Below are 144,179 nucleotides of genomic sequence, written 5' to 3'. Positions count from 1 at the left end.
ATGACCAGTTCTTGAAAAGAACTTCAGGAATTCTATATTTGACCATGTCTGCTTGGTAATATTGTATTCACTGTCAAGAACAGCATTTATAATTGATCCCTGCCTACATTGCAGTGGTGATTATAGGTTGCCTTTGTGAATCACTGTAATACTTCTGATATCCCAAGATTGCTACTAGATTCACAAAGGAATGATGGCAAATACCATTAGTTTCACTGTCATTTCTTCTTCAAAATCAAGGGCAACATAACAGTTTCATTTACACATCATTCTGTCAGCTCAAGTTGCATCACCGTTGAGTAAGTTTACTATGAAAAACCTGTAGAATTACAGCATTATGTAATGATGCAGCACTGAAAGTGGATTTATCCACCATCTTTGAAAGAGCCATTTAGTTATCCCACAGGCTGTCCCTATCACCATAGACCTATAAAAAGAATCCTTCAACCCTTACCCAATTCTTTTTTGAAAGCTACTACAGAATCTTCCTTTTCACCCCCCCCACCTCCAAGCAGAGCTTTCCACATCAGCACAACTCACTGATTTCAGAAGCCATGTTCCTTTTCCCCCTTTTGCAATCAACTTGTTAATTGTTTTCTGTTTACTAATACATTTGTCACCAAAAACAGTTTGTTCTTATTTAGCCCATTAAAGACATTCAAGATTATCTTTAAACATATCAATACAGCTAACACCCTAAGCAGATTGTTTTATTTCATTTGATTGAACAGTCTTAGGTCACAGTTAAAAAAAGTTTGTCTAATCTAGAACATTAGTGCCATTCTATTTACAGTATGTACCATTAGATGAATTAAATTTTCCCATTTGATTGATTGCGATGCTCCAGAATTAAATTAAGTCTCCTTAAAGATAGATATTTTTAGTGCAGATTCCAGTACAGAAGAGAGACTAATTATAAATTGGTCATAACCTACATTGCAAAGGATTGAAATTTAAAATGTTGCTTTCTTTTTATTTCTTAAAAGGAAACACAGGAAAGCAAGCAGCTTTAAGAGCTGCAATAGTATTGTCAAATTGTTACATATAGTTCTCCCTCCCTCTCTCTCTCTCTATATATATATACACTGTATATTCTAATTTTTATTTGCATATAAAATTACGATAACTAATAATGCAGCAAAATACCAAAATGCTAACTTTCATATTTAAATTATCAGAATTATTTGCTATTCCAGTAACAGCTTGCTGAGAAACTCCCCAGTGCAAGAAGAGTACTTCCGTGATATTTAGAAACAACTGATTAACAAAGGATTGAAGACTAGAAATCCACTGAAGTTAAAAAAAGGCATAGATTCCTTTGCAAGTTATAATGTATGATTTTTGATATTGTGGATGCAGTGGAAACTAAAAATAGTTTAGCCTAATCACTTGACAGCTCTCAGCACAACTGTGTAGTAGGCAAAACTGAGAAGAGAAAACAGCATCATAAGTCCAATCTAAATATTCATTTTAGAGCTATTTCAATAAAATTGAAAGTTTTCATAATCATGATCAAAAACTGTTATTTGCATTGCTGATAATTGCAAGCAAGAAATTAAAAGTCCTATGAAAAACAAAAACAATTTCATCAACATATAACAATGTACAGAGAAGCAAGATCTATTTACTTTGTTAAATCTAGAATGTCTAGTGTTTATATGATGTTCAGTAAAATATAGATTTACTCCATATTAATTTACTCTGGAATCTAGAGCATAAAAGTATAAACTCTGTCACAGATTTACTTTCACTGACTTAACGAAGGAGCTGTCCTTTTTACATAATCATGCAAAAGTTTAAAAATGTACCATCTATTTCTGAACTTCAAAGATTTCTTTAAGTTGATTCTATTCTCATTCTATCATTCTACCTACAGCCTCTCAAAACCCTTGCAGGGCATGACTACCCATCACTTGCCAAAATTCAGCTTCTGAACCAAATGTCAATCTTCTTCTGATTTAAACCCCTGTGCGTGCTACAAATTTGTAATAAGAGCAGAGAACACTTAGAAAACATTTAGCAGCTCAGGCAGCACCAGGTGACTGTAAAAAAACAGTGATCATTTCAGAGCTCTGACCTCTCATTCCAATTGCATATCATTAGAGATAGTTTTATTGTTGGTTGGAAAGAAAGAGCAAAAAGTGCAAAAGACCAGTTGATGATATGTGAATAATGTATGATGTTAATATGAATATTTAAATTTGGATGCTAAAAGCAATGAAATATAACCTAAGAGAAATGAAACATTTAAGAGAAGTTTGCATAGGTGCATGGATGGTAGGGATATGGAGGACTATGGTCGATGGGAGTATGCAGTTTTAACGGTGCAGCATGGACCACATGGGCTCTGGGGCCTGTTTCTGTGCTGTACTTTTTCTATGAGTATGACTATCTGAACTCTATCGAATGTGGAAAGGACTCGATAGAGCAGAAGTGGAGAGGATGTTTCCTATGGTGGGGGAGTCTAGGATGAGAGGGCGCAGCCTCAAAATAGAGGGACATTCATTTAGAATGGTGATAGGGAGGTATTTCTTTAGCCAGAGAGTGATGAGTCTGTGGAATACATTGCCACAGGTGCCTGTGAAGGTCCAGTCATTGGTCATATTTAAGGTGGAGGGTGATAGGGTCTTGATTAGACAGGGCATGAAGGGTTATGAGGAGAAAGGAGAAGAACAGGGCTGAGGGGGAAATGGATCAGTCATGATGAAATGGTGGAGAAGACATGTTAGGGCAAATGGCCTAATTCTGCTCCTATATCTTATGCTCTTATGGTCTTGAAATGCAAAAGATACAAGGCAGGCCTGGAGTGCAACAACTGTGCAAAAAATATATTGGATTATCTGTAAGGCCGGGAACAATGTAACATCTAATAGCAGATTTCATAACTTTATTGCAGAAATAGAAGGGTGATTTTTATTTAGGAACAAGTATATTTGATGTGTATATATGGCAAGGCTAAAAAGTCACCTAGGCCTGAGTTACGTCTATTTGAAAGCAGAATACACAGGGAATTGGGCAAAAAAGAACATAGAGTCATGAGCAACTTCTTTCCCCTCTCCCCAATCCCTAATAATTAATAAACACATTCAAAATGTCCATTTTGGAGTGAATATGGATAATGTGCAACCACATAAAATATCTCTTCAAAGCAAAATCAAATTTAAACTCCTTTGCTTTCACTGCATTGGGGAAAAAAAGCCTTTTGTTTAGATAACTAAATTAAGGAATGGGAAAAAATGTCCAAAATGCCAGCTTTTGCCCTTGCAGAGCTAGCAATCAGATCATCTGGTGAAGATTAAGAGAGTACTGGACAGGTATATGGAGGAATTTAAGGTGGGGGCTTATATGGGAGGCAGGGTTTGAGGGTCGGCACAACATTGTGGGCCGAAGGGCCTGTACTGTGCTGTACTATTCTATGTTCTATGTTCTATCAATATGGATCAGTTGGTAACTTTAGGAGACAGCTAAGAGAAAGAAACAGAATTAAAGTTTCTCTCAATGCAGATATTATTAGACCTACAATTTTCCAAGCGTTGACACAATTAACTCAAGAAATGATAACAGATGACAAGCATGACTAAGCATACTGTAGTTTAACTTAGGTCAAATGATTTCACTCACTCCATGGCCACAAGGGAGAGGAATAGCAGAAAATTCTTGAAAATCCTTCACATTTGCTCATTTCTATGCAGAGTGCATTTCACTGTGAAGTATTTTATAAAGTCAGATTGAACAGTTTTCAAAACTTCCTATTTACTTATACCCACTCTTTTTAAACTCTAAACAGCTGATCAGAGAATTATTTTCAAAAATAACCTATTACATACGTGATCAAAAAATATTTGTAAAATTAAGGGAAATCCCACAGAAAATTAACAAGGCTGCATAGTTTTCAAGCACAATTTTGTAAAATTCCACAGACAGTATTTATCCCTCAATCACTGATTTATGGATCATATATCTTCTTGGCTAACACTTCATGCTTCCACACAGGAATAAAATACAGAAGACATTGTATTCACTCAATAGATCAGACAACATATGCAGAAATGGAAACAAGTTAATCATTCAGGTCAACATCCTTCACCAACTGCTGCTGTTCCCACAAATTCTGCCTGACTTGCTGAGTGTTTCTAGCATTTTTTCCTTTCTCTTATCGCAGTATTTTCCGCATCTGCAGTTTAGAATATTTGACCAATCCTTTACCGGTTCTGGTGTGTGACCTTAATGATAACCTGCAAATATTAGGATGTCAGATATCAATGATCTGAGTTTCAGTTGTTTGCTGCAGTTACAATTACAATATGCTGCTGGCAATGTAAAATAAAATCTTCAGCCAAGGCACATTTCATATTAATGACCTAAACTTGGCGGTGCAAGGCACAGTTCCTACATCTACAGATGACACAAAATTTGGCAGAAGTTTCAGCTGTAAGAAGGATGGTGATACATTCCAGTATATAAAGACTGGTGGAATGGGCAAATGCAAGGTAGAAAAAGTTTAATGCAGAAAAATGCAAGATGATGCAATTGGTAGGATGAATAAAAGACAATGTAGAATTAGGTATACTGTGTTAAAAGGAGTGCAGAAGCATTGAAATCTGGGAATATGTGTGCACAAACCATAAAGTTAGCAGAGCAGCTTGAAAAAAGACATACAAAGTTTGGTCTTTACCTGCAGAGGAATAGAGTACGAAAGCAATGGGTTATCAGACACATGTCTAGTCTCAACTGGAGTATTGTTTTCAATTTTGGTCACTGCATTGCAGGAATAAAGTGAGGGTGTTGCCATTGGAAGGACTAATGAGGATAGTTCCTGAATTTATGAGAATAGTTGCACTTATGTGGAAAGATTAGAGAGGCTGTAGTGGTTTTCTTTAGATGGGAAGACTAGGAGTGAAATTTGATAGAAGTCTGTAACAAGAGGTCTGGAATGTGTGGATACCAGAATACTGTTTCCTTTGCTAGGCAGAGAAGTGGCAGTCATAGTTTTAAGAAGAAGAGGATTGGGAATGCTTTCTGTTACAGCATCTGGAATGTACTATCCACATTTGGTGGAGACAGGTTCCACTGTGGCCTTCAAGGAGGAATTTAATAAATATATGAAGAAAAACTTGCAAGAGTATAAAACGAAGAGCCAGGTCAGCAAGTCATTCTGGTAGGGAGCAGATACAGACACCACACACCAAATGTTCTCCTGTGTTGTAAGCAATCTGTGAATATTTCTGATGTAAAAAAGATCTAGAGAATAGCATAGGTAAGGACTTGAAAACCAATCACAATCATGACAGGTTAGCAATTTTTGATTGGGTCCACTCCAGTGGACAAATATTCTGGCTCAATTACCAGGATCAAAAGAAGCTTCCCACAGACCAATTGTGGCAGTGACAACTTTTAAAATCTGAGTTAGTGAGCACCCAAAATTTAAGGATAATCACTATATTAAAGGCAAGGATTGCTAACTCTTCTCAACATAACTCTTCTCAACATGGCTGCTTGCAGGAATTGACTGAACACTTCTGCAGGCAGCAAGATGATAAATCAGAGGGCCAATAAATTGGTAAACTGGTATATTGTTTCATTATTCTTGATATGGTCAAGAACTTGGCTCGCATACCATTCACACAGATCAAATCATTACACTGTGCAAGCAAGAAAAAAATCTGCAGATGCTGGAAACCCATGCAAAATGCTGGAGGAACTCAGCAGGCCAGGCAGTATCTATGGAAAAAAGTCCTGCCGAAGGATCTTGGCCCGAAAAGTCGACTGTACTTTTTTCCATAGATGCTGGCTGACCTGCTGAGATCCTCCAGCATTTCGTGTGTGTTGCTCATTACAGTGTGCATTGAGGAGAACAAGATAAAACAATAAAAGTGCAGAATGGTGTTACAGTACAGAGAAAGTACAATACCAGTGGACAGCAAGGTACAAGGTCATAACAAGGTAGATTGTCAGGTCTGTCTTATCATACTAGGAGCTATTCAGTAGTCTTACAACACTGGGATAGAAGCTATCCTTGAGTCTGGTGGTACGTTTTCTGTTTGATGGGAGGAGAAGAAGAGAGAATGTCCAGGGTTGGTGAGATTTTTGATTATGTTGGCTACTATACCATGGCGTGAGAAGTCTGTAAAGAGGTTATTTTCCATGCTGTGTTAAGTGATGTCCACAACTCTCCGCAGTTCCTTGCAGTCATGGGCAGAGTAGTTGCCATACCAAGCATCTTCACACAATGCCTTCAATGCCGAATTAATAAAAATGATGAAAAAGGGCAGGGCAAATATCTTTATGCTCCTGAGGAAGTGGAAGCACTGGTGAGCTTTCCTGGCCATGGTATTAAAATTGTTAGGCCAGGAGAAGCTATTGGTGACGTTCACTCCAAGGAACTTGAAAATTTCAACGCACTTGATCTCAGCAGCTCTACTGAAAACAGAAACATGCACACCAGCCCCTCCCCCAAAGTCAATGGCAACCTTTTTTGTTTTGATGACATTGAGGGAGGGAAAGGTTATTTCCAGGACACTAGTTTGCTAGGTTATCAATCTCCTTCCTGTTCTCTGACTCCCAATTATTTGAGCAATGGTCCATAACAGTGGTATCATCTGCAAACTTGTAGATGGAATTTGTGCAGAATTTGGTCATACAGTCATGAGCGTACAGGGAGCAGAGTAAGTTAGAGCAGCGTGTTTAGAATCATCATGGTGAAGGTATTGCTGCTGCAGCTTTTCGCAGATAAAATGATGTGGGACATTTTATGTTTAAGAAAACCTGTAACAACACATTTATTGCGCTCCAAAAAACTAAACATAAAGTGTGGTAAAAGTCCTTTACATAATTACATCATCACGTCACACCAGCCTCTTAAAGTGAACCCCCAACTCAACGGCAGAGGTAGTGAATTATATATGTTTCCACCAATTACATTACCCTATACAGACACCCCACCCACCCCCCAGAATTCACTAAAACTGGCATTGTGGGCCTGTGTGGAGCTTGGAAAAGCCACCCGGCTCGGGTCCTGTGTTCCATGGGTGGAGGAAGAGAAGGTGCCTTTGGTTTGTCCAGAGGTGTGTTGACATGCTCACGGTCATGTCGTGACGGCAGGGCTGAGATAGCAGAACCCTCTGCAGGTAGGCCAGGTTAGGGCGATCTATCAAAACACATTTAGGTTTACCCCTTCTTCGTTGCAATTTAGAAGATTGAGGGGGGATCTGATTGAAACGTATAAGATCCTAAAGGGATTGGACAGGCTAGATGCAGGAAGATTATTCCCGATGTTGGGGAAGTCCAGAATGAGGGGCCACAGTTTGAGGATAGAGGGGAAGCCTTTTAGGACCGAGATTAGGAAAAACTTCTTCACACAGAGAGTGGTGAATCTGTGGAATTCTCTGCCACAGGAAACAGTTGAGGCCAGTTCATTGGCTATATTTAAGAGGGAGTTAGATATGGCCCTTGTGGCTACGGGGGTCAAGGGGTATGGAGGGTAGGCTGGGGCGGGGTTCTGAGTTGGATGATCAGCCATGATCATAATGAATGGCGGTGCAGACTCGAAGGGCCGAATGGCCTACTGCTGTACCTATTTTCTATGTTTCTATGTTTCTATGTTTCTTAACTATGAGAAAAGTCTTTTGTCTCCATCCAAAACATGGAACAGGGGCTTTGTAAGGGGACGTTGGTGTGCATCACGGTGGATGAAAACAAGCAGGTCATCAGAAACCCGAGTCAGCTGTATGCCATGATGGGAAGTAGGAATTGGGGAAAAGGAATTGGGTTTACCGAGGAGGGTAGAACACAGCTGAGACGCCGACTAGGTGGTCGTGGCGTTGGGAATAAAATCACCTGGTGCCCATATAACAACTCAGATGCGGTGGACTGCAGGCCCTCTTTTAGAGCCGTTCTGAGCCCCAGCAGGACCCACAGGAGACGATCATGCCAACACTCATCCGTCAGGGAAGCCCTCAGAGCAGCCTTTAAGGAACATTAATTTAATAACTCATCTCCTTCTACCTTAGGCCACGGACTTTTCAATCACTCCTGCTATGATTAATTTCAAGTTATTAACTTCAAACTTTCTGCATAATCACTCAAAGAGTTGAACTGTGTGTGCACGTAACGAGAGCTGTATAACTCATCTCCTTCTACCTTAGGCCTCTGACTTATCAATCACCCCTGCTGTGGGCACTTTCTGGAGGTCCAAGATCCGTATGCTCCATGACTGCTGAACTGTGTGTGTAAAATGTAAGAGAGGACTACGTTGAAAAATAAATGTGCTAGGTTTTCTAAAATTGATTCCTTCTACCTTAGGCCACGAACTTATCAATTACCCTTCGTAATATCAGCCATCTGCAAGCCCGTGACTGCAGTTCAGTAAGTCTGGACCTCTGGGTCAGCAGCTTGGTCGGCTGCCATGCCAGCATAGTCAACCCCTATGTGTACGGCCTCAACAGCTGGCAATGAGAGGCAATCAGCCACGGCATTATTTTTCCCCTTGATGTCAGTTGTGAGCTCTGATATGTAAGCCAGGTGGCATTGCTACCATGCAGACCAGGGGTCTGATATTTTGACCATCACGTATACGAGGGGGTTGTGGTCAATGAATGCTGTGAAATTCTAGAAGAAAACGAAAATGGCGGCAACCAGATAGAGACTGAAAAGCTCACGGTCAAACTTCTGGGAAGACGGAGCTGCCGGCTGAAGAAGGCAAGCAGCCGCCATTCGCCTCTGACCAGCTGCTAGTGCACAGCACCCACTGCATAGTCTGAAGTGTCCGTGGTAATGGCAGTGGGGACTGAGTGCACCCGGGAGTGGGTGCACAGGGGAGTGGGTGCACCAGGTCTGGGTGCATCGGGGAGTGAGAGCACCAGGACTGGGTGCATCGGGGACTTAGTGCACCAGGAGTGAGAGTACCAGGAGCGGGTGCATCGGGGACTGAGTGCACCAGGAGTGGGTGCATCGGGGAGTGAGTGCATGGGGAGTGAGTGCACCAGGAGTGAGTGCATCGGGGAGTGAGTACACCAGGAGTGAGTGCATCGGGGAGTGAGTGCACCAGGACTAGGTGGATTGGGGAGTGAGTGCACGAGGACTAGGTGCATCGGGGAGTGAGAGCACCAGGAGTGAGAGCACCAGGAGTGGGTGCATCGGGGAGTGAGTGCACCAGGAATGGGTGCATCGGGGAGTGAGTGCACCACGACTAGGTGCATTGGGGAGTGAGTGCACCAGGACTGGGTGCATCGGGGAGTGAGTGCATCGGGGAGTGGGTGCACCAGGACTGGGTGCATCGGGGAGTGAGTGAATCAGGACTGGGTGCATCGGGGAGTGACAGCACCAGGAGTGGGTGCATCGGGGAGTGAGAGCACCAGGACTGGGTGCATCGGGGAGTGAGAGCACCAGGACTGGGTGCATCGGGGAGTGAGTGCACCAGGACTGGGTGCATCGGGGAGTGAGAGCACCAGGACTGGGTGCATTGGGGAGTGAGTGCACCAGGACTGGGTGCATCGGGGAGTGAGTGCATCGGGGAGTGGGTGCACCAGGACTGGGTGCATCGGGGAGTGAGTGAATCAGGACTGGGTGCATCGGGGAGTGACAGCACCAGGAGTGGGTGCATCGGGGAGTGAGAGCACCAGGACTGGGTGCATCGGGGAGTGAGAGCACCAGGACTGGGTGCATCGGGGAGTGAGTGCACCAGGACTGGGTGCATCGGGGAGTGAGAGCACCAGGACTGGGTGCATCGGGCAGTCAGTGCACCAGGAGTGAGAGCACCAGGAGTGGGTGCATCGGGGAGTGAGTGCACCAGGACTGGGTGCATCGGGGAGTGAGAGCATCGGGGAGTGAGTGCATCGGGCAGTGGGTGCACCAGGACTGGATGCATCGGGGAGTGAGTGCATCAGGACTGGGTGCATCGGGGAGTGAGAACACCAGGACTGGGTGCATCGGGGAGTCAGTACACCAGGAGTGAGAGCACCAGGAGTGGGTGCATCAGGGAGTGAGTGCACCAGGAGTGGGTGCATCGGGGAGTGAGTGCACCAGGATTGGGTGCATCGGGGAGTGAGTGCACCAGGACTGGGTGCATCGGGGAGTGAGAGCATTGGGAGTGAGTGCACCAGGACTGGGTGCATCGGGGAGTGAGAGCACCAGGACTGGGTGCATCGGGGAGTGAGTGCACCAGGACTGGGTGCATCGGGGAGTGAGAGCACCAGGAATGGGTGCATCGGGCAGTCAGTGCACCAGGAGTGAGAGCACCAGGAGTGGGTGCATCGGGGACTGAATGCACCAGGAGTGGGTGCACCGGGGAGTGAGTGCACCAGGACTGAGAGCATCAGGAGTGGGTGCATCAGGGACTGAGTGCACCAGGAGTGGGTGCATCGGGCAGTGAGAGCATTGGGGAGGGAGTGCACCAGGACTGGGTGCATCGGGGAGTGAGAGCACCAGGACTGGGTGCATTGGGGAGTTAGTGCACCAGGAGTGAGAGCACCAGGAGCGGGTGCATCGGGGACTGAGTGCACCAGCAGTGGGTGCATCGGGGAGTGAGTGCACCAGGAGTGAGTGCATCGGGGAGTGAGAGCACCAGGAGTGGGTGTATCGGGGACTGAGTGCACCCGGGAGTGGGTGCAGCGGGGAGTGGGTGCACCATGAGTGCACCAGGAGTGGGTGCATCGGGCAGTGAGAGAATCGGGGACTGAGTGCATCGGGGAGTGAGAGCACCAGGACTGGGTGCATCGGGGAGTGAGTGCACCAGGACTGGGTGCATCGGGGAGTGAGAGCACCAGGAGTGAGAGCACAAGGAGTGGGTGCATCGGGGAGTGAGTGCACCAGGACTAGGTGCACTGGGGAGTGAGAGCACCAGGACTGGGTGCATCGGGGAGTGCGAGCACCAGGAGTGAGAGCAAAAGGAGTGGGTGCATCAGGGAGTGAGTGCACCAGGAGTGGGTGCATGGGGGAGTGAGTGCACCAGGAGTGAGTGCATCGGGGAGTGAGAGCATCGGGAAGTGAGTGCACCAGGAGTGAGTGCATCGGGGAGTGAGTGCATCGGGGAGAGAGTGCACCAGAACTGGGTGCATCGGGGAGTGAGAGCACCAGGACTGGGTGCACCGGGGAGTCAGTGCACCAGGAGTGAGAGGACCAGGAGTGGGTGCATCGGGGACTGAGTACACCAGGAGTGGGTGCACCGGGGAGTCAGTGCACCAGGAGTGAGAGCACAAGGAGTGGGTGCATCGGGGAGTGAGTGCACCAGGACTAGGTGCACTGGGGAGTGAGAGCACCAGGACTGGGTGCATCGGGGAGTGCGAGCACCAGGAGTGAGAGCACAAGGAGTGGGTGCATCAGGGAGTGAGTGCACCAGGACTGGGTGCATCGGGGAGTGCGAGCACCAGGAGTGAGAGCACAAGGAGTGGGTGCATCAGGGAGTGAGTGCACCAGGAGTGGGTGCATGGGGGAGTGAGTGCACCAGGAGTGAGTGCATCGGGGAGTGAGAGCATCGGGAAGTGAGTGCACCAGGAGTGAGTGCATCGGGGAGTGAGTGCATCGGGGAGAGAGTGCACCAGAACTGGGTGCATCGGGGAGTGAGAGCACCAGGACTGGGTGCACCGGGGAGTCAGTGCACCAGGAGTGAGAGGACCAGGAGTGGGTGCATCGGGGACTGAGTGCACCAGGAGTGGGTGCATCGGGGAGTGAGTGCACCAGGAGTGAGGGCATCAGGAATGGGTGCATCGGGGAGTGAGAGCACCAGGAGTGAGAGCACAAGGAGTGGGTGCATCGGGGAGTCAGTGCACCAGGAGTGGGTGCATGGGGGAGTGAGTGCACCAGGAGTGAGTGCATCGGGGAGTGAGTGCATCGGGGAGAGAGAGCACCGGGACTGGGTGCATCGGGGAGTCAGTGCACCAGGAGTGAGAGGACCAGGAGTGGGTGCATCGGGGAGTGAGTGCACCAGGAGTGAGTGCACCAGGATTGGGTGCATCGGGGAGTGAGTGCACCAGGAGTGAGTGCATCGGGAAGTGAGTGCACCAGGGAGTGGGTGCACCAGGACTGGGTGCATTGGGGAGTGAGACCACCAGGACTGGGTGCATCGGGGAGTTAGTGCACCAGGAGTGAGAGCACCAGGAGTGGGTGCATCGGGGACTGAGTGCACCAGGAGTGGGTGCATCGGGGAGTGAGTGCACCAGGAGTAAGAGCATCAGGAGTGGGTGCATCGGGGAGTGAGTGCACCAGGACTGGGTGCATCGGGGAGTGAGAGCACCAGGAGTGAGAGCACAAGGAGTGGGTGCATCGGGGAGTGAGTGCACCAGGACTAGGTGCATTGGGGAGTGAGAGCACCAGGACTGGGTGCATCGGGGCATGAGAGCACCAAGAGTGAGAGCACAAGGAGTGGGTGCATCGGGGAGAGAGTGCACCAGGAGTGGGTGCATGGGGGAGTGAGTGCACCAGGAGTGGGTGCATCGGGGAGTGAGAGCATCGGGAAGTGAGTGCACCAGGAGTGAGTGCATCGGGGAGTGAGTGCATCGGGGAGAGAGTGCACCAGAACTGGGTGCATCGGGGAGTGAGAGCACCAGGACTGGGTGCATCGGGGAGTCAGTGCACCAGGAGTGAGAGGACCAGGAGTGGGTGCATCGGGGACTGAGTGCGCCAGGAGTGGGTGCATCGGGGAGTGAGTGCACCAGGAGTGAGGGCATCAGGAGTGGGTGCATCGGGGACTGAGTGCACCAGGAGTGGATGCATCGGGGAGTGAGAGCATCGGGGAGTGAGTGCACCAGGAGTGGGTGCATCGGGGACTGAGAACACCAGCAGTGAGTGCACCAGGAGTGAGAGCACCAGGAGCCGGTGCATTGGGGACTGAGAACACCAGCAGTGGGTGCAACTGGGAGTGAGTGCACCAGGAGTGAGTGCATCGGGGAGTGAGAGCACCAGGAGTGGGTGCATCGGAGAGTCAGTACACCAGAAGTGAGAGCACCAGGAGTGGGTGCATCGGGGAGTGAGTGCACCAGGAGTGAGTGCACCAGGATTGGGTGCATCGGGGAGTGAGTGCACCAGGAGTGAGTGCATCGGGAAGTGAGTGCACCAGGACTGGGTGCATCGGGGAGTGAGTGCACCAGGACTGGGTGCATCGGGGAGTGAGTGCACCAGCAGTGGGTGCATCGGGGAGTGGGTGCACCAGGACTGGGTTCATCGGGGAGTGGGTGCACCAGGACTGGGTGCATCGGGGAGTGAGTGCACCAGGAGTGAGAGCACCAGGAGTGGGTGCATCGGGGACTGAGTGCACCAGGAGTGGGTGCACCGGGGAGTGAGTGCACCAGGAGTGACAGCATCAGGAGTGGGTGTATCGGGGACTGAGTGCACCAGGAGTGGGTGCATCGGGCAGTGAGAGCATTGGGGAGGGAGTGCACCAGGACTGGGTGTATCGGGGAGTGAGAGCACCAGGACTGGGTGCATTGAGGATTTAGTGCACCAGGAGTGAGAGCACCAGTAGCGGGTGCATCGGGGACTGAGTGCACCAGCAGTGGGTGCATCGGGGAGTCAGTGCACCAGGAGTGAGTGCATTGTGGAGTGAGAGCAGCAGGAGTGGGTGCATCGGGGACTGAGTGCACCAGGAGTGGGTGCATCAGGGAGTGAGTGCACCAGGAGTGGGTGCATCGGGCAGTGAGAGAATCGGGGACTGAGTGCATCAGGGAGTGAGAGCACCAGGACTGGGTGCATCGGGGAGTGAGTGCACCAGGACTGGGTGCATCGGGGAGTGAGTGCACCAGGACTGGGTGCATCGGGGAGTGAGAGCACCAGGAGTGAGAGCACAAGGAGTGGGTGCATCGGGGAGTCAGTGCACCAGGAGTGGGTGCATGGGGGAGTGAGTGCACCAGGAGTGGGTGCATCGGGGAGTGAGAGCATCGGGAAGTGAGTGCACCAGGAGTGAGTGCATCGGGGAGTGAGTGCATCGGGGAGAGAGAGCACCAGGACTGGGTGCATCGGGGAGTCAGTGCACCAGGAGTGGCTGCATCGGTGACTGAGTGCACCAGGAGTGGGTGCATCGGGGAGTAAGTGACCCAGGAGTGGGTGCATCGGGGAGTGAGCGCACCAGGAGTGGGTGCATCGGGGAGTGAGAGCATCGGGGAGTGAGTGACCCAGGAGTGGGTGCATCGGGGAGTGAGCGCACCAGGAGTGGGTGCATCGGGGACAGAGTGCACCAGGGAGTGGGTGCAGCGGGGAGTGGGTGCACCAGGACTGGGTGAATTGGGGAGTGAGAGCACCAGGACTGGGTGCATCGGGGAGTCAGTGCACCAGGAGTGAGAGGATCAGGAGTGGGTGCATCGGGGACTGAGTGCACCAGGAGTGGGTGCATCGGGGAGTGAGTGCACCAGGAGTGAGGGCATCAGGAGTGAGTGCATCGGGGACTGAGTGCACCAGGAGTGGATGCATCGGGGAGTGAGAGCATCGGGGAGTGAGTGCACCAGGAGTGGGTGCATCGGGGAGTGAGCGCACCAGGAGTGGGTGCATCGGAGACTGAGTGCACCAGGGAGTGGGTGCACCAGGACTGGGTGCATTGGGGAGTGAGAGCACCAGGACTGGGTGCATCGGGGAGTTAGTGCACCAGGACTGAGAGCACCAGGAGTGGGTGCATCGGGGACTGAGTGCACCAGGAGTGTGTGCATCGGGGAGTGAGTGCACCAGGACTGGGTGCATCGGGGAGTGAGAGCATCGGGGAGTGAGTGCATCGGGCAGTGGGTGCACCAGGACTGGATGCATCGGGGAGTGAGTGCATCAGGACTGGGTGCATCGGGGAGTGAGAACACCAGGACTGGGTGCATCGGGGAGTCAGTACACCAGGAGTGAGAGCACCAGGAGTGGGTGCATCAGGGAGTGAGTGCACCAGGAGTGGGTGCATCGGGGAGTGAGTGCACCAGGATTGGGTGCATCAGGGAGTGAGAGCATCGGGGAGTGAGTGCACCAGGAGTGAGTGCATCGGGAAGTGAGTGCACCAGGACTGGGTGCATCGGGGAGTGAGTGCACCAGGACTGGGTGCATCGGGGAGTGAGAGCATTGGGAGTGAGTGCACCAGGACTGGGTGCATCGGGGAGTGAGAGCACCAGGACTGGGTGCATCGGGGAGTGAGTGCACCAGGACTGGGTGCATCGGGGAGTGAGAGCACCAGGAATGGGTGCATCGGGCAGTCAGTGCACCAGGAGTGAGAGCACCAGGAGTGGGTGCATCGGGGACTGAATGCACCAGGAGTGGGTGCACCGGGGAGTGAGTGCACCAGGAGTGAGAGCATCAGGAGTTGGTGCATCAGGGACTGAGTGCACCAGGAGTGGGTGCATCGGGCAGTGAGAGCATTGGGGAGGGAGTGCACCAGGACTGGGTGCATCGGGGAGTGACAGCACCAGGACTGGGTGCATTGGGGAGTTAGTGCACCAGGAGTGAGAGCACCAGGAGCGGGTGCATCGGGGACTGAGTGCACCAGCAGTGGGTGCATCGGGGAGTGAGTGCACCAGGAGTGAGTGCATCGGGGAGTGAGAGCACCAGGAGTGGGTGTATCGGGGACTGAGTGCACCCGGGAGTGGGTGCAGCGGGGAGTGGGTGCACCATGAGTGCACCAGGAGTGGGTGCATCGGGCAGTGAGAGAATCGGGGACTGAGTGCATCGGGGAGTGAGAGCACCAGGATTGGGTGCATCGGGGAGTGAGTGCACCAGGACTGGGTGCATCGGGGAGTGAGAGCACCAGGAGTGAGAGCACAAGGAGTGGGTGCATCGGGGAGTGAGTGCACCAGGACTAGGTGCACTGGGGAGTGAGAGCACCAGGACTGGGTGCATCGGGGAGTGCGAGCACCAGGAGTGAGAGCAAAAGGAGTGGGTGCATCAGGGAGTGAGTGCACCAGGAGTGGGTGCATGGGGGAGTGAGTGCACCAGGAGTGAGTGCATCGGGGAGTGAGAGCATCGGGAAGTGAGTGCACCAGGAGTGAGTGCATCGGGGAGTGAGTGCATCGGGGAGAGAGTGCACCAGAACTGGGTGCATCGGGGAGTGAGAGCACCAGGACTGGGTGCACCGGGGAGTCAGTGCACCAGGAGTGAGAGGACCAGGAGTGGGTGCATCGGGGACTGAGTACACCAGGAGTGGGTGCACCGGGGAGTCAGTGCACCAGGAGTGAGAGCACAAGGAGTGGGTGCATCGGGGAGTGAGTGCACCAGGACTAGGTGCACTGGGGAGTGAGAGCACCAGGACTGGGTGCATCGGGGAGTGCGAGCACCAGGAGTGAGAGCACAAAGAGTGGGTGCATCAGGGAGTGAGTGCACCAGGACTGGGTGCATCGGGGAGTGCGAGCACCAGGAGTGAGAGCACAAGGAGTGGGTGCATCAGGGAGTGAGTGCACCAGGAGTGGGTGCATGGGGGAGTGAGTGCACCAGGAGTGAGTGCATCGGGGAGTGAGAGCATCGGGAAGTGAGTGCACCAGGAGTGAGTGCATCGGGGAGTGAGTGCATCGGGGAGAGAGTGCATCGGGGAGAGAGTGCACCAGAACTGGGTGCATCGGGGAGTGAGAGCACCAGGACTGGGTGCACCGGGGAGTCAGTGCACCAGGAGTGAGAGGACCAGGAGTGGGTGCATCGGGGACTGAGTGCACCAGGAGTGGGTGCATCGGGGAGTGAGTGCACCAGGAGTGAGGGCATCAGGAATGGGTGCATCGGGGAGTGAGAGCACCAGGAGTGAGAGCACAAGGAGTGGGTGCATCGGGGAGTCAGTGCACCAGGAGTGGGTGCATGGGGGAGTGAGTGCACCAGGAGTGAGTGCATCGGGGAGTGAGTGCATCGGGGAGAGAGAGCACCGGGACTGGGTGCATCGGGGAGTCAGTGCACCAGGAGTGAGAGGACCAGGAGTGGGTGCATCGGGGAGTGAGTGCACCAGGAGTGAGTGCACCAGGATTGGGTGCATCGGGGAGTGAGTGCACCAGGAGTGAGTGCATCGGGAAGTGAGTGCACCAGGGAGTGGGTGCACCAGGACTGGGTGCATTGGGGAGTGAGACCACCAGGACTGGGTGCATCGGGGAGTTAGTGCACCAGGAGTGAGAGCACCAGGAGTGGGTGCATCGGGGACTGAGTGCACCAGGAGTGGGTGCATCGGGGAGTGAGTGCACCAGGAGTAAGAGCATCAGGAGTGGGTGCATCGGGGAGTGAGTGCACCAGGACTGGGTGCATCGGGGAGTGAGAGCACCAGGAGTGAGAGCACAAGGAGTGGGTGCATCGGGGAGTGAGTGCACCAGGACTAGGTGCATTGGGGAGTGAGAGCACCAGGACTGGGTGCATCGGGGCATGAGAGCACCAAGAGTGAGAGCACAAGGAGTGGGTGCATCGGGGAGAGAGTGCACCAGGAGTGGGTGCATGGGGGAGTGAGTGCACCAGGAGTGGGTGCATCGGGGAGTGAGAGCATCGGGAAGTGAGTGCACCAGGAGTGAGTGCATCGGGGAGTGAGTGCATCGGGGAGAGAGTGCACCAGAACTGGGTGCATCGGGGAGTGAGAGCACCAGGACTGGGTGCATCGGGGAGTCAGTGCACCAGGAGTGAGAGGACCAGGAGTGGGTGCATCGGGGACTGAGTGCGCCAGGAGTGGGTGCATCGGGGAGTGAGTGCACCAGGAGTGAGGGCATCAGGAGTGGGTGCATCGGGGACTGAGTGCACCAGGAGTGGATGCATCGGGGAGTGAGAGCATCGGGGAGTGAGTGCACCAGGAGTGGGTGCATCGGGGACTGAGAACACCAGCAGTGAGTGCACCAGGAGTGAGAGCACCAGGAGCCGGTGCATTGGGGACTGAGAACACCAGCAGTGGGTGCAACTGGGAGTGAGTGCACCAGGAGTGAGTGCATCGGGGAGTGAGAGCACCAGGAGTGGGTGCACCAGGACTGGGTGCACCGGGGAGTGAGAGCATCGGGGAGTGAGTGCATCAGGACTGGGTGCATCGGGGAGTGAGAGCACCACGACTGGGTGCATCGGAGAGTCAGTACACCAGAAGTGAGAGCACCAGGAGTGGGTGCATCGGGGAGTGAGTGCACCAGGAGTGAGTGCACCAGGATTGGGTGCATCGGGGAGTGAGTGCACCAGGAGTGAGTGCATCGGGAAGTGAGTGCACCAGGACTGGGTGCATCGGGGAGTGAGTGCACCAGGACTGGGTGCATCGGGGAGTGAGTGCACCAGCAGTGGGTGCATCGGGGAGTGGGTGCACCAGGACTGGGTTCATCGGGGAGTGGGTGCACCAGGACTGGGTGCATCGGGGAGTGAGAGCATCGGGGAGTGAGTGCATCGGGCAGTGGGTGCACCAGGACTGGATGCATCGGGGAGTGAGTGCATCAGGACTGGGTGCATCGGGGAGTGAGAACACCAGGACTGGGTGCATCGGGGAGTCAGTACACCAGGAGTGAGAGCACCAGGAGTGGGTGCATCAGGGAGTGAGTGCACCAGGAGTGGGTGCATCGGGGAGTGAGTGCACCAGGATTGGGTGCATCAGGGAGTGAGAGCATCGGGGAGTGAGTGCACCAGGAGTGAGTGCATCGGGAAGTGAGTGCACCAGGACTGGGTGCATCGGGGAGTGAGTGCACCAGGACTGGGTGCATCGGGGAGTGAGAGCATTGGGAGTGAGTGCACCAGGACTGGGTGCATCGGGGAGTGAGAGCACCAGGACTGGGTGCATCGGGGAGTGAGTGCACCAGGACTGGGTGCATCGGGGAGTGAGAGCACCAGGAATGGGTGCATCGGGGACTGAATGCACCAGGAGTGGGTGCACCGGGGAGTGAGTGCACCAGGAGTGAGAGCATCAGGAGTGGGTGCATCAGGGACTGAGTGCACCAGGAGTGGGTGCATCGGGCAGTGAGAGCATTGGGGAGGGAGTGCACCAGGACTGGGTGCATCGGGGAGTGACAGCACCAGGACTGGGTGCATTGGGGAGTTAGTGCACCAGGAGTGAGAGCACCAGGAGCGGGTGCATCGGGGACTGAGTGCACCAGCAGTGGGTGCATCGGGGAGTGAGTGCACCAGGAGTGAGTGCATCGGGGAGTGAGAGCACCAGGAGTGGGTGTATCGGGGACTGAGTGCACCCGGGAGTGGGTGCAGCGGGGAGTGGGTGCACCATGAGTGCACCAGGAGTGGGTGCATCGGGCAGTGAGAGAATCGGGGACTGAGTGCATCGGGGAGTGAGAGCACCAGGATTGGGTGCATCGGGGAGTGAGTGCACCAGGACTGGGTGCATCGGGGAGTGAGAGCACCAGGAGTGAGAGCACAAGGAGTGGGTGCATCGGGGAGTGAGTGCACCAGGACTAGGTGCACTGGGGAGTGAGAGCACCAGGACTGGGTGCATCGGGGAGTGCGAGCACCAGGAGTGAGAGCAAAAGGAGTGGGTGCATCAGGGAGTGAGTGCACCAGGAGTGGGTGCATGGGGGAGTGAGTGCACCAGGAGTGAGTGCATCGGGGAGTGAGAGCATCGGGAAGTGAGTGCACCAGGAGTGAGTGCATCGGGGAGTGAGTGCATCGGGGAGAGAGTGCACCAGAACTGGGTGCATCGGGGAGTGAGAGCACCAGGACTGGGTGCACCGGGGAGTCAGTGCACCAGGAGTGAGAGGACCAGGAGTGGGTGCATCGGGGACTGAGTACACCAGGAGTGGGTGCACCGGGGAGTCAGTGCACCAGGAGTGAGAGCACAAGGAGTGGGTGCATCGGGGAGTGAGTGCACCAGGACTAGGTGCACTGGGGAGTGAGAGCACCAGGACTGGGTGCATCGGGGAGTGCGAGCACCAGGAGTGAGAGCACAAAGAGTGGGTGCATCAGGGAGTGAGTGCACCAGGACTGGGTGCATCGGGGAGTGCGAGCACCAGGAGTGAGAGCACAAGGAGTGGGTGCATCAGGGAGTGAGTGCACCAGGAGTGGGTGCATGGGGGAGTGAGTGCACCAGGAGTGAGTGCATCGGGGAGTGAGAGCATCGGGAAGTGAGTGCACCAGGAGTGAGTGCATCGGGGAGTGAGTGCATCGGGGAGAGAGTGCATCGGGGAGAGAGTGCACCAGAACTGGGTGCATCGGGGAGTGAGAGCACCAGGACTGGGTGCACCGGGGAGTCAGTGCACCAGGAGTGAGAGGACCAGGAGTGGGTGCATCGGGGACTGAGTGCACCAGGAGTGGGTGCATCGGGGAGTGAGTGCACCAGGAGTGAGGGCATCAGGAATGGGTGCATCGGGGAGTGAGAGCACCAGGAGTGAGAGCACAAGGAGTGGGTGCATCGGGGAGTCAGTGCACCAGGAGTGGGTGCATGGGGGAGTGAGTGCACCAGGAGTGAGTGCATCGGGGAGTGAGTGCATCGGGGAGAGAGAGCACCGGGACTGGGTGCATCGGGGAGTCAGTGCACCAGGAGTGAGAGGACCAGGAGTGGGTGCATCGGGGAGTGAGTGCACCAGGAGTGAGTGCACCAGGATTGGGTGCATCGGGGAGTGAGTGCACCAGGAGTGAGTGCATCGGGAAGTGAGTGCACCAGGGAGTGGGTGCACCAGGACTGGGTGCATTGGGGAGTGAGACCACCAGGACTGGGTGCATCGGGGAGTTAGTGCACCAGGAGTGAGAGCACCAGGAGTGGGTGCATCGGGGACTGAGTGCACCAGGAGTGGGTGCATCGGGGAGTGAGTGCACCAGGAGTAAGAGCATCAGGAGTGGGTGCATCGGGGAGTGAGTGCACCAGGACTGGGTGCATCGGGGAGTGAGAGCACCAGGAGTGAGAGCACAAGGAGTGGGTGCATCGGGGAGTGAGTGCACCAGGACTAGGTGCATTGGGGAGTGAGAGCACCAGGACTGGGTGCATCGGGGCATGAGAGCACCAAGAGTGAGAGCACAAGGAGTGGGTGCATCGGGGAGAGAGTGCACCAGGAGTGGGTGCATGGGGGAGTGAGTGCACCAGGAGTGGGTGCATCGGGGAGTGAGAGCATCGGGAAGTGAGTGCACCAGGAGTGAGTGCATCGGGGAGTGAGTGCATCGGGGAGAGAGTGCACCAGAACTGGGTGCATCGGGGAGTGAGAGCACCAGGACTGGGTGCATCGGGGAGTCAGTGCACCAGGAGTGAGAGGACCAGGAGTGGGTGCATCGGGGACTGAGTGCGCCAGGAGTGGGTGCATCGGGGAGTGAGTGCACCAGGAGTGAGGGCATCAGGAGTGGGTGCATCGGGGACTGAGTGCACCAGGAGTGGATGCATCGGGGAGTGAGAGCATCGGGGAGTGAGTGCACCAGGAGTGGGTGCATCGGGGACTGAGAACACCAGCAGTGAGTGCACCAGGAGTGAGAGCACCAGGAGCCGGTGCATTGGGGACTGAGAACACCAGCAGTGGGTGCAACTGGGAGTGAGTGCACCAGGAGTGAGTGCATCGGGGAGTGAGAGCACCAGGAGTGGGTGCACCAGGACTGGGTGCACCGGGGAGTGAGAGCATCGGGGAGTGAGTGCATCAGGACTGGGTGCATCGGGGAGTGAGAGCACCACGACTGGGTGCATCGGAGAGTCAGTACACCAGAAGTGAGAGCACCAGGAGTGGGTGCATCGGGGAGTGAGTGCACCAGGAGTGAGTGCACCAGGATTGGGTGCATCGGGGAGTGAGTGCACCAGGAGTGAGTGCATCGGGAAGTGAGTGCACCAGGACTGGGTGCATCGGGGAGTGAGTGCACCAGGACTGGGTGCATCGGGGAGTGAGTGCACCAGCAGTGGGTGCATCGGGGAGTGGGTGCACCAGGACTGGGTTCATCGGGGAGTGGGTGCACCAGGACTGGGTGCATCGGGGAGTGAGTGCACCAGGAGTGAGAGCACCAGGAGTGGGTGCATCGGGGACTGAGTGCACCAGGAGTGGGTGCACCGGGGAGTGAGTGCACCAGGAGTGACAGCATCAGGAGTGGGTGTATCGGGGACTGAGTGCACCAGGAGTGGGTGCATCGGGCAGTGAGAGCATTGGGGAGGGAGTGCACCAGGACTGGGTGCATCGGGGAGTGAGAGCACCAGGACTGGGTGCATTGAGGATTTAGTGCACCAGGAGTGAGAGCACCAGTAGCGGGTGCATCGGGGACTGAGTGCACCAGCAGTGGGTGCATCGGGGAGTCAGTGCACCAGGAGTGAGTGCATTGTGGAGTGAGAGCAGCAGGAGTGGGTGCATCGGGGACTGAGTGCACCAGGAGTGGGTGCATCAGGGAGTGAGTGCACCAGGAGTGGGTGCATCGGGCAGTGAGAGAATCGGGGACTGAGTGCATCAGGGAGTGAGAGCACCAGGACTGGGTGCATCGGGGAGTGAGTGCACCAGGACTGGGTGCATCGGGGAGTGAGTGCACCAGGACTGGGTGCATCGGGGAGTGAGAGCACCAGGAGTGAGAGCACAAGGAGTGGGTGCATCGGGGAGTCAGTGCACCAGGAGTGGGTGCATGGGGGAGTGAGTGCACCAGGAGTGGGTGCATCGGGGAGTGAGAGCATCGGGAAGTGAGTGCACCAGGAGTGAGTGCATCGGGGAGTGAGTGCATCGGGGAGAGAGAGCACCAGGACTGGGTGCATCGGGGAGTCAGTGCACCAGGAGTGGCTGCATCGGTGACTGAGTGCACCAGGAGTGGGTGCATCGGGGAGTAAGTGACCCAGGAGTGGGTGCATCGGGGAGTGAGCGCACCAGGAGTGGGTGCATCGGGGAGTGAGAGCATCGGGGAGTGAGTGACCCAGGAGTGGGTGCATCGGGGAGTGAGCGCACCAGGAGTGGGTGCATCGGGGACAGAGTGCACCAGGGAGTGGGTGCAGCGGGGAGTGGGTGCACCAGGACTGGGTGCATTGGGGAGTGAGAGCACCAGGACTGGGTGCATCGGGGAGTCAGTGCACCAGGAGTGAGAGGATCAGGAGTGGGTGCATCGGGGACTGAGTGCACCAGGAGTGGGTGCATCGGGGAGTGAGTGCACCAGGAGTGAGGGCATCAGGAGTGAGTGCATCGGGGACTGAGTGCACCAGGAGTGGATGCATCGGGGAGTGAGAGCATCGGGGAGTGAGTGCACCAGGAGTGGGTGCATCGGGGAGTGAGCGCACCAGGAGTGGGTGCATCGGAGACTGAGTGCACCAGGGAGTGGGTGCACCAGGACTGGGTGCATTGGGGAGTGAGAGCACCAGGACTGGGTGCATCGGGAAGTTAGTGCACCAGGACTGAGAGCACCAGGAGTGGGTGCATCGGGGACTGAGTGCACCAGGAGTGTGTGCATCGGGGAGTGAGTGCACCAGGAGTAAGAGCATCAGGAGTGGGTGCATCGGGGACTGAGTGCACCAGGAGTGGGTGCATCGGGGAGTGAGAGCATCCGGGAGTGAGTGCACCAGGAGTGGGTACATCGGGGACGGAGTGCACCCGGGAGTGGGTGCAGCGGGGAGTGGGTGCACCAGCACTGGGTGCATCGGGGAGTGAGTGCACCAGGAGTGGGTGCATCGGGGAGTGAGAGCATCGGGAGTGAGTGCATCGGGGACTGAGTGCACCCGGGAGTGGGTCCAGTGGGGAGTGGGTGCACCAGGACTGGGTGCATCGGGGAGTGAGAGCATCGGGGAGTGTGTGCATCGGGGAGTGAGTGCACCAGGACTGGGTGCATCGGGGAGTGAGTGCACCAGGAGTGGGTGCATCGGGGAGTGAGTGCACCAGGACTAGGTGCATTGGGGAGTGAGTGCACCAGGATTGGCTGCATCGGGGAGTGAGAGCATCGGGAAGTGAGTGCACCAGGAGTGGATGCATCGGGGAGTGAGTGCACCAGGAGTGGGTGCATCGGGGAGTGGGTATACCAGGAGTGGGTGCATCGGGGACTGAGTGCACCAGGAGTGGGTACATCGGGGACTGAGTGCACCCGGAAGTTGGTGCAGCGGGGAGTGGGTGCACCAGGACTGGGTGCATCGGGGAGTGAGAGCATCGGGAAGTGAGTGCACCAGGAGTGAGTGCATCGGGGAGTAAGTGCATCGGGGACTGAGTGCTCCAGGGGTGGGTGCATCGGGGAGTGAGTGCACCAGGACTGGGTGCATCGAGGAGTGAGTGCACCAGGATTGGGAGCATCGGGGAGTGAGAGCATCGGGGAGTGAGTGCACCAGGATTGGGAGCATCGGGGAGTGAGAGCATCGGGGAGTGAGTGCACCAGGAGTGAGAGCATCGGGGAGTGAGAGCATCGGGGAGTGAGAGCACCAGGAGTGGGTGCATCGGGGAGTGGGTGCATCAGGGAGTGAGTGCATCAGGAGTGGGTGCATCGGGGAGTGAGAGCATCACGGAGTGAGTGCATCAGGGAGTGAGTGAACCAGGACTGGGTGCATCGGGGAGTGAGAGCATCGGGGAGCGACTGCATCGGGGAGTGGGTGCACCAAGACTGGGTGCATCGGGGAGTGAGTGCATCAGGACGGGGTGCATCGAGGAGTGAGAGCACCAGGAGTGGGTGCATCGGGGAGTGAGAGCACCAGGACTGGGTGCATCGGGGAGTGAGTGCACCAGGACTGGGTTCATTGGGGAGTGAGAGCACCAGGACTGGGTGCATCAGGCAGTCAGTGCACCAGGAGTGAGAGCACCAGGAATGGGTGCATCGGGGTGTGAGTGCACCAGGAATGTGTGCATCGGGGAGTGAGTGCACCAGGAGTGAGTGCATCGGGGAGTGAGTGCACCAGGACTGCGTGCATCGGGGAATGAGTGCACCAGGACTGGGTGCATCGGGGAGTGAGAGCATTGGGAGTCAGTGCACCAGGAGTGGGTGCATCAGGGAGTGGGTGCACCAGGACTGGGTGCATCAGGGAGTGAGTGCACCAGGATTGGGTGCATTGGGGAGTGAGAGCATCGGGGAGTGAGTGCATCGGGGAGTGAGTGCACCAGGACTGGGTGCATCGGGGAGTGAGAGCATCGGGGAGTGAGTGCATCAGGGAGTGAGTGCACCAGGATTGAGAGCATCAGGAGTGGGTGCATCAGGGACTCAGTGCACCAGGAGTGGGTGCATCGGGGAGTGAGAGCATCGGGGAGTGAGTGCACCAGGAGTGGGTGCATCGGGGAGTGAGCGCAACAGGAGTGGGTACATCGGGGACTGAGTGCACCCGGGAGTTGGTGCAGCGGGGAGTGGGTGCACCAGGACTGGGTGCATCAGGGAGTGAGAGCATCGGGAAGTGAGTGCACCAGGAGTGAGTGCATCGGGGAGTAAGTGCATCGGGGACTGAGTGCTCCAGGGGTGGGTGCATCGGGGAGTGAGTGCACCAGGACTGGGTGCATCGGGGAGTGAGTGCACCAGGAGTGGGTGCATCGGGGAGTGAGAGCATCGGGGAGTGAGTGCATCAGGGAGTGAGTGCACCAGGACTGGGTGCATCGGGGACTGAGTGCACCAGGAGTGAGGGCATCAGGAGTGAGTGCATCGGGGACTGAGTGCACCAGGAGTGGATGCATCGGGGAGTGAGAGCATCGGGGAGTGAGAGCATCGGGGAGTGAGTGACCCAGGAGTGGGTGCATCGGGGAGTGAGCGCACCAGGAGTGGGTGCATCGGGGACAGAGTGCACCAGGGACTGGGTGCAGCGGGGAGTGGGTGCACCAGGACTGGGTGCATTGGGGAGTGAGAGCACCAGGACTGGGTGCATCGGGGAGTCAGTGCACCAGGAGTGAGAGGATCAGGAGTGGGTGCATCGGGGACTGAGTGCACCAGGAGTGGGTGCATCGGGGAGTGAGTGCACCAGGAGTGAGGGCATCAGGAGTGAGTGCATCGGGGACTGAGTGCACCAGGAGTGGATGCATCGGGGAGTGAGAGCATCGGGGAGTGAGTGCACCAGGAGTGGGTGCATCGGGGAGTGAGCGCACCAGGAGTGGGTGCATCGGAGACTGAGTGCACCAGGGAGTGGGTGCACCAGGACTGGGTGCATTGGGGAGTGAGAGCACCAGGAGTGGGTACATCGGGGACGGAGTGCACCCGGGAGTGGGTGCAGCGGGGAGTGGGTGCACCAGCACTGGGTGCATCGGGGAGTGAGTGCACCAGGAGTAGGTGCATCGGGGAGTGAGAGCATCGGGAGTGAGTGCATCGGGGACTGAGTGCACCCGGGAGTGGGTCCAGTGGGGAGTGGGTGCACCAGGACTGGGTGCATCGGGGAGTGAGAGCATCGGGGAGTGTGTGCATCGGGGAGTGAGTGCACCAGGACTGGGTGCATCGGGGAGTGAGTGCACCAGGATTGGCTGCATCGGGGAGTGAGAGCATCGGGAAGTGAGTGCACCAGGAGTGGATGCATCGGGGAGTGAGTGCACCAGGAGTGGGTGCATCGGGGAGTGGGTATACCAGGAGTAGGTGCATCGGGGACTGAGTGCACCAGGAGTGGGTACATCGGGGACTGAGTGCACCCGGAAGTTGGTGCAGCGGGGAGTGGGTGCACCAGGACTGGGTGCATCGGGGAGTGAGAGCATCGGGAAGTGAGTGCACCAGGAGTGAGTGCATCGGGGAGTAAGTGCATCGGGGAGTGAGAGCATCGGGAAGTGAGTGCACCAGGAGTGAGTGCATCGGGGAGTAAGTGCATCGGGGACTGAGTGCTCCAGGGGTGGGTGCATCGGGGAGTGAGTGCACCAGGACTGGGTGCATCGAGGAGTGAGTGCACCAGGATTGGGAGCATCGGGGAGTGAGAGCATCGGGGAGTGAGTGCACCAGGATTGGGAGCATCGGGGAGTGAGAGCATCGGGGAGTGAGTGCACCAGGAGTGAGAGCATCGGGGAGTGAGAGCATCGGGGAGTGAGTGCTCCAGGAGTGAGAGCACCAGGAGTGGGTGCATCGGGGAGTGAGAGCACCAGGAGTGGGTGCATCGGGGAGTCAGTGCACCAGGAGTGAGTGCATTGTGGAGTGAGAGCAGCAGGAGTGGGTGCATCGGGGACTGAGTGCACCAGGAGTGGGTGCATCAGGGAGTGAGTGCACCAGGAGTGGGTGCATCGGGCAGTGAGAGAATCGGGGACTGAGTGCATCAGGGAGTGAGAGCACCAGGACTGGGTGCATCGGGGAGTGAGTGCACCAGGACTGGGTGCATCGGGGAGTGAGTGCACCAGGACTGGGTGCATCGGGGAGTGAGAGCACCAGGAGTGAGAGCACAAGGAGTGGGTGCATCGGGGAGTCAGTGCACCAGGAGTGGGTGCATGGGGGAGTGAGTGCACCAGGAGTGGGTGCATCGGGGAGTGAGAGCATCGGGAAGTGAGTGCACCAGGAGTGAGTGCATCGGGGAGTGAGTGCATCGGGGAGAGAGAGCACCAGGACTGGGTGCATCGGGGAGTCAGTGCACCAGGAGTGGCTGCATCGGTGACTGAGTGCACCAGGAGTGGGTGCATCGGGGAGTAAGTGACCCAGGAGTGGGTGCATCGGGGAGTGAGCGCACCAGGAGTGGGTGCATCGGGGAGTGAGAGCATCGGGGAGTGAGTGACCCAGGAGTGGGTGCATCGGGGAGTGAGCGCACCAGGAGTGGGTGCATCGGGGACAGAGTGCACCAGGGAGTGGGTGCAGCGGGGAGTGGGTGCACCAGGACTGGGTGCATTGGGGAGTGAGAGCACCAGGACTGGGTGCATCGGGGAGTCAGTGCACCAGGAGTGAGAGGATCAGGAGTGGGTGCATCGGGGACTGAGTGCACCAGGAGTGGGTGCATCGGGGAGTGAGTGCACCAGGAGTGAGGGCATCAGGAGTGAGTGCATCGGGGACTGAGTGCACCAGGAGTGGATGCATCGGGGAGTGAGAGCATCGGGGAGTGAGTGCACCAGGAGTGGGTGCATCGGGGAGTGAGCGCACCAGGAGTGGGTGCATCGGAGACTGAGTGCACCAGGGAGTGGGTGCACCAGGACTGGGTGCATTGGGGAGTGAGAGCACCAGGACTGGGTGCATCGGGGAGTTAGTGCACCAGGACTGAGAGCACCAGGAGTGGGTGCATCGGGGACTGAGTGCACCAGGAGTGTGTGCATCGGGGAGTGAGTGCACCAGGAGTAAGAGCATCAGGAGTGGGTGCATCGGGGACTGAGTGCACCAGGAGTGGGTGCATCGGGGAGTGAGAGCATCCGGGAGTGAGTGCACCAGGAGTGGGTACATCGGGGACGGAGTGCACCCGGGAGTGGGTGCAGCGGGGAGTGGGTGCACCAGCACTGGGTGCATCGGGGAGTGAGTGCACCAGGAGTGGGTGCATCGGGGAGTGAGAGCATCGGGAGTGAGTGCATCGGGGACTGAGTGCACCCGGGAGTGGGTCCAGTGGGGAGTGGGTGCACCAGGACTGGGTGCATCGGGGAGTGAGAGCATCGGGGAGTGTGTGCATCGGGGAGTGAGTGCACCAGGACTGGGTGCATCGGGGAGTGAGTGCACCAGGAGTGGGTGCATCGGGGAGTGAGTGCACCAGGACTAGGTGCATTGGGGAGTGAGTGCACCAGGATTGGCTGCATCGGGGAGTGAGAGCATCGGGAAGTGAGTGCACCAGGAGTGGATGCATCGGGGAGTGAGTGCACCAGGAGTGGGTGCATCGGGGAGTGGGTATACCAGGAGTGGGTGCATCGGGGACTGAGTGCACCAGGAGTGGGTACATCGGGGACTGAGTGCACCCGGAAGTTGGTGCAGCGGGGAGTGGGTGCACCAGGACTGGGTGCATCGGGGAGTGAGAGCATCGGGAAGTGAGTGCACCAGGAGTGAGTGCATCGGGGAGTAAGTGCATCGGGGACTGAGTGCTCCAGGGGTGGGTGCATCGGGGAGTGAGTGCACCAGGACTGGGTGCATCGAGGAGTGAGTGCACCAGGATTGGGAGCATCGGGGAGTGAGAGCATCGGGGAGTGAGTGCACCAGGATTGGGAGCATCGGGGAGTGAGAGCATCGGGGAGTGAGTGCACCAGGAGTGAGAGCATCGGGGAGTGAGAGCATCGGGGAGTGAGAGCACCAGGAGTGGGTGCATCGGGGAGTGGGTGCATCAGGGAGTGAGTGCATCAGGAGTGGGTGCATCGGGGAGTGAGAGCATCACGGAGTGAGTGCATCAGGGAGTGAGTGAACCAGGACTGGGTGCATCGGGGAGTGAGAGCATCGGGGAGCGACTGCATCGGGGAGTGGGTGCACCAAGACCTGGGTGCATCGGGGAGTGAGTGCATCAGGACGGGGTGCATCGAGGAGTGAGAGCACCAGGAGTGGGTGCATCGGGGAGTGAGAGCACCAGGACTGGGTGCATCGGGGAGTGAGTGCACCAGGACTGGGTTCATTGGGGAGTGAGAGCACCAGGACTGGGTGCATCAGGCAGTCAGTGCACCAGGAGTGAGAGCACCAGGAATGGGTGCATCGGGGTGTGAGTGCACCAGGAATGTGTGCATCGGGGAGTGAGTGCACCAGGAGTGAGTGCATCGGGGAGTGAGTGCACCAGGACTGCGTGCATCGGGGAATGAGTGCACCAGGACTGGGTGCATCGGGGAGTGAGAGCATTGGGAGTCAGTGCACCAGGAGTGGGTGCATCAGGGAGTGGGTGCACCAGGACTGGGTGCATCAGGGAGTGAGTGCACCAGGATTGGGTGCATTGGGGAGTGAGAGCATCGGGGAGTGAGTGCATCGGGGAGTGAGTGCACCAGGACTGGGTGCATCGGGGAGTGAGAGCATCGGGGAGTGAGTGCATCAGGGAGTGAGTGCACCAGGATTGAGAGCATCAGGAGTGGGTGCATCAGGGACTCAGTGCACCAGGAGTGGGTGCATCGGGGAGTGAGAGCATCGGGGAGTGAGTGCACCAGGAGTGGGTGCATCGGGGAGTGAGCGCAACAGGAGTGGGTACATCGGGGACTGAGTGCACCCGGGAGTTGGTGCAGCGGGGAGTGGGTGCACCAGGACTGGGTGCATCAGGGAGTGAGAGCATCGGGAAGTGAGTGCACCAGGAGTGAGTGCATCGGGGAGTAAGTGCATCGGGGACTGAGTGCTCCAGGGGTGGGTGCATCGGGGAGTGAGTGCACCAGGACTGGGTGCATCGGGGAGTGAGTGCACCAGGAGTGGGTGCATCGGGGAGTGAGAGCATCGGGGAGTGAGTGCATCAGGGAGTGAGTGCACCAGGACTGGGTGCATCGGGGACTGAGTGCACCAGGAGTGAGGGCATCAGGAGTGAGTGCATCGGGGACTGAGTGCACCAGGAGTGGATGCATCGGGGAGTGAGAGCATCGGGGAGTGAGAGCATCGGGGAGTGAGTGACCCAGGAGTGGGTGCATCGGGGAGTGAGCGCACCAGGAGTGGGTGCATCGGGGACAGAGTGCACCAGGGACTGGGTGCAGCGGGGAGTGGGTGCACCAGGACTGGGTGCATTGGGGAGTGAGAGCACCAGGACTGGGTGCATCGGGGAGTCAGTGCACCAGGAGTGAGAGGATCAGGAGTGGGTGCATCGGGGACTGAGTGCACCAGGAGTGGGTGCATCGGGGAGTGAGTGCACCAGGAGTGAGGGCATCAGGAGTGAGTGCATCGGGGACTGAGTGCACCAGGAGTGGATGCATCGGGGAGTGAGAGCATCGGGGAGTGAGTGCACCAGGAGTGGGTGCATCGGGGAGTGAGCGCACCAGGAGTGGGTGCATCGGAGACTGAGTGCACCAGGGAGTGGGTGCACCAGGACTGGGTGCATTGGGGAGTGAGAGCACCAGGAGTGGGTACATCGGGGACGGAGTGCACCCGGGAGTGGGTGCAGCGGGGAGTGGGTGCACCAGCACTGGGTGCATCGGGGAGTGAGTGCACCAGGAGTAGGTGCATCGGGGAGTGAGAGCATCGGGAGTGAGTGCATCGGGGACTGAGTGCACCCGGGAGTGGGTCCAGTGGGGAGTGGGTGCACCAGGACTGGGTGCATCGGGGAGTGAGAGCATCGGGGAGTGTGTGCATCGGGGAGTGAGTGCACCAGGACTGGGTGCATCGGGGAGTGAGTGCACCAGGATTGGCTGCATCGGGGAGTGAGAGCATCGGGAAGTGAGTGCACCAGGAGTGGATGCATCGGGGAGTGAGTGCACCAGGAGTGGGTGCATCGGGGAGTGGGTATACCAGGAGTAGGTGCATCGGGGACTGAGTGCACCAGGAGTGGGTACATCGGGGACTGAGTGCACCCGGAAGTTGGTGCAGCGGGGAGTGGGTGCACCAGGACTGGGTGCATCGGGGAGTGAGAGCATCGGGAAGTGAGTGCACCAGGAGTGAGTGCATCGGGGAGTAAGTGCATCGGGGAGTGAGAGCATCGGGAAGTGAGTGCACCAGGAGTGAGTGCATCGGGGAGTAAGTGCATCGGGGACTGAGTGCTCCAGGGGTGGGTGCATCGGGGAGTGAGTGCACCAGGACTGGGTGCATCGAGGAGTGAGTGCACCAGGATTGGGAGCATCGGGGAGTGAGAGCATCGGGGAGTGAGTGCACCAGGATTGGGAGCATCGGGGAGTGAGAGCATCGGGGAGTGAGTGCACCAGGAGTGAGAGCATCGGGGAGTGAGAGCATCGGGGAGTGAGTGCTCCAGGAGTGAGAGCACCAGGAGTGGGTGCATCGGGGAGTGAGAGCACCAGGAGTGGGTGCATCGGGGAGTCAGTGCACCAGGAGTGAGTGCATTGTGGAGTGAGAGCAGCAGGAGTGGGTGCATCGGGGACTGAGTGCACCAGGAGTGGGTGCATCAGGGAGTGAGTGCACCAGGAGTGGGTGCATCGGGCAGTGAGAGAATCGGGGACTGAGTGCATCAGGGAGTGAGAGCACCAGGACTGGGTGCATCGGGGAGTGAGTGCACCAGGACTGGGTGCATCGGGGAGTGAGTGCACCAGGACTGGGTGCATCGGGGAGTGAGAGCACCAGGAGTGAGAGCACAAGGAGTGGGTGCATCGGGGAGTCAGTGCACCAGGAGTGGGTGCATGGGGGAGTGAGTGCACCAGGAGTGGGTGCATCGGGGAGTGAGAGCATCGGGAAGTGAGTGCACCAGGAGTGAGTGCATCGGGGAGTGAGTGCATCGGGGAGAGAGAGCACCAGGACTGGGTGCATCGGGGAGTCAGTGCACCAGGAGTGGCTGCATCGGTGACTGAGTGCACCAGGAGTGGGTGCATCGGGGAGTGAGAGCATCGGGAAGTGAGTGCACCAGGAGTGAGTGCATCGGGGAGTAAGTGCATCGGGGAGTGAGAGCATCGGGAAGTGAGTGCACCAGGAGTGAGTGCATCGGGGAGTAAGTGCATCGGGGACTGAGTGCTCCAGGGGTGGGTGCATCGGGGAGTGAGTGCACCAGGACTGGGTGCATCGAGGAGTGAGTGCACCAGGATTGGGAGCATCGGGGAGTGAGAGCATCGGGGAGTGAGTGCACCAGGATTGGGAGCATCGGGGAGTGAGAGCATCGGGGAGTGAGTGCACCAGGAGTGAGAGCATCGGGGAGTGAGAGCATCGGGGAGTGAGTGCTCCAGGAGTGAGAGCACCAGGAGTGGGTGCATCGGGGAGTGAGAGCACCAGGAGTGGGTGCATCGGGGAGTGGGTGCATCAGGGAGTGAGTGCATCAGGAGTGGGTGCATCGGGGAGTGAGAGCATCACGGAGTGAGTGCATCAGGGAGTGAGTGAACCAGGACTGGGTGCATCGGGGAGTGAGAGCATCGGGGAGCGACTGCATCGGGGAGTGGGTGCACCAAGACTGGGTGCATCGGGGAGTGAGTGCATCACGACGGGGTGCATCGAGGAGTGAGAGCACCAGGAGTGGGTGCATCGGGGAGTGAGAGCACCAGGACTGGGTGCATCGGGGAGTGAGTGCACCAGGACTGGGTTCATTGGGGAGTGAGAGCACCAGGACTGGGTGCATCAGGCAGTCAGTGCACCAGGAGTGAGAGCACCAGGAATGGGTGCATCGGGGTGTGAGTGCACCAGGAATGTGTGCATCGGGGAGTGAGTGCACCAGGAGTGAGTGCATCGGGGAGTGAGTGCACCAGGACTGCGTGCATCGGGGAATGAGTGCACCAGGACTGGGTGCATCGGGGAGTGAGAGCATTGGGAGTGAGTGCACCAGGAGTGGGTGCATCAGGGAGTGGGTGCACCAGGACTGGGTGCATCAGGGAGTGAGTGCACCAGGATTGGGTGCATTGGGGAGTGAGAGCATCGGGGAGTGAGTGCATCGGGGAGTGAGTGCACCAGGACTGGGTGCATCGGGGAGTGAGAGCATCGGGGAGTGAGTGCATCAGGGAGTGAGTGCACCAGGATTGAGAGCATCAGGAGTGGGTGCATCAGGGACTGAGTGCACCAGGAGTGGGTGCATCGGGGAGTGAGAGCATCGGGGAGTGAGTGCACCAGGAGTGGGTGCATCGGGGAGTGAGCGCAACAGGAGTGGGTACATCGGGGACTGAGTGCACCCGGGAGTTGGTGCAGCGGGGAGTGGGTGCACCAGGACTGGGTGCATCAGGGAGTGAGAGCATCGGGAAGTGAGTGCACCAGGAGTGAGTGCATCGGGGAGTAAGTGCATCGGGGACTGAGTGCTCCAGGGGTGGGTGCATCGGGGAGTGAGTGCACCAGGACTGGGTGCATCGGGGAGTGAGTGCACCAGGAGTGGGTGCATCGGGGAGTGAGAGCATCGGGGAGTGAGTGCATCAGGGAGTGAGTGCACCAGGACTGGGTGCATCGGGGACTGAGTGCACCAGGAGTGAGGGCATCAGGAGTGAGTGCATCGGGGACTGAGTGCACCAGGAGTGGATGCATCGGGGAGTGAGAGCATCGGGGAGTGAGAGCATCGGGGAGTGAGTGACCCAGGAGTGGGTGCATCGGGGAGTGAGCGCACCAGGAGTGGGTGCATCAGGGACAGAGTGCACCAGGGAGTGGGTGCAGCGGGGAGTGGGTGCACCAGGACTGGGTGCATTGGGGAGTGAGAGCACCAGGAGTGAGAGGATCAGGAGTGGGTGCATCGGGGACTGAGTGCACCAGGAGTGGGTGCATCGGGGAGTGAGTGCACCAGGAGTGAGGGCATCAGGAGTGAGTGCATCGGGGACTGAGTGCACCAGGAGTGGATGCATCGGGGAGTGAGAGCATCGGGGAGTGAGTGCACCAGGAGTGGGTGCATCGGGGAGTGAGCGCACCAGGAGTGGGTGCATCGGAGACTGTGTGCACCAGGGAGTGGGTGCACCAGGACTGGGTGCATTGGGGAGTGAGAGCACCAGGAGTGGGTACATCGGGGACGGAGTGCACCCGGGAGTGGGTGCAGCGGGGAGTGGGTGCACCAGCACTGGGTGCATCGGGGAGTGAGTGCACCAGGAGTAGGTGCATCGGGGAGTGAGAGCATCGGGAGTGAGTGCATCGGGGACTGAGTGCACCCGGGAGTGGGTCCAGTGGGGAGTGGGTGCACCAGGACTGGGTGCATCGGGGAGTGAGAGCATCGGGGAGTGTGTGCTTCGGGGAGTGAGTGCACCAGGACTGGGTGCATCGGGGAGTGAGTGCACCAGGAGTGGGTGCATCGGGGAGTGAGTGCACCAGGACTAGGTGCATTGGGGAGTGAGTGCACCAGGATTGGCTGCATCGGGGAGTGAGAGCATCGGGAAGTGAGTGCACCAGGAGTGGATGCATCGGGGAGTGAGTGCACCAGGAGTGGGTGCATCGGGGAGTGGGTATACCAGGAGTAGGTGCATCGGGGACTGAGTGCACCAGGAGTGGGTACATCGGGGACTGAGTGCACCCGGAAGTTGGTGCAGCGGGGAGTGGGTGCACCAGGACTGTGTGCATCGGGGAGTGAGAGCATCGGGAAGTGAGTGCACCAGGAGTGAGTGCATCGGGGAGTAAGTGCATCGGGGAGTGAGAGCATCGGGAAGTGAGTGCACCAGGAGTGAGTGCATCGGGGAGTAAGTGCATCGGGGACTGAGTGCTCCAGGGGTGGGTGCATCGGGGAGTGAGTGCACCAGGACTGGGTGCATCGAGGAGTGAGTGCACCAGGATTGGGAGCATCGGGGAGTGAGAGCATCGGGGAGTGAGTGCACCAGGATTGGGAGCATCGGGGAGTGAGAGCATCGGGGAGTGAGTGCACCAGGAGTGAGAGCATCGGGGAGTGAGAGCATCGGGGAGTGAGTGCACCAGGAGTGAGAGCACCAGGAGTGGGTGCATCGGGGAGTGAGAGCACCAGGAGTGGGTGCATCGGGGAGTGGGTGCATCGGGGAGTGAGTGAACCAGGACTGGGTGCATCGGGGAGTGAGAGCATCGGGGAGCGACTGCATCGGGGAGTGGGTGCACCAAGACTGGGTGCATCGGGGAGTGAGTGCATCAGGACTGGGTGCATCGAGGAGTGAGAGCACCAGGAGTGGGTGCATCGGGGAGTGAGAGCACCAGGACTGGGTGCATCGGGGAGTGAGTGCACCAGGACTGGGTTCATTGGGGAGTGAGAGCACCAGGACTGGGTGCATCAGGCAGTCAGTGCACCAGGAGTGAGAGCACCAGGAATGGGTGCATCGGGGAGTGAGTGCACCAGGAATGTGTGCATCGGGGAGTGAGTGCACCAGGAGTGAGTGCATCGGGGAGTGAGTGCACCAGGACTGCGTGCATCGGGGAATGAGTGCACCAGGACTGGGTGCATCGGGGAGTGAGAGCATTGGGAGTGAGTGCACCAGGAGTGGGTGCATCAGGGAGTGGGTGCACCAGGACTGGGTGCATCAGGGAGTGAGTGCACCAGGATTGGGTGCATTGGGGAGTGAGAGCATCGGGGAGTGAGTGCATCGGGGAGTGAGTGCACCAGGACTGGGTGCATCGGGGAGTGAGAGCATCGGGGAGTGAGTGCATCAGGGAGTGAGTGCACCAGGATTGAGAGCATCAGGAGTGGGTGCATCAGGGACTGAGTGCACCAGGAGTGGGTGCATCGGGGAGTGAGAGCATCGGGGAGTGAGTGCACCTGGAGTGGGTGCATCGGGGAGTGAGCGCAACAGGAGTGGGTACATCGGGGACTGAGTGCACCCGGGAGTTGGTGCAGCGGGGAGTGGGTGCACCAGGACTGGGTGCATCAGGGAGTGAGAGCATCGGGAAGTGAGTGCACCAGGAGTGAGTGCATCGGGGAGTAAGTGCATCGGGGACTGAGTGCTCCAGGGGTGGGTGCATCGGGGAGTGAGTGCACCAGGACTGGGTGCATCGGGGAGTGAGTGCACCAGGAGTGGGTGCATCGGGGAGTGAGAGCATCGGGGAGTGAGTGCATCAGGGAGTGAGTGCACCAGGACTGGGTGCATCGGGGACTGAGTGCACCAGGAGTGGGTGCACCGGGGAGTGAGTGTACCAGGAGTGAGTGCATCAGGGAGTGAGAGCACCAGGAGTGGGTGCATCAGGGACTGAGTGGATCCGGGATGGGTGCAGCGGGAAGTGGGGTGCAGCAGGACTGAGTGCATCAGGGAGTGAGTGCACCAGGAGTGGGTGCATCGGGGAGTGAGAGCATCGGGGAGTGAGTGCATTGGGGAGTGAGTGCACCAGGGACTGGGTGCATCAGGGAGTGAGAGAACCAGGAGTGAGAGAACCAGGAGTGAGAGCACCAGGAGTGGGTGCACCGGGGAATGAGTGCACCAGCAGTGGGTTCATCAGGGAGTGGGTGCACCAGGACTGAGTGCATCGGGGAGTGAGTGCACCAGGAGTGAGAGCATCAGGGAGTGAGTGCAGCAGGACTGGGTGCATCGGGGAGTGAGAGCACCAGGACTGGGTGCATCGGGGAGTCAGTGAACCAGGAGTGAGAGCACCAGGAGTGGGTGCATCGGGAGTGAGAGCATCCGGGAGTGAGTGCACCAGGAGTGGGTACATCGGGGACGGAGTGCACCCGGAGTGGGTGCAGCGGGGAGTGGGTGCACCAGAACTGGGTGCATCGGGGAGTGAGTGCACCAGGAGTGGGTGCATCGGGGAGTGAGAGCATCGGGAGTGAGTGCATCGGGGACTGAGTGCACCCGGGAGTGGGTCCAGCGTGGAGTGAGAGCACCAGGAGTGGGTGCATCGGGGAGTGAGTGCACCAGGAGTGGGTGCATTGGGGAGTGAGTGCACCAGGACAAGGTGCATTGGGGAGTGAATGCACCAGGACTGGCTGCATCGGGGAGTGAGAGCATCGGGAAGTGAGTGCACCAGGAGTGGGTGCATCGGGGAGTGGGGTGCACCAGGAGTGGGTGCATCGGGGACTGAGTGCACCAGGAGTGGGTGCATCCAGGAGTGAGTGCATCGGGGAGTGACTGCACTGGGGAGTGGGTGCACCAGGACTGGGTGCATCAGGGAGTGAGTGCATCGGGGAGTGAGTGCATCGGGGAGTGAGTGCACCAGGACTGGGTGCATCGGGGAGTGAGAGCATCGGGGAGTGAGTGCTTCGGGGGAGTGAGTGCATCAGGAGTGAGTGCATCGGGGAGTGAGAGCATCGGGGAGTGAGTGCATCGGGGAGTGGGTGCACCAGGACTGGGTGCATCGAGGAGTGAGTGCATCAGGACTGGGTGCATCGGGGGAGTGAGAGCACCGGGAGTGGGTGCATCGGGGAGTGAGAGCACCAGGACTGGGTGCATCGGGGAGTGAAGTGCACCAGGACTGGGTGCATTGGGGAGTGAGAGCACCAGGACTGGGTGCATCGGGCAGTCAGTGCACCAGGAGTGAGAGCACCAGGAGTGGGTGCATCGGGGAGTGAGTGCCCCAGGATTGGAGCATCGGGGAGTGAGAGCATCGGGGAGTGAGTGCATCAGGAGTGCGTGCATCGGGGAGTGAGTGCACCAGGAGTGGGTGCATCGAGGAGTGAGAGCACCGGAGTGGGTGCATCAGGGAGTGAGAGCACCAGGACTGGGTGCATCGGGGAGTGAGTGCTCCAGCACTGGGTGTATCGGGGAGTGAGAGCACCAGGACTGGGTGCATCGGGTAGTCAGTGCACCAGGAGTGGGTGCATCGGTGAGTGAGTGCACCAGGATTGGGAGCATCGGGGAGTGAGAGCATCGGGGAGTGAGTGCACCAGGAGTGAGAGCATCGGGGAGTGAGAGCATCGGGGAGTGAGTGCACCAGGAGTGAGAGCACCAGGAGTGGGTGCATCGGGGAGTGAGAGCACCAGGAGTGGGTGCATCGGGGAGTGGGTGCATCAGGGAGTGAGTGCATCAGGAGTGGGTGCATCGGGGAGTGAGAGCATCACGGAGTGAGAGCATCGGGGGAGTGAGTGAACCAGGACTGGTGCATCGGGGAGTGAGAGCATCGGGGAGCGACTGCATCGGGGAGTGGGTGCACCAAGACTGGGTGCATCGGGGAGTGAGTGCATCAGGACTGGGTGCATCGGGGAGTGAGAGCACCAGGAGTGGGTGCATCGGGGAGTGAGAGCACCAGGACTGGGTGCATCGGGGAGTGAGTGCACCAGGACTGGGTTCATTGGGGAGTGAGAGCACCAGGACTGGGTGCATCAGGCAGTCAGTGCACCAGGAGTGAGAGCACCAGGAATGGGTGCATCGGGGAGTGAGTGCACCAGGAGTGAGTGCATCGGGGAGTGAGTGCACCAGGACTGGGTGCATCGGGGAATGAGTGCACCAGGACTGGGTGCATCGGGGAGTGAGAGCATTGGGAGTGAGTGCACCAGGAGTGGGTGCATCAGGGAGTGGGTGCACCAGGACTGGGTGCATCAGGGAGTGAGTGCACCAGGATTGGGTGCATTGGGGAGTGAGAGCATCGGGGAGTGAGTGCATCGGGGAGTGAGTGCACCAGGACTGGGTGCATCGGGGAGTGAGAGCATCGGGGAGTGAGTGCATCAGGGAGTGAGTGCACCAGGATTGAGAGCATCAGGAGTGGGTGCATCGGGGACTGAGTGCACCAGGAGTGGGTGCATCGGGGAGTGAGAGCATCGGGGAGTGAGTGCACCAGGAGTGGGTGCATCGGGGAGTGAGCGCAACAGGAGTGGGTACATCGGGGACTGAGTGCACCCGGGAGTTGGTGCAGCGGGGAGTGGGTGCACCAGGACTGGGTGCATCGGGGAGTGAGAGCATCGGGAAGTGAGTGCACCAGGAGTGAGTGCATCGGGGAGTAAGTGCATCGGGGACTGAGTGCTCCAGGGGTGGGTGCATCGGGGAGTGAGTGCACCAGGACTGGGTGCATCGGGGAGTGAGTTCACCAGGAGTGGGTGCATCGGGGAGTGAGTGCATCGGGGACTGAGTGCACCAGGAGTGAGAGCATCGGGGAGTGAGTGCACCAGGAGTGGGTGCATCGGGGAGTGAGAGCATCGGGGAGTGAGTGCATCAGGGAGTGAGTGCACCAGGACTGGGTGCATCGGGGACTGAGTGCACCAGGAGTGGGTGCATCGGGGAGTGAGTGTACCAGGAGTGAGTGCATCAGGGAGTGAGAGCACCAGGAGTGGGTGCATCAGGGACTGAGTGGACCCGGGATGGGTGCAGCGGGAAGTGGGTGCAGCAGGACTGAGTGCATCAGGGAGTGAGTGCACCAGGAGTGGGTGCATCGGGGAGTGAGAGCATCGGGGAGTGAGTGCATTGGGGAGTGAGTGCACCAGGACTGGGTGCATCAGGGAGTGAGAGAACCAGGAGTGAGAGCACCAGGAGTGGGTGCACCGGGGAGTGAGTGCACCAGGAGTGGGTGCATCAGGGAGTGAGAGCACCAGGAGTGGGTGCATCGGGGAGTGAGTGCACCAGGACTAGTTGGATTGGCGAATGAGTGCACCAGGACTGGGTGCATCGGGCAGTGAGAGCACCAGGAGTGGGTGCATCGGGGAGTGAGTGCACGAGGAGTGGGTGCATCGGGGAGTGAGTGCACCAGGAGTGACTGCATCGGGGAGTGAGTGCATCGGGGAGTGAGTGCACCAGGACTGGGTGCATCGGGGAGTAAGTGCACCAGGACTGGGTGCATTGGGGGTGAGAGCACCAGGACTGGGTGCATCGGGGAGTGAGTGCACCAGGACTGGGTGCATCGGGGAGTGACAGCACCAGGACTGGGTGCATCGGGGAGTGACAGCACCAGGACTGGGTGCATCGGGGAGTGGGTGCATCGGGGAGTGAGTGCACCAGGAGTGGCTGCATCGGGTAGTGAGTGCACCAGGAGTGGCTGCATCTGGGAGTGAGAGCATCGGGGAGTGAATGCATCGGGGAGTGAGTGCACCAGGAGTGAGTGCATCGGGGAGTGAGTGCACCAGGACTGGGTGCATCGGGGAGTCAGTGCACCAGGAGTGAGAGCACCAGGAGTGGGTGCATCGGGGAGTGAGAGCATCGGCGAGTGAGAGCACCAGGAGTGGGTGCTTCGGGGCCTGAGTGCACCAGGAGTGGGTGCATCGGGGAGTGAGTGCACCAGGAGTGAGAGCATCAGGAGTGGGTGCATCGGGGACTGAATGCACCAGGAGTGGGTGCATCGGAGAGTGAGCGCACCAGGAGTGGGTACATTGGGGACTGAGTGCACCCGGGAGTGGGTGCATCGGGGAGTGAGAGCACCGGGAGTGGGTTCATTGCGGAGTGAGTGCACCAGGACTGGTTGGATTGGGGAATGAGTGCACCAGGACTGGGTGCATCGGGCAGTGAGAGCACCAGGAGTGAGAGCACCAGGAGTGGGTGCATCGGGGAGTGGGTGCACCAGGAGTGGGTGCATCAGGAAGTGAGTGCATCGGGGAGTGAGTGCACCAGGACTGGGTGCATCGGGGAGTAAGTGCACCAGGACTGGGTGCATCGGGGAGTGAGAGCATCGGGGAGTCAGTAAACCAGGAGTGGGTGCACCAGGACTGGGTGCATTGGGGGTGAGAGCACCAGGACTGGGTGCATCGGGGAGTGAGTGCACCAGGACTGGGTGCATCGGGGAGTGAGAGCACCAGGAGTGGGTGCATCGGGGAGTGAGTGCACCAGGAGTGGGTGCATCGGGGAGTGAGAGCATCGGGGAGTGAGAGCATCGGGAAGTGAGTGCACCAGGAGTGGGTGCATCGGGGAGTGAGTGCACCAAGAGTGGGTGCATCAGGGAGTTGGTGCACCAGGACTGGGTGCATCAGGGAGTGAGTGCACCAGGAGGGTGTGCATCGGGGAGTGAGAGCATCGGGGAGTGACTGCATCGGGGAGTGAGAGCACCAGGAGTGGGTGCATCGGGGAGTGAGTGCACCAGGAGTGGGTGCATCGGGGAGTGAGAGCACCGGGAGTGGGTTCATTGGGGAGTGAGTGCACCAGGACTAGGTGCATTGGGGAGTGAGTGCACCAGGACTGGGTGCATCGGGGAGTGAGAGCACCAGGAGTGGGTGCATCGGGGAGTGAGTGCACCAGGAGTGGGTGCATCGGGGACTGAGTGCACCAGGAGTGGGTGCATCGAGGAGTGAGTGCATCGGGAGTGGGTGCATCGGGGAGTGAGAGCATCGGGGAGTGAGTGCATCGGGGAGTGAGTGCACCAGGACTGGGTGCATCGGGGAGTGAGTGCATCGGGGAGTGAGTGCACCAGGATTGAGAGCATCAGGAGTGGGTGCATCGGGGACTGAGTGCACCAGGAGTGGGTGCATCGGGGAGTGAGAGCATCGGGGAGTGAGAGCACCAGGAGTGGGTGCATCGGGGACTGAGTGCACCAGGAGTGGGTGCATCGAGGAGTGAGTGCATCGGGGAGTGAGTGGGTGCACCAGGACTGGGTGCATCGGGGAGTGAGTGCATCAGGAGTGGGTGCATCGGGGAATGAGAGCATCGGGGAGTGAGTGCATCGGGGAGTGAGTGCAGCAGGACTGGGTGCATCGGGGAGTGAGAGCATCGGGGAGTGAGTTCATCGGGGAGTGGGTGCACCAGGACTGGGTGCATCAGGGAGTGAGTGCATCAGGATTGGGTGCATCAGGGAGTGAGATCACCAGGAGTGGGTGCATCGGGGAGTGAGAGCACCAGGAGTGGGTGCATCGGGGAGTGAGTGCACCAGGAGTGGGTGCATCGGGGAGTGAGAGCACCGGGAGTGGGTTCATTGGGGAGTGAGTGCACCAGGACTAGGTGCATTGGGGAGTGAGTGCACCAGGACTGGGTGCATCGGGGAGTGAGAGCACCAGGAGTGGGTGCATCGGGGAGTGAGTGCACCAGGAGTGGGTGCATAGGGGACTGAGTGCACCAGGAGTGGGTGCATCGAGGAGTGAGTGCACCAGGACTGGGTGCATCGGGGAGTGAGTGCATCGGGGAGTGAGTGCACCAGGATTGAGAGCATCAGGAGTGGGTGTATCGGGGACTGAGTGCACCAGGAGTGGGTGCATCGGGGAGTGAGAGCATCGGGGAGTGAGAGCACCAGGAGTGGGTGCATCGGGGACTGAGTGCACCAGGAGTGGGTGCATCGAGGAGTGAGTGCATCGGGGAGTGAGTGGGTGCACCAGGACTGGGTGCATCGGGGAGTGAGTGCATCAGGAGTGGGTGCATCGGGGAATGAGAGCATCGGGGAGTGAGTGCATCGGGGAGTGAGTGCAGCAGGACTGGGTGCATCGGGGAGTGAGAGCATCGGGGAGTGAGTTCATCGGGGAGTGGGTGCACCAGGACTGGGTGCATCAGGGAGTGAGTGCATCAGGATTGGGTGCATCAGGGAGTGAGATCACCAGGAGTGGGTGCATCGGACAGTGAGAGCACCAGGACTGGGTGCATCGGGGAGTCAGTGCACCAGGACTCAGTTCATCGGGGTGTGAGAGCACGAGGACTGGGTGCATAAGGCAGTCAGTGCACCAGGAGTGAGAGCACCAGGAGTGGGTGCATCGGGGAGTGAGTGCACCAGGAGTGGGTGCATTGGGGAGTGAGTGCACCAGGATTGGGTGCATCGGGGAGTGAGAGCATCGGGGAGTGAGTGCACCAGGAGTGAGTGCATCGGGGAGTGAGTGCACCAGGACTGGGTGCATCGGGGAGTGAGTGCACCAGGACTGGGTGCATCGGGGAGCGAGAGCATTGGGAGTGAGTGCACCAGGAGTGGGTGCATCAGGGAGTGGGTGCACCAGGACTGGGTGTGTCGGGGAGTGAGAGAACCAGGAGTGAGAGCACCAGGAGTGGGTGCACTGGGGAGTGAGTGCACCAAGAGTGGGTGCATCGGGGAGTGAGAGCACCAGGAGTGGGTGCATCGGGGAGTGAGTGCACCAGGACTAGTTGGATTGGCGAATGAGTGCACCAGGACTGGGTGCATCGGGCAGTGAGAGCACCAGGAGTGGGTGCATCGGGGAGTGAGTGCAGCAGGAGTGGGTGCATCGGGGAGTGAGTGCACCAGGAGTGAGTGCATCGGGGAGTGAGTGCACCAGGACTGGGTGCATCGGGGAGTAAGTGCACCAGGACTGGGTGCATCGGGGGTGAGAGCACCAGGACTGGGTACATCGGGGAGTGAGTGCACCAGGACTGGGTGCATCAGGGAGTGACAGCACCAGGACTGGGTGGATCGGGGAGTGGGTGCATCGGGGAGTGAGTGCACCAGGAGTGGCTGCATCGGGTAGTGAGTGCACCAGGAGTGGCTGCATCGGGGAGTGAGAGCATCGGGGAGTGAGTGCATCGGGGAGTGAGTGCATCGGGCAGTGAGCGCACCAGGCCTGGGTGCATCGGGGAGTGAGCGCACCAGGACTGGGTGCATCGGGGAGTGAGTGCACCAGGACTGGGTGCATCGGGGAGTGAGTGCACCAGGAGTGAGAGCACCAGGAGTGGGTGCATCGGGGAGTGAGAGCACCAGGAGTGGGTGCATCGGGGACTGGGTGAACCAGGACTGGGTGCATTGGGGAATGAGAGCACCAGGACTGGGTGCATCGTGGAGTGGGTGCACTAGGAGTGGGTGCATCGGGGAGTGAGTGCATCGGGGAGTGAGAGCACCAGGACTGGGTGCATCGGGGAGTCAGTGCACCAGGAGTGAGAGCACCAGGAGTGGGTGCATCGGGGAGTGAGTGCACCAGGAGTGGGTGCATCGGGGAGTGACTGCATCGGGGAGTGTCTGCACCAGGAGTGGGTGCATCGGGGAGTGAGAGCACCAGGAGTGGGTGCTTCGGGGCCTGAGTGCACCAGGAGTGGGTGCATCGGGGAGTGAGTGCACCAGGAGTGAGAGCATCAGGAGTGGGTGCATCGGGGACGGAGTGCACCAGGAGTGGATGCATCGGAGAGTGAGAGCATCGGGGAGTGAGTGCACCAGGAGTGGGTGCATCCGGGAGTGAGCGCACCAGGAGTGGGTACATCGGGGACTGAGTGCACCCGGGAGTGGGTGCGGCGGAGAGTGGGTGCACCAGGACTGGGTGCATCGGGGAGTGAGTTCACCAGGAGTGGGTGCATCGGGGAGTGAGTGCATCAGGGACTGAGTGCACCAGGAGTGAGAGCATCGGGGAGTGAGTGCACCAGGAGTGGGTGCATCGGGGAGTGAGAGCATCGGGGAGTGAGTGCATCAGGGAGTGAGTGCACCAGGACTGGGTGCATCGGGGACTGAGTGCACCAGGAGTGGGTGCATCGGGGAGTGAGTGTACCAGGAGTGAGTGCATCGGGGAGTGAGAGCACCAGGAGTGGGTGCATCAGGGACTGAGTGGACCCGGGATGGGTGCAGCGGGAAGTGGGTGCAGCAGGACTGAGTGCATCAGGGAGTGAGTGCACCAGGAGCGGGTGCATCGGGGAGTGAGAGCAGCGGGGAGTGAGTGCATTGGGGAGTGAGTGTACCAGGACTGGGTGCATCGGGGAGTGAGAGAACCAGGAGTGAGAGCACCAGGAGTGGGTGCACCGGGGAGTGAGTGCACCAGGAGTGGGTGCATCGGGGAGTGAGAGCACCAGGAGTGGGTGCATCGGGGAGTGAGTGCACCAGGACTAGTTGGATTGGCGAATGAGTGCACCAGGACTGGTTGCATCGGGCAGTGAGAGCACCAGGAGTGGGTGCATCGGGGAGTGAGTGCACCAGGAGTGGGTGCATCGGGGAGTGAGTGCACCAGGAGTGAGTGCATCGGGGAGTGAGTGCACCAGGACTGGGTGCATCGGGGAGTAAGTGCACTAGGACTGGGTGCATCGGGGGTGAGAGCACCAGGACTGGGTGCATCGGGGAGTGTGTGCACCAGGACTGGGTGCATCGGGGAGTGACAGCTCCAGGACTGGGTGCATTGGGGAGTGGGTGCATCGGGGAGTGAGTGCACCAGGATTGGCTGCATCGGGTAGTGAGTGCACCAGGAGTGGCTGCATCGGGGAGTGAGAGCATCGGGGAGTGAGTGCATCGGGGAGTGAGTGCATCGGGCAGTGAGCGCACCAGGCCTGGGTGCATCGGGGAGTGAGTGCACCAGGAGTGGGTGCATCGGGGAGTGAGCGCACCAGGAGTGGGTGCATCGGGGAGTGAGCGCACCAGGACTGGGTGCATCGGGGAGTGAGTGCACCAGGACTGGGTGCATCGGGGAGTGTGTGCACCAGGAGTGAGAGCACCAGGATTGGGTGCATCGGGGAGTGAGAGCACCAGGAGTGGGTGCATCGGGGACTGGGTGAACCAGGACTGGGTGCATCGGGGAGTGGGTGCACCAGGAGTGGGTGCATCGGGGAGTGAGTGCATCGGGGAGTGAGAGCACCAGGACTGGGTGCATCGGGGAGTCAGTGCACCAGGAGTGAGAGCACCAGGAGTGGGTGCATCGGGGAGTGAGTGCACCAGGAGTGGGTGCATCGGGGAGTGAGTGCACCAGGAGTGAGTGCATCGGGGAGTGAGTGCATCGGGGAGTGAGTGCACCAGGACTGGGTGCATCGGGGAGTAAGTGCACCAGGACTGGGTGCATCGGGGGTGAGAGCACCAGGACTGGGTGCATCGGGGAGTGAGTGCACCAGGACTGGGTGCATCGGGGAGTAAGTGCACCAGGACTGGGTGCATCGGGGGTGAGAGCACCAGGACTGGGTGCATCGGGGAGTGAGTGCACCAGGACTGGGTGCATCGGGGAGTGACAGCGCCAGGACTGGGTGCATCGGGGAGTGGGTGCATCGGGGAGTGAGTGCACCAGGAGTGGCTGCATCGGGGAGTGAGTGCATCGGGGAGTGAGTGCATCGGGCAGTGAGCGCACCAGGCCTGGGTGCATCGGGGAGTGAGTGCACCAGGAGTGGGTGCATCAGGGACTGAGTGCACCAGGAGTGGGTGCATCGGGGAGTGAGCGCACCAGGACTGGGTGCATCGGGGAGTGAGTGCACCAGGACTGGGTGCATCGGGGAGTGAGTGCACCAGGAGTGAGAGCACCAGGAGTGGGTGCATCGGGGACTGGGTGAACCAGGACTGGGTGCATCGGGGAGTGGGTGCACCTGGAGTGGGTGTATCGGGGAGTGAGTGCATCGGGGAGTGAGAGCACCAGGACTGGGTGCATCGGGGAGTCAGTGCACCAGGAGTGAGAGCACCATGAGTGGGTGCATCGGGGAGTGACTGCATCGGGGAGTGTCTGCACCAGGAGTGGGTGCATCGGGGAGTGAGAGAATCGGGGAGTGAGAGCACCAGGAGTGGGTGCTTCGGGGCCTGAGTGCACCAGGAGTGGGTACATCGGGGACTGAGTGCACCCGGGAGTGGGTGCAGCGGAGAGTGGGTGCACCAGGACTGGGTGCATCGGGGAGTGAGTTCACCAGGAGTGGGTGCATCGGGGAGTGAGTGCATCGGGGACTGAGTGCACCAGGAGTGAGAGCATCGGGGAGTGAGTGCACCAGGAGTGGCTGCATCGGGGAGTGAGAGCTTCGGGGAGTGAGTGCATCAGGGAGTGAGTGCACCAGGACTGGGTGCATCGGGGAATGAGAGCACCAGGAGTGGGTGCATCGGGGAGTGAGTGCACCAGGAGTGGGTGTATCGGGGAGTGAGTGCATCGGGGAGTGAGAGCACCAGGACTGGGTGCATCGGGGAGTCAGTGCACCAGGAGTGAGAGCACCATGAGTGGGTGCATCGGGGAGTGACTGCATCGGGGAGTGTCTGCACCAGGAGTGGGTGCATCGGGGAGTGAGAGAATCGGGGAGTGAGAGCACCAGGAGTGGGTGCTTCGGGGCCTGAGTGCACCAGGAGTGGGTACATCGGGGACTGAGTGCACCCGGGAGTGGGTGCAGCGGAGAGTGGGTGCACCAGGACTGGGTGCATCGGGGAGTGAGTTCACCAGGAGTGGGTGCATCGGGGAGTGAGTGCATCGGGGACTGAGTGCACCAGGAGTGAGAGCATCGGGGAGTGAGTGCACCAGGAGTGGCTGCATCGGGGAGTGAGAGCTTCGGGGAGTGAGTGCATCAGGGAGTGAGTGCACCAGGACTGGGTGCATCGGGGAATGAGAGCACCAGGAGTGGGTGCATCGGGGAGTGAGTGCACCAGGAGTGGGTACATCGGGGAGTGAGAGCATCGGGAAGTGAGTGCACCAGGAGTGAGTTCATTGGGGAGTGAGTGCATCGGGGAGTGATTGCACCAGGACTGGGTGCATCGGGGAGTGAGTGCACCAGGACTGGGTGCATCGGGGAGTAACAGCATCGGGGAGTGAGTGCATCAGGAACTGAGTGCACCAGGAGTGGGTGCATCGGGGAGTGGGTGCATCAGGACTGGGTTCATCGGGCTGTGGGTGCACCAGGACTGGGTGCATCGGGGAGTGAGTGCACCAGGAGTGAGAGCATCAGGGAGTGAGTGCACCAGGAGTGGGTGCGTCCGGGAGTGGGAGCACCATAACTGGGTGCATCGGGGAGTGAGTGCACCTGGAGTGGGTGCATCGTGGAGTGAGAGCATCGGGGAGTGAGTGCACCAGGAGTGGGTGCATCGGAGAGTGAGTGCACCAGGAGTGAGAGCACCAGGAGTGGGTGCATCGGGGAGTGAGAGCATCGGGGAGTGAGTGCACCAGGAGTGGGTGCATCGGGGAGTGAGTGCACCAGGACTGGGTGCATCGGGGAGTGAGTGCACCAGGGCTGGGTGCATCGGGGTGTGAGTGCACCAGGACTGGGTGCACCAGGGGTGGGTGCATCGGGGAGTGAGTGCACTAGGAGGGTAACATTGGAAAGAGCTGATTTGGTAACATCAAATGCCCTGGTCATGTCCGCTGACTGGTCAAGCACTTGATAAGGGGTATTTCCTTTAAACGCACTATACAGGGTGAGCATGGGTTCAGCAGCTCATGGAAAGAAGTGGTGATAGAAGGTCACTATACCTAAAAACTCTCGTTTTTTAGTAGTACAGGGTGGTGAGAAATCCATAATAGCGGCTGCTTTTGATGGGGGTGGGGGTGGATTTCGGATCTTGACAACCCAAACTGGCATTTAGCAGGGTGAATAATCAATCGCTGTTGGTTTCAGTGCTTGAAGAGTGCGCAGAGATGAATACGCGTTTGGGATTGGATGCGCTGGCGATAAGTATGTTATCCACGTAAACAAAACGAAAATGTAAGTCTTTTAATACCAAGTCCATCAGCCATTGGAAAGTCTGTGCTGCATTGTTTAGCTCAAGCAGCATGTACAAAAACTCAACAATGCCAAATGGGGTTAACACAGCCGATTTGGCAATGTCTTCCGAGCACACAGACACCTCATGGTAGACCCTAACTACATTGACTTTGGTAATAAATAAAACACTTTCCGGCTAAACATGCCAAAACTTCTTGGATGTGTGGGACGGGGTAAAGATTGGGGATGATGGCCTCATTAAAGCATCGGTAATTGCCACATGTGCGGCAACCTCCATTGGACTTAGGGGCCATATGGAGAGGTGACGCCGGCGTACATTTCTGAGCCTTTCTATGCTGGCAAGCTCAGCCTTTGCGGTTGCCAGCTTTTCTGGTTCCAGTCTACGTGCGCGGGCACGAACAGGTGGGCCGGTTGTGGGGACGTGGTGCTCAACCTTTCTCCCCCTAAAGGATGAATGGAGATCTCGCCCATAACGCTGGGAAGGATCTGGGAGTCGCATTGTTTAATTTCGTAGCGACTTAATTATCCATGAATTGCACGGTATGCCTAAATATATAGCACACTGATCTTAAAGTGAAGCACACAATTCACTTTAAATGGTTTCGTAAAATACATAGGAATCCACATTTACGTGCATGGAACTTCTTAACCTTTCGGCGCCTTTCCCCGAAGCACCAATAAATCAAGAGAAATCTACATTCTGAAGTTGCCATCTGATACCGTAACACAGTCGGTTTCGCCTCGTCTGATTTTGACTCGTGCAGTTATTCCCAAATGTAGATTCGAAATAGGCTTCGCATTTGAAAACTCGAGCAATTTCGGACGGGGGAATTCCCTGTATGCTCTTTGTAACGAAATGATCAAGATTATTTTACAGAGTTTCCTGAAGATAAGAGAAGAGGATCTTTTGCCAGGGGTTGGGAAATATCATAAACGAGTCGTGGAAAAGGAGGAAATTGAATCGAATGATGCCATATCTCGTGCTGTTGAAGTTCAGTTTCTGTGCCAGTAAACAAAATTCGCCGAGAAACGGGGGATTTGCAACTCAGTAAAACCCAAAAGGGCGAAAACTACCATCTCTAAATTCGCAAAGGCACTTTCAGTCTGAGCCGATGGAAAATCTCAGGGCGACCCGGCCTTCCGTGGACACGGACTCTATTCATGGAAAGCTGGAAGTCTCTGGCGTCGGGCTGATGGTTTCACCGCCCATTCCGACTCCAGCGTCTGTAGAAAGACAACAACAGTGCCGAACCTTCGGAAACCCCACGCAACAAACTCCTTTCACAGTGCTGTTCTTATGGTAAAGGTGTTGAACCTTCATCATTGCGAGGGAAAGTGGATACTCTGTTTTGATCAAATCCATCTTTCTCTCTTTCATTTCCACAGCCACGTTTAAGCGTGCGCTGAATTCCAAATGTCGTAGAAGCATATTTCCTAGCATATATGGCTACTGGGGACGAGTTGCGCAAAGCTGCAAGTACCCCCCACCCCCCCACACACACTTATCCTCGCTTATTATCCCCAGGATGGTGAAAATCCAGGACCTTGACAAAGAAAATCATGATTTCCAACACCGGTTTTCAGTGAACTTTACAATTGGACGAAGACCTCATTAGAACTGCCCGGTGTTAAAGTAGGTTACTCGCTTCCAGTATCTGCTGATTTTCTAAGTAGTAATTAATATGAAGGTGTATGTGCCAGGCTGCACTCTTTGAACTCCGTTTAACTTAACATTTCTGATATAACTAAACAGGATTAGCCACCCATTTCGACTTGACTTCTCGTTCCCATTCTGACATGTCTGTCCATGTCCTCCTCTACAGCCATGAAGAGGCCAAAGTCAGGTTGGAGAACCAAAACCTTACATTTTGTCCCGTGGCATGAAATCAATCCCACCCCTCACCTCATCTTTCTTTTTCCATTCCTTATTCTGGTTACTCTTTCACCCCCTTTCTTCACCTCACTCTGGTGTCCCTCGTCCTTCCCTTTCTCCCATAGTCCACTGAACTCTCCTTCCAGATTTTTTTCTTTTTTTAAGCCCTTTACCTTGTCCACCTATCACCTCCCAGCTTCTCAGTTCATCCCCTCCCCGTCAGCTGGCTTTGCCTATCACTTGCCAGCTTGTATTTCTTCTCCTCACCCCCTTCCCTATTTTGGCTTCTGCTCCCTTCTTTTCCAGTCCTGATTAAGGGGCTCAGCCTAAAACTTTGACTATTTATCCCTCTTCATAATTGCTCCCTGACTTGTTGAGTTCCTTCAGCATTTTGTGTGTGTTGCTCAGGATTTTCAGGATCCAAAGAGTCTCTTGATGAATGCCAGCTTGAAAATGCCTTACTTTAGTTTACAAGTGAAACATTACATCAAAAAAGACCTTTTATAAGTCCACCTACCAGTAAAACTTGCATCACTGTCCAAAAGAATCTTTATTATTAGAGAATGCGACAAGAAAGAAGTTGTTTTGAACACCCAGTACAGTTTTTTGGGGAAATACAAGATGACATCTATCAAGGAAATATTTCAGAACGCACTAAAGTAGTTCCACGAAAGCAGTTCTCAAATGTCATCAGAAGAGACAAGCTTGGTGCACATTAATATTGAAGTTATAACTGGAACACACACATTTATCATGGAATTTCTAATTGAATTCATTCTTTGATCATGCAATTTTCTTATAAGTAAAACAATAGTTGTGAATAGATAACATAGTTTGTATCACAGTTATGTTTGCATGTGAGACACAGATTTCGATATGTGACTGTCTTGACAGCCCCAGTATGTTAAATGATACTGTAAGGAACAGGAGGAGGAGGAGGCTGTTTGCCTTTTGATTATGTTCCAATCTCATCAACATTAGAACTAATTTCTTCCTTAGAGCCATTTTCAACATTATCACCATTGATTCAAAGTACATTTATTATCACAGTATGTATACATTATATAAGCTTGAGATTCATCTGCTTACTGGCAGCCACAAAGCAAGAAACATGAAAGAACCAATTAAAAAGGCTAACACCCAACAGAGAGACAGAGAAAACACAAATCATGCAAACAATTAAAGCAAGCAACAGCATTCCAAACCAAACTGAGTCCATAGAACATAGAATAGTACAGCACAGTACAGGCCCTTCGGCCCACAATGTTGGGCCGACTCTCAAACCCTGCCTCCCATATAACCCCCCCACCTTAAATTCCTCCATATACCTGTCTAGTAGTCTCTTAAATTTCACTAGTGTATCTGCCTCCACCACTGACTCAGGCAGTGCATTCCACGCACCAACCACTCTCTGAGTAAAAAACCTTCCTGTAATATCCCCCTTGAACTTCCCACCCCTTACCTTAAAGCCATGTCCTCTTGTATTGAGCAGGTGGTGCCCTGGGGAAGAGGCACTAGCTATCCACTCTATCTATTCCTCTTAATATCTTGTATAACTCTATCATGTCTCCTCTCATCCTCCTTCTCTCCAAAGAGTAAATCCCTAGCTCCCTTAATCTCTGATCATAATCCATACACTCTAAACCAGGCAGCATCCTGGTAAATCTCCTCAGTACCTTTTCCAATGCTTCCACATCCTTCCTATAGTGAGGCGACCAGATCTGGACACAGTACTCCAAGTGTGGCCTAACCAGAGTTTTATAGAGCTGCATCATTACCTCGCGACTCTTAAACTCTATCCCTCGACCTATGAAAGCTAACACCGCATAAGCTTTCTTAACTACCCTGTCTACCTGTGAGGCAACTTTCAGGGATCTGTGGACATGTACCCCCAGAACCCTCTATTCTTCCACACTACCAAGTAACCTGCCATTTACTTTGTACTCTGACTTGGAGTTTGTCCTTCCAAAGTGTACCACCTCACACTTCTCCGGGTTGAACTCCATCTGCCACTTCTCAGCCCACTTCTGCATCCTATCAATGTGTCTCTGCAATCTTCGACAATCCTCTACACTATCCAAAACACCACCAACCTTTGTGTCGTCTGCAAACTTGCCAATCCATCCTTCTACCCCCACATCCAGGTCATTAATAAAAATCATGAAAAGTAGAGGTCCCAGAACCGATCCTTGTGGGCCACCACTAGTCACAACTCTCCAATCCGAATGTACTTCCTCCACCATGACCCTCTGCCTTCTGCAGGTAAGCCAATTCTGAATCCACCTGGCCAAACTTCCCTGGATTCCATGCCTTCTGACTTTCTGAATAAGCCTACCTTGTGGAGCCTTGTCAAATGCCTTACTAAAATCAATGTAGATCACATCCACTGCACTACCCTCATCTATATGCCTGGTCACCTCCTCAAAGAACTCTATCAGACTTGTTAGACATGATCTGCCCTTCACAAAGCCATGCTGACTGTCCCTGATCAGACCATGATTCTGTAAATGCGCATAGACCCTATCTCTAAGAATCTTTTCCAACAGCTTTCCCACCACAGACACAAGGCTCACTGGTCTATAATTACCAGGACTATCCCTCCTACATTTTTTGAAGAAGGGGACAACATTTGCCTCCCTCCAATTCCCGTGGACAACAATAAGGACATAAAGATCCTAGCAAGAGGCTCAGCAAACTTTTCCCTCGCTTCGTGGAGCAGCCTGGGGAATATTCCGTCAGGCCCCGGGGACTTACCCGTCCTAATGTATTTTAACAACTCCAACACCTCCTCTCCCTTAATATCAACATGCTCCAGAACATCAACCTCACTCATATTGTCCTCACCATCATCAAGTTCCCTCTGATTGGTGAATACTGAAGAGAAGTATTCATTGAGGAACTCGCTCACTTCCACAGCCTCCAGGCACATCTTCCCACCTTTATCTCTAATCGGTCCTACCTTCACTCCTGTCATCCTTTTGTTCTTCACACAATTGAAGAATGCCTTGGTGTTTTCCCTTACCCTACTTGCCAAGGCCTTCTCATGCCCCCTTCTTGCTCTTTGCAGCCCCTTCTTAAGCTCCTTTCTTGCTGCCCTATATTCCTCAATAGACCCATCTGATGCTTGCTTCCTAAACCTCATGTATGCTGCCTTCTTCCACCTGACTAGATTTTCCACCTCACTTGTTACCCATGATTCCTTCACCCTACCATTCTTTATCTTCCTCACCGGGACAAATTTATCCCTAACATCCTGCAAGAGAACCCTAAACATCGACCACATGTCCATAGTACATTTCCCTGCAAAAACATCATCCCAATTGACACCCGCAAGTTCTAGCCTTATAGCCTCATAATTTGCCCTTCCCCAATTAAAAATTTTCCTGTCCTCTCTGATTCTATCCTTTTCCATGATAATGCTAAAGGCCAGGGAGTGGTGGTCACTGTCCCCCAGATGCTCACCCATTGGGAGATCTGTGACCTGACTCGGTTCATTACCTAGTACTAGATCTAGTATGGCATTCCCCCCAGTCGGCCTGTCCACATACTGTGACAGGAATCCATCCTGGATACACTTAACAAGCTCTGCCCTGTCTGAACCCTTGGAACTAGACCCAGAGCCTGGAGCAGCTGGAGTCGGCCCTTAGTTTCAGTCTCAGTTCATCGCACAGTGGGGCAAATTGCCACGAAGTGCAGAGCAATCACAGCAGTCTCACAGCCTCATTGCCCCAGAAAGAGAGTGAATGTCATGGAAGGGTGAGCGGAATCAACCCAACGCTCGCCTCAATCTGTCTGGGCCAATGTTTAAATTGTCCGGACACTGGGTCATCTCCCCCACTAGGACCTGGGGCTTGCCACAAAGATGTGCTCTGGGCCTGTACCCTGCTGGCCACGTCGATCTTTCCAGATCAGCTCAGTGCTTTGATCAATTGAACTTTGCACCCGGTTTAGGTGGCAGGGTCCAAACCTCCACCGCACCAACTCCTCTCTGACTCGTTTGCTCTAACCCCATCTCGAACTCTGACTCTGTCTTGAACATGCCACGCTCTAACTTGGCATTGACTCTGTCTTGAACATGCCATGCTCTAACTTGGCATTGACTCTGTCTTGAACATGCCATGCTCTAACTTGGCATTGACTCTGTCTTGAACATGCCATGCTCTAACTTGGCATTGACTCTGTCTTGAACATGCCATGCTCTAACTTGGCATTGTGCCCATACAACTCAAACCTCGAGTCAGCCTTGCCTTTGCTCTCCTCTTCATTGTTTACAGTGATAGTTTACCACAGAAAAAGTGTTATTAATAAAGTATTTAGTCATAGTTCTTGCATTATTAACCACAATTAAGCTTTGCTCAACTTCAGAAGCACCACCTTAAACCAGAAAGTCCCCCTCGTTGTCACGAAACCTATTGAATGATGTCACTGACTGTGCCCACACAGCCTTTGCAGGAAAGAATTCCAAAGTTTCTCCAATGTCTGAGTAAAAAAATCTTTCCTCATCTCTTTCCTAAGAAGCATAAATTTTATTCTGCTTCTTTGCAATAACCTCTTTAGAGGAAACATCATATCATCACATCAGGTCTTATAACATTTTTGTACTTTTCTGTAAGATCTCTTATTCTTCTTTGAGATAGAATATTCTTATTCTCTTTTTCCTCTTTGAGGATTCTACTCAATCCTCCCTCATTTAGCCAACACACTATCCCTGGAATCAGACGGCTGAATCTTTGCTGCATTCTACCTAGGGGACAAGTACATCCCTTCTCCGTTAAAGAGACCAAATTGCAGGTGTTGCTCCACCAAGGGCCCACACAACTGTAGTAAGACCTTTTCCTGCAATCAAAGTCCTCTTGTTACAAAAGTTAGCATATTACTTTTGATTCAAATCACTTGTTACACCTTCAGTGACCTGTGTGCAAGCATACCAAGGTCTCTTTGAACATCTTCACCGATCAATTTCTCGGCATTTGACAAGTACTCTGCTTTTCTGCCATGTCTACTATAATGGAACCTTCCATGTTGTATTGCATTCACTATGTTCTCTCCCGCTCACTCAGATTGCACCTATTCTGCCATCGCCTCTTTACACTCTCTGCCATACTGGCAATCCAGCCTAGTTTAGTGTCAGCGACACACTTAGAAATACAATATTTGATCTTCTCAGTCAAAATATTACTGCAGATTGTGAATGGCTGGTTTGCAACCAACAAAGGTGTGCCCATGACATGGAAACAATCTGCCCTCCATCCCTGTCTTCACCAACGTCCAAACTACCAGTCTTTAATGCCACATCCCCTTCACCCTGACCACAGCACTGGCCGAGTTGGGCCTGTGAGCACCACATAGTCCCACACCTCTGACACCACAGCCACTTACCATGATCTGAGAAACATTGCCAGATAGCATGTTTTTTCCCCCCAAGGCCTATCACTATGGTAATTTCCCATGTAATCCAATATCTGAGACAACTACTGATGACTTTTGAACATTGTCTTTGTCACAAAGGGGGACGTTGGGAACAGACCCAAGTGCAAGACACAGATACTGAAGTACTAGGAACAGGACTTGACTAGAGTAGGGACGTGACAGGATACAGACAAGGAGCAAGGACAAGAATGCAGACTTGGGCTAGGATATGGACCAGACTGGGAAGGCAGGACCAGGACTAGGAACCATGAACTAGGATCCTGGGATTGGACTCGGAGCCAGAGACTGGACAAGGACCCAGAACCTGGGTCTTGCCTTGGACCCCGGAACTAGTCAAGGACATGACATGGCTACAGAACTGGATGAGGCTGGGGTCTTGAGGTTTGACGCTGAAGGCTGGAAGCTGGGGTCTTGGAATGTGGAGGCTGATAACGCAGAGGCTGGAGCTCAGAGGCAGACTGGGAACTGTACATCAACATAGAACCGGGACTTATCCTTTGAAAAGCCGGGACTCATCTTAGCATGACACTAACACGAGACTGGATAGTACATAGACATAGAGCCAGGACTTATCCTTAGACAAGCCGGGACTCAACTTTACCTCCACACCAAGGTGGGACAGGTCCATCCGTCGGGTAATGGCAGAACAGCCTGACTTACCCAACAGAGGCAAAGACAAGACAAGATAGATCCCCCCACAAGGCAACGACAGAACGGCCTGACTTACCCCACGGAGGCAAGGACAAGAAGAGACAAACACCGAAGAACGACAGTTCCATCTCTGCACCAGGGTTGCTCCAAGTCGCAGTTACGGCCAGCAACCTCGGCTGGCTATGGAAACAGCCGTATCTCTACCTAGCTCGGAATGGCTGACGGCTACTCTGCTGGCCCAGGAAACGGCCAAATCCATACCACAAAGACAGCTCCGACTACTGACAGCAAGGCTTCATGAGGGGATGGTTCCCCAACACGGCCTAAAGATGGCAAGTGGCCACTCTAGCCTTCCACCGGCAGGTTTCTCCCAGGGGATCTTGGCAAGACAAACCAGCAGCCCACCCTCAACCCCAAGGCTACTTATATTCCTAGCCTCAAGATGGGAATCAGATGCCCATGACTAACCCAACTGAAAGAAGAGACAGCCGGAAGACCCAGAGTCCTGAGTCCACGGACTGGACCGTGAACTGGAATATGGACTTCACGGACCAGACCATGACAATCTTATTGTGCATTGGAATGTCCTCACTAACTTCCTGTTGTAGTTGTATCTCGTTCTATGATTTACAGTATAAAAAAACCCATCCACATCCCCCGAATATCAAAATGTTTTTCAGACTGTCGCTAAAGAACTTAACTTTGCTAACTTTTTCCCATGCACTATAGAAAATGATATACTGTTTCACCTCCTATTATATCATTCTCATTCCTTCTCTCCCTCTTTAATAATACAGTATTTCTTTTAATATAATATTTAATGATTTCTACCATTCACGTCTCCGGGCTTGCTAAACTTTTCAGCAATGTAATTATTTTAACGTAATGCTGGCTTTGATTTCTCACAAATCATTAAAGTTAGATAATTTTCCTATTTTCTTATCCTTGGAATAATAGTACAAAACTATTTTTAAGATGTAAAATTTTCATCCGTCATGTGTGAACAATGCAAATTAATAAAGTTCCTGTGGAAGCACTAGTGTATGGAGTGAAGAGACATACATCACTCATATCCAGCATGTTGCCAAACTGATAATTTATTGTGCAATCATAAACTCCACTCTGACTCACTTGTCCTTTTTTTAGTAATTATTTTCTGTCAACAACTTCAGAAATTGTCTGTGTTGAAGTACTTAGAACTGATGGATGTCGTGAAGTAAACTTTGGGGTCAATTTACATGTATATGTATCAGGTGTGCATTATTTGTATTGTTATGAGGGGGGAGTACCTTGGCATTTGCCTATATTTGCCAGAGATTTCATCTGAAGCACAATATTAGACCTCCATAAGATATAGGAGAAGAATTAGGCCATTTGGCCCATCTAGTCTGCTCTGCCATTTCATCATGGCTGATCCAATTTTCCTCTCCGCCCCAATCTCTTGCCTTCTCCCTGTATCCCTTCACGCCCTGACTCATCAAGAATCTGTCAACCTCTGCCTTAAATATACACAGCAACTTGGCCTCCACAGTTGCCTGTGGCAAAGAATTCCACAGATTAATCACTCTCTGGCTAAATAAACTCCTCCTTGTCTCTGTTCTAAAAGGACATCCCTCTATTCTGAGGCCCTGTCCTCTAGTCTTAGACTCTCCCACCATAGGAAACATTCTCTCCACATCCACTCTGTCAAGGCCTTTCACCATTCAGATTTCAATGAGGTCACCCGTCACTTGCTGCAGCGCAGCACATCACACAAACCAATCTTCCGTCCGTGGACTCACTTTACACCACACGCTGTCGAAGCAGTGCTGCCAGGATAATCAAGACACGACCCACCCAGCCAACACACTTTTCGTCCCTCTTCCCTCCGGGAGAAGGCTCAGGAGCTTAAAGACTCGTATGGCCAGATTTGGGAACAGCTTCTTTCCAACTGTGATAAGACTGCTGAACGGATCCTGACCCGGATCTGGGCCGTACCCTCCAAATATCCGGACCTGCCTCTCGGTTTTTTTGCACTACCTAACTTCCCATTTTTCTATTTTCTATTTATGATTTATAATAAATTTTTAATATTTACTAATTTTTACTACTTTAAATATTTTTAATATTTAATATTTGTAATAAAGGAAGTGGGAAGCGCAGAATCAAATATCGCTGTGATGATTGTACGTTCTAGTACCAATTGTTCGGTGACAATAAAGTATAAAGTATGTACAGCTTCTAAAACAGTGATTTTAAGTTGACCTGCGCACTTTCAGACAATAGAAATGTTTATCATTTTTTGCTGCAGTTTTTTTTAACATTTATTACTTTGTGTGATGATGTTTCAGAATTATTTTTTATTTCTCTTTTTTATTGATCCTAAGTATTCATAAGTCTTTTAAACAATCTTTAAGAGTTCTGCTTCAAACTGTTCTACTTTTCAGTGTTTGGGCTAAGAAAGTGTGTTTATGATGATTCATCATTATGGTAAATCAGGTATTCAGGAATGGAAGGCACTTGTGTTACACTCTATGGATGTTTCTGTCAGACTCCTTCACAGGAACATTGAGGATAAGGATGTGTTCCACAGACACTAACAGAAGCACATCTCCTTACCAACGCCCCCTGCGCTGGGCTATCCCTTGGCATCTCATGAAATTTACTCATGATAGTCTCAAAGTCTGGAAACAGGCCCTTCAGCTGAGCTGATCCATGCTAACCACAGCATCCTCCCTGCCATTCCCAGTTGTTCATGTTTGGCCCATAACCTTCCCCTCTCTTCCAAGTACCTATCCAAATGCCTCTTAAATGTTGTAATTGTACCCACCTTGAAATACTTACTGCCCTCAGGGAAAAGAAGTTACCTCTCAGGTCTCTTAATTCATTCCCCTCTTGCAGCTGTTCCCTCTTGTTTTGAACTCCCAAATCTTGGCAATCAGACCTATCCATTCACTTAATCATACCCCTCATGATTTTCTAAATTTCTGTGAGGTCACGTACCATTCACCCATGTTCCAAGGAATAAAGAACCAGCATGGTCTCATCCTATAACTAAGGCCCCTATCTGAGGCAGCATTTTTGTAAATTTCCTCTGCAATCTCTCTAATTTGACAATGGTATTCCCCTAATTATATGACCATAACTGTCCACACTAATCCAAGTGTAGTCTCACTAGTAGCTGCAACATAATGTCCCTACTCCTAAACACAGCACCCTGACTGATGAAGGCCAGCATGCTAAATGTCTTCTTCACCACCCATGTCTTCTTGGAGGAAATCAGCAGGTGAGGCAGCATCTATGGAAAAGAGTACAGTTGACGATTCGAGCTGATTCCTCCAGCATTTTGTGTGTGTTGCTCAGATTTCCAGCATCTGCAGATTTTCTCTTGTTTATGTCTACTTGTATGGCCACTTTCAGTGGACTGTGCACTTGTACTGTTCCACAATACATGTCTGTGCCCTGCCATTCACTGTATGGGTCCTACCCTGGTCTGAATGTCCAAGCTGCATCACTTCGCACTTATCTCAGTTGAAAGCCATTTGCCACTTCTCAGTTCACCTCCATAACTGATCAAGATCTCTTTGTAATTCATTGTAGTCTGCTTCACTATCAACAACCACCAGAGTTTCTGCAGATGCTGAAAATCTTGAGTGGCACACACACGAATTGCTGGAGGAGTTGAATAACTCAGGCAGCATTTATGGAGGGAAATAAATCCTTCATCATGACTGGAAAATAAGGGGGCAGAAGCCTGAGTAGGAAGGGTGAGGGAGAAGGAGGACAAGCTAGCAGATGATAGATGAGACCAGGTGAAGGGCAAGGTGGGTGGGTGTGGGGTGAAATAAGAAGATGGGGGAGGGGTGTGATGGGTGGAATCTGATAGGAGAGGACAGTAGACCGTGGAAGAAAATGAAGGAAGGAGGAGGGGAGCCAAGGGAACTTTGCCAATGGCTAACAATGAAGAAGATAACTCTACAATGCTCCCTGCAATTAACCTCCCATAGGGCTCGGGGGTGCACTTCAATAGGTTTCAACAGGTATGTTTAATGTCATAAAAATATATAAAATATACATCCTGAAATTCTTTTTCTTTGCAAACATCTGCAAAAACAGAGGAGTGCCCCAAAGAATGAATGAGTTAAACGTTTGAACCCCAAAGCCCCCGGCAGCTCCCCCATCCCACACACAAGCAGCAGCAAAGCAACGATCCCCCTTCCACCAGCAAAAAGCATAGGCGCCCCCACGAGCACTCAAGCATGCAACAAAGCATCAATAAAGACACAGACTTGCAGTACCCCAAAGACTACTCGTTCACTCAGTAATTCAACATACCACAGGCTCTCTCTCTCTCCCCCTAATAAGGGAAAATGAGGTGTCCCCATTTCACAGCGAGAGGGGAGACTTAACCAAACAACTTGCTGATTTATGGTGTTAAAAGCTTGGTCAGGGTCCGGGGATTTGCCTAGTTTAATACAATTCAAAGCCACACATGTCTCCTGTAATACGCATATGTTCCAAGACCTCACTTGTTATTACCCACAACCTTTTGGCATCCATGATAATCTCCTCAGTGAACACTGAGGAGAAATACGCATTTTAAATCTCCCTTATCCCCTGCTGCTCTACACATAGGCAGCCCTGATGATTTTAAGAGGACATAGTCTCTCCCTCGTGTTCTTTTACTGTAAATATTACTTAAGAACCTCTTGGGATTATCTTTAACCCTGCCCGCCAAGTTTCCCTCATTTGTACCCAGCTGCCTAACAGTAATATACGCTTCCTTCTTTGGCATGATCAGAGTCTCCATATCTCTCATCAGCCAGGGTTCTCTGAATTTTGTCTGTCACCCTTCACACTAACTGGAGTATGTTGCCTCTGGACTGTTAATATGAGAATTTTAAAAGCCTTCTACTTGCCAAATGCTCCTTTGCCTTTAAATAGAGTCACCCAGTCGACCCCAGCTAGATCCCACCTAATGCCCTCAAAGTTGGTCTGGCTGCCGTTTAGGACTTTGTCTTCAGAGTTGCAATGAAGTCACTGGCGCTGCAAGTCAGGGAAATGTCCTGAGAATCTCCCCCGTGACAAACACAGATGGAATAGATTCAAAAACAATGCAGCACAAGCAACCAGTTAAGACATCTGCGCAGAGGGCCACTACTAATGAGGAAATCTTCCTTCCAGATTAGACATACCCTGTGCAAGCAGCATGCATCACAATTCTGTGAAGAGTGGCTTATGTTTGAGGTGGGTCAGAAAGTAGTGACCTTAGGGAACTTATAGTTCAATCCCCATTCTCCAGATCTGAGCACGTTAAATGCAGATGCTTCAATGCAGGACAAAGAGCGTGCCACATTCTTAAGACACAAGAGAGTCTGTAGATGCTGGAAATCTGGAATGAAGTGCACAAAATACTGGAGGAACTCAGCTATCAGACAGCATCTATAAAGGAAAATGACAGACTTCTGCCCTTTTCCTTTCAAGTCCTGATGAACGGTCTTGGGCCAACCTGTTGACCGTTTCTTCTCCTCCACAGATGCTGCCTAACCAGCCGAGTTCCTTCTTCATTTTTTGGGTGTTGTGCCACACTATTGGAGATATTGCCATTTATTTGTCTCCAATGACCATTTCCCATTGTGTTAATAACAGAACATTTATTATATTCTGCATTATAGGACCATCAAATGACTTGACCACTCATCTTCTTTGTAGGTCCTTGCTGCGGGCAAATTTGTAACTGAGTTATGTGTATCTATCTCAGTGAAGCAATATTATTCTGTTTGGTTTACTTTTACAGGCTTTGCCTATAAAGAAAGCAGAATTCATGCTTGCCTAGAAGTTGCACTCTTCTGGATCCTCTAAACATGAACAAACTCAGCATTAAAATTATGTAATTTTCAAACTGTAGGTAATGTAGCTTTCCTTTAATGGCACCAATGAAGTGTTTTCAATTGTTGGACCAGATATTCCAGCAATCTCCCTGGATTTCATTCTCTCAATGCCACAGAATTATGTCATAGATAATACAGATTTTAAAAATCCAGGAGACTCCCTCATTGCCTGCAACACAAAATGCAGCTACACTTCTATGTCCATCACAGTCGAAGAGTGATCTATTACTGTACGTCACCTTCCCTGCTTCAAGTAACTCTTCTTTTCACTGTTTGGTCTAAAAAATGTGTTTATGAAGATTCATCATTATAGTAAATCATGACAGCAAAAAATGATGAAATCCTTCAGACAGGATTTACTATTTATCTTGGAAACATTGACTCCATCTGTACCTGGAGAAATCTGAAAATTCCTCCATTTTTTAGGACTTGTACTCCTGATATCAACATCTAATGCAGCACATTTTAATTAGCCAACCATCTGACAGGTGACACAGAGGTAAGCGGAAGTGTGTTTTCTAAAGGAGGATTTTGAAGGTGATCCCTAAAACACATTATGGGGTACTAAGAGTCAATCCTGAGAAAGAACTTGGTACAAGAAACTACAAATGCTGGAAGTCTGAATCCAGTATCTGCTCCGATGAAAAGAGTGTGCACATAGCACTTTTAACACATCTTCCTTTTTCATTTCCTGAGACTACTTCCCATCTTAATTGATAGCTCTCAAACATGTCTCCTTCATTTCCCATATTTATCCTCTCACTACTCCCAGCTAGAATATCAGCATCACTGAGCCCCTCCTGGCACTTATCACTGCAACCATGCTAAATCATCTCCACCCCTCTCCATCATTCAGGGTTCAAAACAGCCCTTCCAGGTGAGGTAGCATTTCAATGTAAATCTATCGGGGTAGTTTAATGTACTTGGTGTTCCTAGTGCCGCCTCATCTACTTCAGTGAGACCCATCATGTATTGGAGGGCCACATTTCTTTGTCTAGAACAGTTTAAACAACATTTGTAACATACTTTCCTCTGGTGTGTGTCTCATCTTTCCCTTTGTTCCACAGTCCACTGCCCTCTTCTATCAAATTCTTTCTTCAGTCTTCTACCTCTTCCAGCTTCTTACTTCAATACCTCGCGCGCCCCCCCCCCCCCCAGCAATTGCATCCAACCATCACCTGCAAGATTGTACTCCCTCCCCTCTCTCACCTTCTTATTCTGGCTTCTGCCCCACTTCATTTCCAGTCCTGAAGGGTCTCAGAACAAAAGGTTGACTGTTTATTTGCCTCCATTGATGCTGCCTGACTTACTGAGTACCATCATCATTCTAATTTCTGCCCGATAAAAAAAAAGTTAGAGACTGTCTGGGTGATAATGGCCTGATGTTCAATGGGGTGGTCATAGTAGTTAAAGTATTAAAAACCTTAACAAATTTGGTCTTGACCTTTGTCTCCATAAATGCTGCTACACCCTACTCAGCTCTTACAGAAGTTTATTTTTTGGTCCAGACTACAGCATCTGCAATTTCTTGTGTCTCTAGATTTTAAGAAATATTGTTTGCACTGTTCTAGACATTAGGTCGAAATAGTTATGTAGTACTCACTATACAGTACTCACTAAAAAGTTAAAACTAAAATATATACTGCAAGTTGTTGTAGGGATTGAACTCTTAAGTATCTATTGTATCCACCTTCTGATTTCATAGTACTTGTCTCCTGCTATAGTTACTCACTTTGAGTATACATCATCCACGCAGTATTTAACTCTTGCCATGCCAATGATTCAAATGCATCTGTTTGAGAAATCATTTTTTAATCTGATTATAAAATGTCTGACTCTTATAAAACGGTTTTTTAAACTTAGATTTTTAAAAATAAGATGATGACTTCAATTACAATATGTTAATATCCATTACATCTTTCCAGCCAATCACATCAGGTCTCTCTATACATTTGCTACCATTTTCTTTGTAATAATTTATATAATGGCAGTGGATTGATGTACAAAAATCTATATACATTTATGTACAAATGAGTATGTTTTTTAAAAGAAAAAAAAGCTTGTACATTATTGAAAAATATTTTCATACCACATTTTTGTAACCAGCTTTACAGTTTGAAGATCTACAATAACAATCTCTTAAATTTTCTGCCTTTTTATAAAATAGAACTTTTTAGAAAATCGGAAAGTGAATATGTTGCCAATTGGGCCTAAATGTGACTCCAAGTGTGCTAGACTCTTAACTGCACTTTGAAATGTCTTTGCAACCATTTGGTTGCATTGGAACTGCAACAAATTATCTATAACGTTCAAAACCAATTGGATCACTGGGCATTACCAATGTAAACACAGTGGTGGGCAGTGAGACAACCAAAATGAAGGGAAAATCCAGTTAACCTCATCCTCACAAATTTGGCTACTTTATAATACTGGAAGAAACCATTGTTACCCCCATCTTTAAAGAGCCAAACCCAGTCTTCATCAAATTCACGTAATGTTATCGCTACGTAATGGAATACATTTCTAAAGAGCTAGCAGAATAAAATGGGTCTTCCATTAGGTGCTGTAGATCTTCAACATCAAATAAATTGAATTCCACCACAATCTGCTACTTAATGACCTGCAGATCCTTCATGCCCAGTGTCCAAACCTGGTTCAGTGAGAAGTGTTGAAGAACACGCGAGAAGCAACACCAGCTGCACATAAAATTTGGTACTTGGTGAAGCTGCAACGAAGGACTAAATATATTCTGTACAGTAAAAGCAGTATCCTATTGACGGAGTTAAGCTATCTCATATCTAAAAGAATAAGGTCAAAGCTCTGCAGTTCTATCATCATAATCCATGAACAGTGAAGGAAAATAAATCAACTGACCATCAAAATTATCGGAAATGATGGGGTGCCCAATTTTGCGTGCAAAAGATGAGGTGAAACATTTGGGAGATGTACAATCTGTCTTGGTCTTTTTTGGAAGTTCTCTCCATCATTGAGGATAGTCTTCGGTCATTACGAGTCAATCCACGTGTAATGAAAACAGCTTCATTTCAAAAACTGTAGCCCAACAAGATTGTATTTGTAGTGCTGAAGGTCCTGAGGTCCTGGATCTCACTGCACCCAAAGTTAAGTTGCACTGGCATCTCTATTCATAAAAGTAGCTCTGCAGTGAGATCCATAGATAATAGCTGTCATTAAAATGGCAATCACCTACCTCCCCAGTGGAACTACCATTGTCAGATCCATCATCATTAATGGATAATACTGACTGAAATCTTAACTGTATCAGCCTCATGAGCAGATACTTTCTGCATTACTTTTCTTGAGCAGAGTAAGTAGAGTGATGGGATGATGTCCACTTGTCTGAATGAGTGCAATTACAATAATATTCAAGTATTTTAATGGCATTCAGGCCAAAGTAGTCCACCTGATTGATATTAGTCCACCATGTTAGATATTCAGTCCCTCAGTTGGACTGGTTCACTGGAACACCGTAACTGGAGTTGCACCATCCAATTGACAAAAGCAAATATTCAACAGAGCTTCCCAACATCTGTTCCTACGATCTAGACAGAGAATGTACTATTGTTTTGGGACCAGCACCATCCTTACATCTTCTCTATGTCAGTCACTGAGGTTACTTGGATTCATTTAGCATATATTCATCATTGCTGGTGAAATTCCTGCTACTCCAAACAAAAGAGAAACAAAAGTGGTTTAACAAGCTAATTTGCCAACAATTTCTTGAAGACAATTAGGGACAGAAAATAACTTTTAGTCTTTTCAGCAAAATCCACATTCCATACAGGTCTTTAAAGAATTGTGCTGGGAGCAATTTTAATGGAGATTACGTAATGAATCCTAAAGGATTTGCCTCTTCTCATTGGATTCTTCTAAGATTCTCTCCTCAATTACAAAAATCTGTTGAAAGACAGAAAATCTCAATCAAAATGTAGGTTATTACAAGATTATGACTAAGGATTTAAGAGGCACTGCAAAGTCAACCAGTGGCTTAAGCAATTTGATGGACTTTCAAATATTTCAAACAGAATGGCTCACAACCTTATAGTTTGGATTGAAGTCAGTAAAATGTTCAAAAGAATAGAATAATTACTCTATTGACCAAAGTTTAAATTTTCCTCCAATGGCTATGGACTTCTGGCAGGGTTTACCCTGCCATCTGCTGTTACATTGGCAGGAGACAAATGACCTGGTGAAATGGCATCATTGCTTGAAAGAAGATTGATTTGATTTGCTGCAAATGATGAATTTCACTGCAACAAATATAGGTGATCATTAATCTTTACTAGTTTCTTAAAGTTATTTTGGGAAATTTGGATAATTCCCATGGGAATGGTCCTTTCAGGAATTAAATATACAGTGGAAAATTGCAGCGTACAGCAAAATCTTTTGTTAATTTGAATATAGATGGTTTTACATTAGAATTAATTTACTCTGTTACTGCAGTTTAAAAAATCCTTTAACTCAAATATCAAAGTTATAAAATGATGCAAGTTTATTAGCGAACAGTAGTTTTGCTTTAGTCAAATTGATGATCTAGGTGTGACATTTCCTAATTCTCAACTCAAGCCAATTGCAAATCAGGAATCATAAGATCACCCATGAAGCAATTCAACCAGGTCATGTTTTGGATTTTTTAAAATTTTGCATGAAATATTCTTCAATATATTTGTGTGATAATTTAGTGCCATTTATTAATATGATAATGATGTTTTGTTCGTCATAAAGATAAGCATTTTTATCAACAGTACACAATTAACTGGAAATGATGTATAAAAACTATATAGAGCATTTTCCTCATTTGGTTTATTGGATATTAAGAAACAATAGTTAGTTAGGATTTAAAATAAGTTTACAAAAGCTTTCAAATCATGCCAGTCACGTACCTAAGAGTTCTATGTTAATTTTCAGAGCCTCTTAAAAAAACAATCTCAGATGAGTGAGTGTATTTAACTTTGTGATTAAATTGAATTGTAAGCAGGGTCATCGTGTGAGTGGGGCCAATTTACAACAAGATACATTTTAAATTAGCACAAATCATCACTTATATGAGAATTACTCTCATTGTAATCAGTGGTTAAAATTTTGTGACATTTCAAGCTGATTTCAAAGATATTCATCAAAATGAATGCAGGCAAGCTGACACTCCCTGCATATACAATATTGCCCATTACAGTCAGTTCATATTCTATGCTTTTGAACACACCTTTTATTGACTTCAATCATCATTTCAGACTACAATTCAAAACAGCTATAAGATTTGTGACAAATATGACTATATGATATATATGTACAGTATCTGAAATACATCTTATGGAAATATTTGTTTGATGATGAAATTCAATAAAAAATAAATTACAAAAAAAAAAGGCTGCTGCAGAAATACAGTCTAAGCAACCTCATCAAAGTTGCTGGTGAACGCAGCAGGCCAGGCAGCACCTCTAGGAAGAGGTACAGTCGACGTTTCATCAGGACTAACTGAAGGAAGAGCTAGTAAGAGATTTGAAAGTGGGAGGGGGAGGGGGAGATCCAAAATGATAGGAGAAGACAGGAGGGGGAGGGATGGAGCCAAGAGCTGGACAGGTGATTGGCAAAAGGGATATGAGAGGATCATGGGACAGGAGGCCCAGGGAGAAGGAAAAGGGGGAGGGGGGGAAACCCAGAGGATGGGCAAGGGGTATAGTCAGAGGGACAGAGGGGAAAAAAAAGGAGAGAGAGAGAAAGAATGTGTGTATATAAATAAATAGCTAACGGATGGGGTACGAGGGGGAGGAGGGGCATTAGCGGAAGTTTGAGAAGTCAATGTTCATGCCATCAGGTTGGAGGCTACCCAGACAGAATATAAGGTGTTGTTCCTCCAACCTGAGTGTGGCTTCATCTTTACAGTAGAGGAGGCCGTGGATAGATGTATCAGAATGGGAATGGGACGTGGAATTAAAATGTGTGGCCACTGGGAGATCTTGCTTTCTCTGGTGGACAGAGCGTAGGTGTTCAACGAAACGATCTCCCAGTCTGCGTCGGGTCTCGCCAATATATAGAAGGCCACATCGGGAGCACCGGACGCAGTACATCACCCCAGCCGACTCACAGGTGAAGTGTTGCCTCACCTAGAAGGACTGTCTGGGGCCCTGAATGGTGGTAAGGGAGGAAGTGTAAGGGCACGTGTAGCACTTGTTCTGCTTACAAGGATAAGTGCCGGGAGGGAGATCGGTGGGGAGGGATGGGGGGGCGGTGGAGGCAACCTGTTGTTCTGGATTTGTACCTGCTGTGTTGAATAGAGCATGGCCACCGGTCACTTTCCTACACATTATCATCCTGTCACATTGCATTGGAACCCCAATACTATTGCTGCTCTGCAGATGTTTTCCGTTCTATCAAATGAAGTGTTTATTTTCTCCATTTATTCCTTAATGAAACTTTTCACTGTTATTCTTTCCACTGCTGATCTATTATTATAGCAACCCACCAATATTACATAGCTTGAGTAATTGCATTAAGTATTTCTGGATTTTGAAAGAATTATTTAAAGAGGCACCAAATCAGAAGTGCTTTCTTTCATGTAATTAACTCCTGATTTTTAAAAAAATTTCCTCGAAGGGGCAGTGAATTACAGAAATAATCAATGCATAGAACAATTTATTCTTATTTTCCTAAGTAATCCAGATCACCAAAGTGCCTTGTAACATTATGTTTTAGGTCTATGATCACTAGTGGCCTAGAATGGAATTCTTTCTGTGGATAAAAATTGCAAGGCTGAATCATTTAATGTAACAACAGCATGGATATTGGTTAAACCTTGCTGGCTCTGGCCATAACAACTACAAATACAATCAATAAAATACAAACATATTGTATAAGGTTACAATCCAGTAGTTTATACTTATTGCAATAGGTAGAAAATGGAGAAAGAAGGGCTTTTCTGTGACTGAAAAGATTACCTTACCCGTGGAGATAGTGAACGAATGTAGGGAAGTTAATGAATAGTTTGGAGTTGGGAGGGTGATGCCAGTGTTGTAGTTGAAGGGGAGAGGTGTGAAATATAAGTGGTGAAGTGTTGAAGATTTTAGCAACTCTGAGAATGGAAACCGGGTTGAAACATGCCACAGTCTTTTAAAGAAGAACAAGTGAGGAAATTACAAAGCAGTGATCATTGTTTTTCAGTGAGCTGAACAACAGGAGAGGTGCCAATGGACTGGAAGAATGTCAATTTTTAAACCATAATGTTAAAAGAGAGGAAAGCATAAATGAGTAACTAGAAGGAAAACAATTTAGCTGCACCGTTGAGCATACTTTCAGAGTCAATTCTAAGGAATAATCTAAACTTCATTTAAAATCAGGGACAGCCAATGTGAACTTGTTAAGGAAAATTTATGTGTGGCATAATTGATTGGTGGCTCTATGATGCAATTGTTACAGCTGCTGCCACAAACTTCAATGCTCTTGAGCTCAATCCCGATCATAAGTACTGTCTCTATGAAATTTGTATGTTTACTTTGTTATTGTGTGGGTTTCGTCTGGGTGCTTTGGTTTCCCTTGTCATACCAAAGATGTGCTGGTAAGTGGACTGAGACACGATGGGCTGAATAGTTTCTTTTTCTGCAGATCGATAAAGAGTTTTTTGCCCCACTTCTGCCTGCAATCAGCTGTTCCAATAGAGATTTGTTCTGCAAACTGAGCGTGGAACTTACTGAATGATAGATATATACTTTATTGATCCTGAAGAGATTACAGTGTCAGAGCAGCATGACAAGTGCAGAGATATACAAATTTTAGAAGAGTAGTAAGAAAGAATAAAAAATAAGTTACCTCAAACAGTCTAACAGGAGTGGGGTCATCACTTCCTCGGCTAAAGGTTGACTCATTATAGAGCCTAATGGCCGAGGGGAAGAATGACCTCATATAGCGCTCTTTGGAGCAGTGCATTTGTCTTAGTCTATTACTATTACTGGGTGGAGATGAATTTGTCACTATATTCCAATCAATATATATAGAGCCCAAAGACAGAGCTCACTCCTGCTGGGTGTTCTCAACAATATGGTAGGGAATCTCCTCCATCTCCTTTGTCAGGATAATTTAAATTGTAAATTATATTGTAAATTGGTTGATTACTGTCACCTGTACCAAGTTTCAGTGACAACCTATTGTTCTTGCATGCCATCCATACAGATCACAAGTACAAGGGAAAACAAGGAAGACATTCACAATAAGATTTCACAGTTACAGAGAAAGTGCTGTGCAGGCAGACAATAAGGTCAAAGGTCAAAAAGGAAGATTCTGAGGTAATGAACTCATCTTATACTAGGGGGCTGCTCCATCATTTTTCAACAGTGCGATCTCTGTCTCAAAAGAATAGGGTATCTATGCCTGTGGGTTAGGAGGCAAAAGAGCAGATAAAAAAAATCCCTTAGATTTAAAAAACTTAATTTTACGATTTTGGTTTTAAATTAATTAACATATGTTCATGGTCTTGAAAATGATCAAAAAATTCACCTTTCAATGATGATCTAAGAGTAAGGAGGGCCAAAGTGATTAGATATTCTTACCTGGCTCAGGAAAAGGAATAAATCTAATACAAAAAGGGGCTGCTTCACAGATTCAGTGTCCTTGTTTCATCCTGACCTCTAACACCATCTGTATGGAGGATGCATCTTTTCCTGCTACTCTTCTTTAATACTTAACTCTAAAACTCTCTGTATGGAGGATGTATTGTTTCCTGCGACTCTAGTTTCATCCTGAGCTCTCATACAGTCTGTATGGAGGATGCATCTTTTCCTGCTACTCTTCTTTCATCCTGACCCCAAACACCATCTGTATGGAGGATGCTTCTCTTACAGCTGCTCTTGCTTCATCCTGACCTTTAACACCGTCTCAATGGAGGCTGCATCTTTTCCTGTTACTCTTATTACATCCTGACATCTAACACCATCTGTACGGAAGATGCATCTTTTCCTGCTACTCCTGTTTCAACCTGACATCTAACACTGTCTGTGTGGAGAATGGAAGTTTTCCTGCTACACTTGTTTCATCCTGACGTCTAATACCGTCTGTATGCAGCATGCATCTTTTCCTGCGACTCTTGTTTCATCCTGACCTCCAACACGGTCTGTATGGAGGATGCTTTTTGTCCTGTTACTCCTGTTTCATCCTCACCTCTGACACCGTCTGTATAGAGGATGCATCTTTTCCTGCTGCTGTTGCTTCAGCCTGAACTCTAACACCCTTTGTATGGATGATGCATCTTTCGCTGCTACTCTTCTTTCATCCTGACCCTGAACACCATCTGTATTCAGGATGCATCTTTTTCTGTTACTCTTGTTTCATCCTGACCTCTAACACCGTCTGGATAGAGGATGCATTTTTTCCCTCTACTTTTGCTTCAGCCTGACCTCTAACATCATCTGTATAGAGGATGAATCATTTCCTGCTTCTCCTGTTTCATCCTGACCCATAACACCGTCCGTATGCATGATGCAACTTTTCCTGCTGTGCTTGTTTCATCCTGACGTGTAATACCTTCTGACTGCAGGATGCATGTTTCCCTGCTATTCTTGTTACATCCTGACGTCTAACACTGTCTGTAGGGAAGATGCATCATTTCCTGCTATTCCTGTTTCATCCTGACATCTAACATCATCAGCGTGGAGAATGGAACTTGTCCTGCTACACTTGTTTCATCCTGACGTCTAATACCGTCTGTATGCAGCATGCATCTTTTTCTGCTTGTCTTGTTTCATCTTGACCTCTAACACGGTCCGTATGGAGGATGCATCATTTCCTGCTTCTCCTGTTTCATCCTGACCCATAACACCATCCGTATGCATGACGCAACTTTTCCTGCTATTCTTGTTTCATCCTGACATCTAATACCGTCTGTATGCAGCATGCATCTTTTCCTGCTACTCTTGTTACATCCTGACCCCTGACACCATCTGTATGGAAGATGCATCTTTTACAGCAGCTTTTGCTTCATCATGACCTCTAACACTCTCTATGGAGGATGCATCTTTTCCTGCTACTCTTGTTTCTTCCTGACCTCTAAGACCGTCTGTATGGACAATGCTTCTTTTCCTGCGGCTCTTGGTTAATCGTGACGTCCGACGCCGTCTGCATGGATGATGCATCTTTTCCTGATACTCCTGTTTCATCCTGACCTCTAGTATTGGCTGTATAGAGAATGCATGGTTTCCTGCTACTCTTGTTTAATCCTGATCTCTAACACTGTCTGTATCAAGGATGCATCTTTTCCTGCTCCTCCTGTTTGATCCTGATATCTAACACTGTCTCTATGGAGGATGCATCCTTTCCTGCTACTCTTGTTTCATCCTGACCTCTTACACCGCCTGTATGGAGGATTGAAAAACGCAAACACGAGGAAATCTGCAGGTGCTGGAATTTCAAGCAACACACATAAAAATTGCTGGTGAACGCAGCAGGCCAGGCAACATCTATAGGAAGAGGTACAGTCGATGTTTCAGGCCGAGACCCTTCGTCAGGACTAACTGAAAGAAGAGATGGCAAGAGATTTGAAATTGGGAGGGGGAGAGGGAGATCTGAAATGATAGGAGAAGACAAGAGGGGGAGGGATGGAGCCAAGAGCTGGACAGGTGATTGGCAAAAGGGATATGAGTGGATCATGGGACAGGACGCCTAGGGAGAAAGAAAAGGGGGAGGGGGGAAGCCCAGAGGATGGGCAAGGAGTATAGTGAGAGGGACAGAGGGAGAAAAAGGAGAGAGAGAGAAAAAAATAAATAAGTAAATAACGGATGGGGTACGAGGGGGAGGTGGGGTATTAGCGGAAGTTTGAGAAGTCAATGTTCGTGCCATCAGGTTGGAGGCTACCCAGATGGAATATAAGGTGTTGTTCCTCCAACCTGAGTGTGGCTTCATCCTTACAGTAGAGGAGGCCGTGGATAGACATATCAGAATGGGAATGGGACGTGGAATTAAAATGTACAGTCACTGGGAGATCCTGCTTTCTCTGGCGGACAGAGCGTAGGTGTTCAGCGAAACAGTCTCCCAGCCTGCGTTGGGTCTCGCCAATATACAGAAGGCCACATCGGGAGCACCGGACACAGTATATCATCCCAACCGACTCACAGGTGAAGTGTCGCCTCACCTGGAAGGACTGTCTGGGGCCCTGAATGGTGGTGAGGGAGGAAGTGTAAGGGCATGTGTAGCACTTGTTCCGCTTACAAGGATAAGTGCTGGGAGGGAGATCGGTGGGAAGGGATGGGGGGCACGAATGGACAAGGGAGTCGCGTAGGGAGAGACCCCTGCGTAAAGTGGGGGGGGGAGGGAAAGATGTGCTTAGTGGTGGGGTCCCATTGGAAGTGGCAGAAGTTACGGAGAATTATATGTTGGACCTGGAGGCTGGTGGGGTGGTAGGTGAGGACCAGGGGAACCCTATTCCTAGTGGGTGGCGGGTGGATGGGGTGAGAGCAGATGTGCGTGAAATGGGGGAGATGCGTTTGAGAGCAGAGTTGATGGTGGAAGAAGGGTAGCCCCTTTCTTTAAAAAAGGAGGACATCTCTTTCGTCCTGGAATGAAAAGCCTCATCCTGAGAGCATATGCGGCGGAGACGTAGGAATTGCGAGAAGGGGATGGCATTTTTGCAAGAGACAGGGTGAGAAGAGGAATAGTCCAGATAGCTGTGAGAGTCAGTAGGCTTATAGTAGACATCAGTAGATAAGCTGTCTCCAGAGATAGAGACAGAAAGATCAAGAAGGGGGAGGGAGGTGTCAGAAATGGACCAGGTAAACTTGAGGGCAGGGTGAAATTTGGAGGCAAAGTTAATGAAGGCAATGAGCTCAGCATGCGTGCAGGAAGCAGTGCCAATGCAGTCGTCGATGTAGCGAAGGAAAAGTGGGGGACAGATACCAGAGTAGGTTCGGAACATAGATTGTTCCACAAACCCAACAAAAAGGCAGGCATAGCTAGGACCCATACGGGTGCCCACGGCTACACCTTTAATTTGGAGGAAGTGGGAGGAGCCAAAGGGGAAATTATTGAGAGTAAGGACTAATTCCGCTAGATGGAGCAGAGTGGTGGTAGAGGAGAACTGATTAGGTCTGGAATCCAAAAAGAAGCGGAGAGCTTTGAGACCTTCCTGTTGGGGGATGGAAGTATATAGGGACTGGACATCCATGGTGAAAATAAAGCAGTGGGGGCCAGGGAACTTAAAATCATCGAAAAAATTCAGAGCGTGAGAAGTGTCATGAACATAGGTAGGAAGAGATTGAACAAGGGGGGATAAAGTTGTGTCGAGGTATGCAGAAATGAGTTTGGTGGCAGGAGCAAGCTGAGACAATAGGTCGGCCAGGACAGGCAGGTTTGTGGATCTTGGGTAGGAGGTAGAAATGGGAAGTGCGAGGTGTGGGAACTATAAGGTTGGTAGCAGTGGATGGGAGATCCCCTGAGTGCATGAAATTGGTGATGGTGTGGGAGACAATGGCCTGGTGTTCCTTAGTGGGGTCATTATCGAGGGGTAAATAAGACAAGGTATCCGCGAGTTGTTGCCGTGCCTCGGCATGGTAGAGGTCAGTACGCCAGACTACAACAGCACCCCCCTTATCGGCGGGTTTTAAAAGTAAGGTTAGGATTATTGCAGAGGGAGTGGAGAGCAGAGCGTTCGGAAGGAGTGAGGTTGGAATGGGAACAAGGTGCGGTGAAGTCGAGACAGTTGATGTCCCATTGGCAGTTAGCAATAAAGAGATCCAGAGCAGGCAGAAGACCAGAGCGGGGTGTCCATGAAGAGGAGGAGGGTTGAAGACAGGAGAAGGGGTCATCGGTGGGAGTGTCCTTGCCAAAGAAGTAGGTTTGAAGACGGAGCCGGCGGAAGAAGAGTTCAGCGTCACGGCGAACTCAGAACTCCTTGAGGTGTTGGCGAAGGGGGACAAAGATGAGGCCCTTACTGAGGACAGAGCGCTCTGCCTCAGAGAGTGGATGGTCGGAGGGGATGGTAAAGACCCGGCACGGATGAGAACTATGAGAGCTGGCATCAGAGGGGGGAGGGGGAGGGAGGCTGGTGGTGTCAGTGGAGGGGGGAGGGTTGGGGTGAGAGGAAGAAAGAGCCTCTGAGAGCCCAGGAGTAGATGATGGAATGTCAGGGAGATGGGGTTGCACAGTGGTGGTGGGGGAAGGGGAGACTGGAGTCACAATAGCAGCATGAGAAGACCCGGCCTGGAGTTCAAGGCTGGAATCTCTTCTTTCAGTTAGTCCTGATGAAGAGTCTCGGCCCGAAACGTCGACTGTACCTCTTCCTATAGATGCTGCCTGGCCTGCTGTATGGAGGATGCATCTTTTCTTGCTACTCTCATTTAATCCTAACCTCTGACACCGTCTGTACGGAGAATGCATCTTTTCCTGCTACTCTTGGTTTCTACAGAGTGTTTCGCTTTCCTCCCACACCCGAAGGTTTTGTAGTAGGTTAACTGGCCACTGTAAATTGCCCCCCTTGAGTTTTTGAGAATTGATGCAAAGGTGGGGATAATAAACTCAGAATAGTGCAACTAATAGTGTAAAGCGGTGTTTGACAGTCAGCATGCACTTGGTGGGTTGAAACGCCCTTTTCCAGGGTGTATGACTCTTTGATTTGGCCCTTCACACTGATACCTGCTCAGTGGAGTTAACTATTCCAATTAAAAGAGGGATAACATCTGTGTACTTAATAAGATTATAAATAAAAATCTATTCTATGATCCCTAAATGCATTGCTTTTGTGTTGAAACATTATAGGAAATTTTAAAAGGGGGGAAGAAAAACTCCAATTTTCCTTGCTGTCATTTCTTAAGATCACTAATTGACAGTCAGAATAATTCCTCTTATATAATAACATTATATTATATTTCAAGGAATTCACAAAAGTACACATTCACACGTACCTTCCAGAACATTCCGGGCTTCACATGAAATATCAGCATCGAAGAGTTTATTATGGAGATTGGATGGAGTTGCATTGTTCAGTTCTTTATTCTTCCATATTTGCAACATGCTAAATTTCTGCATTGTAGGGTTTTCATGTTCTTCTCTAATTTTTGAAATATCCTGGTATTCCAGATCAAGATATCTTATGGCGATAACTTGCCAGTTACTCCCTAGTTTTTCAGCCAACTGCATTAACTGCTTATCCGTCATGTTGTTATTCTTTTTGCAGGTTAGTCCATCTACTATAAAAAAAAAAGGCAGATAGAAATGAAATGGCAATGAGCAAGCTGTTTGCAAAACTTTAATAAACACTTGAGTTTCATCATAATCACACACCATGTAACTGGGGGCCTTACTGTTGGCCTTTCACTTTAGGATTAGTGTAGATTAGATTTTTATTCATGGCCATACCGTGGAGAAACTAACAAACATGTAATCGCATTGGACTACTGTTATTAAATGCTGCACAATATGCTAAGATGTTTTACATACTGATAATAGACACATGGATTGGGAAAAAAGGGATTTTTCTCAGTATTACAGGTATTGTCTCTCGCGCTCTGGCTATTCACAGACGAACGACCTACATTAGTTACCTGTTTTCGCTAACAGAAGGTGTTTTCACTGTTACAAGAAAAGGCAGCGCGCGCCCCGAGCAGCAAAGCTCCTCCCCCAGAACTGCATTCTAGCCGGCTTAAACACACGCCTGTGAGCATCCTTTAGCAAGATGAATTCTAAGGTATCGGTAAAGCCTAGAAGAGCTCGTAAGGGTGTTACACTTAGCGTAAAACTAGACATAATTAAGCGTTTCGATCGTGGTGAACGAAGTAAGGACAAAGTGAGTTTGGCTTGTGGAAGCTTACGAAGATGATGTTGAAGAGGTTTTGGCATCCCATGACCAAGAACTGATAGATGATGAGCTGATGCAACTGGAAGAGAAAAGGATAACAATCGAAACCGAATGCAGTAGCAAACAGATCGAAAGTGAATGAACTGAACGTGAAGCAACTGCATGAGATTTTCGCTGCAATTGACAATAATCATTGCAGAAAAGTACGACTTTAATTTTGAAAGGGTATGTAGCTTTAGGGCATATTTGCAGGATGGTTTGAGTGCTTACAAAGAACTGTATGACAGAAAAATGTGCGAGGGTCAGCAGTCAAGCATAGTCATTTTTCAAGCCTTCCGCATCAGCCACAGCAGACGACGAACCTCGACCTTCGACATCGAGGCAGGCAGACGTAGAAAAAGATGACCTGCCTGCCCTGATGGAAACATACGATGATGAGATGGCAGCCCAGTGTCCCACCACCCCAACCCCCGGGCCGCGAACCGATACATTGTCGTGGAGAATGCAGGGGTAGCCAGGACACACCCAACACATCTTTAAGAAAAAAGCTGAAATAAACAAGTTAATTAATTAGGTGCCCAGATCACAGGCGACACAATCAGCAATCGCCTCTGATCTGGGCCGACATTTACGTGCCAGGTGGCACCTAATTAATTAGCTTGTTTATTTTGGCTTTTTTCTTAAAGATGTGCTGGGTGCGTCCCGGCTACCGCTGTACCCCTACATGCTTCACGGATCGGTATTGGTCTGCGGCCCGGAGGATGGGGACCACTGCACCACCCCAACCTCCGACGACTCAGCCTAACACACCATCATCAGTGTGCTTGGCGCTGTCTTCCCAATTTCGATAAGTGATACTACACTGTACATACACTATTTCTACTTTATATAGGCTGTGTATTTTTATGCGTTATTTGGTACGATTTGGCAGCTTCGTAGCTTAAAGGTTACTGGAGAGTGATTTTGCTGAGAGCACTTGCTCTGTGTTTCTGCCGAGAATGCTTGCGTGAGATTTTCGCTACGGAGAAAAGTGCGGCAATGATTGTAGAAAAGTATTTCTACATTATATAGGCTGTGTATTTATCATATCATTCCTGCTTTTACTATATGTTACTGTTATTTTATGTGTTATTTGGCATGATTTGGTAGGTTATTTTTTGTGTCTGCGAACGCTCATAAATTTTTCCCATATAAATAAATGGTAATTGCTTCTTCACTTTACGACATTTTGGCTTACGAAGCATTTCATAGGAACGCTCTACCTTCAGATGGCGGGGGAAACCTGTATTCCTAAATTTGCTTATGATGTGAATAGGGAGGACGATGTAATGAGGCTTTACGGGGATATAGAGAAGTTGAGTGAGTGGGCAAGAACATGGCATTTGATTTGTAATGGGAAAATGTGAAGTTTTCCACTTTGGTGGATAAAAATAGAGAGAGTGTGAGTATTTTTTAAAATGAGAGAATGGGTAATGTTGATAGTCATAGGTCACTGAAAGCCAGCATGAAGATACAGTATGTTTCCTTTATTACAAGGCGATTTGCACGAGTGCAGACAGCTTACTGCAACTATATCCAGTGTTGAGGAGACTTCATCTCGAGTTCTGAGTACAGTTTTGGACACCTTACTGTAACGATATATTTGCTATTGAGAAAGTGTAGTGAAGATTCATTAGATTAATTCCTGGGATGGAGGATTTGCCATATGAGGAGAGATGCATCAGATAAAAAAATGTGGTGCTGAGTAAGAGAGGCTATGTGTCAGTAAGTCTTTGCTAAATACTATGCTTTGAAATTTCATCCCATCTTTCGAGGATATGAAATTAAAGATAACCAGCTCCATTCAAATTCATTATATACACAAAGAGAGGGCAAAAGATGTACAATATCAATTTCATCACTTTGTCAACTCACATAAAGCACTACCAAGCAAAGACATTGAAAGTGGTTGTAAAACAGCCACGAAAGTACTGTCTGTGTTTATCATCATGCTAGGTGCACTGATGATTTGAGAAGGTAAATTCAGTAATCAATAACTCAATATCAGGAGTTTTTTTCTTCCTCCAGTTTACTATGCAGTACATATAATGTTTAACTTCTGATCATATTTTAATTCCAGTGACTTACGAAGTACAATACCATTATCATCCCATCGTGGTTTTTTGACATGGTTATCTTCCACAAAGATTTCAGTGCTTGATTTTCGTCTCCTGTTTTCTGAAGGACAAAACAGAAATAATTATTTTGTACAAGTTTGATTGGCAATTTAGTTTCCGAAGAACAAGGAAATCCACAGCACCTTCACCATTATCCAAAGTTCTAAGGTGTTTCAAAGACCATTATCAAATAAAATTAATATTAACTCCAGATTATTCATCTCACTGGAACCCACAGTTTTGGTATTGTTTATAAATAATTCCTTTAAGACCATAAGACATAGGAGCAGAATTGGGCTATTTGGCTCATTGAACCTACTCCACAATTCCATCATGGCTGATTCATTTTTCCTTCCAGCCCCGATCTCCTGCCTTCTCCCCGTATCCCTTCATGCCCTGACCAATCACCCAGAAGTAAATACCCAAGAGTCATTTCTCTGCATTGGTTATAGAATACACACTTTTCCCTACCAGTCCATTGCTCTTCTGAAATAACTTAGTTTAAATCCACATTTCTTCTCTACCATGTACCACTGTCCATGCAAAATCTACCAATGCAAGTTGACTCACCACAATTTAATATGAGAGCCTCAGGCAGGCACAGGATTTGATTTTAAACTTCTCTGTATTCTGTTTATTGACTCATTTCTACCTCAGTAAAGAGTACAGTTGTCTATTTACAACTTCATCCTTAAAAATTTTAGTTCTGTTTTATGTCAGTCATTCTCCTCTGTCAGAAACCCTTAACAAGTTTATTTGCAGTTGCTCTGCCTAGTTGCACGTTTTGTTCAACTCAGTCTCTAATTGCCCCTTGTATTATAACTTACTTTGGTGTTAGACAGAGATAACAACAGAATATTCAACTTTCAGATGGAATATCCTGTGCAATTTACACCAACTCCAACAAGATTTACATTGTGGCCAAGCGGGAACAGAGGGAAAATTGGCTTAGAGAACAAGCAATTAGGGTTGTAAATGCTAGAATTGCATGGATGGATTGTCAGGACCACTTGGGCCCAATGGTACCATCTTGACTGCCTCCTTTCTGCCTTCTCCCCTTCCTTTTCCAGCCTTGCAGATTCTTCCAACATAACTGGCAGCCATAATTGCGTACTGTATTCACAATGGCAAAATTTGTAAGGGAACCGAAGACAACAGCAAATCTTGTTACCTGTTCCATTGGGTACAATAGTAGAATCGTTTCCTCTTGCTCTCATTTATGCTACTACATTTCATGCCCCACATTATTCATTGTATGCTTGAGCGTGGGAGTGACGGCATTATATCTAGCCCAGAGTCTAACCTGCTCTTGCTTAAGGTGCATTTCCCAGCAGAGTGCGATTACAGTGGGCAAGAAACTAGACTGGTGTGCATGCAGCACCATTGTCACAGGATTAATTTTAGGCAAAGGCTCAACTTAAGAATTCTTCCCTCTAAACCGACTGGAGACCTCTATTAGGATTGTGTCTTGTCAATAATACTATACAATAATCCATTTTCAGCCTTTTCTTTCTGGAGATGAACATCTTTTTGTGCACTAAAACCAATGTATTCCACAGTACACTGCCGTAGTAAAAACATACGTTTAACATCTCTTTGTTTGTCTTGTTCATTCTGCTTATAGTTTGCCCAGTCACCTGAAGAAACACAAAGATATTCATCTGATTAATAAGGAAAGGCTCTATGCATGCAATCTGAATGAATTAGCAAGCGTAAAAAAGCCACAAAATCAATGTTAAGTATAATGCAAACAAATAATATATATTATTACAACTTAATTCAATGTAAATATAAAAGAGAACTCAAAGGGAATGGATCTGGATTGTGTGGTAGAATCTCAACTAGGTTGAGATTCAGAGTTGAAAAGAGTAAAAAATATATATAAATCAAATAATTCTGAAATAATACTGTGACACAAGATTGGCCTGAGATAAAAGATTGGATGAAAATTGAATGATTAAAGACTATTGGAATTCTTAGAAAGAATGAGTTGAATTGGGAGAGGAAGCACCAAGTTGAATTGGCTTGAGTAGAATAAATTGAAGTTGGAGATTATTGAACATATTGACAGGTTGAGTCTGTGGTGAGGACTAAAATATAGAAGCAAGGATGTAATGTTGAGACTTTATAAAGCACTGGTGAGGCCTCTCTTGGAGTATTCTGTGCAGTTTTGGGCCCCTTATCTTAGAAAGGATGTGCTAAGACTGGAGAGAGTCAAAGGAGGTTCACGAAAATGATTCCCGGATTGAATGGCTTGTCATATGAAGAGCGTTTGATGACTCTGGCTAGTATTCCCTGGAATTTAGAAGAATGAAACCTCTCAAATGATAAAGTGGAAGTGGAGAGGATGTTCCCTATGGTGGGAGTGTCTAAGACCAGAAAACACTGTGTCAGTATAGAGGTGAGTCCTTTTAGAATGAAGGTGAGGAGGAATCACATTAGCCAGAGAGTGGTGAATCTGTGAAATTCTCTGCCACAGGCGCTGTGGAGGCCAAGTCTTTATGTATATTTAAGACAGAGGTTGATAGATTCTTGATTGATCAGGGCATGAAGGGATACAGGGAGAAGGCTGGAGATTGGGACTGAGGGGAAAATTGATCAGCCATGATGAAATGGTGAAGCAGATGCAAGAGTCAAAGGCGATTGCTAAGTCTCAGATGCTGGAACATAGAAGATGTGTGATATAGTAATAACAATCAAGAAATCAAAGTTTCAGGTTTGGGGACTGTTTGGTGAATTTCTTATTCAGATAAATTCTGTGAAATTATTTGGAGAACTGGCAAGTAGTCGTGCAGTTGCTTGTTAACATTCAACTTCAATGAAAAGGAAAACACCTATCGTTGAATTTAATCTGCTCATAAATTAGCTGCAAGGTGCTTTTCATGCCTCTCTGAACTCGTGTCCAAATACCTCAAATCCATTTTGATCCCTTTTGGTTTACTCCTTTCTTACCTACATATGCGACACTTCACATCCCCTCCATCACTTCAGTCATTTTCAGTTCCCTGGCCCGAAGTGCCTTACTTTCACTATGGATGTCCAATCCTTATGTGCTTCCATCAGAAAGGCCCTAAAGATCTCATCTTCTACCTGGACAACAGAGCTAACCTGTTTCCCTCCATCACCTGTCACCTGCTAGCATGTTCCCCTATCCTTCATCTTCCCCCACCTTCTTATTCTTGTTTCTATCTCCTTCCTTGCCAGTCTAATGAACGGTCTTGGCTCAAAGTGTCTTCATAGCTGATGAAGGGTCTCAGTCTGAAACATCAACTGTGCACATTTCCCTCCATTGGTACTGCATGACTTGACTGCATAGATGCTGCATGACTTACTGAATCCTCCAGCACGTTGTGTGTGTTGCTCAAGAATTCAAGAATCTCTTGTGTGTGAAACAAACAAGCTTGGTTCACAATTAAAATATCCAGAACAAGAGAAAATCTGCAGATGTTGGACATCTAAGCAACACATACCAAATGCTGGAGGAACTCCGCAGGCCAGACAAAATCTATGGAACAGAGTATAATCGATGTTTCGGGCCGAGAACCTTTATCAGGACCCTGATGAAGTGTCTTGGCCTGAAACACCACTATACTCTTTTCCATAGATGCTGCCTGGTCTGCTGAGTTCCTCCAGCAATTTTGTGTATGTTGTTAAAATATCTAGAGGTACATTTACATTTGGTAGACACTTACACTCCCGCAATTTTGAGGTCCATATCACTTCATCCGTCTCTTTGTCCATTAACTTCAGCTGAAGATCTTCCCGATGTTCTAAATATACTTCAAAGTAACTTTTACATTTAAAAGATGTCATATCCATGAATTCAATCTCCTAAAGAAACAAAAGATAATACTTTAACTAATTGAAAAAAAATTGTAACGTTTAATGGACAAGTAGCACGTGTACATGGACACATAACTTTTCCAAGCTGCATTGCCCTCTTTACCTAGAGTTAAGACTAATATTTTCCCACCAAAGTGCAAATATATTCTGAACATACAGGCATAATATTATCACAAAGGATGCAATAGAAAACTAAAGAGAGTTTGGAATTTATATGAAATTGCTGTTTCTTCAATGCCAAGGATAAATGGGAAGGAAATTAATTCTTCACCCCTCTATTGCTTGACAAACCTTAATAAAACCACACTGCATAGAATAGAAGGGGTATACACTATTCCCCTTGCCCATCCTCTGGGTTCCCCCCCTCCCCCTTTTCCTTCTCCCGAACCTCCTGTCCCATGATCCTCTCATATCCCTTTTGCCAATCACCTGTCCAGCTCTTGGCTCCATCTCTCTCCCTCCTGTCTTCTCCTATCATTTTGGATCTCCCCCTCCTCCTCCCACTTTCAAATCTCTTACTAGCTCTTCTTTTAGTTAATCCTGACGAAGGGTCTCGGCCCGAAACGTCGACTGTACCTCTTCCTAGAGATGCTGCCTGGCCTGCTGCGTTCACCAGCAACTTTTACGTGTGCTGCATAGAATAGTGTCATTTTATTTTAATGAGGGGAAAACACTTTTCCTGAACTTCTAAGTCTCCTTCCGTAATCAACAATTAAAATATTTCAGGCATGCTCCAGGCATAAGAATGCTTCCAATCGGAAGATTAAGGGTGAAAAATTGTGCACTACTGCAAGATTTATAAGCCTGAAGCAGCTCAGAGGCCTGGGCATCATCATATTTGTTCCTACTACAACTAAATAAGCTGGAGTATCCTAGTAATCATCTGCAGGGTGAAGAATAGTTGTATCTTTTCTGTAACAGGGTAAATGGTACAGAAGGTAGTCAGTCAGATGTCCAGAAGGTTGCAAGCTTACAGAACAAGTGCTTTAGTAAGAATAACTGGGACTGGCAAGGTAACATCTCACATACTGTACAGAAACTGTCCTAATCCCTAGCCACTGGCAGAGAAGAAATTAGGAGCACATGCAGCTTCAATCTATTTTCATTAACTTTGTGCTTGGATAATGGATTGTGACTTGACTTGAGGTTATTCTGCACCAGTTTTGAATCCATGAAAAAGTACCTATTGGAATATTAAAGTGAATTAAACAGTGGTTTCTTTTTTATTCTTCTTTTCTCAAGTTTCTCAGTCAATTTCCAACTAAAAGGCACTGGGCCCAATCAAGTGGATTGACAGCTGGTGGGCCTGCTGGGTTTACTGGCTACCAGCTGCTCGTGACTCAGTCCCTCTTTGGTTTCTGGGCATGTTCCACCAAAGGTGGAGCTCCAAGAGCTAGAGGTCAGATGCTGGAGAATCTGACCTTCTGCTCCTGCTGCTAAACTCACTATTAATCCCCACAGCAAAGCACTGATATGATCTGGGCACACTTCATATCTGGCCCTCCAGCTGTACAAGACATCAGGTGTATCAATGGCAGACACTTTCAAACAAATGGAGTTACCAACCCTGTGGCTAAAGGCAAGTGCAGGGAAGTTTGTGAATGATTTTATCTTTTACAAACTATTTTAAAATTTATTTTTAAAAAATTCAGTAAAATCTACTCAAATAACTTTTAAATAGAAACATATAAAATTATGAAAGGGATAGATGAGATAGAGGCAGGAAAGATGTTTCCACTGGTAGGTGAGACTAGAACTAGGGGACATAGCCTCAAGATTCAGGGGAGAAGATTTAGGATGGAGATGAGGAGAAACTGCTTTTTCCAGAGAGTGGTGAATCTGTGGAATTCTCTGCCCAATGAAGTAGTGGAGGGTACCTCAGTAAATATATTTAAGACGTGGTTGGATAGATTTTTGCATAGTACTGCAATTAAGCATTATGGGGAAAAGGCAGGTAGGTGGAGATGAGTCCATGGCCAGATCAGCCATGATCTTACTGAATGGTGGAGCAGGCTTGACAGGCCTTGATGGCCTGCTCCTGCTCCTACTTCTTATGTTCTTATGTTTTTAAATGTCTCCTTAGCTACAAACATTCCAAAACAGCAATGGACATTTCAGAGTGGGAGGTCTCTGTAATATACTTCATTTTATTTAGCGATTCAGCTTGGAACAGGCCCTTTCAGCCTAACAAACTGCATCGCCCAGTAACCTATCCACTTAATCACAGGACAATTTACAATGACCAATTAACCTACCAGCTGGTGTGCCTTTGGACTGTGGGAGGAAACTGGAGCAGCCAAAGGAAACCCACGTATTCTTGGAAAGGACGTACAAACTTTACGGACATCGTTGGAAATGAACTCCGAACTCCAACACCCCAAGTTGTAATAGTGTCCTGCTAACCTACGCTACCGTGCCTCCGTTTGGGGACACTCTGCCATGCAAGAAGATTCTTGAATGTTGGGGGCACAGGGGTGGACTTCATTCTGTGCATCTTCCATATCCAGAAAAGGCAAGTCTGGGTTGGAAATGCATCAAGGCTGGTGAGCCAAAGCAGTGATCTCTGATTCAGTGTTTCACTACATGAAACAGTTTCTTATGAAGGTGGCTCTATCTTGATAAAAAGGGCAAACCAATGATCCTGGATTGCTGTTACTCTTTGTTCATGGAAGTTGGCCTTGTAGCTGATTTGCAGCTACCCTAAGGGATAGTATTTGTTCTAACAATTCAATAGCTTGTTAGGACATTTGATGAAAATAAAGAGTGAACCAAGGAGTTAAATAGAGTTGAAGAGAGTCTGAGTTGAAAAAGCTAGACTTGTTGCATATAGCCAAAGGTCCTTTAAGATATCGCAACAGCTTTAAATGGCAATTCTTAATCTGATGTTGGCCAGAAAGAACTAAATTCTACAAATCAGCAAACAGGAAAGAGGCAAGGGCAGTGGAAACAGACTAAGATAAAGTATTTGTTCTTGCCAAGTGGTCGCAGAAATGGAAGTGGCCATTTTGTGAGACTTTTCTTGTGAACTTCATTTTGTGAACTGTTTGGTGAACTGGCTCTGGCTCTGGCTCAGGGATAACTTAATTAGAGCAACTGAACATGGACACAATGAGTTTATCCTGATGATCTGCTAAATCTGAGACCATTTTCAGATAAGAAACTCTCTATAATGTAAAATCACAGGCTTGTAGAAAGAACAGCATGAGACCGGTATTTAGCTGAACTGGTTGAACTGGTTTGAACTAGTATGAGTTAGAGAGAACAAAATAAATTACCTGTGGCACAAGTCAAGGGGAAAGAGCCATAAGCAACACTTGGGCCTTGGGCCAGATCCAATGAGAAGCTAATGCAGGTCAGTCAGATGAGCTTGAGCCAACAAAATTGAAAAATCATAGATTGATGTGATAACAAAATATTTTCTGCACCCTCTACAGAAGATATATCATTAAACTGAATGTGATGACCAGAAAAGCATGCAGTTCTCAAGCTATAGACTTCCAAATTCCAGCAAAACATCTCTGCTATTGATTTCTACACCTTGCATGTCATATGGGCAATTCTAATCACCTACATACACCAGCATCGCTCAATATCCTCACATAACCTTATATTTTGTAACTGTCCAGATGTATTGATTAAATATCATTTACTATTTTCTACTTAAAAGGACAACAATATTTAAATTTTCCTGTAGTCTCATTAGTTCCTCTTGCCTGTCAAACATTCGGCTATTTTTTGTATCATCTGCAACTGATTTTGGATCCAATTTACTACTCTCCTGTGAATCCTTCAACTTATTGGGACCTTGTCCAGAGCCTTTTCAAAATTCACACAAACAATACTAAATGAATTGCCCTCGTTGACTGTTCTTATCACTTCCTCAAAAAAATGGTCACAGTAATCAAACATAATCTTCCCATAACAAATCCATGCTGACTGCCCCTGATTAATCTGTGCCTTGCCAAATGAAATTCTATTTTCCCCTCCTGAATTAATTCCAATAATTTGCACAGCAGGCAAGTTCTGTTATTCTCCTTACAAGATATGGTCCAATATCAGCAGTCCTTCAATCATTTAACAACACACCTACAGCCATAGAGCATTGAAGAATTATAATCTGAGTCATTACAATTCCCTCCCTCACATCTTTTGACAATCTGGGATAAATTTCAATAAAGACCTGTTTATTTTAAGGATGCTACTTAGTAGTTCTGCTTTTGCTGTGTTTATCCAACCAGTATTTCATACTCATTCTCCTTAATTATATCATGAGGCTGTGATGATGGCTGCCCAGTAATCATTAAGAACTGTTCCCACATTCTTTGTCTCCACATATTGGTTATCTTGCTGTCGCTGATGGGCCCTACTCTTTCATTTTGCTCTTGCTTTCACTGATTTATATTACTATAAAATCCCGTTACGCTACAACTTTACCTCATTGTTCCCTGTTCTCATGGTTGTGACAACGTAGCTCAGCATGGTGCAATCTTTGCAGGTAGTTCTCGAAGGAACATATACAAGTTATAGGGGAAACTGCAACTGGATGTTCCAATGATGTGGTGAGAGGCAATGTGAGAATATTCCCAGGAGATCAGAATCTGGTCAGGCTATTCATGCAAGTGTTTGCAACAGATGTCTTCTTCATGTAGTGGAGCCAAGGAAACCCTACAGGTACTCAGCCAGGCACTCCTGGTAGTAATATTTCTGTACTGATAAGAATATGGCATTTGAATGCTTGCACTTTGGGAATGTAGATGGAAAATCAGATGAAGAATCACTTCTTAAATATCAAGTTTGTAGACCTTCGCGATAGACTAGCAAGCAGTGAACTGAGAGATGCAGTATGAATAAGCAGCAGCAGCAGCCTTGAAAGAACCAGAGGCTAAAAAGCTGAGGATGCCCTGTGTTGGGTTGCACTGGATTTTAATCATCTGTTACAAACTATGCCTGAAATATACTTCCATTGAAGCCAATGGGTGACCACTCCACCGTGTCTAATTTCACCGTCCCATAGTTTGGCTAATGGGGTAAAAAGTACTTCAATTGAACGTACATTGTTTCCTTGTATCAGCAGTTATAATTCTCGCCTTTAGTGTCTTTCAACTAATTTAGTATAAACACAAATCACAATTGTCTACATTAAGGAGATAATTATAGCTCGCATATTGGCAGCAATGGTGAGGGGGAGATTGGATCCAAAAAGAAATTATTTTTGTTCTGCATGTAACAAGCCTTGGAAAATTGATGTCTTCACTCAAAGGCTAAGAACAAAGTGGAATTTTAAACATGTAAACACTGTATAATGGAAGGGTGAAATAGAATAAGCAAGCTATCTAAACCAACATATGAACAATTTCACTAAAATGAATATACACAAGGGACTTTTAATACAGAATCTGAACAAAAGTGTGCAATTATGTGCTTTCAAAAATAAAATCCTTCTGCAAATGCAATCCTGGTTATGAACAGCACATTAAATCTAATTGTAGGGCAATATAAATATATGGTTTATAACCAAAACAAACGTGTTTGATCTTTGCCTATTACAGTCCGAAATGATAAACATCTGATTTACAAAATGTTGCTAAACCATCCCAAATTAGTTATAACTCAGGTGACACAGATTTCTCTGCATCAATAGTTGATGGCCCAGCACACGAGCAAATAATTTAGGTCAATGCTTCAGTTCAATGGTGAAGGAGTATTCTCAAGTCCCTTCTACATTTTCATTTGGACGTTAAAAATTTCATGGCACTATTCTTGGTGTTGCAGCCAGTATAATTCCTTAATCAACAAGTCCATAAATGTACAGTTATCTCCCTGCTGTTTGAGGCACTTTTTTTTTACCCCTTTACCATTACTTGTTGCATTTTGCGATATCTCAACAATGACCACACTTTAAATTTCACACAAATAGCTTTGGGCATGAAGGCATCATATTAATGCAAATTCCTGCGTTCGTCTCTCCCTCTAAGATGGAATATTTCTTAAGCTATAACAAAAACAATTAACAGAATGATACGCCTACAACCACTGAAAATATTTAAGAGCAGCCTTAATTTAAATATTGTTTTTCCTGTTTTCCACTATCAGTATTTTTGGTTGTTTGCTTTAATAAGATTTTTTTGGGGACAATAAAACTAACATAGTTTCAATATAATATTCTAGATCATAATTCTGGAGAAGAGAACTATGCTGAAAGGTTGTGTTCAGCTTGTTGGTATAATGTAAATGAATAATACATATATTTATTGGGGTGTCCAGGGAGCTGGAGCACCACTGGTGAAGGGGCTTGTTGTGTCCATTCTGGGACAGCTCATTCACCTTTGGACCCCACCAGACACTCAGCTCTCATCTGTGGCTCCAGTAGCTGTTAGCATGCAGCAGCAGCCACTCCGACAGGGCGGCCTCATACCCCGGTGAGATAGGGACATGCCTACCCTAGCAAGTGAAGTCAGCTCCGGTGGACTGGGCGGAGGAGATCAACAGAGAGATCCAAAAGGCCAGGAGGGAGGTTCTCTAACACTTTGTGGCGAGCAAAGGGCATGACAAGGCACAGAAGTCAGGGGCATTAACTGCAACCAAGGAAGACCCCGGTTGTGTCAACTGTTTGTACCACTGGACCTGGACTTCCAAGGTCAAGAGAGTGGAAATGATCCAGTGCAATGGCTTTTCCGCTTTAAAAACCCTTCCTGCACAGGTCTCCTGACAGCCGACCAACAGGTGCATATACTGTACTATATATAGATATGGAAGCCTGCATGCAAATCATTTGGAAAAGGGGCTATAATCATTCACTACAATGTACCTCAGGAATTATCTCAGCATGTGGTTCACCCAAGAGTCGATATGTTTTGCCATTGGTCAGCTTTTTGCAGCAAGCTGAGGGTTTATCAATTCTTACTGATTTTTGTTTTGCATGTTTCTCTGCCTTGATGATGTCCTGAAAATGAACAAGAATTCACACTTTTTAAATTACTTTATATTTCCATCAATGATTAATTAATAGTTTCATTCATTTACGACTGAAATGTTATTGTATCTTAACAGAAATTAGATCTTACCAAAAACATATAACTTGTAAAGATGGTATCAGTGAACAGGGTTAGAATTGTTCATACCTTAATTACTGAATCATTGTTTGCTGCCATATACACATGAAACAGTAGGGATTGGTGGTCATTAATGATTTTGTAGATCAGCACAACACCGTGATGTTGAATATCCGGGGAAGTGGTCTGAAATATTGGTCCCACAGGTGACAGAGAACTCACATTCCACTGAACGTGTGTTGTTGAATGATCAGTAATCGGCTCTATTTCACCCTTCTGGTCCTTTATGTGTAGAATTTTAAATTTTAAATCAGGTAAGTGATCTGTTAAAAAAGGGATAAAAATATAAAAAGATAAAACATGTTATAGATCAATCTGAGTACAATGGTCCTAATAAAGCATCATAATCCCACTCTCACTCATTTAGGAGAAGCATACTTCCCAGAAAATAGAGGACTGAAAATTTGAGGCCATCAAGCTTTGCCAATGTATCATTAAGTTTAGGGCTTATACAGCTCCTACAAACACATAATTCAATTGCAATACAAGAATCATAAAAATTTCAAAAAATGAAGATAGCAATATTGTTTTCAAATTCTAACACTCAGATTTTGGGGCATACGATTTAAAATTTTTGCAATCCTTGCAACTCTAATACGTCATAGAACAGACTATAATCAAGTTCATGGATGGATGTATCATTGCTGTTTTCTGCCATCCAAAATTATTGACATTGTAAAGTGAGCTTATTGTGCCACCTGGTGGAGTATAATGTGAAGTTCAGCAGCAAAGTTTGCAAACAGCAGTTTCAGAAAATGCCACAATTAATTAGCACAACAAAAAAATGCTCTTACTTGCTAAGCAGAGGGAATGAGGGAAATGAATGCTTTTTATTAATGTTGGATCACTCTTCACTTCAAACAGTGGGCCACAAAGTTTCCAGTTGTCTTTCAGAAATGCGTCGTATTTGTACCAGGACAGAATTGAGTAAACAATGTCAACTTTTTCTGTCACTTCAAATACCAGGCCAGTGGTAACACACTGATAGGTTCCTTCATGGTCCAATTTTAAACTGTATTTGTAACAAAAGATAAAGAAATATTAATTAAAATTGGCTTCTGGCAAACATTCTGTGCTATGTATCCAAGATTTGAGAAACATACTTACCAGAAACGTTCCTCTGAGATTTGTCTTGGTGTTACTTGTTCAAAGTTTTGATTCTGTAGAGAAACAATTATTATTAGAATTAGTTACAACACATCAGAGAGGTACTAATTCATATTACAATTTTACTTTTGCCTTATTGGTTCTTGTCTTTTAAAGATATTGTATATTAGAATTTATAAAAATAAATAAGTTTCTCACCATTTGACTGTCACAACTTGGACATGATGGCTTGATATATAATTCTATGAGAAAAAAGATTTAGTCTTTAACAATAATTGTTTCTAAAGATTTGACATTAGAATATATAATGACATTTAGTTTTAACTGTTACTTCACATTACCATGGTCATGATCTCCAGCAGAAATGCACTGGTCCACATAACTTCCCCTTGTAAACCGATCTGCTCGTCACTTTGACAGACCTAATTTTAATCTGAGTGTGTCTAGGGTATTAAATCTTAAACCAAACAGAAAGATATTCATAATTCAAAATTGTTTTACAAAGAACACCATCTCTGAGTGGATCTGTTTGGCACACTCACAGATGTAGATAAATCGGCTAACCTTGTCAAATGTGCATGGCCTGGCATTCTTGACATAATTCGCTTGAGATGCCACAAGCATTGCAGTCTTGTAGACAGGAAGCAACAGGCACTGAAGGCAGCTGAGCAGAGTAGCTTCCTTGCTAGGAGATAGGAGCACGGTGGAAAAGCTACAGGGCATGGTCCATATGGTATTAAATCCTGTTGATAATAGTCATCTCTTTAACACATCTTCTAAATGGGTTGTGTGTAACTTAAACTATCAATTCCACACCCTTTCCTCTTCATTGTATTCTTTTGCAGCTTTTTCCTCCCTTGACTGCTCTATGACAACAGAGCGTTAAAAAGATGCTATTTTTGAACTGGAGGTATCTAGCAAGCTAGTCTGGAAAGGAACTAAAACAGAAAATAGAGATCTTACAAAATAGCATATCCCTGGGGATCGCAGGATAAATTTTTCAGGGAACACCTTTGAATGGAAGGTTATACCAGTGAAACTTGAAATTAATTTACCCTTCTGATGTACATCAGATATGGCAACACTTCCGTGGTTATGCTCAGATTATTGCTTCTTCAAATAAATTACTATTAGACTATTATCTTAGCCACCTGCAAGCTGGTGGAAGGCAAATGCAATGTTAGCATTCACTTTGAGAGGACTAGAACATGAAAGCAAATAACTAATGCTACGGCTTTATAAGGTGTTGGTCAGACCATATTTGGAGTTTTATGAGCAGTTTTGAGCCCTATATCTAAGAAAGGATGTGCTGGCATTAGTGAAGGTCCAGTGGAGGGTTATGAGGATGATCACAAAGATGAAAGGGTTAACATATGAGGAGCATTTGATGGCTTTTGTTCTATATTCACTGGCGTTTAGAAGGATCAAGGGGATCACCTTGGAACTTAACAAATATTGAAAGTCTTGGATGGAATGAACATGGACAGGATGTTTTTATTAGTGGGAGAATCTAGAGCCAGAGGGTACAGCCTCTGAATAAAAAGACATTCCTTTAGAACAGAGCTGAGAAGGAATCTCTTTAGCCAGAGGGTGGTGAATCTGTGGAATTTAATGCCACAGATGTTTGTAGAGGCCAAATCATGAGGTATATTTAAATCAAAGGTTGATTGGTTCTTGATTTGTAAGAATGTTGAAGATTACATGGAGAAGACAGGAGAATGTGGTTGAGAGGGATAATAAATCAGCCATGATCGAATGCTGGAACAGAGCTAATGGGACATACAGCCTAATTCTGCTCATCTGTCTTATGTTAAGTTCTTACCGAACCCAGCAAAGTACCCTCTCAAATTCAAAGCCCTTGTGCATTTTTATTAAGTTTGCAGTTGTGGTTATGAATTAAGATTTGGACTTGAATTTAACACATGGTACAAGGTACACATGATAAAAATATATACAGTTAACAAAAGGGAAAGGACATACTTTATCACCTTTCCAGGTAGTTTTCCCCAACAGCTGTAGTCTTAGCTATTTCTCCTGAAGGCACTTACAGCCAATAAAATTGAAAATACTTCTTGATAATTATACCTGATTATTGTGAAAGCAAATATTATGTTTTAATCAATGTTTACTTTGTCCCTGTAGATAATCACCGAAACTCATTCTCAATAAAAATCAACATTTAGGATAAGGGATGGGAAAATACGTGGAACGAGACCTAATTATTAAGAAGAAATAAAACAGCTGTTACTATCCAAAGACATGGAGAAAAATTGGATGGAAAGTAACTTAAGTCTTTCACTTGATATTATGAAGTGTTGGAGAATCAACTATGAGAGCCTAGCCATTACTTTCAAAATCTGCATTCTCCCTTTTAGTGAAATAAATTATGTGAAAATAAATGTATGTGTGCTGAATATAAAACAGAAAATAGATCTGCTTGCGATGTAACAGTCCTAGCACTAATCATCAGCAATAACAGTTTTCCAAAGAGAGTTTTATGAACATTCAGGCCTTGTAAATTAATCATTAAATTAAATTGACCTGGGTCTGACTTTACAGTTGTTGTATCTTCAGTGCTGCAGTCCCCTGTAAAATAGAATAAAATAATTAATACAGCGGTGTTCCCATGAAGAAAATAAGATCAAAGCTTTGAACACCATAGGTTCCCACTCTGGTCTCTAAAGTTATGTCTTCATTTCTGGGCAAGAATTTTGTCTTTCCTTTGTACTGTTTCTCTAGACCCAAACCTGCCCCAGTAAGATCATCAGCAGTTCTGTGCCCTAAACTTATCCTGGCTCGAGGAAAACAAGCTCTGTTCAATGCTCATTCAGGCTCCTCGTGCCCATGATGACCTCCCGTCTTTGATGGGCTGGCTCCAGACTGCATGGCACCATCTGCCTTACAGCACAGGCCATGGCAGAGATCCCAATCATCCGAGTGGCAGCAGAGGTTAGGACTCTAGGTTCCTGCATTGCCATGTACACATGGTATTTAAAGACAGCAGCTCATGTATCTTGAGTTACTCAGATCTCACAGGTCCTCAACGGTGTTGACTGTTAGCAGAGTACTGGAGGGAGGGCAGGGACTGGGTTTCAATGGAGGAAGGTCCACTCTGTTTCCTCAGCTTGCCAAAGCCTAACAGAGAAGCCCCGACCAATTTGAAGCTGAAAGTAAGACTCTCCTGGTTCTCCACCAGCTCTTGTGGAACATGAAGGAATTTTCCCCATGCCTTGGGCCATCACATGGATCAACTCTGACGGGCCATACACTTTCCAAATGTTTCAGAGTTCCAGAAAACCAAAAACAACCTATGCTGTGCCCTTTGAGTTTGGATGAAGGGTCTTTGACTTGAAACATTAGTCTCCTCGACCGAACACGCTGATTATCTCCAGGATTTTTTGTTTTAGTTTTAAATGCCCTCTGTGCTGGGGCCACCCGACTCCTCTGTATCAACACTGCTGTCTGGACTCATCCTCTGTGGACCTGAGGCTGTGCTTTCCCTTCTTCTCCTGTTGAACTGCAGTCCACCGAGGCCAACTGTTCCCACTCATGAAACACGCATCCTATGACAGCAGGGAGAATGCTTGTAGGGTACTGAAGTCGGTTCTTTCAATAAATATTGACATCTGCGTGTGTTTGAAACAAGTGCTGCTCTTGGATCCCATCAAACATGGTAAAACTAAAGAGCATGTTCAGGAAGTGCAAGAGAAACCCTGTTAACAATGCATAATACTCTCAACAGCATAGTAATAAAAACAGTTTAACAACATAACTATAAACCTTCTGCTTGATATGCTAGAACATGTCATGCCTATTTAAAGTAGGTAAATTCAGAGCTGAAGCCAAGAAAATCAAGAAGTTTCAAAATCAATCACTGTGTAAACTTACTTTATACAATCAACAATACCTTTAGTGGAAAAAAAATCAAGAATTTAAACTGAAAAGCAAGTAGGGAGTAGCCCTGTGATTTTCAAACCTTTGCACACAGAGTCCTCTGCAGCAATTCTACCCTTATATTCCATAAATTCCAAAAAAAAGTTAAAATTTGAGCATTCAACACAATCATTCCCTCCAGGCTTGACAAGAAGCTAATAGACTTCAGCCTTCACCCTGCCTTGTGCAGCTGGATCCTGGACTTCCTGTCAGATCGCTGGCAGGTGGTAAGAGTGGGCTCCCTCACCTCTGCCCCTCAACACAGGCGCCCCTCAGGGCTGTGTACTAAGCCCCCTCCTTTACTCCCTTTATACTCATGACTGTGTCACCACCCACAGCTCCAATCTGCTAATTAAATTTGCTGACGACACTACACTGATCTCAAATAATAATGAGGCAGCCTGTAGAAAACAGGTCATCACCCTGTCACAGTGGTGTCAAGAAAACAACCTCTCCCTCAATGTCGCAAGAACAAGGGAGCTGATTGTGGACTACAGGAGGAATGGAGACAAGCTAACCCCTATTGACATCAATGGATCTGGGGTCGAGGGGGCGAACGGCTTTAAGTTCCTCAGTATAAACATCACCGAGGATCTCACATGGTCTGTACATACCAGCTGTGTAGTGAAAAATGCACAACAGCACCTCTTTCACCTCAGACGGTTGAAGCAGTTTGGTATGGCCCCCCAAATCCTTTCTATAGGGGCACAATTGGGAGCATCCTGACTGGCTGCATCACTGCCTGGTATGGGAGCTGTACTTCCTTCAATCACAGGACTCCGCAGAGAGTGGTGCGGACAGCCCAGCACATCTATAGATGTGAACTTATCATGATTCAGGACATTTACAAAGACAGGTATGTAAAGAGGGCCCGAAGGATCATTGGGGACCTGAGTCACCCCAACCACAAACTATTCCAGCTGCTACCATCCAGGAAACGGTACCGCAGCATCAAAGCCAGGACCAACAGGCTCTGGGACAGCTTCTTCCACCAGACCATCAGACTGATTAACTCATTCTGATACAACTGTATTTCTATGTTATATTTACGATCCTTTTGTACATAGTATTTATTATAAGTTACTATCTGTTGCACATTGCACATTTAGATGGAGACATAATGTAAAGATTTTCACTCCTCATGTATATGAAGGATGTAAGTAATAAAGTCAATTCAATTTAATTCAGGTCAGTATATTTAACTGATGTTTACCATCAGCCAAAGTACTTGGGGGTCGAATAAGTGAAAGTCAAAATAAAGCGCAGAAGCTGTGAATCTAGATTAATAAGAGAAAATGTTGTAAATACACATACAGCATGTCAGAAAAATAGAGTCCATATTTCAGGTTGGAGACCCTTTATCAGAACAGAAAAGGAGACAAGAATCTTGGAAGGGTAGCGGTTGTGGTCTTTGGTGGTGATTGAAACGGAAGTGCCATGGGGGATAAACTGCAAACTAGATCATCTGGTTATTGAATGAGAGCAGTTTAAGGGTGAGACCACAGACAAAAAAATGTGGACAAAAGAACGAAGGTTGCAAAAAAGCAAAGCAGAGTATGCCCAGCATGTGGGGCTGATCACGTCCTCCACTCCCAGACAGGATTGACAAAAAAGGAGAAAAATAAGCAGAGCCAACATCACAGATGGAAGACAGATACAGAGCTAAATATCAAGTTATTGAAAGTTGTACAATTGAATATTGAGTGCAGGAGGCTGCAATGTACCCAGACAGAATTGAGATGCCATACCATCGAGTCACAGCTTCACTTTAAGAAGCCGGTCCGAAGTGATGACATTATTACATAAAGATTTTAACACATCTTGTGTTTAGGTTTTGGATTTAATAAAATGTGTTACAGGTTTAATTGAACATAAAACACCTTACTTTGTTTTATTTGAGAAAACCTACAGTAATACCCTGGTTTAAGACCATGCTTTATTTTAATTTAATACAGTTCTGGTGTTGGGCCTTTTATTTTCGCAGATCTCCTTAAAATACAAATCAATATTTTTAAAAGTGTTCCTTTAATTACATTATACAGTACACTTAATTATATACAGTTTCACTTGAGTATTTAATTTTTGCTGTTGAATTGATTATAAGTTAAGCTTGTTGAACTAGCCAATACAATTTGTCTTGTGAACATTTTGGCCAATAAGATGTCCCGGGAAAAAAATGAGCAACGGATAGAAAAGGCAAGTAGATGGAGCTGAGTTTACGAACAGATCAGCCATGATCTTATTGAATGGTGGGGCAGGCTCGATGGGCCAGATGGCCTACTCTCCTGTTTCTTATGTTCTTATGTTCTAAAGCATGCACTGGGCTTTGCTGTGCGACTCAGGAGGCCACAGGCAAATACAATAGATCAGAGTGAGAGATGGATGGGCACACCAGTGAGCTCAGGGCCATGTCTGGTGCTCCACAAAATGAAGCCCAAATCTGCATTTAATTCTTCAGTGTATGGGAGACCATATTGTGAACACCAAATGCAGCATACAAGATTGGTATATTTGCAAGTTAATCACAGAGGAGCAGGTTTGGACATCACAAAGGGAATGATCCCTTCAAAATGCTGGATACTGAAAGGGGAGGAGAGAGAATTCTCGTTAAGGGTGGTAGAAGTTGCACAGAACGGTCTGCTGAACGTAGAGGGTTGGTGTGATAGAAAGTAAACATTTCAAAGAAAAATCTCATCATTAGAACAAATGCCTTCTTTATTTCTGAACTGCAGCTTCACTTCTACTATTATTAACAAAGCTGTGGACCATATTTCATCCATTTGCCAAGACAATACCCTCAACCCCTTTCTTCCAAAACAGAAGAGTTCTTCTGGTTCTTGGCTTCCATCCCATTAGCTTTCACATTCAACAAATCATTCTTTGGAATTTCCACCAATTTCATTGAGAAGTTCTTCTTTCCTCCTCTTTTTCATTTCATAGAGGCCATTCATTTCCAGGTCAACTCTTCCATTTCCAAACACAGCACCTCTGTTCTCAGAGAACCTTGTCAAGCACAGGGACATAGAACAGTACTGCACATGAACAACCCCTTAGGCTCACCATGCCTGTACCAATCATGATGCTAGTTTAACTAATCCTAGAAACATTTTGTTATATCAGCTGCTAACATCTCTCTTGGCAAGGTGCAACAGCCACCTACCACTCTCTGTGTAAAAAAAAGACTACCTTACACATCTTCAAACATGTCCCTTCTTATTTTAAAGCTATGCCCTTCAGTATTTGACATTGCTACCTTGACCCCGTACCCTATCTGTTCGTCTTCTAAATTTTACATTCTTTTATCAGCTTGCCTCTCAACTTCCGATGTGCCAGAGAAAACAGTCCAAGTTCACCCACTCTCTCCTTGTAGCTAATACAACATCCCAGTGAACCCCTTCTGCATCCTCTCCAAAGCCTTCACAACCTTTTCTACAGTGCTGTAATAGAACCACACACAATACTCCTATTTCTGGAACCTCATCTATGGCTAAAGATCTCCCTAAAAGCCCTAGCAATTCCCTCACTATCCTGGAAAAGACTCCAAAGGGTTCTGGGGACCCAATGCCTTCACTGTGCTTCAAGACACCCGTGCCTCCTCCTCCTTGATGACGACGACATGCTCTAGAACATTAGGAAACCTCAATAATCTCATCACTGTTGTGTTTTACAATTCCAGAAATTAATGGAAAGAAAAACACAGGAGCCTAAGGCAATTTTCCACTTACTTTCTCTTCAGTGAGGTGTGCACATATGATGTGGTGGCATAATGACGTATGCTATTCACATCCATCTTACGTATAACCCATAATGAATTATGCAAACAAAGAATGCTTAAGCAAATATATTTACAATATTACTCAAATATTGAATAGACTACACTCCTCCTTGTTTAGCTGTAAACTCCAACTTAATATAGAATGCATCTCAACATGGTGTTACTGTATAATGCAACTACTATATAGACATCCACAGCACAGAAAATTTTAAATTGTCCTATTCAGGCCTAATGATTTCATCGCTGTGGGTGATTTCTTCCTCCTGACAGGGGAGTCACTCTGATTGGCAGGTGACACTTGAGGCTGTGAAACAATCTCAGCTCTTGGGGCCTGCCCCATGGTGTTTGCAGGTGTTGACTCTGGGGCCGCAGGAAGTGGTTCTGTCAGCTCTAACTATTGACTCTGCTCTCCTCAACTGATTGATGTGTTGACTCCAGGTGACATCAGACACAATCTCCACTGTGTAAAAGAGTGATTCAGTTCTGACCTTAATCTTTCCAGATACCCACTTTTGATCACCTCTGTAATCCCTCACCAGGACTGCTTGTCCAGGAGTGAAACATTGAACTTCATTGTTAGAGGAGCCCTCAGTTTGTCTCAGCTGTTTGTCCTGCATACTCCTTCCGAGATTGGGTTTGAGAAGATCTAAGTGTGAGCACAAGAGACAACCCAGGAACAGCATAGCTGGTGAGTTGTTAGTTGTAGAATGTGTTACATTGCAGTTTACAAAAGAGGAAACTGGCAAATTTCTGATACTGTGTCAGTGCAGTGTGCTCTGCTGACATTGCTCACAGTGCATTCTTTAGACTCTGGACAAACCTTTCCACCAAGCCATTTGTAGCAGGGTGGTACGGTGCAGATGTAATATGTCTTATTCTATTCATTTTCAGGAATGACTGTAACTGTTCCAAAACAAACTGTGACACATTGTCAATGTCTAGGTTTTCTGGAACACCCGTCCTTGTGAAGTCTTCTGAACACATCAACAGTGTGCAAGGCTGTTGTGGAAGCTATTGTGAACACTTTGTAGCTGTATCTATCATTGCCAAGAAATTCATGCCCATGAAAGGTCTGGCAAAATCCATATGAATACCCTGCCAGGGCAATGCAGACCATTCCCAGGGATGGAGTGGTGTTGCTCTTGGTGTCTTCTGGACGTGCTGCCATCCCAAACAGTGCATGGCAAGCTGCTTGACCCCAGGCCGCCAGACAAAGCTTCCAGGCAATGCTTTCATTTTGACCACATCTAGATGACTGGCATGTAGCCCCTCCTGCACTTTAGCTTTCAGCTGGGATGGTACAGCTCTCAATCCCCACATACAGCAAAACCCGTCAAGGGCAAGATCATCCTGACGCTGGTAAAAATGGGCCAACTGGAATTTCTGCTGCACATTCCAGCCGTTTTGTGTTGCCATGTAGATGTGAGACAGTGTGGGGTCTTTTCTGGTTTCCCTTTCGATCATCTCCATGTTATAGGGAGGCTTTTGATTTAATTAGGGAGAATAAATCAGGAGTGTCCTCTTTTGTAAATTTTTCAGCTATTCCCTTTTCCAAGGGTAAATCCAACAATCCCTCAGCATTTCCATGATTAGTTGTCCTCTTGAAATCAATCTTGTAATTGTGTCCACCAAGAAACAGAACCCATCTCTGCATTAGTGCTGATGTTGTTAGTGGAACACCCTTCTGTGGATTGGAAATGAACCCTACTGGCTGATGACAGTAATTAGGGTAAACTCTCTGCCATACAGGTACTGGATAAAATGTTTTACAACCTAAACTAGACCTTTCTGTCAATCTGTGTGCAATTTTTCTCTGCAGAGGTAAAGGAATATGATACAAAGGCTATGGGACGTTCACTCCACCATTCATAATATATGACAGAACTGTATCTATACCATACGGCAAGACGTCACAGACAAGATTCACAAAACAATCCAGACCTCAATGTGTGAGTAAAGTGTCTGATGTCACCATTTCTTCTGCTTCTTGCAAAGCCACCTCACACTAATTTGTCCATTGCCATTTCCAAGTAGTAGTAAAGAATTCAAGAGTTGAAGCTCAGTAGCCGGATTTGGCAGGAACCTGTTACAGTAATTAACAAATCCTGACAAGGACTGTAACTGTGACACATCCTTTGGCCCTGGGATACTCACCACTGCTTGAATTTTCTCAGCACATTTGTGTAATCATGGTGTATCAGTGATGTGACCATAGAAGGTGATGTTTGGTTTAAAGAATTCACATTTGCTGCATCATATTCTGAGCCCATAATCTTCTAATTTTTTTAACATTCTTGAGAGTTTAGAGATGTTCCTTGTCATCCTTACTTTATACTTTATTGTCGCCAAACAATTGATACTAGAACGTACAATCATCACAGCGATATTTGATTCTGCACTTCCCGCTCCCTGGATTACAAATCGATAGTAAATATTAAAAATTTAAATTATAAATCATAAATAGAAAATAGAAAAATGGAAAGTAAGGTGGTGCAAAAAAACCGAGATGCAGGTCTGGATATTTGGAGTATATACCAGTAACAATGATATCATCCAGATAACAGTGAGTGCCCAGATAAACTTGCAGCACCTGGTCCATACTTTCTGCCAGAGTGCAGGTGCAGACGCAACTCCAAAAATAAGCCTATTATAGTGAAAAGGTCCTTTCTGAGTACTTATGTTGAGAAACACATTAGACTCTTCTTGCATCTCCAGCTTAATTTCTACCTTTGAAGTCTCTCTTTCTCCTTTTCAGGGTGAATGGGGTTCTGTTGGAGACTGTGACTTTGAGCTGCACTCTGACTTCAGTTCTTTGCATTGGTACAACCTGCTCCTGAAAGCTCACGACAAGCCGCTATTCAAAATCCCAAGGACGTGGCCAAGAAGACAAGTGTGCCTTCAGGATTCTCAGGCTTCACAGTTCTGGGGATGAGTCGTTTCTAAGCTGGTGCCACTGACTGAAGTGTTGCAGGAGAAAACAGAAAATCGGGAACGGTGTCAGGGGCTCTGTACTTGGTGAATTGCACGTGCCACACTCTCATTGGTGGTGAAGAGTTGGTTGCCAATTCTCGAGTCGGAGAACTCAGAAAAAAGCAATGTGACATCCTTTATCATCATAAATCAGCAAGTTATTTCATTATGTCTCCCCCCTCACTGTGAAAAGGGATACTTCTCTGTCCCTTTATTGGGGAGGGGGGGGGAGAGAGAGGAGAGAGGGAGGGGGAGAGCGCGAGCGTGCATGCCTATGGTATGTCAAATTGTTGGGTGAATGATTTGTTTTGGTGTACAGCAGATCACAGTCTCCCTTGGGGCTTTGCTATTGCTTACTCGGTGGGTGGAGGATGCTGATGTTTTTTTTACCAAAGTAAGTGGGAGTAAGTTGGGGGAGGGGAGGGTTGTTGCTTTCCTGATGCTTGTACATGGCAGGGGGGAGTGGGGGCTCTGTGGTTTTAACGTTTTTTACTGTCATTCATTCTTTAGGGTGCTCTTCTGTTTTTGTAGATGTCTGCAAAGAACAAGAATTTCAGGATGTATATTGTATACGTTCCCTGATATTAAATGGAAATATTGATCTAATGTAGACAGCCCTCAGCTAAGTCCACTTTGCTGAAGTGTTTCCCCTCAAAAGGGCTTGCAAAGATATCCTCTATCCTGGACAGAGGGTACTGATCTACATTCAGTACTAAGTTGACGATGACCTTAAAATCACCAGATCCTGACAGACCCATCCTCCTTGGCCACGGGAACCACTGGCATTGCCCATAGGCTCCATTCAACATTGGAAAGAATTCCTTCTGCCTCCATGCGATCTAGCTCACTGGTTACTTAGCACTGATAAAGGAACCAGATGGGCTTTGTAAAACTTGGGCGTGGTGTTTTCAGTTTAGCACTATTTTACCCTTGATATGTTTAATTTTTCCAATGCCATCTTTGAACACTGCTGTGGCATCATACAGTACCTTGTTTAATTCACTTTCAGTTGACTCTATTGTAGCAGATGTGGCATGCAAATGGTGGATGGAACTCCAACCAAGTTGTAGTTGTCTCAGCCAATCACAGCCCCACAATGCTCTCCCTCCTGCCACATACAAGCCCAATGTGGCTGGTTGGTTGTCGCATTTCACTGTTACGACTGTTATTCCCATAGGAGTTATCTTTCCTCCAGTATAATTTCTTAGTTGGATAGCTGCAGGCTTCTGTCCAGTATCTTTGAAATGCGTTCAAACTCATTTTGCGGAATGACTGAAACAGCTGAGCCAGTGTGCAATTGCATTTTAATTAATTTGCTGTTCACTTCCAATGTAAGCCATATTGATGATCACTTGACAGTTTTCACAAATAAATCTCAAGGCTACACAGTCCTGTGTCATTCTTATCATAATCAGACTTTTTATCAACAGCATGCACATTAGTGCTCTTTTTGAAAATGGAAATTGACTTTTTATCTTTTTATCTTCCATGTTTAGTCCATTTGGCAGCCTGATGTGCTCTTCGCGTGTGACCTCCTTTGCTGCATTTTCTGCAATTTTTGCCTTTAAACCTGCATTAGTCTGGTATATAGAGCCCTGACACGACAATAACGCAATATGTTCAGTCAGGCAGGTTTCTGTTTAGGTGTTACAATATTGCTGATGCTCACTTTCATTCCATACTGCAACTCAATTGCATTTCTGACTGTTTCCATTAATGAAGTGATTTCAACTGCTCTTTTAAATGTGAGTTGTACTTTAGTTATGAGCCATTTTGAATGCTTTCTTAGAACATTCCACTAACTAAATGATCCCTCAGTGCAACATTAAGTCCATCACTGAACTAACAATGCTTGGACAGCTTCTTCAATTCAACCACGTAAACCTAAATGGAATCCCTTTCTCTTTGATGCTGCTTATGAAACCTAAAGCATCCTGCAATCAAGAATGGTTTTGGTTTTAAGTGTTCCTGCAATATGTTCATGATATCAACAAAGTTCATTTCAGCTGGTTTTGTTGCAGCAGTTAAACTGCTAAGCAAACTATGCTTTTCCACAGACTGTACTCAGTAACACTGGCACTCTTTTCTCATTTTTTTTCATTTGTTTAAAAATACTGCTCAATTCATTCAGTGTACATCATCCTGTTATCTGTTGTGCAACTGAATGAGTCTATCTTTCCAACGTAGCCAGCCATTTCAGCCTTTTTAAAAAATTGATTTATCATCACCTGCTATTCAGTTTATGAACTCATGAATTTCACACCTTCTCCGCCTTTTTTTAGCTTGACCATCTCTCTCCTCCTCCAAAGAAAAAAAAACATCGGCACTTCAACAATTAGGTAGTTGTCTCGGGTTATTTTAAAGACCCTCCTCACACTCTTATGCTTTGTAACTCCAGAAATGAATCAAAAGAAAAACACAGGAACCAGCATACTTGTCTTCTTACTTTATCTTTCATAAGGCACTCACATATGACATGGTGGCATAATGACGTGAATGCCATTCACGTACTTTTACGTGTAACCCATAATGAATTATGTAAACAAACAAAAATGCATAATCAAAGTTCAAAGCAAATTTTATTATCTAAGTCCATATATGTCAGTTTCCTGTGGGCATACTATTCAAACCTATAGAATAGTAACTATTACAGGATCAATGAGAGACCAACCAGAGTGCAGAAGACAAACTGTGCAAATGCAAATATAAATAAATAGCAATAAATAATGAGAACATGAGATAAAGAGTCCTTAAAGTGAGATCATTGGTTTTAGTAACATCTCAATGGATGGGTTAGTGAGTCTAGTTACACATTTTTGTTCAAGAGCTTGATGGGTGAGGGGTAGTAACTGATCTTGAACCTTATGGTATAAGTCCTGAGGCTCTTGTACCTTCTACCTGATGACAGCAGGAGAAAAGAACATGGCCTGGGTGATGAGGATCTCTGATGATCAATACTACTTTCCTGCAGCAGCATTTCATGTAGATGTGCTCAATGGTTGAGAGGGCTTTACCTGTGATATACTGGTGGAGCTTACTGATTAGATTTGAGGGGATGATGCTATTGAATGCTGAGCTGTAGTCGATAAATAACATCCTGATATATGCAACTTTGCTGTCCAGATGTTGCAGGATTGAGTGAATCCACTAACTTGTAGGATTTTCCATTCAAGAACATTGGTGATTCCATACCAGGCCATGATGCAGTCCAGTCAATAAATGCTCCACTGCACATCCATAGAATTTTTTTCAAAGTTTTAGATGTCATGCTGAATCTCTACAAACTCCTAAGGAAGCAGAGGCACTGCTGTACTTTCTAAACAATTGCATTTACATGCTGGGTGAAGGACAGGTCCTCTGAAATAATAACACCCAGGAATTTAAAATCGCTAACCCTCTCCACCTCTGATGAGGACTGGCTCATGGACCTCTGGTTTTCCTCTCCTGAAGTCTACAATCAGTTCCTTGGTCTTGCGGATATTGAGCGAGAGGTTGTTATTATGACATCCCTCAGCCAAATTTTCAGCCTCCTTCTTGTATGCTGATTCATCACCACCTTTGATTCAGCCCCCAACAGTGGTGTTATCAGCAAACTTGAATATGGTAATGAAATTGTGCTTTGCCACACACTCGTAAAGTGAGTAGAGCAGGGGGCTAAGCACACAGCCTTGTGGTGAACTTGTGCTGATGGAGATGTTGTTGCCAACCAAAACTGACTGGGATCTGTTTACAAGTGAGGAAATCAAGGATCCAATTGCACAAGGAGGTAGTGAGGTCAAGGTCTTGGAGCTTATTGATTAGTTTTGAAGGGATGATGCTATTGAATGCTGAGCTGCAGTCAATAAATAACATCCTGATGTATGCAACTTTGCTGTCCAGATGTTGCAGGATTGAGTGAAGAGTCAATGCAATGGCATCTGCTGTGGACATGTTGCTCCAAGTTCCTGCCTGATAGCTTCATATTTCGCCTTACTCCAATTAAATGCTTTTCTAACTCGTCTGCTCCTATCCCTCTCCAATGCTATCATAAAAGAGATAGAATTGTGATATCTATCTCCAAAATGCTCTCCCACTGAGAGATCTGACAGCTGACCAGGTTCATTTCCCAATGCCAGATCAAGTACAGCCTCTCTTCTTGTAGGCTTATCTACATATTGTGTCAGAAAACCTTCCTAAACCCACATAACAAACTCCACTCAATCTAAACCCCTTGCTCTAAGGAGATGCCAATCAATACTGGGGAAATTAAAACCTCCCATCACAACGACCCTGTTATTATTGCATCGTTCCAGAATTTGTCTCCCTATCTGCTCCTTGATATCCCTGTTACTACTGGGTGGTCTATAGAAAACACCCAGTAGAGTTATTGACCCCTTCCTGTTTCTAACTTCCATCCACAGAGACTCAGTAGACAATCCCTCCATGACTTCCTCCTTTTCTGCAGCCATGATACTATCTCTGATTACCAATGCCACACCCCCATCTCTTTTGCCTGCCTCCCTGTCCTTTCTGAAACACCTAAAGCCTGGCACTGTAAGTAGCTATTCCTGCCCCTGAGCCATCCAAGTCTCTGTAATGGCCACAACATCATAGCTCCAAGTACTGATCCACACTCTAAGCTCATCCACTTTGTTCATGATACTTGTCCTTTCACCTCTTCCATACCCTCTATCCAGAAACCCCAAATGGTCTTCCCAGTTGAACAATAAGTCAACCCTACTTCTTCCAATCTTGGGTCCTGCATTTGGCGTTCACGATGTGGTCTTCTCTTCGTTGATGAAATGAAATGCACACTGGGTCATTTCCTTGTAGGACATCTGTGTTAAATCGACATGGATAACCCAGAGCTTCCTATCCTCATCTCAATCCCACTGTCTGGGTAGCCTCCAACCTGATGGCATGAACATCGGCTTCTCTAACTACCACTAATGCCCCACCTCCCCCTCGTACCCCATCCGTTATTTATTTTTATACACACATTCTTTCTCTCACTCTCCTTTTTCTCCCTCTGTCCCTCTGACTATAACCTTTGCCCATCCTCTGGTTCTCCCCCCCCTTGTCTTTCTCCCCGGACCTCCTGTCCCATGATCCTGTCATATCCCCTTTGCCAATCACCTGCCCAGCTCTTGGCTCCATCCCTCCCCCTCCTGTCTTCTCCTATCATTTTGGATCTCCCCCTCCCCCTCACACTTTCAAATCTCTTACTAACTCTTCTTTCAGTTAGTCCTGATGAAGGGTTTCGGCCCGAAACATCGACTGTACCTCTTCCTACAGATGCTGCCTGGCCTGCTGCGTTCACCAGCAACTTTGATGTGTGTTACTTGAATTTCCAGCATCTGCAGAATTCCTGTTGTTTGCGTTTTCAATCCCACTGTGGCTGATTTGCCTGTGCCCTCCTGAATGCCACAGCAAGACACAAAGAAAGCACAAGGACCACACTCATATCTGTCAGGACACATTGCTGCCTTTTGGATTCAATATTGAATTCTGCAGCTTCAAGTTACTTAATTTCTCACGTCAGCTATCATCAGCTATCCATCTGTAATACAAGCCCAGCTTGATTCTTTCCAACCTTTTTTTTTTAAAATCACTCTGCAGGAATATAGGACATACTTAGCCTGTCCTGTCGGGCACATCCTCCTGCTCCGCATTTCACAACTACATTCTTTTGTCTGTGTTTTCACTCATTGGTCAGATAACATGGTTTACAGTTTATCTCCATGTCACCCTGGTTTCAGCTACCAGAAGAGACAGCAACCTCCGCCCTTCCTGTAGCTTTACGAACGTCTTTTGTTTCCTTTTGATCAATGGTCTCTGACTTGAAACTTTGATTCTATTTGCAGCTTTTGTTCTGGCTGTTAAGTAATTGTTGTAAACATTTTAAATGTAGGTAAATGGAAAAGAAGCAACACACACAAAATACTGGATAAACTCAGCAGGTCAAGCAGCATCTATAGAAATGAATAAGCAGTCGACGTTTCAGGGCAAGAACCTTCTTCAAGACTGGAAAGGAAGGGGGAAGATGTCACAATAAAAAGGTGGAGGGGCTGAGGAGGAAAGCTAGAAGGTGATAAATGAAGCCAGGTGGGTGGGAAAGATAAAGGGTTGGGAATCTGATAGGAGAGGAGAGTGGACTATATGAGAAAAGGAAGGAGGAGGGGACCCAGGTGGAGATGATGGGCAGATGAGAAGAGATAAGAGGCCAGAAAGGGGAGTAGAAGAGCAGAGGAGGAGGGAAAGATTTTTTTAACTGGAAGGAGAAACCAATATTCACGCCGTCAGGTTGAAAGGTACCCAAACAGAATACAAGGTGTTGTTCCTTCACCCTGAGGGTGGCCTCATCATGACACAAAATGTCAGAACGGGAATGCAAATTGGAATAAAACTGTTTGGCCACCGGTAATCCCGCTTTTGGCGGGTGGAGCAAAGGAGCTTGACGAAGCGCGCCCCCAATTTAAGACGGATCTCAGAGGAGGCGGCATCGGGAGCACTGGACAATACAGATGACCCCAGCAGATTCACAGGTGAAGTGCTGCCTCAACTGTTTGGGGCACTGAATGGAGATGGAGGAGGAGGTGTAGCACTTTGGCCCAGACAAGTGCCTGGAAGGAAATTAGAGGGCAGGGACGAATGAACAAGGGAATTGCGGTGGGAGTGATCCCTGTAGAAAGCAGAGTGGGGGCAGAGGGAAGTAACAATATGTTTGGTCGTAAGCTCCCTTTGGAGATGGCAGCAGTTGTGGGGAATGATATTTAGGATGTGGATGCTCATAGGGTGGTATGTAAGGATAAGAGGAACTCTCACTGTTGAGGTGGTGGAATGATGGGGTGAGTGCAGATGGGAACGGAAAAGAATCTTCAAATGCTGCAAATATTTACTAAAACATGGAATGTTGTGGTTTAATGCAACGTGTGTTTACAGATAATTTTATTTCTTATAAACTACCATTAAATTCCAGTCAGCAAAACATATAATTACCTGGATCTGCTTTTAACAAGTGAGGGACTTCCGTGCCTTGATCTGTGTAAAAACATTATCAGAAAGGCTAATTTTAGTAATATATTCATTAAAATATGTCAGCAACTAACTCCAGTAGATATTTTATTCTCCTGGATTTCAGCTTCTAACAAGTTCACTTAATGCAATATTGTTTCATGAGCCATAGTTAATTCCGTCTTTAATGTTTATGTTCCTTACACCAAGTCTTCTGTTTGTAATCTACTTTGTATATACATTTGTTTTTCAAACAGCAATAGTAACGCAAAGAGTAGCTAATTACTTAGAAAGTGATTACAATCTCAATATTAACCTGGAGATTGAATTGTGTGTGTTGGTAATCTCCATTTGCTATTATAATTCATTGGAAGATCACCAGATGTCTCCGGGACTCAACAATCAGAGCAACACACACAAAATGCTGGAGGAACTCAGCAGGTCAGGCAGCACCTATGGAGAGGAAAAAACGGGTAGTGTTTCAGACTTAGACCCTTCAACAGTACTGGAGAGAAAGAGGGCAGAAGTCAGAATAAAAGACTGGGGACAGGGAACGAGATGAGCTGGCAGATGATAGGTGAATCTGGATGAGGGGGAAGATGAATAGAAGGGGGAGTAGTGTGGGTAGCAGGTCTGATGTGAAAAGCTGGGAGGTGAACGTAGTTGCTGCCTGATCTGCTTAGTACCTCCATCATTTTGTGTGCTTTGGTCTGGATTTCCAGCATTTGCAGAATCCCTTGTATTTATTAACATTCACACAGCTTAAAAACACAAACATGAGGAATTCCGCAGATGCTGGAAATTCAAGCAACACACATCAAAGTTGCTGGTGAACACAGCAGGCCAGGCAGCATCTCTAGGAAGAGGTACGGTTGACGTTTCGGGCCGAGACCCTTCGTCAGGACTAACTGAAGGAAGAGCTAGTAAGAGATTTGAAAGTGAGAGGGGGAGGGGAGATCCAAAATGATAGGAGAAGACAGGAGGGGGAGGGATGGAGCCAAGAGCTGGACAGGTGATTGGCAAAAGGGATATGAGAGGATCATGGGACAGGAGGCCCAGGGAGAAGGAAAAGCGGGGAGGGGGGGAAACCCAGAGGATGGGCAAGGTGTATAGTCAGAGGGACAGAGGAAGAAAAAGGAGAGAGAGAGAAAGAATGTGTGTACATAAATAAATAACCGATGGGGTACGAGGGGGAGGTGGGGCATTAGCGGAAGTTAGAGAAGTCAATGTTCATGCCATCAGGTTGGAGGCTACCCAGACGGAATATAAGGTGTTGTTCCTCCAACCTGAGTGTGCCTTCATCTTTACAGTAGAGGAGGCCGTGGATAGACATATCAGAATGAGAATGGGATGTGGAATTAAAATGTGTGGCCACTGGGAGATCCTGCTTTCTCTGGCAGGCAGAGTGTAGGTGTTCAGCAAAACGATCTCCCAGTCTGCGTCGGGTCTCGCCGATATATAGAAGGCCACATTGGGAGCACCGGATGCAGTATATCACCCCAGCCGACTCACAGGTGAAGTGTCGCCTCACCTGGAAGGACTGTCTGGGGCCCTGAATGGTGGTAAGGGAGGAAGTGTAAGGGCATGTGTAGCACTTGTTCCGCTTACAAGGATAAGTGCCAGGAGGGAGATCAGTGGGGAGGGATGGGGGGGACGAATGGACAAGGGAGTCGCGTAGGGAGCGAACCCTGCGGAAAGCGGGTGGGGGGGAGGGAAAGATGTGCTTAGTGGTGGGATCCCGTTGGAGGTGGCGGACGTTACAGAGAATATGTTGGACCCGGAGGCTGGTGGGGTGGTAGGTGAGGACCAGGGGAACCCTATTCCTAGTGGGGTGGCAGGAGGATGGAGTGAGAGCAGATGTGCGTGAAATGGGGGAGATGCGTTTGAGAGCAGAGTTGATGGTGGAAGAAGGGAAACCTCTTTCTTTAAAAAAGGAGGACATCTCCCTTGTCCTGGAATGAAAAGCCTCATCCTGATCCCCCACCGCTTTATTTTCACCATGGATGTCCAGTCCCTATATACTTCCATCCCCCACCAGGAAGGTCTCATAGCTCTCCGCTTCTCTTTGGATTCCAGACCTAATCAGTTCCCCTCTACCACCACTCTGCTCCGTCTAGCGGAATTAGTCCTTACTCTTACTAATTTCTCCTTTGGCTCCTCCCACTTCCTCCAAACTAAAGGTGTAGCTATGGGCACCCGTATGGGTCCTAGCTATGCCTGCCTTTTTGTTGGCTTTGTGGAACAATCTATGTTCCAAACCTATTCTGGTATCTGTCCCCCACTTTTCCTTCTCTACATCGACGACTGCATTGGCGCTGCTTCCTGTACGCGTGCTGAGCTCGTTGACTTCATTAACTTTCCCTCCAACTTTCACCCTGCCCTCAAGTTTACCTGGTCCATTTCCGACACCTCCCTCACCTTTCTAGATCTTTCTGTCTCTATCTCTGGAGACAGCTTATCTACTGATGTCTACTATAAGTCTACTGATTCTCACAGCTATCTGGACTATTCCTCTTCTCACCCTGTCTCTCGCAAAAATGCCATCCCCTTCTCGCAATTTCTCCGTCTCCGCTGCATCTGCTCTCAGGATGAAGCTTTTCATTCCAGGACGAAGGAGATGTCCTCCTTTTTTAAAGAAAGGGGCTTCCCTTCCTCCACCATTAACTCTTCTCTCAAACGCATCTCCCCCATTTCACGCACATCTGCTCTCACTCCATGCTCCCGCCACCCCACTAGGAATAGGGTTCCCCTGGTCCTCACCTACCACCCTACCAGCCTCCAGGTCCAACATATTATTCTCCGTAACTTTCGCCACCTCCAACAGGATCCCACCACTAAGCACATCTTTCCTTCCCCCCGCCTCTGCTTTCCACAGGGATCGCTCCCTACGCGACTCCCTTGTCCATTCGTCCCCACCATCCCTCCCCACTGATCTCCCTCCTGGCACTTATCCTTGTAAGTGGAACAACTGCTACACATGCCCTTACACTTCCTCCCTTACCACCATTCAGGGCCCCAGACAGTCCTTCCAGGTGAAGCGATACTTCACCTGTGAGTCGGCTGGGGTGATATACTGCGTCCGGTGCTCCCAATGTGGTCTTCTATATATTGGTGAGACCCGACGCAGACTGGGAGATTGTTTTGCTGAACACCGATGCTCTGTCCGCCAGAGAAAGCAGAATCTCCCAGTGGCCACACGTTTTAGTTCCACATCCCATTCCCATTCTGATATGTCTATCTACGGCCTCCTCTACTGTAAAGATGAAGCCACACTCAGGTTGGAGGAACAACACCTTATATTCCATCTGGGTAGTCTCCAACCTGATGGCATGAATATTGACAGATTTCTCTAACTTCCGCTAATGCCCCACCTCCCACTCGTACCCCATCCGTTATTTATTTATATACACACATTCTTTCTCCCTCTCTCCTTTTTCTCCCTCGGACTATACCCCTTGCCCATCCCCTGGGTTCTTCCCCCCCCCCCTTTTCCTTTTCCCTGGGCCTCCTGTCCCATGATCTCATATCTCTTTTGCCAGTCAACTGTCCAGCTCTTGGCTCCATCCCTCCCCCTCCTATCATTTTGGATCTCCCCCTCCCCCTCCCACTTTCAAATCTCTTACTAGCTCTTCCTTCAGTTAGTCCTGACGAAGGGTCTCGGCCTGAAACGTCGACTGCACCTCTTCCTGCAGATGCTGCATTCACCAGCAACTTTGATGTGTGTTGCTTCCCTGAGCTTATTGCAGTTCTCGAAAGTTTCTCTGGCAGCTCCCACTAATCTACAACTGAACAACAACAATTTATTTTGTGTTTTCATGTAAAATCCGCAATATACCAGTTACTGAAACTAACCCAGCACAGCAGAGTGGCTAACATAAAAAAATGAAAAATGTACACTTGTACCACACTGCGTCACAGCTCCAAAGAGGGCTGAAGATGCCTTGTGTAACACGTACAACCTTGAAAGGCTGATACCATAGCTGCAGATAGTTATTGTACAACAAAGAAGAGTGACGTAAAGATCCAGAGGTTAATCCAGGTGGTCGTGGAGGAGTTTGCTGTGTACAAACCAGCTGCCAGAATCCCTGTTTCAATGGTAACGACACTCAAAAGGAATCCGTACTTTTGAAGCACCCTTTATTATTGTCCCTTTATTAAAGCAGTCACTAATTATGTCATCATTCAGTAATTAGATACTTCATTGTGCTATTTTAGCATTAACAATCAATACATAGAATATTCAGTAAATCAAAGAGAGATGGATTAGAATAAAGAGCAATACATTCAAGCATAATTAAATATTAGTAGTTTTAAAAATATTTTTATCCATAAAAGTAATACATCAAATTATTGAACAATGCATAAATAGTTACCTGAATCTGCTTCAGAAGTGTCTGAATCTTCATATTTTCATTCAAATTTATTGAGATTTTCAGTGAATTTGAAAAAAAAATGTATTATTATAAACTGTAACATTAAAGTCAAAAGGAGCATGTCTTCAAGTTGAAACCTGGCAACATTTTATAATTACGTAAATCTTTTATTGCTTGGATAAAGCTAACATAGTTAAATAATTCCAGTCATACTTAGAAACAGTTGGTTGTTATGCTAAAGTCTATTGAAGTTCTGTTAGTATCATAAAACAAATGTTAAAGACTAGTCTATTTTAATGTTATCTAATCAGATCTTTATACTGAAATAAATGCATCCTGCTTTATATGTGAACTATCACTGCCCAATAACCTGAATGTTGATAAGTATAACTACTGTATAGAACAAAGCAAATGGTTCGACTTAATATGCACTTTTATCTGATTCGTGTCATGAAACATTAATCACTTATTATATCATAAAAACATTTTATTTTGCGTACCAGAATGTTCAATACCCTGAACGTTGATAAGCACGTGAAACAATGAAAATGTTTCAACTTACCAGAGTCTGTCTTTTCAGATCCTGTACTACTATCATCATCAGATCCTGTGAATGGAAAATAGGGAAGCGATTAAACTTCTTTTCTGCTCAAGGACACAAAATGCTGAATGAAATGCTATTTGAATAAAAGCAGCAGGGAGTGCTTATGTCAACCAATATAAAAGGCCAATTGTTAGGAGGATTTAATTGCATAGTTTAATTACATAGATAAGTAGGAGATCTCTCTTAATATCAACCAGGAAATCCAATAGAGCTCTGCTGTTGCTATAGTAAGAAAGTTCTTTGGGAATAGCCATAAATAGGAAGATTATTCCTCCCGGATAACCATATCTGCACCAGGTGCACGGAGCTGTAGCTCCTCAGAGAATGTGTTAAGGAACTGGAGCTGCAGCTTGATGACCTTCAACTCAGATGAGAAACTGAGGAGGTGATAGATAGGAGCTACAGGGAGGCAGTCACAGGAGGCAGGAAGCAGGTACCCGGGTAACTGATAGGGGAGGGAACGGAAATGGGCAGCCAGCCCTGTGGCCGTTCCCCTCAATAACTATATCATTTCAGATACTGTTGGGGGTGAGGAACACCTACCAGAGGTAACTGTAGGAACCAGGTCTCTGGCGTTATGGCTCAGAAGGAAATTGGAGGAAAGAGGACTGCAGCAGTGAGTGGGGATTCCATAGTTAGAGTACACATGGGATTTTTTGGATGCGATAAGAGACACCTGGATGGTATGTTTTCTTTGCAGCTGCCAGGGTCAGGGATGTCTCAGATTGGGTCCAGGTGGTCTAAAGCAGGGGTCTCCAACCTTTTTTGCACCGCGGACCAGTTTAGTATTGACAATATTCTTGCGGACCGGCCGACCGGAGTTGGGTGGGGGGTTTTCAAGTAGGGTTGAACTCACCTCAACATGTCTTTTACAGTTAGGGTTGCCAACATTCTCACTCCCAAATAAGGGACAAAAGTAGTAGTCAAATCCCGGGACACTTTACTCCAGGGAAGACTACTATGACCATGAAGCCTTGGGCGGGCACCTGTGTATGCATGCGTGATTGCGCATGTGATGGGCGCATGAGCGTACATGCCGATTTTTCCCCCACAAATCGGTTTTGCCTTTATCTTCCCGACTCTACTGTACATACATTATTTCTACTTTATATAGACTGTGTATTTATCATATCATTCCTGCTTTTACTATATGTTAGTGTTATTTTCAGTTTTATGTATTATTTGGTAGGTTATTTTTTGGGTCTGGGAACGCTCAAAAATTTTCCCCATATAAATTAATGGTAATTGCTTCTTCGCTTCACGCCATTTCAGCACGAAAGGTTTCATAGGAACACTCTACCTTAGCGGGGGAAATACGGGACAAGGGCAATCCCTCATGGGACAAATCAATTTAGCCCAATATACGGTATGTCCCGGCAAATACGGGACAGTTGGCAACCCTATGTTCAAGTTCAACAGTGCGTGACAGGGAATGAGGAAAGGTGCAGCTGACTCATACCGTTTCCTCATGGCCCGGCAGCACATGCTTTGCGGCCCGGTACTGGTCTATGGCCTGGTGGTTGTGGACTGCTGTTCTAAAGGGAGAGGGTGAGCAGCCAGAGGTCTTTGTACGTATTGGCACCAATGACTTAGGTTGGAAAAGGGAGGAGATCCTGAAGAGAGAATATAGGGAGTTGGGTAGAAAGCTGAAAAGCAGGACCTCCAGGGTAGTAATCTCTGGATTGCTGTCTGTGCCACACATCAGTGAGGGTAAGAATAGGCACATTTGACAGATAAATGTGTGGCAGGGGGCACGGTTTCAGGATCTCTTCTGGGGAATGCATGATCAGATGAGTTACATCTGATTCTGAGGGGGACCAAAAGCCTTGTGGGCAGGTTTGCTGGAACTGTTGGGGCGGGTTTAAACTAATTTGGCAGGGGGATGGGAAACAGAGTGATAGGGCTGAGGATGGGAAGTTGGTATACAAGCAGAGACAGTATGTAATGAGACTGTCAGGAAGAACGGGCAGATGATAGGGAAAATTGCAGACAATGGGATGAGTTGCAGTGTAACAGGGGGACAAATTGAAAAAAGTGATGAATACAGGATTGAAGGTGTTATATTTGAACGCACATAACATACGGATTAAGATACAGTCCCCAAAAGCTTCTTGAACACATCCCTTTCCTCATATCCTCCCGACCACTTACAATGTCCATTGGTCTAAACCCCAGCCCGAATCAGCTGACATCTACCAGATCTCTCCTCCCCCAACATATCATTTACAATTATGAGCAGCATAGAGAGATAGCAGGCAACCTTATCCTATAGCAGATATGTCTAAAGCCAGAGGGGAATGGCTTGAGGATAAGAAGTTTAGAGAGGACCTGTCGAAGGATTTCTTTTTATCCGGAGCTGTTTGCATTTTGGAATGTACTCTTTGAGAGAGTGGTAGAGACAGCTATTCTCACAACTTTTAATAAGTATCTAGAGGAGTGCACGAAGCATCACGCAGAGAAAGCCAGCATGGTCAGCATTGTTAATGGCAACTTTATGGCCACATGATGCTAAGATCTCAGTTGCTTTGGAAATTCACAGCAAGGCCAACGTCCTTAGCAACTCACTGGGATGACCATCTCACACGTCTTATTTGGTGTACTAGAATTTGTAGTCGAGTGTTTACCTCTATGTGGAATGAGTAGGAAGAGATAGTATTCATCTGAAGATGGAAAGAGTGTGAGAAACGAACACCACTGACCTGACTCTGAGTGTTCAACAGCATCTGGATTTTCTTCTGTGTAATGAACAGAAAGCAACATTGGTAGGTGATACAGCAAAAGCAGTTAGCAGAACATGCAATGACTGGCTACGTATGGTCCTCTGACACATACCTGCAAATGAGGCTATGAACCATCGGAAGCAAATTGCATGCTCTCCCTGCTAGCTAGGACAAACATCACAGTTTGTAAGTAATGCTGATTGCTCTGTGCAATTATTTTTGAAATATATCTAATATAATCCTACCTCCTGTAAGCAGCAGTTCAAATGATTCCATACTAAACTCCTTCTGATCTTCAAAAAACTTCACTAATCTTTGTCAGTCCTAGTCTCACCACCCACCTCAGTCACCTTGAAATTTGCCAGTGGACCTTTCAAAATGTTTGCTCACTCTCAAACAAAGTCATTGTTCACCATGACTTTACAATGATGATTGATTATTACTGGAACTGACTCTGATTGAAATCTACTATAATGGTAAATCTTGTTCCTTCTTGAAATCTTCCACCAAAGTTAATATAGCCACAGAACACATCTTGATCTGTCTCCTCAGTCATCTAAATTGCTTTTTTAACCATATATCATTATTTCAGCCCTCTCAGCTCCCTTAATATTCTCTTTAACTAGCACCTTACTTGAATTAAATCTAAACATCCACCTCCTTTCTTTCCAGTCTCCAGAATCTGTACCTGCAATCCCTTAAGTCTGCACTTGCTTCCTTACTGCCTGTAAAGGCATTACTATTCCCGGTCTGTAATGCTTCCTATCTTCTTCATTACCAACCATCACCCTAAACTAGGAAAGTATTCTCCACTGTCACAGGCAAACTTGGAAGCTCAGAGTTTGTAGGCTTCTTTGTAATAAGCAACAATGCTTCGATATATGCACAACTGCTTGTATTGCACTCCCGAAATGAAACAACTTTGCAAGCTCTAAACCTCAGCTTATGCCTTCCTACTGCTCAGTATGCACAAGCTTGTTTTGTCTATTGTCTTCATTTCCTGTTCCCCTTATGGAACCTCAGTCCTATCCTTCTTCAACCTCCCCTTCTTTTCCAAAGCACTCAAATTATCATAATCAAATGTCTGCAGTACTGCATTATCTCTTTCATTCCCTTTGACCTCTCTGCAGCCTTTGGAACAGCTAATACACTTGTCACCATGACTTTCTTTTGTTGTTCAGCTTCTTGAAATAGGACTTGTCTGGTTTGATTCTCGTTCATTTGACCAATGTCTGATTTTACAAACCCCTTCCAGAAAAACTAATTATTTACTTTTGGTCCTCATACACTGATGTGTATTTGCAACCTATCTTGGCACTTAATTAGATAGTGCATATATCATGACTTGATGCTTCACGCTCTGAACGTGTCTTTATTTCTGATTCTTGCTTCCATGCTCCCTCACATCACGAGTTGTTCTGTCCTCGAGTGATGACTCATCACTGTGCTTGATAACTGTCAAACAACATTAACTGACCTTACCACTTCAATACATGACTTTCCCACGCTGCCTTTAGCTAACAACATCCATGGACATGGAGCCAGAATCCGAATGCATACCAGTGATATGATTCACAGTTCTCTCTCTCTCTCCACATTGAGACCATTCCACAAGCATAGTGCTGTCAAACTACTAATTTACCATCCAGTCTTAAATTAGCCTCAGTTTTCTTCAGTTAAATGTTGGGAACATCGAAGCTAACTTATTTGGGTGTACCTGAATCACTTCCCCAGAAAATACGTCAACAATGGTAAGTGAAACAACAAACCAAATTAGCTACAGCTTAGTTTTCATTGCTCAGCATCAAATGTGGGCCAGGATTTAGGTCACGGCTTCCCAACTTTTTGTTATACATGGACCTCTATCATTAACTGAGGGGTCCATGGCCTCCAGGTTGGGAACCCCTAATTTAAATGAACCGCAAGCCATGCAGCAAGGTACAATTTTACATTGGTCGTCCAAGGTGCCAATTTCAACTATCACAGATTATATTTCTTCACATGCTATCATGAAGTTTAAGAAAGATAACACAAAAATAATAGATTCCATGTATTCAAAAGACACTCTGCAAGACAAGGATTCATACCAATTATGAGATTGCTGTGATCTTTTTTTCAAGCGTGTGACAGAAGAATAGTTTTCATGAAAAATACTGCTTCCGATTTGTACAGTGACATATTATGCAAGGTCTCAACCTGCTGCAGCCTTACAAGGCCCCAGCAAACAGAGTACGTTCCAGTACACAAAGTTAAAATATTAGTAATATAATCAAATTACCTTTTGCATCCCTTAGAGGAGCTTTCTCTTCACTGAAAGAAAATTTTAAAAAGTTATAGATCAGTTATGGCCTGTGTGGCTACGGTTTGGATTTAGTGTTCGATACACGTCTGCAAATAATGAAACAGTTGTGGGTTTACTTTCAAAACTGAAGTAATACCAGAAAGAAACTAAGAAGCTAAGACAGCAGCAAATTGGAAGTCTTATGATTAATGTTGGAAACACTCAACAGGGAAAAGAAACAAATTTTACAGGTTTATGTTAAAAACCCTCAGAAAAGTACCATGTTAGTACACTGCATTTTCAAAGAACACAAGCATGCAAACTTTTCAATCTTGCAGCTCAAAGTCTGTGAAAATACAAACTGACTGCATTGCCCCCTTCATGCTCTCTCTCATATAGTCCCAACCACTTCAGTCTTCCAACTAAAACCTGTGATACTAACATCAGTAACCAATATCAGTACAGGTCGACCTTCACTAATCCAACTACCTGTAATCCGGTCCCTTCAATAATCTGGCACTGATTATGCTTAATGTGATCCTTCTGTAATTCAGCATTTTCACTAATCCGGCACTCCTCAGGTCCCAATGGTGCCAGATTAGTGAAGGTCAACTTGTATTTAATATGCAGTATCTATTCAGCAAATTGCTGTTGCGTTAAATTAACTTACTAAAGAATCAGCAACTGTGACTCCAAATAAGACTGAATATGTGACTCCATTTATCTAACAGCCAAAGTAAACAGCAACAAATTGGTGTCATTTTCAAAAGCAATTGTAGAAATTGGCACAAAAAATAATAATTTACTCTTGAGGAAACACTGGCATCTGAAAACATGTAACTATTCAAAAATTTTCAAGGTTAAATTACAATAATTTATCTTTAATAATTACACAGCATCAGGCGATGTAAATGACAAATTGAATTTACATGCTTTTCACTGCTTCTCAACAATAACTGCAAACCATGATCCTCCCTTGATAAAATGCAAAATTCAATTGTGATTTTGCGCACCTTATGCCAGGGATCCCCAAACTTTTTTGCACCGCGGACCGGTTTAATATTGACAATATTCTTATGGACTAGCCGACGGGAGGGGGGGTGGGGCACGGTAGGGTTGCCAACTTTATCACTGTGTTTACCCCAAGAAAGACTACCATGACCATGAAGCCTTGCGCAGGCATCCGTGTGCACATGCGTGTACGTGCTGATCTTTTCTACAAATTGGTTTTGGCAATTCTGTTCAGTGAAACTACATTGTATATACATTATTTCTACTTTATATAGGCTGTGTATTTATCATATCATTCCTGCTTTTACTATCTGCTACTGTTATTTTAGGTTTGATGTGTTATTTGGTATAATTTGCTAGGTTATTTTTTGGGTCTGGGAAAACTCAAAGGTGTTTCCCATATAAGTTAATGGTAATTGCTTCCTCACTTTACGCCATTTTTGCACAAAAGGTTTCATAGGAACGCTCTACCTTAGCGGGGGAAATACGGGACAAGGGCGGTCCCACATGGGACAAACCAATTTAGCCCAATATACAGGATGTCCCGGCTAATACAGGACATTTGGCAACCCTGGGGGGAGGTTGTTTATCACGACCGGAATATTGGTGATAAGTCAACCATAAGTCACTTATAAGTGGCTAATACACTCAATTTTGTTTCTAAAAAGGTTTATCTGACAAATTTAATATTAAACACACAGCGCATATTTTCCTCACATGAATATAGTGATTAGTCAGTGATAAGTCAATTATAAGTCACTTATAAGTCAATAGCATCATAATATTTTAAGTAACGTTTGTATATTAAACACACAGCGTATATTTTCCTCGTATGAACATATAGGGGTCCCCCACCATCCGAAGGTAGAGCGTTCCTATGAAACAGTTCGTAAGCCAGAATGTCGTAAAGCGAAGAAGCAATTACCATTTATTTATATGGGAAAAATTTGTGAGTGTTCGCAGACCCAGAAATGACCTAGCAAATCATGCCAAATAACACATAAAACCTATAATAACAGTAACATATAGTAAAAGCAGGAATGATATGATAAATACACAGCCTATATAAAGTAGAAATACTTTTCTACAATCATTGCCGCACTGTTCTCCGTAGCGAAAATCTCACAAAAGCGCCGTCAGCGAAAACACTCTCCAGTAACCTTTAAGCTATGAAGCTGCCAAATCATACCAAGTAACACGTAAAAATACACAGCCTATATAAAGTAAAAATGTATGTGCAGTGTAGTATCACTTACTGGAATTGGGACAGTGCCGAGCACACTGATGATGGTGTGTTAGGCTGAGTCGTCGGAGGTTGGGGTGGTGCAGTGGCCCCCGCCCTCCGGGCAGTGAACTGATACCGATCCGTGGAGAATGTAGGGGTACAGTGGTGGCAGGGACGCACTCAGCACATCTTTAAGTAAAAAGCTGAAACAAACAAGCTAATTAATTAGGTGCCATCCGGCACCTAATTAATTAGCTTGTTTATTTTGGCTTTTTTTCTTAAAGATGTGCTGGGTGCCTCCCAGCTACCGCTGCATTCTCCGTGAATCGGTATCTGTCCGCGGCCCGGGGGTAGGGGTGGTGGGACACTGAGGTGTCATCTTGTCGTCTGTTTCCATGAGAGCAGGCAGGTCATCATCTTCTATGACCGCCAGCCTCGATGCCGAAGGTCTATGTTCGTCGTCTGCTGTGGCTGATGTGGAAGGCTTGCTGACTGCTTAGCCTCGCGCATTTTTCTATCATACAGTTCTTTGTAAGCACTCAAACCATCCTGCAAATATGCCCTAACCTGACGTACCCTTTCAAAATTAAAGTCATACTTCATCATTGCAACAAAAATCTCACGCAGTTGCTTCACGTTCAGTTCCTGGATGACTTCACTTTCGGTCCGTTCGCTACTGCATTCAGTTTCGATTGTTATCCTTTCCTCTTCCAATTGCATCAGCTCTTCATCTATCAGTTCTTGGTCATGGGATGCCAAAACCTCTTCAACATCATCTTCATCAACTTCCACAAGCCAAACTCATGTTGTCCTTACTTCGTTCACCACCATCGAAACGCTTAATTATGTCTAGTTTTACGTTAAGTGTAACACCCTTACGAGCTCTTTCAGGCTTTTCCAATACCTTAGAACTCATCTTGCAAACAGATGCTCACAGGCACGTGTTTAAGCAATGCTGGCCAGAATGCCGTTCCGAATCTGGGGGAGGAGTGGCTGCTTGGGACACGCACTGTCTTTTATTGCACGCTGCCTTTTTTCGTAACAGTGAAAACACCTGCTGTTAGCGAAAACAGGGAACTAATGTAGGTCCTTCATAACAGTGAGGTTTCATAAAGCAAACGTTCAAAAAGTGGGGGACACCTATATAAAATCATTGCAACACACCAATATCGCTGAATCAGTGGGAGCCCTGGGCTTGTTTCCCTGCAACAAGACGGTCCCATCGAGGGGTGATGAGAGACAGCGATACTTGAAGGGGGTTCCTTATGTCCAGTCTATTCCGCAATTTAGTTTTCTTTGCATTCAATGCAGAAAACCCCACCGCAGAGATATGTTGGAAATGGAAGCAACGTTTTTAGTGCTTTCGTGGCTATCTCAGGATATTTAGCCTTGATTTTGATCCAGAATACCAGCAGAGATGTTATGTCAAACATACTTTTCAGCCCACCGTCATTTGCAAGCTCGAGGAGTTGATTTTCTTCCCGCACTGACGTAGATGACAAATGCGTAATGACCTCGCGTGTGTTCAAGTTCAACAGTGCGTGACAGGGAATGAGGAAAGGTGCAGCTGACTCATATCGTTTCATATCGCCAAATCATATTGTTTCCTCGCGGCCCAGTAGCACATGCTTTGCGGCCCGGTACAGGTCCGCAGCCTGGTGGTTGGGGACCACTGTCTTATGCTATGCTCCAAATGCTCATTAATAAGTCAAATCATTTGGCATTATTGTAAAGCCCATGACTGCTTTGCTAATAAGATCCTAGTCATTTGAAATGTACAGGATATGAACCAGTCTACTAATCCCTCAATGCCACAAATAAACAGCTGGAGGAACTTTGTGGGTTTAGCACCATCCTTGTGAGGAAAGGAATTATTGATGTTTCAGGGCAAACCCTTGCATCACATCTGAGGATTGAGGGGCAAAATGGCCAGAAGAGGAATTGCAAGAATGAATCTTCAGTAACTGGTAGAGTGAAGAGGGGTGAAAGATGAAAGGCAGTGAGTATCAGATAGGAGAGGGGAACAGAATTAGAGCTGGGAGGCATTGAGGGTTGAATGATGATTGAGGTAAACAAAGAGATAAAAAGGAATAAAAATAAACAAAAAGCATTAAAATGGAAGATTATAAAGTTTTAAAATCGGAGATTCTGTACTTGTATTAAAATTGGGTACAGGATGATGGCAATGTGAGTGTGTGTGTTTGTGTCCTCCATCACCCATGGTGCCAACAAACAGCGCTTCCTCTCCACTCTTGCCAGTCCTTCCTTCCTCTGTTCCCTCACACCTATATGCCACTCCCTCCTTCACAGCCACCACTACCTCCAGCCAATTGCCCACCCTACCTTACATACCTTGACATCAGGGATGCAATCTTCAATTACAAATCAATGCACCGTGTAATGATTTGGTCAGTTTGAACAGTCTGCAAGACAAACTTTTCACTATACCTTAATTGTTGTGACAATAATACCAAGTCCAATTCTGAAGGATGAATGCATAAGCCCACACTTTACAAATTGGCATATAAAAACTATTAAGAAAGGACCTCATGGGAAGCACACAAACCCAGACTTTGGCCAGTGCTGGTGACCAAGCAGCATCTTGAAGCTGTGGCTTCACTGGTGAACAGCGCAGGCAAGCATGGGCATAAGAAGGAATACTTATTAAACCAACGAGTAACCAACACCAATAGGGAGGAAACTGTGCAACTGTAGACACCCCTGGACAAGTAACTTGGGTGAAGATTGACAGGACTCGAACACAGTGAAACGGATTTTATGTTGGAGTCACAGGATGTTCCTCAGATGCTAGAAATCTTAAGCAATGCACACCAAGTGCTGGAGGAACTCAGCAGGTCAGACAGCACCTATGGAGGGAAAGAAACAGTTGACATTTTGGGTCAAGGCCCTTTGTCAGGACTGGAAAGAAGGGGACAAAAGCCACAGTGAAAAGGTGGGGGAAGGGGAGGAGTACAAGCGGGTATCAGTGAGTCCTGGTACATTGAACAGGGTACAAAAAACAGGGCAGATAAGATCTGCAGAAGGGAGTGACTATAGTTAACTAAAAATATGTGGCATCAACTGCATGGACTTCCTCACCCTGTATTATTCATAAGTAGTAGTCCAGATCAGCAAAACTTTACTTTCTCTGATTTTTTTTCCAGGATAGCAAATGGTTCACAGGTCAGTTAATTTACAGCTTACAGAGGGGTCCAAAGCATAGCCCAAATGATGAGTACTTTTGATTCCTTTCCTACTTAACATTAATCACTGTTTATATAACCTACCAAGGTGGAAGAATATCATCCCAATGTGATAGACAGAACATTGGCAGCATGCCAAAACAGGAGGACGGATGCTAGGAAATACACACAGTTGCTACAGAGTTTCTCAGCCAGAAGTTAACACGGAAGAAGTTCAGAATGGCAGAGAAGAAACTTGGCCAAATTAATATACGTAACAGTGTATCTAAAAAAGGAAAGTTGGAAATGTGGAGCTTGGAGCCTTGGTAACTTAAGCAACAGCCATCTATCATGGCAGAAGGAATTAGGATTGGTAGAAATACACCGTAATGGGACAGCCTAGAGATAGAGGAGCTAGGAATTTAAATATAAAATTGTGCCTTTTGCAGTTGAAGCACAGGTATAGCAGAAACAATGTAGATCAGTAAGCACTGGTGATGAGTGTGTGAGACCTGGTTATGTTTAAAAATGAAGAGCAGATTTTTGGATGATGTCAAGTTTGTGAAAGGTTGAAAAGTTAGACAAACATGTTTGAAGCCAGAATAATGTCAGACTACTAAACTGTACACACTTGGGGGAAAAAAAACTAACATATGTCCTTCATCAAGAATGCTGAAAATGTTAAAAATTAAATTGTAAAAAGTCTAAAAAAGGGACGACTTTGCATGTGCAAACAGGCCCAAAGTTATTGGCAGTATGTCCTGATTCCCCCATGTGCACAGTGATAGATGAAGCTCCACAGTGCGCATCGGTAAGAATCAGTCCTCTAGTGTTTCACTAGGAGTCAGCACTTAACATGTCATACTGTTGGCAACAAAACAAAATAAAAGCCTGCCATATATATAGCCAAAAGTAAAGCCAAATCAGATTAAACTATGTTTCAACTGTGCAATGTTCCATCACAATCCTCTTTAAGCTTTGCCAATAACCAGAAAGGCTCTGAGGGGTCAAGTGTGAGCAACACCTTGGAGATTATCATGCTTCTGCACTACATTTGCCACTATATTGTATTATGGCGCCATGGTAGCACAGTGGATAACATGATGCTATTACAGCTTCCGGCTTTCCTGAAATCGTAGTTCAATTCTGCTGCCATCTGTCAGGAGTTTGTATGCTCATTTCCGTTATCATGTTGGTTTCCTCTGGGTGCTCCCACGGTTCGAAGACGCACCAGTTCATAGGTTAATTAGTCATTGTAAATTGTCCTGTGATTAGGCTAGGATTAAATAGATGGGTAGATGGGTTGCTGGGTGGCATGGCTTTTTGGGCCAGAAAGGTCTGTTCTGTGCTATGTTTCTAAATAAAATTTAAATTTTTTTGCTGAGGTGGTGGTACAGTCCAACCTCTAGTCATTAATTACACTGGGACATCATCAAGGATTAAACACAGCTTCTACTGTTCAACGTTGAAAGCAGAGAGCAGGGCTTACTCTCAATAAAGGTGGTACTAGCTGACTTTTTGTAGCATACAAGTTAACCTACTATCTGCCAGCCCAAGTCTGAATGCCATTCAGATCTTGGAGCAGCTGGCACAAACTACTGAAGAAGAATTGAAAATAAGACTGGAGGTGAAGAACATACAAGAGTGAAGAAATGCCCACACATATGGCCTTAAGTTGATTTGAAGCTCAATAAGCAGCAGGTGAATCAGCCAGGTGATGTAAGGTTCCTGCAGTGATACCCTGGGGTTGTGATAACTGGCCTCTAAGAACTACAACTATATTTGTTAATTAGGTATGCAAATTGAATTTAATTCTGCTTCACCTTGAAACTTACCGGAGGAAGATTATACATGCACACCTATTCTCAACTTTGCTGCATAGGTGGTTTAATTTCTCATTAAAGCACTTGGAAGCATTACGGCCTACAGCCTGGGCTCCACTGATGTCTTACTTAATGTTATTGCTCCATGGCATAAAAATGGTTGGGAATCACTGGTACTCTGATTGAAGGGAAGGGAATGTTTATGGAGCCTCTACTTCCTGTAGTTACATGGCTCTCCACCACTATGCCTGATTCTATATGATACAGAAATAATCAATTGGATGCTACCAATAAATTAATGGAGAAAGCTGTACTTCAGATAATTGTTGATTAACTCTTGTTCCTCATCCCATCCCGACTAAATAAGCACATTTTTTAAAACAGAAAAAATATTCTCACCACCCACAGAGGTTGGTAGCTCATGGTTACCACTGAATCAGCAAAAATTACAGTTACCAGAACTTTTGGTTTAAGATGGCGCTACTGAAGGTGTGCAACAGCTTAATGGTAGGTGGAAAGGCAAGGTGTTCAACTAAAAACATTACTAATAACACCTTTTCTTAAGAAAATTATGGTAAATTATCACAAACAATGAAGAAGCAAGAGGAGGTGAAGCTGATTTGAAGGATGGGCCATGAGGGTGCATTGCAAAACCAAAGTGCAACATGTTCAAGATGGGGCCGCAGACGGAGTTGGTATCACTGTCGGAATTGGAGTTGGAGTGGATGATTTGGAACAGAGTTGACGTGGAAGAGTTTTGATGCCCATCCACCTAACCCTGGTGAGAGGCTGGATCATTCCAAATGCCGAGCCGATTTGGAGAGACGGAGATGGAAGTGGCCCAAGTGTATCGCTATGCCGGGGTCCAGGTCCTGGAGCAAAGCACTACCTGGTGCTTGGACAACTTAAACACTGGTGCAGATCAACTTGAATGCCCGAGTGCTGGGACCGGAGGTGAAGGTCGGGCTGATTGCGCTCGCTCTCGTGTGATGTTCATTCACCTCTCAGCGGCGAACTGCTCTGGTTGCTGTGGTGCTGAGACCGAGACCTGGGCCTACTCTGGCTGCATTGGGGAATAATCTAAGCACTCAATCTGGTTCAGAATGCAGACACTTGCTTCTAGTGTTTGCATGATTGTGTTTTTTTCTTTCTCTTTCTCTGTGCAGTGGTCTTGGTCTTTCTTTTTGGTAACTGGGTGCTTGGTCTTTCTTATTTTGTGGCTGCCAGTAAGCAGACATACCTTAAGCTGTATCATTTATACATTTTTTATAATAAATGTTCTTTGAATACGTGGTTGCAGTAGTTATAAGTGCACAAGAGAAGTTCAGTAAAATTCTTACAGTAACAATTATTATGTTTTACATAGATTTTTTAAAAATGTCTATACATGTTAAAATGCTTATTGTGATACAGGCTCTTTAGGTAAATCAGGATGGTCACATTGCTCAATGATGATCAGAAACTGAGACAGGACTAAGTCAAGGGGTTGCAGATAGTGGTATCCTGCAGTTCTACTTTACAAAGGGATGTGTACTTTGGGCAACAAGATTTATTCTAAGTCAGCAAAGTGGCAGCCTTTTTTAAAATATTCATCAATGTGACGTAGGCATCACTGACAATGCTGGCTATTGTTGGTGCAGAATCATAGAAGAGTTACAAGACAGGAGGAAGGCATCCAGCAAGGTGACTTCCTACAGTCTCTTTGCAAAAGCCATCCACCCAGCTCCATTTTTTCTGTTCTCTCCACTGCTCAGTAAAATTTTCCTCTTTCAGATTTATCCAGATCCTTTTCAAGTGCTACAATTAAAGTTATCTATTCCTAATTGTCCCTGAGCTGAGGAGACTGTGAACAGTCAAACCCCTCTTCAATTTAGTGAGCTGCAATTTGGTGCTCATAATGTGGTGTCCATTAAACTAAGGTAGGTCTTACACAGTGAATTGTAGGGCACTGAGGAGTGTGGTAGAACAAAGGGAACTGAGAATACAGGTCCATAACTCACTGGAAGTGGAGTCACAGGTAGATTGGGTTGTAATAAAACTTTTAGTCTTCATAAATCAAAATATTTACGATTTTGAGATGGGATGTTATGTTGAACTTGTATGAGATGTTGGTGGGGCCTAATTTTAAGTGTTGTGTGCAGTTTTGTTCATCTACCCACAGGAAAGATGTAAATCAGGCTGAAAGAGTAGAGAGAAAAATTACAAGGATGTTGCCAGGACTGGAAGACCTGGGTTATAAGGAAAGATTGAATAGGTTAAAACTTTATTCCTTGGAGTGTAGAAGATTGAGGGAGATTTGACAAGAGGTATATAAAATTATAAAGGGTATAGATAGGGTAAATGCAAGTAGGTTTTATCCACTGAGGTTGAGTGGGACTAGAACTAAAGCACAAAGGGTGAAAGGTGATAAGTTCAAGGGGTTCATGAGGGGAATCTTCTTCATTTGAGCTCCCAGCGCAAGTGGTGCATGCAAGCTCGATTTCAATGTTTACGAGAAGTTTGGATAGGTACATGGATAGCAGGGGTGTGGTGGGCTATCGTCATACGCAGGTCAATGGAATAAGCAGTTTAAGTGGTTTGGCATGGATTAAATGGGCCAAATGGCCTGTCTTGTGCTGTACTTTTCTATAACTATCTCTGTTCCAAAGGGACATCCTTGCATTCTAAGGCTTTGTCCTCTAGCCCTAGACTCCCCCACTATAAGAATCGTCCTCTCCACGTCCACTCTACCTAGCTGTTTCAATATTCATTGAGATTCCCCCCCCCACCCCACCCATTCTTCTAAACTTCAGTGAATATAGGCCCAGCACCGCCAAATGCTACAGGAGTAAACCCTGAGGAAAAATTGGAACTGGAGTCCCTAAGATGATCCTACATTGAGTGGCAACTCCTGTGATGCCACTGGTACCAAACTGTGTCAGTGTATTGAGTCCTGTCAAAGGGTCCCGGCCCAAATCATCAACTGAACATTTTTTCCATAGATGCTGCCTGGCCTGCTGAGTTCCTGCAGCATTTTGGATGTGTTGCTCATTGTCTGACAGTCGCTCCTTTGGATTCATTTGTTGCACAGGGAGGGGGAGCCAGCTGCATTGATAACAGCCTGCTCTCCATATTGTGCTGCCCTCACTTGTGCAATGGCTTGCATATCACACAAACAGCTAGGATGCAACATCCGTGGTCAACCTCGATCAACAGAGTGCCTCCATGTATCTTTCCTTTAATACCATGGGATCCATCTTGTTTAGCAGCTTCATGCTAAAGGTCTTCTGAAAATCCAATTCAAGAAAATCCACTGATGGTCTATCCTACCTGTTATTTCCTCAAAGAATTTCAACAGATTTAACAGGCAAAATTTCCCCGTGAGAAAAGCAAGCTGGCTTTGGCCTATTTGATCATGTGCCTCCAAGTACTCTGACGCCTCATGCTTAATAATGGGCTTCATTATTCATCTTCCCAACCACTGGTCAGGCTAACTAGCCTACAATTTTCTTTCTTCTGTCTCCCTCCCTCCTTAAAGAGTGGAGTGACATTTGCAATTTTCCAGTCCTCTGGAATAATACCAGAATCTAATGATTCTTGACAGATGATAAATAATGCCTTCATAGTCTCTTCAGCTACCTCTTTCAGAACCCTGGTGCGTGGTCCACCTGGTCAAGGTGACTTATCTGCCTTCTGACCTTTCAGCTTCCCAAGCACCTTCTCTTTAGAAATATCAATAATGACACTCGCTTCTTCCCCTTGGCACTCCTGAATTTCTGTCAGAGTTAAATCTGACACAAAATACTTAGCAAGTTTGTCTGCTGTTTCTTTGTCCCCAATCCAGCAGTCTAATATCCTCTTTCATCTCTTTCACTCTTTATATATCTGAAAAACTATCCTCTTATATTATTGGCTAGCCTACCTTCATGCTTCAGCAAAGATATCGAGAGTCAGACATTCATAATGAGAGATTGCCTGCATATGTATCAATAGTATAATGAAGAAGCCACTCTGAAGTAAGTAATCGGTAATAAGGTTAATTTAGTTGTATGTCATCCTAATTAGTTAATACCCTAATTTAGTTAGTCTGTGACATGACAGTCTTATTATATGTCCGTGCTGTTAACTATGAACAGCACCAGTTGTATTTCAAAGCCGGTGAGAGCACTGTTTAAATCCAATGGACTTAATAATTTTTCCATCAATCAAAGCTTCTCTTATCCAGGAAATGAAGAGTAGAAAGACTTGTTCTAGGATTTGGAAATAATAGTCTATAGCATGATGAGTAAAATGATAGCGTGCATAATCCTGACATGATATTTATTGCAATTTTTTTCAGCAGATAATTAATGCAGACCCACATTGTTTGAGCAGCTAAATACAGGAGCCATTGCCAACTTATTTTGGCACTGTAAGAGCTTCTCGCCATCTGGAGGAGCAACTTAATCTGATACAGCTAAGAATCCACACAGGAAAAACAGCCCACTCAAAAGCAGTGATCCACTTCAAGCAAATGTGTAACACCTTTAGCATGGCTATATACCCAAAGTATTTCACCAAAATAAAGTTGACAAAAATTGTGTAACAGACACATACTTTACTTTATACTTTATTGTCACCGAATAATTGGTACTAGAACATACAATCATCACAGCAATATTTGATTCTGCGCTTCACACTCCCTGGATTACAAATATTAAATATTAAAAATAATTAAAATTAGTAAATATTAAAAATTTAAATTATAAATCATAAATAGAAAATAGAAAAATGGGAAGTAAGGTAGCGCAAAAAAAACCGAGAGGCAGGTCCGGATATTTGGAGGGTACGGCCCAGATCCCGGTCAGGATCCGTTCAGCAGTCTTATCACAGTTGGAAAGAAGCTGTTCCCAAATATGGCTGTACAAGTCTTCAAGCTCCTGAACCTTCTCCTGGAGGGAACAGGGACGAAAAGTGTGTTGGCTGGGTGGATCGTGTCCTTGATTATCCTGGCAGCACTGCTCCGACAGTGTGCGGTGTAAAGTGAGTCCACGGATGGAAGATTGGTTTGTGTGTGCTGTGTTGCACTGTGTTCACGATCTTCTGCAGCTTCTTTCGGTCTTGGACAGGACAACTTCCATACCAGGTTGTGATACACATAATACTGCAGGAACTCAGCAAGTTAAGCAGCATCTACGGAGAGGAATAGAGTCGATGTTTCAGGCAGGGACTCTTTATCAGGGCTGGAAAGGCAAGGGGAAGAAGCCAGAATATCCTCACTTGGGATCCAGCACCAAACTGATTTTCCCAATTTACCTGCATATTAAAATCTACCAGTCGTAACATTTCTCTTATCACATACCTTTTCTATCCCCTGCTCTAATTTGTATCTCATGTTCTGGCTACTGTCTGGGGGCCTGTATGCAAATCCCACCTTGGTCTTTTTAACCTTCTTATCCTATCCACAAGGATTCTACATCTTTCGATTCTCTATCACCTCATTCTAAGGATTTGATTTTATTTTTCACCAACAGAGTCATCCTCTGCCTACCTGCCTGTCCTTTCAATACAAGTTGTATCCTTGGATGCTAAGGTGCCAACTATGATCTTCTTTCAGCCATGAAACAGTGATGCCCACAACGTCATACCTGCCAATCTCTAACTGAACATTTTTAAAGGATTTTACTTGGTGATGTGAATTTCAGGACTTACGAACTTTGACAACTGAAGACATGGCAACAATGGAAGGGCTAAAAAAAAATAAAGATTCGAAAGAGACCATACAGAAAAGAATTCAGACTTTCTGGGAGGATCTCAGATGCGGGCATCTAGATTGCAATCAAAACAAATTATTGCCATTGTGACAGAAGGTGTTAATGGGAATGAGAATTCAGAAAGATTCTCAAGTAACAAATAAGGGTAGAGGAACCAGGCACCAATTTGCTTCTAATTCTGGTTAATTGCTGATAGACTGCTGACAACCAAGATAAGTGCCTAGCTGATTTTTTTGTGTGCTAAAAAAAGCAGTTTTAAAGAAACATACACTATGAACAAGGAACTATGAAATACTAACTTCCATCTCTGCAGTTTCCATTACTTACTGTACATTTAACAATTGTTTTTATGTTGGTTCATGTCTTATATTAAGAACATATGTCAATAACAGAAAAAGAACATCTGGTATGTAGAGTCAATCTCATGCAATTCTTTGTTCAGTTCTTGCACAACATGACTGCCATCCACCCTCTCCACCCCCCATATCCATATTCTTCAGCCAAGAAACACCATCTCATGGGAGATGCAAAAAGGCAGCAGGAAAGGAAACTTACATTATTCTCTGATTCCCCATAGGCAATCACACAATTTCTAAAAATAACACAAGTGTGTGGTAAATACTTACATCAATGTGGTACTCACATTTAATACAGGCAACTCTGACCAAAATTAAGAATGGATCCTTTTCTAATATCCAATATAAAATGAGTTGGCAATTCTGTAAAATGCACATTTTCTGATGACAACCCATTTATTTGTTGATATAACTTAGTCATATTCTTTGGATTTCTTTAAACTATATCAATTAGTTTATCTATGCTTATCCTTTCCACTGTTTGAAAGTCTTCAATCAAATCTTCTTAACACCTACAACTTTTCAGCTCAGGAGCTCCACTTGTTTGTTACATGTCATGGGAAGCTCCACTTGTTATCAAAGAGTGCACTGGCACTACTTCCTGCACCCCTACTGAGCTTGTCAATTTCATCAACTTTCACCCTGCCCTCAAATTTACTTGGTCCATATCAGACACCTCCGTCTACTTTCTTGATCTTTTTGTCTCTGTCTCACACTGGTATGTTTATACTGACTCTCACAGCTACTTTGACTAACCTTCTTCACTTGTAAAAAAACACACATCAAAGTTGCTGGTGAAGGGTCTCGGCTTGAAACGTCGACTGCACCTCTTCCTAGAGATGCTGCCTGGCCTGCTGCGTTCACCAGCAACTTTGATGTGTGTTGCTTGAATTTCCAGCATCTGCAGAATTCCTGTTGTTCACTTGTAAAAATGCGATTCCCTTTTATTAGTTCCTCTGTTTCCATCACATCTGTTCTAGAACATCTGAGATGACCTCTTTCTTCAAAGAATGGCGTTTCCCTTCCAATACCATAGATGCTGCCCTCAACTGCACCTTCTCCATTTCCAACACATCCATTCTCACCCCATAACAGGGATAGGGCTCCCCTGTCCATATCTACTACCACACAAACTTCTGTGTCCTGCCACATCATATTCTGTAACTTTTACCATCTTCAGTGGAATCTGCCACTAAGCAGATCTTCCCACCACCCTCTTCCACTAGGCTTTTTGTAGGGATTGTTCTCTACATGACTTCCTTGTCCATTTGTGTTTCCCCACTTATCTCCCTCCTCCACTTATCCCTGCAAGTGGGACAAGCATTACACCCACCCCTGCACCTCCTCCCTCACCACCAATCAGGGTCTCTACATGTCTTTCCAGATTAGTTCACCTGAAAGTCTGTCAGGGTCATCTACTGTATCCAGTGCAGCCTCCCAACATAGACTGGGGGACCACTTCCTCAAGCACCTTCGCTCCCCTTACAACGTCGAGATTTCCTGGTGACCGCCCATTTCAATTTGACTTCCCATTCCTATTCTGACATGTTGGTCCTCACTGTCAGGATGAAGCCGTTCTCAGGTTGGAGAGTAAGACCTCATATTATGTCTGGATAGCCTCCAACCTGATGGCATGAACATTGATCTTTCTAACTTCCAGCAATTTCTTCCCCTCTATTTCCCTCTTTTCCATTCTCGCTCCCTTCTAACCCCTTTTCTTCTCTTCACTTGCCTATCACCTCCAACTGGTGCCCCTCCTCCTTACCTTTCCCCCATGATCCACAGTCCTCTCCCATCAGATTCCTTCTTCTTCAGCCCTTTACCTCCATCCATCTATTAGCTTCTAACTTTATCTCCTCTCTCCCAAACACCCACCTGTCCCTTCACCTATTACCTTCTAACTTGTACTCCTCCTCCTCACCTTCTTATTTAGGCTTCCCCCCTTTCTTTTTCCGTCTTAATGAAGGGTCTTGGCCCGAAATACCTACTGTTCATTCCTCTTGATAGGTGCTGCCTGACCTGCAATAGAGTTCCCTGTAGATGTGCTCAATGGTGAGGAGGGCTTTACCTGTGATGGTCTGGGCTGAGTCCACTATTTTTTGTAGGACTTTCCATTTAAGGGCACTGGTGTTTCCATACCAGGCCATGATGCAACCAGTCAGTATACTCTTCAATGTACATCCATAGAAGTTTGTCAGAGTTTTAGATGACACGCCCAATGTTCTCAAACTTCTAAAGAAGTAGAGGCTTTGCTGTGCCTTCTTTGTAATAGCATTGGAGCTGTGCTTGGCCTCACAGCCATAAGTGTAAAGTGAATGGAGCAGGGGGCTATTCACAGAGACTTATGGCATAGCTATGCTGATGCTTGATTGGGGAGATGTTGTTGCCAATCTGAACTGACTCAGGTCTGCAAATGAGGAAATTAAAGATCCAATTGCACAAGAAGATACCAAGGTCTAGGTCTTGCAGCTTATTGATCAGTTTGCAACCCACAAAATCAAGTGGAAACACCAAGTAATTGCCTAAGGCCACATTCCTGGGATCCATTTTTCTATTATCTTGCTAATCTTTAATGCTAGTGATGCTGGACAAGTGCCATTTTCCAGCTTGGTATTTTCATTGTAAGCTCAACTGATTGGTTAAAAGACTTACTCATTAGTATATCATATTTTTGAAGGCATAATTTTATTTCTATTACTGTAACACATGATATAATTTCTTATAATTACAAGTACAGAATCAATCACAATAAAAAAAATGGGCAAATGGAAAACTCAATACCCTAGTGCAAAAATATCCAAAACATGGGTCATGGACTCCATACAGTAGCTCCTTGAGTTATTTTACCTTTGAGTGCAGAGTGGTCTTCCATGAATACAACTGACCTAGCTGTGATTCAGCTTATTTGTAAACTAAGATTTGCCTTTGGTTGTTCTTTTGTTATTTACGGACTATGAGAATGAAAAGAAACAGTTCTAAAACCTGATGACTCCCACCCTCTACAGCGGTGCTAGAAAGTTTGTGAACCCTGTAGAATTTTCTCTATTTCTGCATTAATATGGTCTAAAATGTGACCAGATCTTCACGCAATTCCTGAAACTAAATAAAGAGAACCCAATTCAATTAAAAACACAAAAAAACATTATACTTGTTCATTTACTTATTGAGAAAAATTATCCAATATTACATGTATTTGTTGGAAAAAGTATGTGAACCCCTGGGATAATGCCTTCTACAAAAGCTATTTGGAGTCAGGTGTTCCTATCAGTGAGATGGGATTGGAGGTGTAGGTTGTACAGGTATATAAATAAAACACAGTCAGGTTACTGACAGAGTCTGCTCTTCTCAAGAAAGATCTGTTTATGTGCACAATGCCTCAATCAAAACAACTTTGAGGACCTTAGAAGAATTATAGAGATGCATGAAGCTGGGAAATGCTACAAAAGCATTTCTAAAGACCTGAGTGTTCATCAGTCCACAGTAAGAGACATTGTCTACAAATGGAGGAACTCAGTACTGTTGCTACTTTCTCTAGGAGTGGGCATCCTACATAGATCACTCCAACAGCACAATGTGCAATGCTGAAGCAGGTGAAAATGAACTAAGGGTAACAACAAAAGCTCTAGAACATGCTAAAGTCTCTGTTCATGTATCCACTCTGAGAAGATCAATGATCAACAATGGTGTTCATGGAAGGCCACCACGGAGGAAACCACTGCTCTCCAAAAAAGTATTGCTGCATGTTTCAAGTTTGCAAAAGAACACCTGAATGTTCCACAACACTTCTGGGACAATGTTCTATGGACAGATGGGACAAAAGATGAACTTTTTGGCAGAAATGCACATTGGTATATTTGGGGGGAAAAAGGGCACTGCACAACAACATCAAAACCTCATCCCAACTGTGAAGCATGGTGGAAGAAGCATCATGGTTTGGAGCTGCTTTGCTGCCTCAGGGCCTAGATAGCTTGCAATAGTTGAGGGAACAATGAATTCAAAATTGTATCAACACAGTCTACAGGAGAATGTCAGAGTAGCAGTCTGTCATCTGAAGCTTAATAGAAGTTGGATAATGCAACAAGACAATGATCTGAAAGACAACAGTAAGTCAACAACAGAATGGTGAAAAAGAAGAAAATTTGTGTTTTAGAATGGCTGAGTCAAAGTCCTGACCTTAATCCTATAGAAATGTTGTGGAAGGACCTGAACCAAGTAATTCATGCAAGGAAACGCACCAACATCCCAGAGTTGAAGCAGTGTTGTAAGGAGGAATGGCCTAAAATTTCTCCAAGCCGATGTGTAGGACTGATCAACAGTTATCGGGAACATTTGGTTGAAGTTACTGCTGTACAAGGGAGTCACACCAGTTACTGAAAGCAAAGGTTCACCTATGAGGGGTGATTGATATGTTCATGGCCTAAGGTAGGAGGAATCAATCTTAGAAAACCTAGCACATTTATTTTTCAACATAGACCCTCCTACATTTACAGACTTAGTCCAGCGGTCGTGGAGCATACGGATCTTGGACCTCCAGAAAGTGTACACAGGATGGGTGATTGATAAGTTTGTGGCCCAAGGTAGAAGGTTATGAGTTATACAGCTCTGTTACATGCACATGCAGTTCAACTCTGAGTGATTATGCAGAAAGTTTGAAGTTAATAACTCATCCCCTTCTACCTTAGGCCACGAATTTATCAATCACCCCTGTTGAGTTAATAATTTCAAACTTTCTGCATAGTCACTCAGAGTTGACTTGCATGTGCACATAACGAGAGCTGTACAACTCATATACTTCTACCCTAGGCCACGAACTTATCAATCACCCCTGCTGTGGACACTTTCTGGAGTTCAACGATCCGTATGCTCTACGACCGCTGGACTAAGTGTGTGAGTGTATGAGGAGACTTATCATAGGGTGGGCGTTGATGAGCAGACCCAAAAGCAAGACACAGACATTGAAGTACTGGGAACTGGACTGGACTGGACTAGAGTTAGGGACAGGACTGGACACAGACTAGGAGCTGGGACAGGAAGATAGACTGGGCTAGGACTTTGGCAAGGAAAGCAGGATCAGGACAAGGAACTGGGAACTTGGAACCTGGGCTTGGACTCCGAGTCAGAGACTGGACAAGGACCCAGAACCTGCATCTTGACTCTGGCTCAGACCCCAGAACCAGGTGAGGACATGACATGGCTACAGGACTGGACGCAGGCTTGGGTTCTTCGAGGCTTGGGTCGGTTAGGCCCTTGACTACGGAGCCAGGACTCCTTAGAGTACAGGGCCAGGACCGTTCCTGGGACACAGGGCCAGGATGCTTACTAGGATGTGGGACCGGGATGACTGCCGAGGTAAACTACTGAGGAAACTGTCAGGAATTCAGATGGAGAGGGGAAGGGAACACTCTAGCCTCAGGGTAACGGCAAAGTCAGCCTGGCTTACCCCACGGAGGCAAGGACGTGAAGGGACAGATCCCACCAGAAGGTAACAGCAAAGAGAGCCCGACTTACCCCACAGAGGCAAGGGACAGGTCCAACCACAGGGTAACAGCAAAGACAGCCTGACTTACCCCACGGAGGCAAGGACAGAATAAGGGAGCTCAATCCAGGGTGGCTCCAAGTCTCAGGGCTGCCAGCAACCATGGCTGGCTACAGAAACAGCTGAATCCCTATCTAGTTCAGACTGGCAGACAGCCACTCAGCTGGCCCCTGAGACAGCCAAATCCATACCACAAAGACTACTCCAACTAGAGACAACTAGGCTCCATGAAGCTGTGGTCCTCCAACCAGGCCTAAAGATCACAAATGGCTGCTCTAACCTTCCACCAGGAGGTTGCTCCAAGGGGATACTGACAAGACAAACCAGCACCCACACTCACTCCCAGGGCCACTTATATTCCCAGCCCCAAGACGAGCATCAGGTGCCTATGATTAAGCCCAACCGAAACAAGGGACAGCCGGAAGACCCAGAGTCTGTAGTCCATGGACCCGACCATGAACCGGAACGTGGATTTCACGGACCGGACCATGTCAGGACTATGTTGAAAAATGAAGGTGCTAGGTTTTATAAAATTTAACTCTTTCTACCTTAAGCCACGAATTTAACAATTACCCTTCATACTTTTTCCAATAAATACATGTAATATTGGATCATTTTTCTCAATAAATAAATGAATACATATAATATTTTTGTGTTATTTATTTAATTGGGCTTTTTTTGTAATTTATTTTTTATTGAAGTTCATCATCAAACAAACATTTCCATAAGATGTATTTCAGATATTGTACATATATATCATATAGTCATATATGCCACAAATCTCCACATAATATTTATCTGAGGTATACACTTATAGAAAAGAGAGGAAAGAAAGAACAAGCAAAAGGAGAAAACTACGTACAAGTAGGGGAGTGATCTTATCTAGTTGTAGGACCTATGTGAAGATCTGATCACATTTTAGGTCATATTTATGCAGAAATAGAGAAAATTCTACAGGGTTCACAACTTCCTAGCAAGAAAAAACACACGTGGTAGTTAGTTTAGAGGTACTGTTTTTTTTACAAGTACGCCACTAGCCGGTGTAAACTTGTCTGTGTATTGTTAATTTCTGCTGTAATCTTTTAGCCATTTGTATAGTAGAATATTATTCCCCGTGATCATGTGACGCAGCTCTTCAACGGCTGCGGATATTGATAAGAGTACTGAACAAACAACTTCAAAGGTTGGAACTTATGTAAGAAATATATGCTTTTATTGAAATTTCGCAACTACTAAGCATTTCTGCGTCTGTTACAGCGTGGACATTTGTTTCCACAGAATCCAGGAACAGTGGTCGCGTCCCTCCCCTCAACTTGAGGCAAACACGAGTTCCCGTTCGTGCAAAGGTGAGGCGCTTCGGTACTGCCCACCTGGTCCTTCGGTCCCATATCTCCCCCCCCCCCCCCCCGTTTCCATGCAACTATACACAGCGCCCGTCCCGCAGGTTTCGCAGAGGTAGCTGGCCCGATATGTTTGCTTTACGAGTTCGTGCATCAAACCTACGTGTACGATGTTTTAGAACTGCTTTAAATATAAAGATAATTATTTGCTGTCGCTGATATTGCAGCTTTAACATCAGCTCTTTGTTCTCTAAACATGGCGCCAAGGATAGTACCGTACTCAAAGCACGATTCGCTTAATCTCCCAAACAATAACAGACCCAGCTCTCGCAGCTGCAGGAAGTCACCCAAACCAAAATATGAAGAACAGAGGCCTGAAGTGTTCTAAAATATCCAGATTAGAAAAAAATAATTTCTGTTCTTAATCAAAATATTACAGAAATCAATCGAGCTATAGTAACTGGGAAAAACAATTATACGGGACGCCTTTATTGATCAATATGACACGCGCTCTCAAACACATGCACATGTATTTTATACATAAAGCTAATTTTACACTAACCTGGCTTGCATTTCTTCAACTGAGAAATCTGCAACCATCTCTATCCATTGAATGCGTCAAGTTTACTGGGTACTTAAGGTTTTAAAAGTCAGTGGCGGGAAGAAGACGGAACTACCCCCCCCCCCCCGAGTGCCAGAGGGGTGTGGAAAAGTGATAAAAGCCAGTGAGGACCATTCTCGAATGAACAGGAAGCAATGATAATAAAAGCAGAACTATGACGACAAGGTGGTTCGTATTTTAGGAATATAAGTGCAGCCAGTGTAGATCCTGTTCTCTGTTGGGAGTTAGCATTACGATAAACAATATTAAAACTATATTAGTCGGATGCCGTTTTGATTCCTTTCATCAAAAATGAGACGTCAGCTTTTATTTTCATCGCAAGTGCAAAGAAACCGAGTACTTCAGCGAGAATTAGCTTCACAGTTTTTTTCACGACGATAGTCTCTTTCTGCAATAAATAACTTTTGAGAACAGTAATTAATTTCAAGGTGTGTCTAGGAGCACCGGCTTTTGAACTATTTGAATTGAAGCTCCAATAGAATACTTAAAGGAGAAGGTGACTTGCAGCATCGTCCTGGACTCAGTCATTACTGTTCAGAGGTAGAGGAAAGATACTTTTAAAAAGCAGTGATAATGGTATCAAGATAATGTAAGGTTCAACATGCACATCAATAATTACATCAAATCCAGTTCACGCAAATGGAAATGAATAAACAGTCGACGTTTAGGGCGGAGAGCCTTCATCAGGACTCAAAAGTAAGGGGGGAGGCCCCAGAAAGCTGGTGAGGAGAGGGGAAGGCGGCTAGTTAAATGGTGATAGGTGAGGCCAATGGGTGGTAAAGATAAAGAGCTGGTGAAGGAGGAATCTGATAGGAGAGGAGAGTGGACCATAGGAGAAAGGGAAGAAGGAGAGGACCCAGGGAGAAGTGATAGGGAGGTGAGAAGAAGTAAAAGGTTAGGGTAGGAAATAAAAGAAGAGGGGAGGCAGAGTGAAAAATATTTTTACTGGAAGGAGAAATCAATATTCATGCCATCAGGTTGGAGGCTACCCAGATGGGATATAAGGTTTTGCTCCTCCACCATCATATTGGCACAAGAGGACCGACATATGGGAATGGGAATTGGAATTAAAATGTTTGGCCACCAGAATGTTCTGCTTTTGGAGGCTGGAACAGAGGTACTTGATGAAGTGGTCCCCCAGTTTACGACAGGTCTTACCAATGCAGAGGAGGCCACTTTGGGAGCACCAGACACAATAGACGACCTCAGCAGATTTGCAGGTGAAGTGTTGCCTGGAAGGACCTTTTCGAGCCCTGAATGGAGGTGAGGGAGGAAGTGAATTGGTGAGTGCAGAACTTAGGGATAAGTGCCTGGCGGGAGATTAGTGGGCAGGGACAAATGGACCTTTTCCATTTTTGATGAGGAGCCAGCAATCTGAAATATTAACTCCATTTCTCTGTCCACCAATGCTGCCTCACCTGCTATGCACATAAAACATTTTATGCTTTTTTTGGGGGATTTTGGTTAGCTGAATTACATGCAATATGCCATCTTGCCATCACATTGTTTCAGATTCTTAAATCTAAAAATATTAACAGAAGATAGTAAATTGGAGAGCTGCAATGTCTGATTCTCAGAAACCTAGATAAATCTCAAAGTAATAAATGTAAGATTCTTGTGTTGATATTTCATTGATTCAGTGTACACATATAATGACAAGGAAAGGAAACAACAAAGTTCAATTTTGCAGTCACCTGCACATTCTACACTGAAGAAAGTCATCGTTGTTGAAGCCCATCAGGATGCAATCATCACTTTATATTTTGTGTGGAACATTGACTTTTGTTTCAATATCTTTCAAGACTTTACAAAAGTCTTTACAAAAGACTTTACACAGACTTAACAAAACATCTGTTCAGCTCAATATGTCTCAGACAATTGTTTCATATTTTCTATGACATGGAGGGAGGCAAATTGGCCTATCAAAAGTACAGGTTGTTGGTTCTCAGAGGTATCTCATCAATCCCATTCTCCCACTTATTTTCCTGTCGTCTGCTCTCTCTCCTGTGCCCATCAGCTCCAGTCTGAATCTCTTGCTATCCAACTGCACAAGATATAATTTACAGAGGCTAGTCAACTAATCAGACCCCAAATTTGGGCCACCGGTACCATCAGGGGGAAATAATTCTTATAGTGATTTTTGGCAAGGTATACACCCTTAGTGCTGGAAAATATGTAATACCAGTGCAGCGGTGGGAGCTTTGTGTGTAGAACTCTACCAAAAATAGTGAAAGATCTCTACAGGAGGAAGAGACTGGTCATGAGTTGCAAGGTATCACAGGCGCACAGATGGTGAGGCAGTGGAGGAGCTTCCTGACCAAAGTCAATAACAAAAATAGTCTCATTAGCTTCATAGTGCATGAATGGAGGAAGGCGGAGTACAGAGCAAAGCTACAGGAGAAGATTCTGTATGCAACTGTGAATGACAAATGTTACAGAATCACATCTCAAGACAGTGAGGAGGTGTCAGCTCTTCAGTGTCAACAAGAAGAAGCAGATGGCCGCCTACTTCTCCATGCTGCCTATGCCACAAGAGAGGGATACCAATCTGTAGTGTTCTGCTCAGAAGACACAGACGTCTTTATCATGTCTTTAGCATTTTGTGACAAGATTGAGGCCCCATTGTTCCAGAAGTGTGGCACTAGAACCCGTACAAGGCTTGTAGACATCAGGAAGGTTGCTGCCACTGTTGGCAAAAAGTTTTATAGGACTCTCATCGGGTTGCACGCATATACAGGATGTGACACTGTAAGCGCTTTTGCAGGCAAAGGGAAGACAAGTGCCCTGAAACTTCTGACTGGCAACAGGGAAACTCAGGACACATTCTTAGAGTTGGGTCAGGAATGGGACCTCTCCCCAGAACTGATGGACAAACTGGAGGCATTTACATGTCTCCTATATGCCCCACAAGCATCGACCACCAAGGTCAATGAGCTCAGGTATCACCTTTTCTGTGCCAAAAAAGGTGAAATCGAAAGTCATCAACTCCCACCATACAAGGACTGCCTAACAAAACATGCACAGCAAGCCAACTACCAGGCTGGTATATAGAGAAGATGTTTGGAGAAGGACCCACAAGTGCCAAGCCCTGTTGGCAGAGGATGGAAGATGGAGAGAGAAGAGGAAGCTGAACAGTTGGTAGTGCACTGGATGGAAGGCCAGCCAGCACCCGGTGCCATCCTGGATCTACTGGCCTGTAACTGTCCAAAAAAATGTTCACTCCCAAGATGTATGTGTGTTGCAAATGGCCTCAGGTGTACTGACGTGTAGACTGGCAGACTGTGAGAACCAGGCATCCACCTCAGAGAGTGTGGAAAGTTCAGATGAAGATATGGAAGACGTGGAAGACTTGGAAAATTATTATAATTATTAATAGGTTATGAAAGTATGGAAAGCAGTTTTTGATTATATTCATTTTACAACCAAATGGAGCCTAGGTTATGGCCGTGTGGAACCCCACATTTGAATTATTGTACTGTAATTCTATAAGCTATGACAAAAGCTTAAGATTGTTTTGATTTGATACAACAATATGGAAAATATCATGACATTGATAAAACTCCAGAAATCTCTCCAAATGAGGCTTTTACCTTTTGGGGGGGGGGTAACATTTTCTGCTGTACTCATGTTAATATGGAATATATACAAAAAGTGATTACTTATTTGAATGCCTGAATAAATTCTCCACAAATCCATTTGATTATATGTGCCCTAGGGTTTTTATTGACTTTTCCAAAATAAACAACAGACAAATGTTTTTCTAAAAATGAAATGATTCACTCTGCTGAAATTGGGCACTGTATTCGAGTGCCACCAATGACATAGTTTTCAGTGTAGAATTTTATAACAACATTTGATGAAAAGTGCTTGAACTCAGCTATCATTGTGACAAGATTCAATGTTGAGAGATCACTGATACCACAAGGTTGAATATATATATTGTACTTTACATCGGCCACTTTTCAGAAATGTTTTTACCTCCTTTCAAACAAATGATGCTATCTTATTTACTGTGTATGTCTTGTTCCCACATCCTTCACTCATCAATTCAGTCTAATCTTGGAATCATACAGCACAGAAATGAGCCCTTTGCCCTACCATCACCATGGCAAAGATTTTTACAATCTATGCTAAATATTGATTTAGTTTCTGCATCATCCCTGGAAATGAATTTCACAGACACATAATTTTCTGTACAATGCTGTTCCACCAAAAATTTCTACTCAGTACGATGAAATTTCTTCCTCGTGTGAGGGTAGTGTTATAAAATGCATGATAGCACACATAAAGCTGCCACTGGTGCAATGCTATCACATATTGTCTAACTTTAGAGATGTATGCCTTGCCAAAAATCACTATGAGCATTATTCCCCTCAGATGGTACCGACCAACCCTACTGGCTCATGGACTAAATGAATCAGCACGATCTAGGGATGTGAGAGGAAGCCAGACCACTGGGGTCACAGGGAGAAAAATGCAAACTCCACATGTACAGCAGTGGCAGTCAGAATCAAACCTCAAGCACTGGAGTTGTGAGGCACCAACACTACCTGCTGCAGCGCCATGCCACTCTATGTCTGCACATGGCATGGTCGTCATCAAAAACAATCCCTCCAGCAGTGCACTCCATAGTTCATTTTAAGTATTCACCAGGTAAAGAGATGAAACAAAATAATGGCAGAAACACTCAATGAATCAGAGAATATCTAAGGAGAGAG

General features: G+C 47.4%; 1 protein-coding gene and 1 long non-coding RNA gene across 5 annotated transcripts; one reads left to right on the top strand and one right to left on the bottom strand.

The window, feature by feature from the left end:
- Window positions 1-63,800: 63,800 nt before the first annotated feature.
- On the bottom strand, window positions 63,801-139,574 carry LOC140196362 (NACHT, LRR and PYD domains-containing protein 1a). 4 transcript variants are annotated; one of them, XM_072255432.1, is made up of 17 exons: window positions 139,402-139,574; window positions 118,632-118,663; window positions 116,333-116,368; window positions 113,592-113,636; window positions 113,030-113,056; window positions 108,642-108,683; window positions 93,527-93,571; window positions 91,184-91,227; window positions 90,986-91,038; window positions 90,673-90,890; window positions 89,888-90,141; window positions 89,575-89,709; window positions 82,616-82,754; window positions 80,507-80,560; window positions 78,895-78,984; window positions 75,875-76,159; window positions 63,801-65,894 (listed from the first exon to the last, which is right to left on the bottom strand). In XM_072255432.1, exons 1-17 carry the CDS (start codon window positions 139,437-139,439, stop codon window positions 65,881-65,883), a joined length of 1,551 nt encoding a protein of 516 aa, XP_072111533.1. In that variant the 5' UTR covers window positions 139,440-139,574; the 3' UTR covers window positions 63,801-65,880. The 4 variants fall into 4 exon arrangements, with proteins under 4 accessions (XP_072111533.1, XP_072111534.1, XP_072111536.1 ...); XM_072255433.1 differs by having other exon boundaries at window positions 78,907-78,984; XM_072255435.1 differs by lacking the exons at window positions 93,527-93,571; window positions 108,642-108,683; window positions 113,030-113,056; ... (2 more) ...; window positions 118,632-118,663; window positions 139,402-139,574 and adding an exon at window positions 91,550-91,566.
- On the top strand, window positions 138,552-143,893 carry LOC140196363 (uncharacterized). The gene is made up of 3 exons (XR_011885690.1): window positions 138,552-138,682; window positions 138,778-138,845; window positions 143,839-143,893. It is a non-coding gene; the product is annotated as an uncharacterized lncRNA (long non-coding RNA).
- Window positions 143,894-144,179: the final 286 nt, after the last annotated feature.

The sequence above is a fragment of the Mobula birostris genome, chromosome 4 (assembly GCF_030028105.1).
Source record: "Mobula birostris isolate sMobBir1 chromosome 4, sMobBir1.hap1, whole genome shotgun sequence".
Classification (NCBI taxonomy): Eukaryota; Metazoa; Chordata; class Chondrichthyes; order Myliobatiformes; family Myliobatidae; genus Mobula; species Mobula birostris.
This window is presented reverse-complemented; position numbering and strand designations above follow the sequence as displayed.

Bases quoted from the DNA above. Each gene is read 5' to 3' on its own strand.
- LOC140196362 (XM_072255432.1), bottom strand. From the start codon at position 139,439: ATGGTTGCAGATTTCTCAGTTGAAGAAATGCAAGCCAG. The intron at 113,057-113,591 runs GTAAGTTGAAAC...GAAAATATGAAG, and splicing joins ATCTGAAAAGACAGACTCTG to ATTCAGACACTTCTGAAGCA. The intron at 78,985-80,506 runs GTATGTTTTTAC...TTTGTCCTTCAG, and splicing joins CAAACAAAGAGATGTTAAAC to AAAACAGGAGACGAAAATCA.